The sequence below is a fragment of the Pollicipes pollicipes genome, unplaced genomic scaffold (assembly GCF_011947565.3).
Source record: "Pollicipes pollicipes isolate AB1234 unplaced genomic scaffold, Ppol_2.1 Scaffold_3087;HRSCAF=3621_pilon_pilon_pilon, whole genome shotgun sequence".
NCBI classification, from domain to species: domain Eukaryota; kingdom Metazoa; phylum Arthropoda; class Thecostraca; order Pollicipedomorpha; family Pollicipedidae; genus Pollicipes; species Pollicipes pollicipes.
In genome coordinates, this window is record NW_023596225.1 from 32,241,944 (window position 1) to 32,382,749 (window position 140,806).

At 53.8% G+C, this 140,806-nt stretch overlaps 6 protein-coding genes, 1 long non-coding RNA gene and 1 pseudogene across 8 annotated transcripts; 5 read left to right on the top strand and 3 right to left on the bottom strand.

Moving 5' to 3' along the window:
• The first annotated feature begins 18,956 nt into the window (after positions 1-18,956).
• Positions 18,957-36,971, top strand: LOC119090646 (calpain-C). Its single transcript, XM_037213492.1, has 15 exons — positions 18,957-19,071; positions 22,502-22,643; positions 25,678-25,747; positions 26,640-26,754; positions 27,187-27,327; positions 27,824-28,004; positions 29,204-29,284; positions 29,765-29,934; positions 30,713-30,885; positions 32,136-32,344; positions 32,691-32,855; positions 33,728-33,854; positions 35,398-35,578; positions 36,265-36,466; positions 36,824-36,971. Exons 2-15 carry the CDS (start codon positions 22,503-22,505, stop codon positions 36,848-36,850), a joined length of 1,983 nt encoding a protein of 660 aa, XP_037069387.1. The 5' UTR covers positions 18,957-19,071; position 22,502; the 3' UTR covers positions 36,851-36,971.
• Positions 36,972-37,480: 509 nt separating this feature from the next.
• Ip6k (Inositol hexakisphosphate kinase) lies at positions 37,481-43,881 on the bottom strand. Its single transcript, XM_037212841.1, has 7 exons — positions 43,813-43,881; positions 43,192-43,350; positions 41,509-41,618; positions 39,849-39,999; positions 39,773-39,806; positions 39,059-39,234; positions 37,481-38,787 (listed from the first exon to the last, which is right to left on the bottom strand). Exons 1-7 carry the CDS (start codon positions 43,843-43,845, stop codon positions 38,365-38,367), a joined length of 1,086 nt encoding a protein of 361 aa, XP_037068736.1. The 5' UTR covers positions 43,846-43,881; the 3' UTR covers positions 37,481-38,364.
• A 3,349-nt stretch (positions 43,882-47,230) lies between these two features.
• Positions 47,231-59,931, top strand: LOC119090385 (diphosphoinositol polyphosphate phosphohydrolase 1). The gene is made up of 5 exons (XM_037213182.1): positions 47,231-47,379; positions 49,123-49,284; positions 50,041-50,125; positions 56,328-56,409; positions 58,373-59,931. Exons 1-5 carry the CDS (start codon positions 47,284-47,286, stop codon positions 58,404-58,406), a joined length of 459 nt encoding a protein of 152 aa, XP_037069077.1. The 5' UTR covers positions 47,231-47,283; the 3' UTR covers positions 58,407-59,931.
• Positions 59,932-61,305: 1,374 nt separating this feature from the next.
• On the bottom strand, positions 61,306-69,142 carry LOC119089712 (uncharacterized). Its single transcript, XM_037212523.1, has 9 exons — positions 68,995-69,142; positions 66,161-66,277; positions 65,156-65,408; positions 64,418-64,565; positions 63,880-63,958; positions 63,415-63,522; positions 62,781-62,925; positions 61,989-62,181; positions 61,306-61,585 (listed from the first exon to the last, which is right to left on the bottom strand). The coding sequence occupies exons 3-9, from the start codon at positions 65,403-65,405 to the stop codon at positions 61,492-61,494; spliced, it is 1,017 nt and encodes a 338-aa protein (XP_037068418.1). The 5' UTR covers positions 65,406-65,408; positions 66,161-66,277; positions 68,995-69,142; the 3' UTR covers positions 61,306-61,491.
• An 11,570-nt stretch (positions 69,143-80,712) lies between these two features.
• LOC119089476 (SRSF protein kinase 3) lies at positions 80,713-112,213 on the top strand. 2 transcript variants are annotated; one of them, XM_037212187.1, is made up of 13 exons: positions 80,713-80,960; positions 90,452-90,566; positions 102,245-102,381; positions 104,809-104,917; positions 105,456-105,543; positions 106,252-106,446; positions 107,258-107,420; positions 107,697-108,224; positions 108,685-108,783; positions 108,859-108,882; positions 110,800-110,912; positions 111,294-111,564; positions 111,939-112,213. In XM_037212187.1, exons 1-13 carry the CDS (start codon positions 80,927-80,929, stop codon positions 112,118-112,120), a joined length of 2,058 nt encoding a protein of 685 aa, XP_037068082.1. In that variant the 5' UTR covers positions 80,713-80,926; the 3' UTR covers positions 112,121-112,213. The 2 variants fall into 2 exon arrangements, with proteins under 2 accessions (XP_037068082.1, XP_037068084.1); XM_037212189.1 differs by lacking the exons at positions 80,713-80,960; positions 90,452-90,566 and adding an exon at positions 100,714-100,817.
• A 2,018-nt stretch (positions 112,214-114,231) lies between these two features.
• LOC119090654 (uncharacterized) lies at positions 114,232-116,895 on the top strand. Its single transcript, XR_005093277.1, has 3 exons — positions 114,232-114,314; positions 115,734-116,118; positions 116,769-116,895. It is a non-coding gene; the product is annotated as an uncharacterized LOC119090654 (long non-coding RNA).
• A 423-nt stretch (positions 116,896-117,318) lies between these two features.
• LOC119090047 (dimethyladenosine transferase 2, mitochondrial-like) lies at positions 117,319-119,559 on the top strand. The gene is made up of 4 exons (XM_037212842.1): positions 117,319-117,400; positions 117,780-117,919; positions 119,083-119,220; positions 119,410-119,559. The coding sequence occupies exons 1-4, from the start codon at positions 117,319-117,321 to the stop codon at positions 119,557-119,559; spliced, it is 510 nt and encodes a 169-aa protein (XP_037068737.1).
• A 10,619-nt stretch (positions 119,560-130,178) lies between these two features.
• LOC119089520 (splicing factor 3A subunit 3-like) lies at positions 130,179-137,321 on the bottom strand (annotated as a pseudogene).
• Between the last annotated feature and the right edge of the window lie 3,485 nt (positions 137,322-140,806).

Here is a 140,806-nt window from a genome sequence, read left to right on the forward strand (position 1 = left end):
TTTTCAAACCATTCCTTGTCTTGCTGTCCTACGTGTGGCCTCAACGGGCATGTATGACATATGGTCATAAATGCCCGTTGGATGGATGAACGCCACACTACGCGAGCAATTTTAGTTTAATCTGGGCTAGTTTTCTATGAGCACGAAAAGTAATCACGGACCAACCTACAAAATAATGGACAGAAATGCATAAGAATGTGCATGAATGACTAGATCATTTTTGCCGCACACGGCAATATTCTTCTCTTATGCAGTCTGAAAGTTGTTCGTCAACACAACTTTTTGAGTTCTCTGAAGATGGTTAGGGAACGAATCTAAGTATTTTAAGACACATTGGGTGCGTGAGTTCAAGTGAAACGTAAATTTTCCGCAAACACAAACGCAAAATCGCAAACGCTGCACGTCGCAAATACTGCACAAACGAAACATGCATTTGAGTTATTTTGAGCCTGCAGCTTCCTCTTAAGTTTCTGTCTCTGTGATCAAGAGAATACAAATGAGCGCCGGAGGTTATTTGTTAAAACATGTTATTGAGTGATAGAGCGATTTGGTTTTGACCTCGGCCTGGTTTTTATATCTGACCCAAGGTCAATGAGATTCTTTGCTGTACTACATTCATCTCTAATCAATCGATAAGGCAGTAGGAATAATCTTATTCTCCGTAGAAAAAACAGAAAAATGGGCGGCAGCAAACTTTTATAAAAGTGAATCATTTGTTGACAGCATGGCTTTATCAAAGTAATTCGTTCCGATAAAGGCATGTTGCCGAAATATGAATGCAGCTATCTCTCCATTATTCTTGTGTTTCTAACAGGAATAAGGCTATTACTACTGTATTATTTATGCGCATGATGTTCCTCGTCAATGCACGTAACTACTCATGTGATGTGTAATACATTTTCTAAAGCAAAAAACATAAAATATCCGGCATCTCTTTCGCAAAGAACTATCTATTTTTGAAGAGAAGTCTAGTAGTGATCGCATCCCATGGCTGCAGATTACGAAAATGCCATCGATGCACGTTCTAAAATGGCTGGCGTGAGTGAAGCACAACATGCATGCTATAGCACCGAAGGCGTACTGATTGCAGTTTTATTGGCCGCAAAACACTCGTCGAGGCCCACCAAAGGTGGCGTATCATAATGAGAGCCGGAATTTCCTCGTGATGATGGCCCGACACACCCCACAATAGCCGCTCCGTCGCCCATCAGCCATCGTGTTTATCCCGCGGGGATCGTCCACGAGACACGCTTGGTTACGAGCACTGAGGCGCAGCCGGGCACCGCGGCGCCTCCACGACGTACCGAGACATGATTACAGCGATCTTGCGGCGCTCGGCGAGCGGAATGGTAGGTAATAGTTTCATGAAATGTGTATAATTAGGGCAGCCTTCAAACGCAAACACGAACAATTGTGTCTTAAAGACGGTATGAATGGATTCAGTGTATTTGCATTAAACGACTCTCGGACAAAAGCTTTCATCGGCAGGATAAGCACAAAAGGCGAATCCAAACGGTCATATAGAAGCTTATATCACATTATAATATGTTATGCGTATTTATAGCTTTTTACCTAGCTTGCTTACTTCAATTTGTTCTCTTTAGTTCCACGAGCACATAACATAATAATGCAAGGCAAACTACTTGAGTCATATGATGCACGCAACACATACTGCTCAGATCCATCGATGTCGTTGGAGATCCCAGCGCGTCTTCCGAGTTGATATCCATCGGCTCTGCCGAGGCTATGTCTTCCACATGATCAACTTCCATCGGAGTCTCACTCGATTCATTGTCTGAAGAGGATCCCACTGATCCTGTATTCCGCTCGGGATTTTCAATATCCATAGATGTATCCATATGATCAACAACCATCGGCGTATCTACATCATTGTCAATAGACATACTGACATCAGTGTCCGTCATGTTGTTCATCTCCGCCAGGTCAGTGTAAGAGCTTCGCGTTGTTCGAGCCATTTAAATCAACTATAAAGCTATGGTCCTGCTCCTCTGTATTTATAGGCGTGTATGCACATGTATGTTATGCATATGCGTGCATATGCACATATTGCGCGCGCGCGCGCGCGCGCGCGTGTGTGTGTGTGTGTGTGTGTGTGTGTGTGTGTGTGTGTGTGTGTGTGTGTGTGTGTGTGTGATTGGGGCTTTACGACGCACTCAGCTGCTGAGGCCATATGGCGTCGCCTGCCTCTCACCCTGGCAGGAAGGGCGGGCACCGCGGGGAATCGAACCCCGTACCTCTGGTTTCCCAGACCCTGGTTTCCTCTGGTTTCCCAGTTTTTCTCTGGTTCCGCGTGGGCGCTTCGCGCGGCAATTGAGTTTACACGTGGTAACCCGCTTGACATTGCTCTGATTAAATTACTTTGGCGACGACATGCTCAAAGCTTAACAACTATTTTTAACACCGTCATATAAAGAATTAAATTCTGCACCAAAATATGGACTAGCAAATGATGATTTATGACTCCATGGCACACGGCGTACGCGCAAACACAAAATTTTACTCCTGAGACAACACTGCGGTAAACACACTAGTTCAATATCCTGCCACCAGGGTCGGCCGCGGCGCCACTAGTAGTCATGTCCGCTCATGGAACGTAACGAATATGAATATGACTTTAAATATCAACAACCATCGGCGTATCTATATCATTATCCACAGACATGCTGACATAGGTATCTGTCATGTTGTCCATTTCCGCCAGGTCGGTATACGAGTTGAACGTTGTTGGAGCCAAAAAACTATAAAGTTATGGTCCCGCTCCCCTGTATTTAGGGGCGTCCATGCCCATATATGTTCATAATATATGGATGTGAATATGAATATATATATATATATATATATATATATATATGCATATGTGTGTGTGTGTGCGTGTGTGTGTGTGTGTGTGTGTGTGTGTGTGTGTGTGTGTGTGTGTGTGTGTGTGTGTGTGTGTGTGTGTGTGTGTGTGTGTGTGTGTGTGTGTGTGTGTGTGTGTGTGTGTGTGCGTGTGTGTCAGAGTAAGTTGAAGCACTTGTGTGACGTCTGCTGGGCAAGCCATACAGCATCACATGCTTGTCCCAAGGTGATTTTGAGTGTGCTTCTTTGTGCCTGTCCACTTTTGAAATGTCATTCGTGTATGTATGCGTCAGTCCGTGCACGACGATCAGGGAGTGCATCCAGGATCGTAGTAAGATGAGATATGGTTGCCCGCTGATGGTGAAAGGCCCCGCCCAAAAATCGCCGGATTTGGCCCAATCATTTTCCACGGGCACGGATCTGTTCATTTCAGTTTTATTTTGGGCCTCGTTAGCTGGAAGCTGAAGCCAGAAAAGTTACCGGCAGTCCCTGGCTGGTGATGAATTGGCATTGGCATTACGTCTGAGCGGGTTGTCAGTACCTCTAAGCGGACCCCGGTCACGGAGGTCCCGTACCTCTTACCGCTGAGCGCCAAACGGATCTGCACCTCTGAACGGAACGCGCGCACCATTGGGCGGGTCCCTGTGCCTGTGAGCGGACCTTTCTCATCACTTGAGCTGGTCGTTCGTGCCTCTGAGCGAATCATTTGTACTTTTGAGCGGGCCTTTTGAACCTCTGAGTGGGGTGTTTGTATCTTTATGAAGTCAAGTTGTACCGAAGTCCATGCCGCCTATTCCACCTGTGCAATATTCATATTCATACCCCAAACAGATTTAAATTTACACACAAAGTCTTGACACAAGCGTGGAAGCTCTGTTTCTGCTTTTTGTTTTTCGCTATAACTTCTAACCCGTTCAGAGACTGGCGTCCAAACTGCACAGATGAAACAGACGCCCCAATCTAGCCTCTGAAGGGCGCGAATTGACTCTTGGAGGATCTAGGAGGCATGGTTTACGCACTCGGGGTCGTTCTCGCGCCCGCCGCCCGCCGCCCACCGCCCGCCGCCCGCCGCCTGTTGTTAACTGCGGCGATCGACGTCGTTCAGTTCGTGGGAGACAGCAATGCCGGGCGCCATGTGGTGTTATCCTGAAAAACGCACGTTCGTGTACATAAAACTAGTTCATGTAATTTTCCGTTCTTGAATTTTTTAAGCAGAATGGACGTCCCCAGGAAAATATGTGTTGCCATGTCAATCGCTATTTTCGAACCGGTTTTGATCCACATCAGTGAATACTTAATAAGCCCCTTACGTTCTCCGGCAGTTCAATAGGCTCTGATGGTACAACACTGGTGCGAGCAAACCACATTAATTTGCCGGTCAGGGACCGATGGTCTCTTCTGCCTATCCTGAGTTGCCTACCGGCTGCCATTTTGGCGATGACGAGGACCGGGCCCCCAGGTCGATCCGGAGGTCCTCAGAGGGAAGCGCCATGCACCGCTCCCCTCCCGGGCCTGGCGGGCTCTCCGACCGGGAACCTTTAGCCCCGGGTCGATGCAAGGTCATAAACTGATGAAAAAGGGGTCCCTACTGGCGCAGGGGCTCCAACAATTGGAGCAGGGACCTCTGCTCGGCTTATGAAGCCTCTGGCTGGAAGAAGCCGATGCCACTCTCTCGGCACTGAGCCCCTGACTGACATAGCGTCCTTTTATTGCCTCATTGTGAGCTCTTTTATCTTTATTTATCATGCATCGCCTGTGGTTCCATCAGCCATGTGGCGATCAAGGTCAAGAAAAATATGCTTGTCAATTCGCCCATATCTGACGTTCGTGAGCACGATTTCCAGGTATGACGATCATTGATTGGCTCTCAATAGATGTGCAATGCACGATGACACAATCAAGGAATGACGTATTGAAAAGCAGATTTACTAAGCAGAGAAATTGTCTTGTCTAGATCGGTATTTTCCACTTAAAAGCATATCAATAGGTATAAGTGAGCTTATTTCGTCATATCTGATGTTTGCTTCAATATCTTCAAATATGAAACATCCCCTATTTACTCGCTAGTGGATGTACATGGAATGCTGTATCTGTGTACATCACGTCATGCGTGTACCTACGCAGAACATCTTCACTGCCCCATTCCAATCCAACTCTACTTGCGAGTGGAATCAAACAGAGTGGACTTTCTGTGTTTATCATTTGGCGTAACGCTCGCTTTCATCCCATGTGCTAACGGACTCGTTCCTCGGGTAAAAACACGGCAAATCATTGATTAAACGCTCGTTTTGCATGTGAAGATACGGAGCTTTCGGAGTTTCTCGCTGATTATCCAGGATACCTCAGGTATCCAGCGATATCTCAGAGATAATCAGGGTAAATGAGGAGGGCGGACACGCCATCAGGCGGCTGTCTATCGAGATTTCAGAAGGCGGGTACGTCCTGACAGTGGAGGGCGGGCCGTCTGGTGGCCGTTAACCTCTGTTAAATGGATTTTAGGGTATTCTGATCTGGGCCATCGCCTTCCTCATGTTTCATCGAAAGTGCCCAAATAAGGTGAGGCAGGGGTCCGGCAAGATAGTCATCTGCTTCCAACTAAGAAGTGTCCACATGCAGGCTCCGCAATTCTCCGCCCGCGAAAATGCGGGGAAGAGTCGCTGAATTGAGGTAGGGTTTAACAAACCGATGTATGAAGCAGACACGCTCGTTTTCGGAAACGGCTCTTCTGATCACCTTGAAACCTTCAACAATCGTTGCAGTGCAATAAGGTTAGTCATGGGTGACAAGATTGCGACCTGATCTGGGGCCAAACATGGCAGAAACGCGAAGGGAAAATTTATCATGCAAAGCAGACAGCTCAGATCCCATAACCTACTGTGCTGATCGCTGCGAATCTTCACCATTGGATGCACCAAACCTGATTCCCTGTTGCAGTTAAAAATTTGGCAACCCTAGGTCACCTCAAAAGTCGTTAAATTTTACGAATTCCAAAATTTTTACTTTCAGACAACTCAGTTTTCAGAACTTACCACTCAGATCGCTGTAAAACCTCACCATTCAATACGCCATACCTGACTCCTCGCTGGAGCTGCAAGCGTGGTACCATTCACAATCATGCCTTGCCCTTTTTATGTTTAATCCATCGAAAACGTGCAACTTGCTTAGGCTGACCTCATTAGATTACTGACGCCATTTGTTATTTGAACTTCTCCTTGGCGGAGGTGTTCTACTGAAAGTCATGCGATGAGTCACGCATGGCGTCGTCGCGATTAAAAGCCCTCGATCGCGCATCAGTTGTCATTTGTTATCTGAACTTCTCCTTGACGGGCGTGCTTTACTGAAAGTCATGCGATGAGTCACGCATGGTGTTGTCGCGATTAACTTGATTGCGCATCAATTGGGGAAGGCGCGATGCTGGTCGGTGCCGGGAGCATGGGTTGTCTGCAAACAGTTTTAGTGGTTTTGGGTGTTTTTGGTCACGTTTGACTTGACCTAAGGTCACTATGTTCTGGCAACGATGGGATATGGACTATTGCGCATCGATTGGTGAAGGTTTCTTGCTGATCGGTGTCATAGGCGTGGAACATGGGATTTGTCTGCACCCCTATTTTTCAGTCTTTGGTATTTATGGTGAGCTTTGATCTGACCCAAGGTTCCTATATTCTGGTAAGGAAAGGTAATGGACTAGGTGGCAACGAGTAGTGAAAGTTTGGCGTCGGTCAGTGCCATAGTCTCGGAGCATGGAGCTGTCAACAGGTTTTTGGTCGGCCGTTTAGTCCCTTCCGAAAGAGCCGTGGCATCCGCAGCTGTGGTCAATGCCATATAACTAAGGTGGTAGTGCGCGGCTCGTGAATGCGTGTGGTGTGTGAGTACCGCTCTGCTGTGGTCATGTACGTGCCTCCTCAGCACCTTTTTGCTGGCTGATAGCTCCAAATCGTCAAGAAGAGGTCCGCCGAATCGAACTGAGCCTGGCCCACGGCTGTGATGGATGCTGTAGATTTGACGTGCCCGTTGTGAGAGCATACTCGAAGGCCCTGACCGAAACGGACCGGTTTGGTCAGTGTTCTGCTGTGACATGCTGCTGTGACATGACATGACTCACACATCCCTGACATCAGAATCCTTGGGGACTTGCTCTCTGCGCTCTGTATATGGCTTGTTACCGAGGTACAAGTCCCATGCGTTAACCTCTGCACGCCTGGCAAACCAGAGGTACGAAGTTCGATTCATGCGGTGCCCGCCGTTCCTACCAGGCTGGGAGGCAGGCAACGCCATAAAGCCCTAGCAGCTGAGTGCATCGTTAAGTCCCAATGACGACGACGAGGTACAAGTCCTGGAAGCAAACGATAACAAAAACGACGGAAAAGACGTCACTGCTTTTGTTAACGGGAGCTCTGAGCTTCAATGTGCGTGTTGTGCGCAGCCGTGTCAAGGCGTGCTTACGACGATTACGACTGTCCCAAATGTACTTAAAATTGAAGGTGTATTGTACAGTGCAAGTTATGTCTTTGCTTACCAAAAAGAAGACGATGTCCTTGCATTTGCGCAAAAATATGTCAAAAATGTTACTGCTGTCATGTGCACGACCGCAAAAATTAAAATATCCGCTCACTCAGGCACTACAACAGAACAAAACAATAGTGTATGGCTCCATGACATACATCGCAACTGCTAGGTATGTCCCATCAGTTAGTGGAGGTTTGGAAACGATCGGAGCAAAAAGCTCTGAATGAGTTGTCCACAGGCAATAATTTTGGAATTTGTGATGTCATATGACTTGACCTGACCTAGAGCCACCAAATTTTCGACCGCAAGAGGGAATCAGGTATAGCGCATCCAATGGTAAGAATTTCACAGCGATCAGTGCAGCAGGTTTAGAGATCTGAGTTGGCTGTTTTTGCATGTGAAATTTTCCCTTTGCGTTTTGGAGTGTTTGACCCCAAATCAGGTCTTGATATTACCCTCAATGACTCACCTTATTGCACTGGATCGATTGGTGGAGGTTTCAAGGCGATCGGACGGGCCGTTTCGGAGAACGAGTGTATTTACTCCATGCGTCGATTTTTTACCCAGCCTCGAACTGAACAAGCTCATAATAGGCTAGAGCTGCCTATGGGGACTCAACATGTTCAGTTTGCTTTTGGAATACGCTTTCGATGTTTTGAATTAAGCCAGCAGCTTCCTTGGCACCATTCATTTGTGAACATAAGTTGCGCGCCTTTGTGCAATAAACGCTCGAAAACAATGTAAATGTGTGTATATGCGAGCCAACTACTTACAATCCAACCGAATACGCAACACCGCACAACAGTGCACGGAGGACACTGCACTAGCGATGTCGTAACAGATGATAAAAAGACTCCTAGCTTGTGGTGTATAACAAACGAATTTCCGTGTGGCTCGCTGCAGTGGCACCTTGATACCGAGCGAATTAAAAGACACGATGCGAAATAATGTCGAAAGGTGCTGCAAGCTTCGGTACACCCGATAATGGTGCACTGACACACCCCGCAGGCAGATGCAGACGATTTTGTTAAAGATGACAAAAGATTCCCAGCTGTACAGCTGTATCAAAGAAATTTTCATTTTTACGTGTGAGTGTGCAGAACTTATAACAAGCTAGCTGTAGAAATCCTTCCTATGTGAGGGAACTTCGCTATGGTAAACACTGCGAACAGGGACTCCGTATAAAATCTGTGCAAATGATGTAGATTTTCTCTGCAAGAAGGGTATTAAGATAAGGGGGCTGTCCCCTCCCGTCCGACGACAGACGGGATCACATCCCCCTATCCCACTGTGGCACCGCTCCTACCTGATACTTCTTGGACATATGATGTATGACGTAGCATCATACATGATTAATGAAATTTGAAATTTTATGCATAGGACATGATATAACTTGATTTATCTCACACCGCTTTCCCCTATGCGCACAACCTTTCGGACAGTTATTACACCAGCCGCGGTCAGGTGTTGGGGGACCTTGAGATTGGCCGGCTGATTTTTTTACTTTCAGCCATGTACATGTCGCAACCCCAAAGTTTTGATGGCGGTCACAATGGGGCCATGGTCACGGTGACGGTCATGCGTGTTTTTGTGACGTGAAGTCGCAACTGCGGTGAAATTGTCACCATGACAAGGCCGGTCACAGTTCCAAATCGCATGGAGGCGAAGCTAGAACCATAATTGAAACATTGTTCGAAGCCCATGCTGAAGCCAGGTGTTAAAAATGGCACCAGGTCGAAGCCAGTAGTGAGCAATGACACAAAGCCGATATCAGCTCCGAAGCCAGGTGTTATAAATGACACCAGGTCGAAGCCAGTAGTGAGCAATGGCACAAAGCCGATACCAACTCCGAAGTCATTAGAGAAAAATTACGGCTTGGCGAAGCCGGAGCTGAGGCCGGCCTCGTCCCAATGCCGTATACTCAAACGCCTCCTGACATTCAAAACTGCAAGCCAATGCTGATCGTTGTCAGATGCACGTGAGTAGCGCGGAACATTCGATCGTTGCCACCTTAGCTGCCACAGCTCAAAGATCACCTGGTTGCCAGGCAGATCGGAATGATGAAACGTATACCTCTGCTAAGTTAAAACCTTAGGTAATGCCTTACAACGCAACTGTGAAAAGTGACAAGTAAAACCTGAGCTAAGATTGCGAACAAACTTGACATACTAGCTGACTAAGGCTTTTCTGTTACTATTGCTGAGGATCTCAACGCAAGGAGAGGTTCCATCCAGTCTTCAAGAAGCCCCATACTTTGAGTGCAGGGGTTCTTGGAACGAGGCTGGGGTCATTCCATACATCCCAGGTTCCATCCCTAGATCCCAGGGAGCGCATGGACACCCAGCGCACCCGCCTGGCTGCGGGGCTCCTCCCTGGGATCTGCCCCGCCCTACACCCATTCTTGCACCGGCTGAGACTGACGGAGAGCAGTTTCAGGCTAAAGCTAGCAGGTGTTCCATATCAATATACGCGGCAGGACAGCATTTAGCACGCACCGTGGAGACAAGCGTCCTGTCCAAGTAAAAAGCGACCTTTCTCCGGAGCCGCTATAGCGAAGGCTAAGCTAAGCCATCTAGCGGCAGGATCTGAAGCAATAGCTCTTTGCACACCCGCGAGGTAAATGCCACTCGGTGTAAGTACGACCCGCAAAAATCTCTTAGTCCCAACCGTCCAACCAACTCACCAGGTAAAGAGGTGCTCTCCGAGGCACAGACGACAATTTTTGAATTATCAAGCTGCGTCTGGAAAAGATCCCCTGATGCTATGGCTCATTTCGGCACAGTAATTTATATTCAAATCTCGTGATCCGTACCGAAAATGTAATGAAGGTAGGCATTTTCTTTTTAGCAAACCGCATTAGAAACTGACATTCGGGGAGCTCAAACAGAGAAAGGGCAGCCCAATCCGCCAAGGTCCCGGGAGGATCCTGGGGATCGGCGACCAGGCCTAATAAGAGGGCCGAAGGGCTGACTGGAGGTTGCATTACGGGACCCCGGTCCGCAGGGCCGAACCCTCAAATGTGATTCAGAAGGCTTCTTTCGTTGATCGAGGGTTCCTGAGACAATAATGACCTCTGCAAGTCATATACATGCAATACTGAACAGACGGCTCCGTGCCATTTTGGGCCCTTGGCCCCAATGTACAGGCAGGGACAGGGCAGGCAGGCAGGGACAAGGCCCAGCTTGCGGCTGCCACCAAAGGCCTCGCGCATTGGTTGGTGTCCCTGAAACAGGGACTTACTTTCTGCCACCACTCAAATGTCATCTGGTTTCCAAGGCCTTTTGGAACATTTTAAGGTGGATGGTACGAGTCAGTCAACACAAGATCTTAGGTAGCTCTTCATAGTGCAACTGCGACTCATAAAACGGGAACTGAGGTTGCGAACAAGTTTAAATGAGTCAAATGCTGACTCCAATGTTTTTTTGTTACGACTTCTGTAGATCTCAACAGAAAGAGGGACTCCATCCAATCTTTGGTAAACCCCTATATCTTGAGCGCAAGGGTCTCTTGGGATCTCTGAAATATCTGACTGATCGGTCCCTGCGTATTTAAGGGCCTGCAGTGCCTAAAAGAGAATCCTATGTTGGCAAGGATCCTGAATCTGCCCCGGGGTGCATTTGCTGAACAGGGGTAGGAAGGGAACCCCGAATGTCAGAGGGCCTTCTGCGTTGGTCGGGACGTTCTGGAAATAGAAGGAGGCATAATTAGTGAGAACAAAAGGGTTCACAATGAGGCAATAAAAGGACCCTATGTCAGTCAGGAACCCCATTGCCGAATGAGTGACCTCGGCTTCTTTCAGCCAGGAGTTGATAAGCCGAGTAGGAATCCCTGTTCCAATTATTGGACCCCCTGCTCTAATAAGGAACCCTTTTGCATCAGTATATGAGCTTTCGTCGACCCGGGGCTGAGACCCCGGTCAGTGGGGCCGCCGGGTCTGGGGGAGGAGCGGTGCATCGTGCTTCCGTCTAAGGACCTCCGGATCGACCTATGGGCCCGGCCCTCGTATCGCCAAAATGGCAGCCGGTAGTTATCCTAGATTAGGACAAAAGGGGTCTTCATTCCCTGGCCGGCAAATAAATATCAGCTTCCCGCCCTGGTGTTCTACCATCGAAGTCCCTTCCCAGAAAAGGTGACAGTTCTCTCAGCATTCATTGGGGTCGATTGGGGTCGAAAATTGGCATTGACACGACAATACGTGTTTGCCTGAGGGCGTCCATTCTACTTGAAGAATCAAGGAATGGGAAATTACAGGCAATAATTTGATGCTTACGAGCGTGTGTTTTTCAGGATAAAAGCATTGGCGTCCGCATTACTGCCGCCCACGAACTGAGCAACGTAGACAGCTGCAGGTAACACTGGACGGGGAGGGGGGAGGGGGGGGGGGGGGGGGCGACGGGCGCGAGAACGATCACGAGCGCGTAAATCATGGCTCCGAAAGTCTCTTAAATTCAATTCACACCCTTCAAAGGCTGGATTGGAGCGTCTTTTTCACCTGCGCAGTTAAGAAGTTAATGTCTGAACGGGATGGCAGTTACAGCGCCATGAAAACAGAGCTTTCACTGCCATATCAAGAGTTAGAGGGTAAATGCTAAATTCGTTTGGGGAATAACTACGCAAATTGCACAGGTGGAATGTGCGGCACGGACTCAGTACAACTTGACTTCATAAAGTGTTCAGAAGTACTATTTTCCGGTGCGTGGTCGTCCCCGCCCATCCGTTTGCCGCTGCCTGCCGTTCGCTACGGGGCCGAAGACGAGCGGTCAGCGAGATTGCAATGCCTAGCGTCAACGCTTTTGTTCTAAAAACCTTAAGAGCAAATTTTCGGAACTATTATATAAAACTAAATATCGGAACTATATATCGATGATGTATTCTACAGACAAGGTGAACAGTCCTAGGCAAACATGGACTTGCCAGATGAATACAGACGTTCAGCCCCGTTTCGATTTACGTTGGCGTTCAATCCGCGAAGCGCACCTCTGCGGAACCCCAACAGAAAATCCATTAACACCCACCGCATTGCCAGCATGTTGTAAAGGACCGGATATGCCATTGATAAAGTGATGGCGCCCGTGGCTTGCTCTGTTCATTTATTGAATACACGGTCAGTTGATTTCATTAACTTCTAAACACCAACAGTATTTTACATTCTGGTGGTGTCTGGATTCTGTCAAAGTTAAAGGTAATGTTCCACATGTAAAGATATTGGGGCAAGTAACAGATGTGATGAAATAACTCAATTTTAATTGTAAGTGTGCTTTAAAGTGGAAAACACTGCTTTAAATTACACAAGTTTTCCGTTAGTAAATATACTCCTCAATGCACCATTGCTTGATTACATCATCGTACCTTGTGCAATGTTGGATGGGAGCCAATTGACTGTTGTTATGTCCGGAAATTGCGTTTACGAGCGAGACATATAGACGACTTGACAGTTAACCTTTTGGCGTTGATTGCCGTGTGGACATTAGAATAGCGTGAATTGAATGGCATAATCGTGTCATAACTACCTGGGTGACCTTGAAAAAAGTTTCCTCGAAGTAGTCTGTGCCTTTTTCCGGGCGTATAGCTCAGAAACTAGGAGGGCTTAGCTCTTAAGAAGGGCAGGCCCGCGAACTGCACCGAATGATCTTCAAGATAGTGATTTCAGTTCAAAATCTCATACAAATATGGAACACCCCCTTTAACTTGCCTTTAACTCGGCACGGTCTGTCCTACCCTCTGACGTCACCTGGCCTTAGCGCGACCGCTGTCACCGACATGCTATTCGAGGGCAATTGTGAGCACGCAAAGCGACTCAAATCCACCCGCCATGGATGGGTAGGTCGGAACTATGGACTCTGAGCCGCTCGGCCACCGGGACGAATCGCGGACATTTTTGCACGACCACATTTTGTACAGCCGTAGTAAACTGAAAAGCGGATCTTCTCGTATCAAGCACTTGATACACCTTATAGGGCCCCTGATCTATGAAATGTCAATGTCATGTCATGGGTGCAGGAAAGGCAATTTCTAGGGAGTTACCCAATCTGACATGACAACGGGGTGTTGGACGAAGCCATTCATCTCTGAGATGGTTTTTTAGGCAACACAACAACTGAATTGGCAAATCGTATTGACCTACGGTCAGGTATGATTGTCAAAACAATGTCAAAATCAACCCGTTGTTTTCTGGAGAGCTAGCCCCGGGTAGCTTCTGGTGCTCATTTTAAATTCATCAACAACGGGGACCGTGTGATAGATCTTCCGCGGGCTTTTCAAAGGTCAGAGTAGGTTATTGACAGAAAATGACTCAAGTCAACGGCTTATTTTAGGACTACAGCTTAGCGTATTCGTTGGCGCTTATTCAAATACAAGATAAAAGTGGTCTTGTGTGATTTTTGTGACCATGACATTCTTAAGGTCAAACAAGGTCCCTGACATAAAATGAGCGGCCAGTGGCCCCTTGTTTAAAACAGGTATTTTGGTTCACGGTGGTTGCATGAAAAGTTTGGGGGCACTTTGGACACTAATCCGTAGTTTGATCTTGTGTGACTTTATTTGATCCAAAGGTCATGACCTAGGAAATGTAAATTTTGGCAAAGGTGAGTTCAAATCAAAACACACCATGAATTCGGTATCTCTAGCTTACTTAGTTTTTGAGATCTCATGGGGCCAAATGGACCCCCTAACCGAGCGAAGAACATTTAATCGGCCACCCGGCGCGTGTTAAAGAAAATAAAAGTTAAGTTAAAGAACTCCAAAAAAGTGAACCACTAGAAATAAAATGAGCCCAATCAGGTAAATGCGGCGAAGGATTTTATATCAGCGCAGTGAAAAGACTTACATTATACTATGAAGGCAGACTCTTCCTGAATCCTGACATTGAAATTCCAGCTTACTAATCTTCGCTATATTCGACGACATAGAGAGCATATTCCGGCAGTTAAAGCTTGGCTGACTTGGTTCTGCTCAAATACAGGAAGCTGAAGATATTTTGCGCGTCAAAAAATGTTGGTTTATTTTTATTTTAAGAACAAGCAAGCGAGGTGCACCAATCTCGAATAGTATTTTGAGCTCCCAAATTCTAAATGACCGAAATATTGTCATTTTTGTGCGTTTCGCGTGATGTATCCTGTCGCGGAATAATTGTCGCATTGTCAACAGAACATTGGTGGCAGAAAAATATGTGATAAGTATATCAGGAGAGTGTGCTTTAAATTCTTTCAATCGCTTCTTCTATGAGCTGAATTCCTTTGACCGGTTAAATTTGAGATGTTTTGGAGCGCCAATTTTCCTGCGATCTCTCTACTCTTTGAAAGGTTTGATCGTCTTAGTGCTGGAATATCTGGATCAGATGGACTAATGACCCGTGTAAGACGGAGACGGGGACTCATGCCGCGTGGCTCCTCTTGAGCGGTAAGCTCTGAGTGTGCCTTTGATTTATCTAATCGTTTTAAGAGCTTATGATCCTCCTTCTGCAAGTCTTGACCTTCAGATTTGCATCCCCATTTGTGGGAGAGTGGGGAAGGTTGCATCATTTACTCGGAGTTCCCTCCTGCTGTAAATAATGAGCATAGGCTGCAGGCAGCCATAACCTTCAGCTTATATAAAGGTCGATTTTTGGGGATCATGTCTTCATTTTTTTGTCAATAGCTTCTAAATAACCTCCTTGCAAGTGCTATAAGTTGACCCAGCCTGAGGTAAGCTGTATCGCATGGTGGGAAAGCTATGTTTGTGCCTCTTTTTTGTCAGAGTAAGTTGCATTGCAAGAAAGCTGAATGCGTTACAATGCGCTGACGGAACGCGCTCGTCTGTAATTTTTTTTAATCTCTTTCGTAATTCATCGTGCTGGTGACATCACATTTTTTGCTCTTTTTATCAATCAGTATTTTTTGTGCGATTGCCGCCTCAATTCTGGGCGATCAGATAGGAATCATGGGTCTACATAGGTAATATAAACGTCGAGTTGTCTAGATGACATTGAGTCATGACAAACACGTCGGTCAACACCTGACGGTAAGTCATTCAATAACATGTAATCAGTGCATTGTATCAGTGATACAGTATGCATATTACATGCACATCCGGCACAACATGTACCGTCAGAGGTCTTGAAATAAAGTTTACGCCACCCCTAAATCCTTGGCAGACACAGACGCCAAATATTTTACGGCATCTACGACAGATGCACTACCCCACCACTTAGCAAAACATTCCGGGTGGTCTAGTTATGCCGCAAGCCCTTAAACACAAATTTTTGTGCCGCGCGACGTATCAATCCGCCGTAGGCTGCACGCTGTTTTTCTCAATGTGCGAGTACGGTTTTTGTTTGCTACGTTTGGCCCGAGTGCCCGTCCCGGATATGCGCGCAAGGACGATCAATAGGGGGCGGCACTTTAAAAACACCTGCCTCATCGGAGGAGGGCACTTTTCTACCAGTATATGACCACGGTTCAGTACAGTAGCGGTGAGAGAGACGCTGACACGGATGCGGTGATGGAAGCCCACATCGGCCTGGCGCGCCGACGGCCAGGCGCTCGGCGCCTTCATCCCGCCAAAATGTGAGCCCGGCGGAGCAACCGCCGACCTTTCGGCGATTCTGAGGTCCCTGGACTTTTTTTCTCGTTTTAGACCATTAAGAAGCGCTCTGAAGGTCTTTGGAGATCACGTGCTTGCACCTAAATTCTGATTCGTTATATGCAGTGCTCTGTTTTAGCACTTACATCGCATCACAGTGATAAGCATGTTTAATACATAAATCTGTCGCTAATATGTGTCGTAATGTAGCGTGCGGACCCACGCCTGTTATTTTTCTTTGCGCTTCAGTCAACAGTCAATAAGAAAATAGCAGATTAATGAACAGTGTGCGACCTGAATTTTGTGCCACGAGAGAGGAAGCGTCGTGGTCAGGTCCGTCTTTACCCGTCAAATTAATGACCTTGCATAGCTCATATACTGCGTGCAGCTTGAGCCGACCGTAAATTTTCCACCAGCGTGATGACAGGATTTTTGTCAACACGGGCTAAATGCGTCACAAATGCTTGACTCAATGACTGCTAGCGGGTGGCGATGGAGGTAGGCTTACGCGTCAGGTAGGCCAGGGTTCCTCGCGGGTGGCGATGGAGGTAGGCCTACGCGTCAGGTAGACCAGGGTTCCTCGCGGGTGGCGATGGAAGTAGGCCTACGCGTCAGGTAGGCCAGGGTTCCTCGCCGGTAGCGATGGAGTATCGTGAGCCGACGGGGAATTCCGGCTGACCGACGGATGATGCCGGCTATTCAGTGACGAGAGAGGGTGGGGGCTTCGTGGTAATGCCGTGGTGAGCTTTGCGCCAGGTGGTTGCTATTTACTGTGGATACACTCCGAGGCATGAGTGCTGTATGGCTGTGAGGCTTAGCTCATGATTGAGGGGGTCTGGTCGTTGCATATAGCCTGTGCAGACTGTATGTGGTAATCACATTGTGAGCCTCCCTCTATTATGACCGGTGGCAAGCATGCATGAGATGGTGTGAATGTATGAAGGCTGGTTGCGGAATCCCAGTAAATAGGCGCTTGCTGCCCATGTTAAGACGAAAGCATCTGTTTCGTAGAAGCCCATGTAATGTCGGTGAGCCCATGTTTTCACCACTATTTGGAATCACCCCAGTTAGCTGGTTTATTACAGGGAGTTGCCTCGACGGTAATTACCTGCAGATCAATGCAGTGGGTCATCTAGCCAACAGCCGTCAACAGCGGCATCCATAATTAAGCTAAGCAAATGTGATTATTGCCGGTATGCCGGTCTGCCAGGGTATTACTCCCAATGAGCTTTTTTCTTTTGTTAGGTCGATTTTTAGTGAGTACAGCCACTGTATATCTAGAAGGGCATTTATATAACATTATGCACTACACAACGTCATGTTTAAGTACGTAACTTCAAAAACCATGCAGAAACTTTATGTAAATTACGTCAGTCACGATGCTTGCTGCTTTTATGCAGACTGGGCCTTGAGCCGTTGAAAAATCTTTCGGGTGATAGCGGCAATATTCCTGAAAAAACAGGAACCAGTACCCCTAGTTACGCCGGCGGAAAAATCGAGATGAAGGAACGACGACGACGATACATCGGAAAAACTGCGCGCAATGTGATGGATCCCTGCGTAGCATTTACGCCAATTGCTGTAATTGTCTACGATATGCAAAAAAATAAGTTTTCGCGTTCATCCGAAGACATGTCCACGCATGCGACAGGAGGCGCGCTGAAAGCTAGAGGGAGCTGCTGTGCGTCAGCTGAGTGTCTCAATGTCAATACTGCCATTCATCGCATAGATTTGAAACAAATCACCAGATGCTACTTGGAGATGATACAACTCACCCTGCTCTCCCCTTTTTGTAACATGGTTACCGTTTCTGAGGGTCCCACAACTTCGTCAGAGCTCCGGGCATGAAGTCGCATTTTTTACGAAGGGGCCCATCAAGTATCTTGATGGGTCTGTGGTAACCACTTTTTCTTTTCTTGTTGCTGCTCTTCTCTCATAACATCCAACCTCGAAGTTCTTGCTTGCCTGGGAACAGACGCCTAACGTCTTCTTGGCGCGTTTAAGCTCCATTGTCATACGCCTCCTGCTGTGCCGCGCTCCGCCACCTCTCTCCGTCGGCGTCCTTCCTCATGTGTCCGATCCGCACCGCATCTTACCACGCATCTTACCCTACCACGCGTGGTTCATCTTACCACGCAGCTGGCCTGTAGCCCCACAATGGAATCAAGGCCCCCTCTTCGTACCTCTTTGGGCCTTTGGACACATAGGTGGTTCATCGACGTTTAGGTTTAAGGTTTTGTTCACGTTTTGTAGTTTACGTAAAGGTTATATTTAGATCACTTTCAGAGAAAAGACAGAAGGTTGCCTTTGAAGAGGCACGCCATCTATGGCATGCCTCCTTATTTAGAACAGAATGACTGAATTATTATCGAGCACCTGTTCTACGGTTGCACCTCCGTTCGAAATCACGTAAGGCTTCACCCTTTCAGAAAAGGTTGTAATCGCTGATATGCCATTGGAATACAGGATCAGTTCTGAGTCACAGAAGTCACTCTGAACTTTTTCAAAGTGTAGGTGGGTATTAACATTTCATTTTCTATCCAAAAATTGACTTATGGTGACATTTTCAAACTTTCGGGGAAAGAACGAAGGAACAAATTCAAACGAGCTTGTTAGATGTGTACTGTCCCGTTTTGTACCGCCACGCACACCTTTACTTCATCCTTCCTGCTTATCAGCCATTGCCCCAAGCGATTTATCCTGACCGCATCAATGCACCTTTATCTTTTCGCATCTACAGCTGTGGATATCATTACCGCTCTACCAATGTCCGGACACCTGTCCGATGGCGGCGACGCCTCCGGTTCCGGCCAGCGACGCTGGTCGCCGGCCCCGCTCCGCCGCCGCCCGCCCGTTAGCTCCTCCGCGGGCGGCGGCGGCGCGGCCGTCAGCTGGCGCGGCCGTGACGTCACCGGCGGCCGAGTGACGTCACGGGCGGCTGTCGGCCGCACCCGCGGCGGCGGCGGCGGGCGCGCCAGTGTTGCAGCAAAGCGAGCGAGCGTGGCGAGCGCGCCGGCGGCGCCCGACACGTCAGCGGCCCCGCGCGCCGCGACCGGACAGTGCACGAGCGGCGGCCGACGGCGCGCCATGCGGTAGACGGAGACGTGCGCATCGGCCCCCCGCCGCCGCAGCCAGCGCAGATCGCAGGTATGGCCGTCGCCGGCGGCGCCGCCCGTCGCGCTGGCGAAACGGCCGGCGCCGGCCGCCTTCCTTTGTCAGGTGCCGCCCGCCGGCCGGCTGGCCACGCGCGGCGAGAGGGCGTGCGGCGCCCGCAGCCGGGCCGGTGCCCTCCCCGCCGGCTGCGAGGGCACCGGATGTCTGACCGATGGCCGGACAATGGCCCAGGCAGACAATGCCGGTGCGGTCGAGCCTCACGGCCCGTCAAAGCCTCGACATATGCCGGTGGCGTGTCACGGCAGCGGTCTGTTGTATCGGGCTGCGGGCCGCCGGCGGATTACCGATGGCTCTGGTGTTTGAGGGTCAGCAGGCCGCGCGGCGCTCGTGCCCCAGGTGGGGGCCTAAATCCCGCTAAACAGCCCCGCCTCTTCGGGCACGTGTGGCGCCCCATGGGCGGAGGCTCTCGAGGGTTAATCGGCCGGGGCTTCAACCCTCCCGCTGGAGGACGATGACCCGGCCTGGAGACAGCTGTTCTCGGACCGTGCTCAGCATGCTTTGCCGCAGCGCCCCCCACGTTGAGTTTGTGTCCTGGTGATTAACGTTAGGCCTACTTTGTGCCGTGGTGATGAACGTTAGGCTTAGTTCGTGTCCTGGTGATGAACGTTAGGCTTAGTTTGTGTCGTGGTGAGGAACGTCAGGCTTGAAATCAGGGCAGAAAATTGAGCAAATCCTGCTTAACACATGTATGCAGTCTGTATGGGAAGCCACGTTCATTGTGTCTTCTAGTACATGTCATGCCTGGTTAAAGGGAGCGTTCCACCTTTGTATGGAGCTCTGAACTGAAATAGCAATCTTAAGATCATTCGGTGCAGTTCACAGCCCCGCCCTTTCTGGGACCTAAGTCGCTCTGTAGATCCCGATCTGTGCTACACGCCCGCGAAGAGGTGCAGACTTCTCCGGGGAGACTATTTCAAGGTCACCCAGGCATCCATGACACCATAATGATGTCATTTTAATCCTTTTATTACATTAATGATGCGGCTTTCAAGGCTAACAGAAATATAATGGTAGAATCATTCATATATGACGTCCATGAGCACGATTTCCAGACATAACGGCCATCAATTGGCTCTCAATCTTTGTTATGCTAGGTACGATGACATAATCGAACAGTGACGTATTGAGAAGTATATCTACTAAGCAGAGAAATTATGCTGTCTAGACCAGTTTTTCTACTAAAATGTACACCCATAGCTATTAAGGAGGGTATTTAAGCGGACCTGATGCCCGCTTTAATATATTCCAATATGTAACATTCCTTTACCAGTGATTTTGCCGCGACTCGTAACATGGACAGTGTGTTAGCGTTGATTCTGAACTGTGCTGGATGGTGTTAAGCAGGGATTTATTTCAGCAGGTTGGGACGCGTAACAGATGGAAATGTGCTGACACATCAGCAATGTCATGTGCTGCGTCAGTGAAGAAGAGCTCGCTTTCGGATTTTCTTGCTTCGGACGAACTTCGTTGAGTGATGCTTGAAGATTTGTTCGGACGAGACCAGGTTTTGTATTGGGCTTCGTTTGGAACCCTGGCAGCCATCATGAGCAATTTCAAGGCTGTGGGATCAATGGGTGGGCGAAAATGGGGCAATAGTTCGGTCACGTCGCTCACCCAGACTTATTCGTACGCGTGGAACCTGAGCCCGGGCCGTGCAGGCGCTCGGGAGGGGCTGCCGCAGGGCTGGCTCATGGCTGCCGCAGGGCTGGCTCGTGGCTGCCGCAGGGCTGGCTCACGGCTGACGCGCGGCTGGCTCATGGCTTACGGGTACAACATACTCCCGGTGGGAAAAGAAGCGGTCAGGGTGCGGAAGAAGCGGTGAATGGGACGAGGGGGGGGGGGATTGAGAGCCAGATCAGGTCGTCAGCGGTCAGGCCAGGAAGTGCCTTTCCCCGATAGCCTTCAGGCAGCAATATTCAAGTTGCGTTCGGTCACGCAATGCTTGTACAAAATGGATGAACACTCAGCAGTTTTGAAAGTGAGCGTAAACAAGGCGGGACTATCAGCGCAGCCTTTGGTTTTAGAGTTCGTACACAAAACATTTCGATCTCGCCGATATCATCGTCACAGGCTGGCCACGCGGTGCTTTTGACTCCACCGTGTCGCACGCTCGGCACCATATTTTCGTGGGTTAAGCCGCGATAACGAGTTCGTTCCGCAGTTTCACAGCCAACGGCGGTCCATGCGGTTCTGAGGTAAAGTCGCCGCTGCTTAAGAAAAGAACGGCACGCCGCTGGCTTTCATTCGGAAACTGGTCTTTCTGGTCACCGGTACGATACGCGCACAATCGCCGCCATCTGACCGAAAGTGACCGGGTCCAGTCACTCAAGGTCGCCACCGCGCGGCCGCCGGCCGGCGCCGGCGCCGTGCGGGCCTCGCGAGTCGCCGGCACCACACCGGCCGGCGCCGGCTGTGATTGGTGTCAGTCGGATCTGGCGGGGCGGGCGGAGTGCCGGTCAGCGGCACCGGGACTCTCTCCGGCGCCCGGCATAACGATGGCGCTTCGCCGCGCGCGCCTCACCCGTGCCAAGAATTTGGCGTGATAACTGCTTTCGACGGCCGACTGGCCGACCGGCTGGCCGGCCGACGGAGTATTGAGGTCAGCCACACACGTGCGCTGGCGCGAGAAGAGAGAGGAGCGAGGAAGGCAAAAGAGGGGGGGGGGGGCAAAGGAGGGTCGGCAGATGGCACTCGAACATGTCACTATTGTCACAGCACGCGGCTAGGAACACAGCCCCGCCCACGCCTCGTAGCGACACTTCCTGGTGGAGGCGTGCCGAACACAAACACCGCCGGCGCCGGCAGGACAACGACGTCCCGACGCGACCAAACAGCCAGCAGACAGACATCGAGACACGGCCGCCAAATGTGCGGAAGCCGAGACCCCGCAGCGGCCGGCATGCGGCGCTCCCTAGCGACGGACGCGGCGGCGGCGGCGCCGGGGCGAATGAGCACGCGGCCCACATCGGCCGGGCGGCGCTGCATTCCACCCGGACGCGAGCGGCGCCGCCCGAGGAGCGCCGGCCACGGCCGCACGCGCCGAACGACGCCAATGAGGGGCCGATCGTGGCCGCTAGGGTGTGGCGGGCTGACGAGTGGCGCTGTCTGCCCGCAGAGTGCGTGGGCTGGATCCTGGATGCAAGCGACGTCGTGGGTATCCTGCATTCAGATGTCAAATGCACGGCTGTGGGGAGCGCATATCGTGAGGTCAAAATCGACACACAAGCTTCTTTGTTTTTTTTATTTTAGACAACTTCGTGAATTATTTAATGATTTATTTAAGCACTGGCAGGACATCGCTTCAAGCGGTCTGTGTTTTTACTGACTGATTGGCCCCGCGTCATAATTGCTCTGTTTGTTTCCGTCGCCGGCGCGGTGTAATGGATGGCTTCTCTGACCTCAGGATGAGCTCGGACTTTGAGCGCGTTCGGCGGGCCTGCCTGCGCCTGGGAGAGCTATGGCAGGACCCCGACTTCCCGGCCGTCCAGGCCTCGGTCTTCTACCACCAGACTCCACCCTTCCAGTTCGTGTGGAAACGACCTGCGGTGAGTGTGGCCACAGGAGCGACGTGGCGGTGAGTTCGATCGGGCTATGGAGGTTCATGACATGAAAATACACCGTATATACAATACCCTTTAACAGATTTCGAGCATAAGCAAGTTTTGAAAAGAAACCATCTTGTTTATGTATTTAATTTTGTTGTTTTGAATCGAACAAAGATCCATGCCGAGCACGTGTTCCGGCCATCTCGACCTCAGCTCGGTTGTAAACTTGAGATCACGGGTTACGCTTATCCAACAGTCATGAATCAAGCCATAACTGTCGCGCTCATGCGTCTTGGCCGAGCCAGACCGAGTGGCGCCTTACGGGTGCCACCCGGTATCTGGTCCTAGTGCGGCCCGGACAAACTCTCGCGACCCAGGTCGCTGTGGTCAGCCGCCGGTGAGGGCCGCGGGCGGGCCGACGTGAGGGGATCAGTGGAGCCGCGGCTTTCTCCTCTCCTCACAACTCTGCGTATGGAGCTGCGGGGATGAGACTTTCCCCAGTGCTGTTGCGCGGCAGGAAGAGGTCTCCAAACGGCCGACACAATGTAACCATTCGTGACTGTCTTTAAAGGGAATGATCGCATTGGATTAAAACGGTTGAGGTCAACTTGACCAAGCTGGTTGAGGTTGGGGTTGAGTTTTGGTCACGTGCCCCGTTGTCCCCCCTCCCCTTAAAGCGTTCCCGTTTTCTTCAACGACAGCCGCCTGTTGATAAATCAGGTAGATGAAAATGTGACCCTGGAAGGACGCAAAATAGAGACTCCTTAAAAAATTTACTTCTGGGCAGCATGCAAGTTCCTAATAACGACCGCTGGTTTGTCTTTCCTACCGCAGGCACTCATTACTGCTGCTGACGAGCTCGTCCTCCTACCGCACGCGGTGCTCCCTATCTATGCGTCGTCACAGTCACTGAGCTGTGTTTCTGTGCGGCATTGCAGTTAGCAGTTGTGGAGTTTGGGCGTGCCTGTACAGTGGGTCAGTCAGGCGCCTGCGATCGTGCACGACTTCAATAACTTTTTGCGTAATGATGTGTGGTTGACCTTCCACCTGCATGGTGGGGGACGTGCGGGCGTGACCGCCGTTAGCAGCACGCCTCCCATTCTTTACGCTTGAGCTACCCTAGACATTGTAGCTTGTGCCGCTCGCTGATCGGGTGCATCGCTTGGATGGATTTCTTGTAACTTTACTGTAACCAAAAGCTGTCTGTGCGTGCAGCTCATACTGTCCTGTCCAGCTTATTAAATTGGCTTATGTGTTATGTTATAGCCTATTTAGACCGGCTAGCTTGATGTCAGTGATATAACAGTTTGTCACTCGGGAGTATTGTCTCTTAGAATGGAGGTGTATAAACTCCTCTTAGTGGCAGTCATGGCCTATGCTTTCGTTGAGCATGTTACTATGCACAAATTTGCATAATTGTCAAAGAACTAGCCGGTTTTTACAACCTCATCTATACTACATTAGGCAGAATGTAAAGACAGTCTGTGCTGCAGAGGAATTATGGAATTTCTTGCCGACTCCCAGACCTTCTCATCTGATCACCATCGGATGCGGTCACACAACTGGTTCGGAGTTATTGAGCAGTGGATACTGACTTAATCGAGCGATAACTGACCATATCTGGAATGCGCTTTGGGTTCTGTAGGTAGGAATTTCCGTGCTCGCAATGCATTCCGGTAAGGACTGTGGCCGCAGACGCACGGCCCCCTGAATACGGATAGAACATAACCGGTGCATGGCGGCATTCGTGCCCTGTGGAAGCGTTATAACACGCCTCATCTGACCAACTGCTCAGCCAATGTGTGTGGCGGGCAGTTGTACGTTGTTCCATTGTGCATTGTCTGTCTGAGCCAGAGCCGCCCGGAGCCGCGCTCTTGTTTACGCGTCTGGCAGCGATTGAGCACAACACGACAGCGTGATGCACTGGCACATAATTTTGAAGCACGTCCTCTGACTTTGTATCATGTGTTAGTTGAGCCGGAAATCCGAAGCTTTTGGTTTCCATAGTACGATGCTCGTTAAAGAACAACAAACGATAACTGGCGCCGGATTGCTTTGGTGCATGTCTAATGAAAGTTAGTCGTGCTGCTGTTGGGCATAGGACTTCTCATGCGCCCATTCGCACACCCTTGACATCAGAACTCAGCGACGGCCGGCCAGCACCGTGGCATCGTTCTCTGTAGACTCCGTTATCCAGTGACGTCATAGCCAGTAGGCGACCGCAGCTGGCGTGCCAGCTGTTGGGCATGGCCCAGTAGTGGATGTGATAGTCCCAGTGATCGTTATCAAACCCATCACAATCGCACCACCTGTCGAAGACGCCTCAGCGTCACTCGACGCCGGCTAAGTGTTGTCTGCCCCAGTCCACCACCGGTTTGGGGTGAAAAGATAAGTAAAGCAAACTAAGCACATTCGCCACAAACGTGTTGCATTATGTTTTAGATTATTCTTGTTGTTCTTTTAGAGATCTTGACCTCCAACTGGTGGCCAAACCAAACATCAGGAGGGCTTCTGTTGCTGCCCAAGTTCCCCAAGATGCCCAAAGCTTCACCCATGTTTGGTGGTGATTTCCAGCGCAGGCCCGCGGCCCGCGGCTGGGCCGCACGCCTCGCCGCCGTAGCGCCGCGCACGCCAGCGCTCACTTCGTGCATGGCGGCCGCTGTCACTCCGTGCAACCGTCTGGCGCATTGTCTGACAGCGCCGCCGGGACACGGCGCCATCGACGGCATACCGACGCTGGGGCCAACCGCCGTCTGGCAGAACTCGGGCGTGGTCTGCAGCGGGTGCGGGGGGAGGGGGCTGCAGCGTGCCGCTACTGCAGTCAGGAGACTCGCGGGTGGAATAGGACGAAACGAAGCGAGGTTTCTGCGCAGAGTTGACATGCCGCGCGTCCAGGTTTGAGAGAAGGCGCCGCGGAGCTTGGGCACGGTACCGACGTGCCGAGCCTCGAGCCTCGAGCCTCGAGCCTCGAGCTGTGCGGGGAGCTCGACCGCCCGCGCGTCCTTGGCACTGAGCGCCGCCTGTGACTTCGCAGGAGCTGACTCCAGAGCCGCTGTTCATTCGAGACTCAGTGCTGGATTTCGACGCTCTTCCTGGAAAGCTGGGTGAGTGGGCCGGCGGCTTAATAGCTTCGGTGGCAGGCGCGCGTCCAGGTTTTCAATCAGGCAGCTTAACTACTGCAAGTGCCCATGGAAGCGTGAAAAAGCTAGAGTGCATGCGGATAACGAGATGTGTCGGGGGGGGGGGGGGGGGGGGCTGAATAAGAATTGGTCGGCCTGACATGACCGGTGCGGCTGAGCGAGCTCCTGGTCCGGCGCCTCCTGAGCGACGCGGTCGAGCCGGGGGCCCGGTCCGGCCGTCCGGGTTAGTGGCACGTGCGGCGGAACAGGACGGTCGGAGCTCTGCGGCCACCACCTCGTCCCAAGCCGCCGATGCCGCTCTTGCGAGTCGCCGCGCTCGCCTGGCTTATCGCTTTCTCCAGATGCATATCTGTTTGAGTAAGTCGTCGGCGGGGTCAGGTGTGGCAGCCGGCCGGTTTAGAGGGAGGGAAAACCGTGTCCTTTCGTCGCGGTCCCGCCTGTCTTCCTGCCAAAGTGATAGCTAGAGTAGACATGGGCTGCAATGGCTGTGTTTTGAGAGCCATGTGTGTGTGTGTTGGTGAAGACTCTCAAACGCGGTGGGCTGAAACTATATGAACAGCGCACCACAACGAACGATGAAGCGACGACTGCGATCACCGTTTCATCATTCATTATGGTGCGCAGCTCATTAAGTTTTAGCCACCGCGTTTGAGAGTTCTCGCAAACTTCTTTCTGACCAACTCCGCTTTTTCTGGCTTTAAATTTGACCACCTAGGCTAGCGAGCCCAAGTCGAAAAGAAAGGCCCTAATGGCCACTGGTTCGGGAGATGCACCACGAGTGTTATGACTACATTAGCCCGACTGCCGTCCCCTTCCGTGTTTCCTGTTGGGATTGACCCTGCGACCTCCGTTGCAGGGGATCGCTGGTTCATATCGTGCATAGGGTGTCTGCAGATGACGCGAGGCCTCTTCTACCGTGTGGTTCCGGCAGACCAGGCTTTCGGAGGCGACGTCTATGCTGGCATCTTTAGGTACGGGACGTCACTTCACATTGCCTGTCCGATGCATCTCAGCGAGATCGCTTGACGGTCAAACGTAGAAAAGGCTGGATTTTGCGTGCCGCAAAGACAGAAGTCCTTGTAAGATGGTGCAGTGGTCTTAGTGAGCAGGTCGAAGGGTTTCGCTTCGGTTGTAGATATGTGAACAGCAAATGATGTAGCACATCCTATCGTGACCTGCACAATGTCCTGGGAAACGCCGCTAGCCGGTCACTGACGGCCGGACGCAGCTTTTCATATGGCTGGAAACACGATAGGTGCAAATGGTTTCTCTGTACCATTTACCCACGTTTTTATCTTCTTTGACAGAAGGTTGAGTGAGGTCGCTAAGGTGGATACCGCTGAATAACCCACCTGTCCAGACGCGAGCCCATTCATAATCTAAATCGCTTCCTCACTTCTCAGGTTCCGCATATTTTGGAACGGCGAATGGGTAGAGGTGCTGGTCGACGACCGGCTGCCCACGGTCAACGGCAAGCTGGCGTTCACCTCGTCCCAGAGCCAGCAAGTGTTCTGGATGTCCCTGCTGGAGAAGGCTTGCGCCAAGTGAGTCCCCCCCCCCCCGACCAGCGTTCTGCCGCGGGCGCATGTGTCATCAAGCTGTTTGTGACGGAGAACTCTGCCAGCTAGCTAAAATAATATTTGATGACTTGTAGTCACAGTCATGGTGAGCTGTTAATGCTGTCGCGGGTGAGTACCTGGGAGGTGTTGATTCTTCACCTCCCCATCTGCTAAAAAAGTCAGAAGTGTGATTCTTTTGCGAACGGCAGGACTGGGCTGAAGCCGTTGGAGGCGGAATATTAACGTTCTCACCCCACCTGGCAACAATTCCAGCTCTTTCATTCTGCCATGGTTATTTTGCGATGCGTTAGAGTAAAAACCTGCCGAAATGCCTCCTATCCATTCTTAGTACCAGTGTCTAGCGCTCTAAGAAGTTTAGGTCCGCGCTCGCGCCCAAATCGCCCCGGCCACCGTCGCAACTCTGCTCGCGGAGGGCACTCCGTGAGCCCAGCCCTGTCACGTGATCGCGTCGTGCCGGCAGACTGCATGGCTCGTACGAGGCGCTCAAGTACGGCAGCACGCTGGACGGCCTGGCGGACATGACTGGTGGCATCACCGAGACGCTGAGCATCCGGGAGGACGCCACGGGTGCGGCGCACACCATCGGCCGCCTGCTGCAGCAAACCTCCATCATCACGGCCACCGTACAGACCGGCTCTCAGGTACGGTACACCGTGCAGACCGGCACTCAGGTACGGTACACCGCACAGACGGCCACTCAGGTGCGGTGCGACGCACAGACAGGCACTCAGGTACAATACACCGAACAAACGGGCACTCAGGTACGGTGCACTGCATATACGGCCACTCAGGCATGATGTAGTGTACGTAGCGGTGTTCCCGTGTGTGATGCACTGTATGCACGTGAGGTCCGGTGTTACGCAGTGCATTGTGCATCATCGGCCGCCTGCCGTGCCAAACCTTTAACACCGTGGCAACAGTGCACACCGGCACGCCATAGGGACACTGCGCAAATTAGGGTCCAGCCATTATGCTCTTACAGATGAGATTGCAGGCACGTTCACTTCGTGCTGTCTTCAGACACAACACACCGCACACCCCACTCAGGCACTTATATTGCTCAGACAGGCATTCACACGATTCAAAGAACAGAAGGACACTCGCACTGCACCGGCACTCATGCGTCACTGCACTGCCACTCAAAGGTCATTGCACCGACACTCACACTTCACTGCACCGACACTCATACGCCACTGCACCGACATTCATAGTCACTGCACCGACGCTCAAACATCACTGTACTGCCTCTCATATGTCACTGCAGCGACACTGAAACGTCACTGCACGGACGAGCATTCAGGTAAGCGTTAAGGTCATGGACCTCCCTTAGACATCTTCCCCAACAGTACTTATTACAAAAGGTGTGCAGAAAGCTCCCACTTTCTAGAACTCGGGTCGTGTGACTTGTACACGAGTGTATATTAGCTAACATTGCGTACGGACATGGCCATCGCAGTCCTAAGCATCGATATGTAACCAAACGCATTCATTCATGACTGGTGTTGCACGCGTAACAGCTGTTTCTCCACTGAGGTCCGGCTGGTGTGGACGGCGTGGCTCCATTGGCAGAGTGCCAATGCGCTTATTGTCGTGAGCCGAGGCGTGGGTTCGAAACTCGCCGCCGGCCTGGTGTTTGTCGTCCCCGCGGCAGTCGGCGGGAACGATTGTGAAGCCAGGAGTCATTACAGTCTTATGGTCGTCATGTAACGTGTTTGCGATAAAACCACTATCCGACGAAAACATCAGCAGTTATTGGTACGTTCGTAATATGTTTCATGAGGCCTTGGTTGGTGTACTCTGTTATGTCCTCATGTGTGATCTGTGCTTCCGTCTTCCCCAGACGCCGAAGAATGGTAGTCCAGAAAAGCTCGCTAACGGCATATTGCTGGGCACCAATTACCGGGTGCTGGACATAGAACGGGTACGTTCCCGTACGCTTCTTAAACTCATGACCGATTATTTTGCCTGATTTTCTACAGTGCAGCCTAACAATATACATTAAAATGGCCATTAACGCATAGTTAAGACCATTTACTAAAACATATAACTTAAGACGAAATTCCCTTGAGACTATTGGGTATCAAAGTTTGCCGTTTTTCAATTTTTTTTATTTATCTTATCATGCTCTCTAATCTTACCAATTTTTATGTGAAATGAGCAGGCGTGGTAACCAGGTAGGAGAGGGGAGGCGGGAGAGGGGATGGGGCGAGCAGCGATGGTCCCTTTTTTCGGTAAATCCCAGCATTTTCCCTCCAATTTGTGAGAGAAACTTGACACTGACCCTAGAACATTGCGTAATAAACATTCCTTTAAGAAGCGCTCTGTCCGCGGCGACCTTCTGCAAGTATGCGTGCCCGCCGGCCGCGCCTCGGCCGTTGACCACTGACCCGCGGCGCCTCAGGTGACCCAGTTCAGCGGCGAGCCGACCCAGCTGGTGCGCCTGCGCTCGTCGCTGGGCCACAATGGCGAGTACGTGGGCCGCTGGGCCCGCGGCTCGCTCGAGTGGGACGAGGTCAGCGCGCTGGAGCGGGAGCGACTCGGCCCGCACACGCTCTCCGACGGCGAGTTCTGGTGAGAGAGCCGGCGGCCGTGAGATGTCTCGAGCGGGCTGAGGTCGAGTTTTTGTGAGCGAGCCGGCGGCGTGAGATGTCTCGAGCGGGCTGAGGTCGAGTTCTGGTGAGCGAGCCGGCGGTCGTGAGTTGTCTCGAGCGGGCCGAGGTCGAGTTCTGGCGAGTGGGCCGGTGGTGATGGGTTGTCCCGGACCGGCTGGGTTCGAGTTCTGGTGAGTGGACCAGCGGCCGTGAGATGTCTCGGGCGGGCTGGGGTCGAGTTGCGGCGAGTGGGCCGGTGGTGATGGGCTGTCCAGGACTGGCCAGGGTCCGGGACAACCCCAGGGGCTCCCCTGGTGGCGAGTATGGCTACCAGTACTTGAGCGCGTTCACACCATGGTGTGTGATGAGGGCAGCGTGGGCCATGTCAAGGTGGCGGATTGTTCAGCTCAGCCTGGGCCACGTTGCCGTGGAAAGTTGTGACTCGTCAATTGGGTCACAGTGACGTAGGGACAGGGGACAGGGGACAGGGGCAGCGACTTCCGAACTCCGAGAACATTGAGCGCTAGTCCTTGGAAGTAGATGTGCATGGACGCAAGGCAAACGATACACTTTGTCATTATTTCACGTTTTGCAGGCTATCTTGCATCTTAATTGCTGATATAAGGAGTGCTACTTCCGTACGACTTAAACATGCGATCGCCTTACTAAAACTCGCCAAGTTTACCCCAGACTGACCACGTTTCAAAAATCTCCACCGTCGCGGCCATCTGGTGCATCACCATCACGTTCCACCGCAGGATGCCGTACTCGGACTTCGTGAAGACGCTGACGCACCTGGAGGTGGTGCACCTGGACCAGGACACCGCCAGGGACGAGCCGACGCTGCGCGCCCGCGTGCCCTGGCAGGTCAAGGTGTACCAGGGCTCCTGGAGACGCGGCGTCACCGCCGGCGGCTGCAGGAACAACGCAGGTAACGCCACTCGTCTGCCGCGGCACGGACGGGAGGCGGCGTCAGCTCTTCGCACGTGTTGGCTTGCTTTCGTGGTGTGCAGAAGCGGTGGTATTACTCCTACGGTGCTGTGGCAACCTGTTGAGTGTTGTTGAGTGAAGCGATGCATTTGGATCGGACAGAGCGTTCATGGCTCTAAAGTTAGACAGTGTGCCCATGGCTCTTAAGTTAGACAATAAGCCCATGGCTCCTAAGTCGAACAGTCGAACAGTGTGCGCATGGCTCTTAAAAATTTTGCCAGAGCTATGCCACAGTCGTTTGACCGCGCCTTAACTGGCGATCAAAATATGTGGCAACACGAATCGTATACGCTATTTGAGTGGATATCTCTTATTCTGGTGTGCCACTAGATATCAGGGACGTGCATTGATCCTATAAGTAAGACAAACAACAGGCAAATTTTACCGATTGGTCAAAATTTCCACTGGCAAGCGAACGGATCAGGCTAAACGGAGTCAGGCTGGCCACTGATCGAGCCAGATCTACAGAATGAATGCTAGTGACTAACCCCGAAACTAGCCTCAAAAGAATCTGACGGATCGATATCCCTCTTCGCCCCATCTCATTTACAAACGTTTGACCTTGCCGGTGCGTCCTCAAAATCTCAGCTGTGGTCCTTACGGTGGCTCCTGTAGTTCAACAGTGGATTTTACCTGCCAATTAAACACTTTCACCCTTAATTACACATAGCAGTAAAGTTAACCTGTTTGCGTTTATGTTAACGAACCTGCAGGTACTTGGGCTCACGACTGGTGCGTAGCTTATATTATAAATGGAAATGATCGGCTGTCAACAAATCTGGCCTTGCTTGACGTCACTGTTATCATGCTGTATGTGGATGGGGATAGTGAATGACTGTCCCCTGCTCGCCGCAATGTCCTCTGCGTACTACCACTTACATGGAAAATCGTAAAATACGACAACATGATATCGCGATGCGCATATTATACGATTTCTTTCCTCGCTCCCCATCCCCCCAAAGGTAAGGTTACGTTCTGCCTTCGTCCCCGCACTCTTTCTTGTTTCGACTGCATTATTTACTGCGTATATGCTGATCGCGCCAGCCTTGATCAACACCAGTAGCGTCGCGGCAAATGACGCTGATTGAAACACGGTAACCGGAAAAGGGCTCGTACCAAGACCCGAACCGGCGACCTTGCGATTGTTAACAAAGTCAGCTTCTCGTCATCTGCGACTCCCCGCTGCTCCAGATACGTTCCACATCAACCCGCGGCTGCACCTGGTGCTGACGGAGCCGGAGGAGGTGGTGGTGTCGCTGACCCAGCACACCGTGACCGAGCCTCGCGTCGTCGGCTTCACTGTCTACCCCATCGCCAACGGCAGCGTCGACGCCATCGACAACTCCTTCTTCAAGAAGAACAAAAGCCTGGTCAACTCGCAGTACACCAACGGACGACAGGTGAGTGTTGGGCGATGTCTCACTTCATGCAATACGGCATTGGTTGATATGTGACGCGGCATGTGGTTGATGCATTCCGCGGTGTGGTTGCCAACACATTGAGCTCAACTTTTCAAATTCAGCGGGTTGTTGACGCGCCGTAACACGTCCCTTTTGCAAGTACACGCGTCCACACAGTTCAGCAGATATAAAACGGCTAACGACACGTCCTTTGTGCTGGCGCTTTACCTTTGTTTTACTTTGTAAAACGCTTTACCAACACGTCTCTTGTGCTGGCGACACCGGACCACTCTGCTAGAGCCCTCAGTGCCGGTGGTCCGCTAACTTGCCTCGCATGCTGCGCCAGGTGTCGCACCGGTGTCCGCTGGAGCCGGGCGGCTTCATCATCGTGCCGACGACGTTCGAGCCGTGCCAGGAGGCACAGTTCACGCTGCGCGTCTTCTCACTGAACGCGGTGAAGCTGCGCTACATCGACACCACGCCAGCCGTGCTGCGCAACCCCATCCTCAAGGTACGCCACAGGGAGCCGCCGTCTGTGCTGTGCAACCCCATCATCGAGGTACGCCGTCAGAGGGCGCTGCCTGCGCTGCACAACCCCATCCTCAAGGTACGCCGCCGGAGCTCGCTGCCTGCGCTGTGCATACCCATCCTCAATGTACGCCGCAGGGAGCCACCGCCTGTGCTGTGCAGCCCCATCCTCAAGGTACGCCACAGGGAGCCACCGCCTGTGCTGTGCAACCCTATCCTCAAGGTACGCCGCCAGAGGGCGCTGCCTGCGCAGCACAAACCCATCCTCAAGGTACGCCGCCAGAGGGCGCTGCCTGCGCTGCACAACCCTATCCTCAGGGTGCACCGCCGGAGCTCGCTGCCTGCACCGTGGCGTGTACCGAGTGCAGCTGCGGACGTCCGATAGTGCGGTAATGTGGCTGTAAGTGCTGGTGTCCGATGTGTGTGTGTGTGCACGCGTGTACTAGTGTTGGTGATAATAGACGACTGTGTTGGGATATCAGAAGCATTTTTGGAATGATAAGGTCAGATGACTGGATGCTGACGAAGCCCAGTTGGGGACTGGATTAATTTTTACTTCTGCTGGGTTGGCAGCTCGTCATAGCTAACTTGACACATGTTGAGTGATAAACCATGGCATCAGAATGCCAGTGCTGCCCACCTATGCCATGGTGGTTACGGACCTGCTCGTACTTTGTTTGAGACCGGTTTTGTCCGCACGCGTTTTCTGTCTTTTGCTTTGGGTGGGGGCGGGCACAGGCTATGAAAACACGTGTGCGTCATAAAGATATCCTTCAGACCCAGTCAGACGTGCTATTTTTCTTCTGCGTATCGCGTTATTTCACACTGCGATGTTATTTTGCTTCATTTTTCCAGGCCCCTTCGAGTGTCGATGGCAAGGGCTTCAACCAGTATGAGGCCGTCTTCCTACAGCTAGCCGACGAGCACAAGACTGTCAACGCCTTTGAGCTGCAGGAGCTGCTGGAGGCTTGTCTACCGAATGGTGAGGTTAATCCTTGTTCAACGAGGCTAGGGAATCATAACAGGCCTCATGATGTCTTTGGGAATAGCTCTTAGAATACTAAACGGTTGGTGCTGACAGTTGCATTTCACGCCTACGAAAAATTGAAGACCCATCTTGCATAAGCTACAAATGAATGGCGAACAGGTAATAATAGACCTCATCTTTTGTAGACCAGGAACGATAACTTGACCAGGACCAGGAACCTGACGTGTCACGTTTACCGCACGACCTGCTTTCTAAATGCCATGTTGGTATTCATTTCCCGTGCTCACGCGATCTGACGACGCGATTTCATAAAACATACTTGGTTCAGGTATCTGGGGTCAATACAGGTGCATGGCCGAGATATATAAGTAGGTACATAAAAATATTGAACCTTTCATCAGATACTTTGGCACTCATTATAGCGCATAAGCCGAAGCTTGATTCAGTTTTATTGCTATTTGTGGTCGTTTGCTCCGTCGTCGCATCACGCTTGGATAACGTGTTGATGAGCCTGCACACAGGGCTCTGCCCAGATGACCTGGCTTACCACATCACAAGTCGCACCCAGCGATGGGCGGCTATCGGTGGGCTGGGATGTCTAGTGTTAAAAGCTGCACGACAACATGCTCCACGCTCTCATAACAAGCATAGTCTTGAAGGTGCCACAGAGGTCTCCATTCACTACCGTTATCCAGATAACCTGGTTCTGCTCACCAAAGGTCACACCTACACTGATGTTTCTTGATTATGCAGTGTTGCAAGAGCTTTCCGATGCTTGTTCCACTCGACTCAACACTTAGTGTTTGGCTTTTGAGATAGCGAGGTCTTCAGAGGTATCTGATGAAGGTCATAAATACGTGCACTAGTGAGGGTTACGAACATTTGACACCGGGAGTGAGGGGAAAATAGCGGTGGCGCACAGAACGGTACGGAAAGAGCTGGCTTGGTGCGCAGTTGATGCACGCTTCGGAACGCCTTTGCAATGGTCCTTTAACATGGGGACTTCATTGTGAATTGCCTTCGAACCAAAACATCCAAGACACCTTGGTAAAAGGGTATTGGTAATTTTGGGCGTTGGTAAAATTTACGTTGGTTTATCTTAAACGGGGAAGCCTCCGATGTGCACCACTACGCGGACGTGTTAAGCAATGCAATCTTGATACTCCGTCAAAGTTGCATGACGTGGATGAACCTTTGCTTTGAGACCGCTAACCTCAGATATCGTGCTGGGTAGCAGAGCAGCAATAGTTCGTGCGCGATTTCCACCCATCTCATATGCCAAGGTACATCGTTGTTCGGGTTTAACGCATCCAACATGACCCATCTCTCCATCTATCCATCCATCTCTCCCATCTCTCGTCTCGAATCCGTATCTCGCAGCGTGGGCGAGGAGCGGAGGTTTTCACTGGCTCTGCTAACAGGCATTGCTTCCAATCTAGGGATATGGGTGTGAGGGGAGGCGACAAATATCGTGCGCAGCGGTGCAGAGGCCCAGCAAGGCGGGAGCCGCACCCTCTGACACGTCCTTCCGCTTCAGACTACATCAAGAGCTGCGCCACGATCGGCGTTTGTCGCCAGATCATCTTCGCCATGGACGTCACCATGTTCGGCCGACTCAGCTTCAACGACTTCAAGGATCTCATGTGCAGTCTGAAGCTCTGGCAGGGCGTGTTCAAGAACCACACGAAGGAGAAGACGGGCGTGCTCAAGGCTGAGCGGTGAGAGGCGACATCATGACCCGCCGCCGCTCGGTGTCTTTGTTCGATAACACTGGATACCTGTTCATCATCAGGTTCTCATGACGTTGATGGTGCCCCGCAGATATCGTGCCAAATGTGTAGTCGAAATTACGACGTCAGCGATTTAGCCGCCAGTAACTTCTATGGCTGTAAAGATACACCGGGGCGAAAGGTGTGGAGAGAGCAGCGTACTTGTCCGCACTCGCCGACGTGCTCAGCTGAACGGTCACGAGTTATTTAATATCGCTGTGGGTTAGGTGTGGCTAAGCTAAGAGAGCAATCACCACACAACCGTCCAGCGTAGGGTTCAAACCTGACTCGAGGACAGAGTTTTATCCCCCCCCCCCAGAAATCGGTGCGAGAGCTTCCGATTCTAGATGGCATTAGCCGTTGAATGCGTGGTTAAACCCCACTAACCACAGTTAATGCCGCTGCCATATTATGGCGCTCTTATAAAAGTGCGCTGCCTGACTTACAAATTCTGCATCCTCCGAGCCAATTCTCCGTTGGCTCACCGGCCGCCTGCAGCATCTCGACCCCCAACGTCCCGAAGTGCCCCCCCCCCCTCCCAGCATTGTCTCAACTGTGTCGCTTCCAGCGACTGCAGCAAGGTCGGCGACGTGACGTTAGCGCCGCCGCCGTAACGTCACTGGCACCGTCACCAGGTTCCGGGACGCGCTGGCCGAAGTCGGCTTCCAGCTGAGCACGGACGTGATGACGGTGCTGACGCAGCGGTACCGGCGCAAGGACGGCACCCTGCGCTTCGGCGACTTCGTGGGCGCCGTCCTCCAGCTGTGCGTGGCGTTCGAGGTGTTCGACAAGAAGGACCCGCAGCAGAGCGGCATCGTCAAGCTGAACATCTCCGAGGTGAGGGCCCTGCGCCGCGCGGGGAGCGGCGGAGCGGGGCTTGCGGGAGGTCGGAGCGGTGTGGACGAGTCCCGGTTATTTGCTGGGCTGTGACTTGTCACCGGCCCCGCGTGAGCTGCTAAAGTGCACGGCTACATAATGCAGTGCCTGCCGTAAAACATGCAAGCGGATGATGATGGTTGGATGCCGAAGCAAACGCCGACACATTGCTTCAGAATCTGTTTACTACATTAAGGCCTCGTCGAGGCGTACAGGAGCCTCCCACGTTCAGTGTCCATGCTTGTATTATACTCCCTAGTAACCAATGCTTCCGAGAATGTGCCGGCTCCCGCTAATTAACTGTCCATTCCTTTCCAGTGGTTGAAAGGTGCTCTTTCCTGCTGAACGTGCCGGCGGTTCCCGAAGGAAACGCGACCTGCTGAAGCCGTGTACATAGTTCACCTGTGTAGGATAGAACTGCGACATCCCTGTACTGACATTATTTTAATAAAAAGAGAGCATGAAACCAGTTTTTTTCTGACCATCCTCGTCACACCAGTGCTGTGCTGCATGCCGTTAGTAAATTGCGAAGATCAATTAATGCGACCCGCGCCTGATTTGGCGAAACACCTATTAGCTTAGGACAAAAGGTTGTGATAAAATGTAAGCCTACATAGTTTCATTTCGTGGCTGATTTATATTGAGAAGGGTTTTCGATGTCGCGCCAGTAATTTCTGCACTGCGCGCTGTGCCGGCTCAGCTAGCGACAGCTGACTGACTGCTTTTCATCAGCGCATCTCTTTCACCTAGAACAATCGTTCACTCTCTTCACTCTCACCGTTGTGTTTCGCCGGCAGCCGCCAGCGCTAAACAGCGGATGGCACAAATCTTAAGGAGGGATAGAAGGTCAGACATGTGTAGAACGGCAACGCGCTATATCAAAGGGCAGCAACATCTTTTTAAATAAAACAACACTTAGCAAACGGTGAATTTATTCCCGTCCTCCCACGTAATACTTGCAATTCATCACGCGAGGTCGGTCTCGTCATCCGGACAAGGGTTCTGCATACTACCGGCCGCCCCTTGTCCCAGCGGCTCGGTCCGCCACCGAGTTCACCACACCGTGAACAAAACCCGACACCGTCGGACCGCGCGCCGTCTGCCCCGGCCGGTGCGGTCTGCGCATGCGTCGACCGGCGCCACTCGAACGCCGGGCCGCGCCCCGGACCTTGGCAGGCTGTGGCAGTGGGCGCGATACGCGACACATCCACACGTGGTCTGCAACCGCCCTCGGGCGACCCCCGAGCGCACGCCTACTGGAACCCACGCCATCACAGCTACGGTGAGTAATTGCACTTGCGGACGCGCCGCGGCCGCCCGGGTCGCGCGCGCACCCGACTGACTAGAGCCTCCTGGCGGCCACCTCCCGAGCCGCGGCCCCGGGGGACCAGCGTCGCCGCCGCACCTGACGACCAGCGCCAATCTAGGAATACAGCCGTCGGCAGCGACCGTGTCGCGGGACGAGCCGCCTCACGAAACCCCAGCACCCTGCCCCCGTCCGCGGCGCCGCACGTTACCGCGGCGGCTCTGTCGTAATGGCGCGCGGCGCCGGGCACAGAGCTGTCCCTCAGCGTCAGTGCGAGGTCGCGAGAGGCGCCGCCTCCCATCTCCCTCCCTACCGGTCACATAGGCTCACACACCGGCCCACGGCCGCCGCACCGTCGCGTCGCGCGCCTCAGCGCCGCCGCTCGGTGCCCGCTCGTCCGCTCGCTCGCATTCGCGCCGTCGCGTCGGCGGGCGTGATCACGGATAATTTTGACGCCCCGGGGCCGCGGCGCGCCGCGCGACGAGCGGCCGCCCGCGTCCGGCCGGCGGCGTCGCCGTCTTTGTACTGGCGTCTACGGGCGCCGGCGGCGGCCCTACCCGTACTCCTGCAGCACCGTCTTCAGCACCGAGATCAGGCTCTCGACGCCGAAGATGAAGCCCTGGTCGGGCCCGCTGTGCTGCACCGGATCATCGAAGTCTTTGTGCGTGGCGTGCGCGAAGTCGATCATCCTCACGTCGACGTCGACGCGCGCCGAGCTCTCGGGCACGTCGTGCCGCGGCTCCTGGCCGTCGTAGATGACCAGCAGCGACGAGGTGAAGAAGCGGAACGAATGCTGCCGTTGCAACACGTCGCGGAGCTCGGACAGCCGCGCGATCATCGCCCCCAGCAGGTCGGTGCGCAGCACTGAGCCGTTGTCGATGAACTGGCAGAGCGCCTGCTTGAAGCCGTCCACGGCCAGCTTCCGGCCGTAGTACTTGTTGCGGCAGATGAAGCGGGAGAGGTTTACTTGGTACACCTGCCGGAGGGGGGCGGAGGGGAGGTGAGTCGGGGTGGCGAACAGTACGGTCGTTCTTCTCGTAACATGATAAGGCACATCGTAAGCGTCAACGACCTCAGCAGAGATGTTGCAGTAACTTGCCAACAAACTTGATGCAAACCAACCGAAAATTCCAACCAACCAGTCGAGAATTTCGCCATAAGAGAGCAACGACTGCTCGTTCACAGCGCACGGGACAATGCCGAGCAATAGCCGCGCATGATAATCACAGACGTAATAGAGTTATCACCTGCATGCCGTTAATGCGGACGCCGAGGCTGGACGAGGTGGTCGTCGCCACCTTGACCTTCTTGCGCTGCTGCTTCGCCGCCGAGTCGTCGTCGGCGTACTGGCGCGTGCCCATCTTGAGGTCCAGTACGCAGGGGTACTGGTACTTGTGGGTCAGGTTCTCCAGCAGGATGTACTCTGGCGACGTGGCCGTCGTCAGGCGCGATCGCACCGCGCTGATGTGTCGGTAGGATGGTAGCACGGGTGACACATTATTGAGAACTAAACGTTGCGTCGCGTCGTGGCATGGAAGCGCGGACGACGTGCACCACAAACAAACTGCGTTTGTGGCTTTGTGACTGTGACTGGGGATACAGCGAGTGAAATAATCGCAGCAGTGCCAACCGCCCTCCTGTGTGAGCACCAGGTAAAGAGAGATCTGGTATTGGATCAGCAATCGCCACGCCATCATCCCAAATCAATACCCGCCACGCGCGCTCGAAGTAAGGTCTTTGAGCTCTTAAGGCCTTTGGGCTCTTAAAAGATGCAACTTCCCACACAATGATCCGTATGTGCACTGCCACAAATGCAAAGGAAGATCTACACAAGCCCACCATCACAGTTCTGCACAAAGGGTTTACAAATTACCGAAGCCCCAATCCAGCTGCAGCCCACAACGGCCGCCGCTCACAGCGCCCTCCCGGACAGCACGGATCGGCCAGGCGGCGGCACCTACTCTGCGAGGGTGGACGGCTGCAGCCGGCGTCCGGCTGACCGGCCGACGAGAGCGCGTCGGCCGCCAGCCGCGTTAGGTCGCTGCGGCCGCAGCGCAGCAGCCAGGGGTTGTGTGGCACGCGCCCGGCGGCACCCGGCTCGTCCTGACGCTGGTCGGCCTCCTCGAACACCTGGCTCTGCTTGTGCTCGCCCTCGATCTCCAGGCTGCCAGACGGCCGCATCCGGATCCTGCGGAAGGAGGCCAAAGGTAAGGAGACGGGTGTGCAGGACCATCCGGATCCTGCGGCGGCAGGCCAAAGGTAAGGAGACGGGTGTGCAGGACCATCCGGATCCTACGGCAACAGGCCAGAGGTAAGGAGACGGGTGTGCAGGACCATCCGGATCCTACGGCAACAGGCCAGAGGTAAGGAGACACGTGCGTGGGACACATCCGGAATCGGCGGCGGCGGGGAGGCGGAGACGTCAGACAGGTCCGTGTGCACGGACCGATCAGTGCGTACAGGTTCACGGTTCACATCCGGCCCCGCCGCGACCGTGAGGTGGAGACGGGCCCGAGCCGTGCACAGGGGTGCGCTGCATGCGGCTGGATCGCAGCGTGCACCGAATCCGGGGGCAGGCGGGCCTAAGGGGACCGTCCCCGTAGCAGTCGGCACAAGGACGCGACAAGTCTTACATACATTAACAGAGGCGTATACAAGGGAACGATACCGGCCCCACGACCCTCCCTCAGCAAATTCGGGGTCCCATGGAATAGGAAAAGCCAAAATATACAGCTCAAAAGCGCGCCTAGATGCTCTAAGGGTTCCATCTGCCTAGCGCGACCTTCTCCTGCAGATTCGGTGAGTAGCCGGAGTTGACCACTGGCAATGTCGACATTCCAGCAATATGGCGGTGAGGAGAACCGACGTAAGCGCGGCGATACCGTAGAAGACCTCGCGAGGGCCCAAGTGCCGCCTTTCTAGTGGTCCCATTGCCCACTACGGAAAACAACGACGTAAAGTAAGAAGATCCAAGCAAAAAACAAAAAAAGAAAGAACTGATGGCTCGTAGTTGCCCAGCTGTTCGAGTGACGCCTTCTGAGAAAAATACGGCCGGACCAGGGGGGAGGGGGTCGAAGTAACGGTCCACTTCTCACAAAAATCCTGCGAGCATCTCGTTGTGCAGATGGCGGCAAGGCACATACATGCAAGTATCCACGCACGCACGCACGCACGCACGCACGCACGCACGCACGCACGCACGCACGCACGCACACACACCCACACACACACCCACACCCACACACACACACCCACACCCACACCCACACCCACACCCACACCCACACACACACACACACAAATACATCATATCGTGTAAATGAAAAGCCGTATACGTACGAGTAAACGTAAGTGTTCAAATGCACACAAATACGGAAGCGTCGCAAAACTGAAGAAAAAAACACTATAAAAAACCCAAACCGCTAGGTTGCAACCATACACAGTGGGCATGTACAGGAAGCCCGTCGCCAAGACATACAACCAGCAGGCTGGGACCGGCTGTTACAATCTTTGCAGACGTCACACGGGAAGGGCCTTTGCACGCGTGAGGTTTGCAGCAAGACAGCTAAATATGCCGCTTTATCAAAAACAAAATGTCGTCCAACTATACGCGTGCTTCGCAGGAGCACACCAAACCAGACACAGCAAACATCGATGCATTAGGTCCACACAGTTAAAAAACGTCGTCTGCGCTTACCTTCGTTTTGTTCGCGACTCGTTGCGCTGGGCGGGGAACTTTCGTTCGTAGCTCTTCGGTGGATACGCCATTAGCGTGACGTAACCGTCGGCATCCTCCACGAAATTAACCTGCACAACAAGAACGGCGGTGGAGCGGCGCTGGGACGGAGGCTCGCCGGCTCCAGCGACTCTAGCGACGCCTTCACTTCATTTGGCCAAGTGAATGACGCTCTAAATGCATCACAGACAGAAATGCAAGAAACAGTTCACTGGTGTTCACGGACACGAGCTTAGCCTAGAAACCTGCTTCTAAGCAACTTCTTAGTCCTACGACCGCATCTTATGATCTTGTGTAAGATTGCGACGGTTCGTCACCATCACAACTGAGGAAAGTATGCTTTTTGATGAGCGCCAGGCCGGCCAGCATCAGTCGCCATCAGGAGAGAAGCAAATAAAGAGAAAAAATATGTTCATGCAGACGACGGTCAATGACCATGACCGACAAATTGGCAGTAAATCATCGTTCTGGAAAGATAGACCAACAAGATAGGAGACGCGACGGGCCTCTGTTTGGTGAGCTTGGAAAAGCTAGTCTCGTTCATTCCAACAACCGTCATCACTATGCATCCTTATCACGCCGCATCCTGTTTCTTTTTCAACGATCAAAATGCATCTTTACTTTGGCACAAAAGGAACGGCCGTTACTGTTTTATGGGGCTCAACGATGAGTCACAAACTGGGTTCCCAGATTCAGTCAGTATGGTGGCAAGGATGCAAAATGAAATTTATGCTGTCCGACGCAATCCTACCGCAGCTCCGAATGGACAGCTCAGGTGATTTGCCACCACTCAGCTAGGCTCCGGACTAATGGCGCATGCTGACAGTGACCTGCCTGACCGATTGGTATTACCTTGGGCGACCAGACACACACTTGATGGCAGCCTTCGCCCAGTGCCCATGGGTGATCCCGGGAGAGGAAAGGAATAATACGGCTTTCGCCAACAGCTGACTCCAGTAGCATGAATTAAGATTTACATTCTTGCCAATTAGCTGGATGAATTCGGAAACACTGGCCACCATGATCTCTTTGACTTATTGGCTAGTGCGCCCGTCTCGTGTCAAAAGAGGGTTACTGACGGCACGGATCACGGACACATCACCACATGTGCTGAACGCCACCAAATTATTTTGTGTTCATCCGACAATGAGAAGTATCATTTACCACGGGCGACCGTGACACGACCTCGAGAGCACGTTCCAGATCCCGCCGTGCCACCTGAGCCTCAGCGTCTGCGACAAAACAGCTCCATTTTGGGGATACACTTTGTGGGAGGGAACGATGTCAGCGCAGCTCCCTCCATGCATCCGGAACGACCGGATAAGAGGTGCAGCAATTGCAGCTGAATAAATCGCAACAGATGGTACTAACGACATGGCTTGATCAGCCGATACCTTTAACGAACGTCGCATTGCTATGCCATAACACGACCTACCCATAGCCCTATGCCATTATCCACGTGCCGAAGCGGCATCTACCAAGAGAATCTGACTAAAGCACACCATCGCGAACAGACAACAGATCACACATTACCAGAGGCAGGCCGTTAGCTTCTCACTCTAAGCGCAACCACAACGGTGCACGCAGCCGGCGCGGGCGGCCGGCGCCGGCCGTGCCGAGTCGGCCGGCCGTGCGCGGACCTACCTCGATGACGCCCTTGTACTCGGGCGCGAACTGCTTCATCTGCTCGGGCATGCTCTCGTAGAAGTGGAGCTCGCGCGTGATCAGCGGCTTGCAGACGGTGATCTCGTCCAGCGAGAACATGTGGCTGTGGCCGCCCACCTGGTGGATGAACGGCTCCAGCTGCGGACAGCAGCCGGGCGGTCAGCAACCGCTCACGGCGGGCGGGACAGGAGAGGCGCGGACCGGGGTAAATACTGGCTCAAAGCGGGCGGGACGGGACAGGGACGGACGGGGATTATTGCACACCCAGACCCTCCTGGTGCTGCATTGCAAACATTGTGCATTGAAAGTATGCCGTGAACACTTCACTTCCAAAGATCAAAAGTCTAGTACCATGTGATCGAATACTCTTACGACCTGGTCTGCCCAATTGGGACAAGTCGAGATTTCATTGCGATGCATTCGGTACCACGCTTCCTCGAGGTTATTTCTCATGAGTGTGGGGGGGGGGGGGCACCCGCAAGGTTCCACCACGCAGTGCCGGGGTCGCAATATGCTTCATATGACACCCTTTCAGCCCTGCTACCTCTCTTGTTGCAATATAACATGTACAGTCTCACTAAGAGAGACGAGCGTACTCACGTGGATGGGTTCCGATGTCTTATCCTCCGCCATCACCGGTGAGGTACATGGAGGATTTTGTCTGAAAACCAATGAAATACATGCTTTAAGGTGTGTGAGGTATTCTACCTGGGAACTTATCAAACATGTGCCAGCTGATCAGAAAGGTGGACATAGCAAAGTGTGTTGTAAAGAGGCCTGGAGGATGCCACAGGATATCAGGTTGGTAACAAAAAAAAAAAAAAAAAAAAATGGTGAGGCCACAGGCCAAGGGGCATCAATTGAGTAGGAATGGCATTTTCAATTTGAGCAACCTAACCCAGCCCATCTGTCAAGCTTTCTAGCAGCTTAAATCTTTCCAATCACTAAACACAGCGTGATGCAGTTTTTGGCTAAAATGCAGGCAATTTCAAAATTTGCACTGTACATTTAATGCCCAAGGCCACAAAAGAGCTTGTTCCAGCATCAACCAATCAGACATTTCTTTATTTCAATGGTCCCCTACAGATCGACCTGTCAGACCACTTCAGATTTACCAGTCGTGGGATGACTTCAACCACTGGCATCAGACCACACACAACAAAAATGTGAAAACAGCTGTGCTTGTAGGTGAAAAGGGCATCTACAAAACACAAGGCAACTCCAACAATGTCTGACCAACCACGATGTCAGCAATCCACCAGGAAATAACAATTACATTTCTAAATACTGATGGGTTTGTACACAACACATTGGTCACAAACACAGGAAATGTAAACTTTTTCAAGTTGATAATTTCTATCTGCTAAAATAAATGGGACTCAAAATGGCCAAAAGTCAGACAATTCTGAAACATTGCCATTTGCAAATTGCTATGCAAATAGTTCATGTCATTGAATCTCCCAAATAAATTCATGGAAGATCAGCATTCCATTTCAATGATGGGATCTATTGGTTTGAGTTTTATAAGGTGACTTGAGCTCCATACCATATGTTCAGTTATATATGGTGCTATCACTCATATCATATCACTCATATTCCTTACTGGCTCACTCATTCAACAACACATACATAACTTTACTGGTTATGTAGCTACTTTTTCAAAGATGGTGCAAATGAGGTCACTCATAAATTACATTACACATGGAGATACTTTTGTGGATCATACCAGAAAGGTAACAAGGGAGGGAAAGGCAGTTTTGGAAATCACAAAGCTATGCTCAAGTCTGGTTGTAAATCATGCTATAATATTTATGAACAAGTCAAGCCTGGATGCCGATGCCTTGTTCTGATGACAAGAAACACACTCATAATTTGTTTCACACATGTTGCTTAACTCAGGGCAAAATGGGTATAACTTTAAAGGGGCCAGGGAGAGTGTTTCACCCTATGTAACGAAGGGGTGAAAAATGACTTGAATTTAGTACAAAATGCAAAATAAAATTTTTCAATGTCAAAAATTTCATTTCTTTGATTAAGAGCCATATCCTCTAAGTTTTCTTGGAGAGGCTTGGTTCAGTACACCAAATCTTTAATCTAATCAAAATTTATGCACAAGCAGTGAAAACCTTCATTAATTGCATGCTTCACTACACGCACACTATGTCATCACAGGTCCAGGAGACCTTGAGCTGAAATTAACATGATATAAGTGAGAGGAACTTATCTTATCCATACAAAAACCATGAGAATGTCCAAAATTTGTCTTGATACATGATAGCATGAAAACAACCAGTGGGTGAGGAAAACAAATTCATAATGTTAGAAAGAGCCAAAGCTTTATGAACCACATGTGGCAGGCACAAATATTACAAAAATGTGTTCAGCAAGACAAAATTGATGACCAAATATTGGGAATGCTTGGGAAACACACAAACAATAAGAATAACAAAAGACAGCATGAAAACCATGTGAAGGAACTATAGCTATCTGCATCCCAGTTGATTTTTAAAAAAATTATTTAATGTCCATGCCTCTGGGTCAGCATGATTTATTAAATACATAACATTAAGATATGTTTGGTAGAAAAAACCAAATGTTCAGCTCATCAACTTTGACAAAAATTTACATAGGTAAAGGTTATTTATATTTTGCCATTGATGAACATCTAAAAGGTTCTGCCTCATCAATTTTGTTGCCTTTTTCATTAATCAGATACAGCCATGCATATATGCGTGAATAAATAATACTCATTTTGTATATATTTTGACCATCAAATAACCCCTATTAAGATATGTGAGTAAAATTCATAGCAAACTTTCATTTTAATGTGACATCTTTATCTTAGGCAATTCTTCCTTTCCATCATTAAAATGCAAAAAATTGACCTAAACATGGGCCCCATAGAAAGCCAGCAACAAATGACAGCACCATAATTATGACAGACCTTCATCCACAATAGCACCTGAAGAAAAATAGCAGAGGTGGCAACATCTCAGGTATTCAGAGCTTTTTGAGGCTCACCAACCATTCCCAGGAAACATCATTCCTTGATTATTGTAGGAACATAGAACAAAAACTTTTTGGTAAGCCCAATCTCTTGATGACTTGTGCCCCAAAAATTTGCATCAGCATGTCTTTTTAGGGACGCCTGACACGCTTTGCCAACACAAAACCTTATTACGGGTATCAACATGATCATAACAAATACCCACCAAAACAACGAATTGGTTGAGAATCAACGCATCGTCATGTATAGTTGTTTGCCAGTTGACAAATGCGCACAAGCTGTTGATGCGTTTGCAGCGGAGGTTGGGCTACGATTTGCGAGATCTGCTGTGGTCTTTCAAGTCACAACTGAGAAAATCTTAGTGCACCCCCTGAACGCAATGCGAGCCCCTCAAATATCGAATGACCACTTTGTAAGATCTTTTCGGTTGTGGGTAGTTGTATTGCGACACATCAAGTAGTTTTGTAACCTAAGGTCGGTAAAAGCAGTTTTTGTCTTAAAATAAATATCTAGGATAAATAAATGGATCGAAACAAGTTTTCGTTATCAATGGAAGCTAATTTTCTAAGACATTTTCTCCTTTTGACGAAAAAATATATAACTAAAATCTGAGGACAGAAGGATCGACTACTTACAGATGATCAGCTGATCGATAGCGACCACGCAAAAAATCAGCTGATCACGAAGCTGTTGCGTGTGCGAAACAGGACCTTTCGAGACAATTTATTGCGCGAAGAGGTACCGCGTGCGAGGGCGGTGTGGCCCGCGCCCTGCTGGCCCCGCTCTCGCGTTCCGGCGGGTCCTCTCGTCGATTGTCCCTGTAGTAACGATGGGCTGTCGTGGCGGGTGAGGAATGTGGTAGTGTTTGACGGAGAAGGCTGACCGCAGCATTTGCGACACTTCGCCGGGTGATACGGCTTTGTGGGGATCGGGTTTAGTGTGCGTGACTGGCGGAGGAATTTCAAAGATTTGAGCCTTGGCGGTGCCGACTGAAGCTGCTATGAGGATGGTGGTATTTTGTACGGGGTTCTTATAAACTTTGCGAAGAAGACAGCTTTTCCATAATGAAGGACAAACCTAATTCAATCAGAACTTATGATGCTGAAGGCTATCGTCTGCGTGCTGCTGGTGTATGTGTGAAGGATGAGGAAGAGAAGGAGGTAAGTTTGGTACCATGGATGCAATAGGTAGCTGTGTCACGGATAACTTTGTTGTAACATAACAATCAGAACACAACATGCACATGGTGTAAAATAACACAAGCATTTAATAGTGGTTTTTGTCATTTTTCAAGGTGACATTTGGTAGATAACTGTTTACTATGTCATGTTGTGGCACTCACCATCAAATTTTGCTGTTGGCCCAGACTTTCTTTAGGTAGAAGGGGCTCAGGTCTGATACTAAAAGTGTGTTTTGTGTCAGCTGTGATCTTGTAAATCCATCCATTTAAAATATTTGAACAAAATCTTGGAAACTGTTATATTATCAGCCAGACTCATTAATAAGCCAGTGACTAGGAGTTATTTGGTTGAACTGGGGGGAGGGAATTGTTTAGTTAAAGTATTCTCTGTCTGGAGTAAGGTTGAAGTTTGCTTTGCATTTCAAACAGCAAGAACAAAATGTAAATTTTGAACTGGACAACTGATCTGGAGACAAATTTCTGCCAAAAATTGGGACCCAACCCCATTTTCCACATCTCCCAAGCTGCAAGCATCCTTGGTAGGAACAAAGGAATGTACTACAAATGACCTGTCATGGCCTCTTTGAAATTGCTTTTCTTTTTATGCATCATTTATCACCTCAAGGGTAACATGAAATGTTCCTAGAAAATAGGCATACCATGGCTTTCCCCATCATACCTCCCCTCCCTCCATTCATGTGCCTTAGAGGTCAAGGTGGTGTTGCAGATGGAAATTTTAAATTTAAGTGAAATCAGTACATTTGTGGTCAGATGAATTTTGTGCACCAAAAGCAGTTTGGTGCAAACTATGTAGAACTTTGTTATAGTTTTCTTTATTCAAAAGCTGTAGCTTTTTGGAAAATGTTTTTTGTTGCACTGTAATAGTTTTACCATGCTCTTGGATATAATACAAGCATGGTGACACACAAATGTTACCTGATGCTCCTTTCATTATGGCAACATTTTGGTTCATATTGTTACAGTTGGAGGCAGTGCACACTGTTGTTGGTTTTATGCTTGTGTTGAATTTGTTGGGGCTGAAAAACTGTCATTCATAACTATAATTTTCTCTTTATTCTTATTCACTCACCTTATGAACCCTTTGTTCACTGTACCCATACCTCTGTCCCATGGCTAACATTGTGCTTTATAAGTTGAAAGTGCCACAAGAATTGTTCCTAAAATGACTTCACCTTGCTGCCAGGTGCTGAGGATGTGTTAAGAATTGGTTGTGCTTTTAGATGTACAGTTGCTCATGCTTGGTATTTCTCAACACTGATTAGCATCCCATGATTCCTTTTATATGATAGGATCTCAAAATGCACCTGATACTTCATCAACATTGAACAAATACAATTCAAGTGTGCCACAGGGCACACTGGGACTTTGGACCCACTGTCTGAACCCTTAACCAAACACCAAGGACTTTCTTACAGAAACTTCATACCATGCCTTGACCCATCTTGGTGCAGCCTGGCCCTTCAATTACAAGGTGTTCCCTCGCATTTGCTGTCGGTGCTGGATGCTATGTCAAATAGGTATACAAATTGAAGCATTGTGTTGCAAGCCTGTTGTGTAATGTGTGCCTTGGGCATGCTTCTGTCGGCGAATGCGAAGTGCTTTCTGGCAGACTTATGGGTGACAAGAGTGCAGAAGTCACAATCAGAACCACATTTACCCTCAAGGTGACAGGTACGCCTACCGCGCGCACTGACTGTTGCAGGTGCTACTTGTGTCATCGTCAAAGGAGCCCAACAAGTGGGTTGTGCCGGGCGGCGGTGTGGAGCCGGACGAGCAGCCGGACCGGGCCGCCGTCAGGGAGGTCCGCGAGGAGGCTGGGGTCGAGGGTCACCTGGGCCGGTGCCTGGGTGTGTTCGAGGTGAGCGTGAGTATTCCGGTTCCTACTCCGCCTCTCGATGAGACGCGAGGTGGTGAAGATGGCTGGGGCTTCGTCGCTGGGTAGCGCTGCAGAGGCTTAGCCGCCCACAAGGGATGCCTGCACGAATGTTCGGGGTTGAATAAGGACAACAGGACAGGAGTGTTCGGTGTCTGTAATGTCCATGCAAGGACTTTTTTGGAGAGGCGTTAATGTAGGAATGAACTTGCGAAGATTGGTGAATTCTTTAGATGTACTGGATTGTGCGAGTGGTAGTACTGATGTCTTTATATCAATCTATAGAACAAACACAAGAAACGTTTATGAATGCGTGGGTTACATCAATACGTCGATGACATTAACGGAGATGAACATGGTGTGCTATTACCGGTAAGTAGATGGGTTCGTTTCAACTGAAGTATGCCACTGAGAATGCTCTAAGTGTTCGACTTCAAACGTAACAGTTGAAATATCACGTTTTTGCGAGCAGTTTACATCCAGATCCGAACGATCAGACCAAGTATCAGTTTGCTGGTGCAATGAAACACAGGAGAAGACAGTGAAAAACATCAGTGACGAAGCAACCAGTCAAACGCCAATCACGTGCCGGTTGGCTATTATGTTCTGGAGACCCGTCGTCATACTTGTGCTACCGTCATATGTTTCAAAGGCAACCTCAAAGGGACCCCTCTCAGGCCTCGCGTGTTGCCGTTCGCGTCGGTCTCATCTCTGCGCAGTGTGTGACGCGTCCCTGGCGGTCGGCAGAACACGGAGAGGAAGCACCGCACGGCCGTGTACATCCTGGTGGTGACGTCCGAGCTTCCTGAGTGGGAGGACTCCGTGAACATCGGTGAGGCAGCCCACCGCCCGCGGTCCTCTTTCCTGGCGCGGGGGCACCGCACAAAAGTGGTGTTGCAGGTACACACGTTCGGGGATGGATCTTAACTAAAAGGCGGCGTCTGGGAGCGAGACTTGCGCACACAAAAATGAAGTCTCGGAGCGAGATGTGTGCACGTCCCAGCTAGGACTTCATGATGGGAGTATTACGCATGGCTATGCATTTTGCATAAACCTGCTGTGATAGCAAGTACCAGTTGATATTGATGTCAGTAGGCACGGATAAAGTGCCGAAACACGGGCATCTACATCAGCGACAGTTACTTGATTTTAAATTTCTTCTTCACATCCGTTGTTTCACGCGCTCCGTCATAACTGGAGCACACAGTGACTGAAGGTCGATCGGTTCACAACGTGACAGACGGTGCGTTGGACGCGATAGAAAGGTGTGGCAATGAACAAATACGGAATGCACGAACGCTGCCGACAAACCAGTTTAGACACGAGACAGGCGGGGCCGACTTGACGTGACGTGGTGTGCTCGTCACCCCTTGACAGTACGGTTAACGCCGGGTGAAGGTGGCCGCTCTCGTGGCATTGTGCTGACATTACAGCCCTCTAAGTGTTAAGGTCGAAACCGTTTTCTTCTGCCATATTATCAGTTGCCTTTCAGTGTTTTTGTGACGTCATTTTTGCGGCGTTATTCACACATCACCACGAATGTACGCGGCGCGAAAACCATGCCAACCAATCCCAGCACCAGGCGCAGGTCATGTGTTCAGAATATCACCGGTGAGCTCATGCAAGCCGCGGTGTTTTTGCTGTAAAGCCTGGCGATGGGCCTCGTGCTGGCCTCCAGCTCAGTGGACGCCTCTCCCTCGGACCCAGGAGCGTGCGATCAAAGCCGTCTGATGCAAAGCTTTTTTGGAGAGCTGAACAGGGCGGATGAACATGAACAAGGCCAGAGCACCGAGCCAGCACATGAACTAGAGCAGCTGTTGTGTTGAAAAGATATACCAGCTGTGGGATTTGTGGCAAATCTATCAGCCCCTAGTCCAGACATCTTTACGTCACATATCTAGTTCAGTTATTGTCAAATGCACTGGACATACCCGTGGAAATTCGGCGCGATCAGAGTAACGGCCGCAGAACGGCAGCTGGAGAGCCTTTTAAAGTCCACGCTGCGTGCATGTGTTTGGTAGTATACATAGAGCGCGTCACAAGATGTTATAGTGTTTGAGTCATCGATCCATCGAATCATTGTGATTTAACGTTTTTGCTTTCGACTTTTTCGCCTCGCGACCGTCATGTATTTTGTGTCTTTGCGTGGCATAAGGGCAGAAGACTGAGCGCACGTTGTTTTTGATAACCTGTACAATTTTTTCGGGGTTTAATGCTATTCTTGTATAAGCCGAACACCGCTAAATTGCATTACCCATCTTTTCCTTCTGGTGGGACATTCCACCACAGCTTAACATGCAAAATGTCAAATTGATAGCATCGCAACTCATGTTGTGTTAAGATAAGTGAAAAACGCTCTCTGATGCCCAGCTATTGATTCGTTAACTCAATCAGAGCGACTGCGACCGGGCTATATATAGGCTTCGGCATTTTGGAAGATCGTATGCTAAGTGACTATCTTTGGTCGCTTATGATGAAACCAGCTACATAGCGTGAGTGAATTATCGTTTGCAAAACACGAAGCGAGCTCAACGTCCAGCCCTTGGCAACGCTCGTAGTCCATCGAAATCCCAGGAATCGGCATCGCGTTTGTAAATTCGGTCGCAAATACCACGTGCCGGTGCCGACAACAGGAACGATTACAGCATGTTCGCTAGAAGGTCAAGTGAACACATACAGTATCGCACAGTAAAAAGAAAACAACAAAAAACAATATAATACATTCCAAATTTTTCGTTTTCGCCAACTGCCTTGGCTGAACTTGCCACGACCAGAGCTAGCTAATTTCCCAGCGATAACATCTGTAATTAGCGAGCGAACACTGCACGTTATGGAATTCTCATCTGCCACAGTTTAGCAGAGCGCTATCCCAATGCATTGACGGGCTTATTCGTGTGGGTTCTCAAGGACGAACGGCTCCATTCGCGTGTGTTGTGATTGTGCGCGGTCGATAAGACCCACATTCGCTAGCGCCTCGTTCGGTCTACGCCGCAAAAGGAATCTCGCTGGTACATATTTGTGTACCTGTATGTAGTGCTTCACATGCCGTACATGCCTGAGAAATTCGATTTTGTTTGCTCACGGTTCGGTGTTAATTGTAAACTCTTTGCCACATTTCACTAATTCCGGTTGTCAAAAGCCTTGGTGAAACAGGTCATTTAGGCGGTAGCTTTGATACAGGTAGATATATGGGTGAATGTGCTGACTCTCTGCCCACATTGTAGTGTGATCATTCACCACGAGTTTGTGCTATTAACGATCACATTGATTTCCATGTTTCATGAGCAGACACCATCTCGCCATTCACGCCCACGCGGCCCTTTTCGCCGCTCTGCCCCCGCTGTGGTGAGGGAATGACATTTCTCCCACAACTGGCAAACGGAATGACACAAATCAGCGGCGACATCGCAGTGATGGACTTTAGCGATGCCGCCCGGGCGGCTGCCTCGTCTGGTTAGCCGGGCGGGTGGCTGCTGCGACTGCCGGCTTCGCCCCTGAGTACGCCGTGTTAGCGGTCGGCACCGGTCATGTCGACCCGGATCACGGGCGTCACGACCGATCCCGCGTCACCCGCCCGGGTGTCACGACCGATCCCGCGTCACCCGCCCGGGACCGCGCGCGGGGCAGCGTCACCCGCAGAGGCGAGGGAGCCGCGGCGGGGCCGGGGAGGCGGCCAAAAACGTTTTTTCTTTGATCCATTTCGGCATCTAGCGACGCCGCAAGGCTATCGCTAAACTTGTCTGAGTAGGGTGGGGGGGGGGGGGGGTAGATGTCCCCCTCCCCAATAACCTGGCTATTTCCAACTCTGAGCGTCCTCGGAAGACAGGAGTGACGGCGTTACGTCGCACGTGTCACGCCGACCGAAAACGGAGCGTCGTTGAGAAGTGTACACTTGACGCGTTTCCTTGCAATCCATAGGAGGGGACTGAACTGAGGGATGGCAAGACACTAGATCTATCGTCATGCCACTCGACACCAGTATGTTTCTGTAGATCCTTTTGTCCCGGGTTTCGAACAGGGTCAAGCTGTGAGGCACATCCAGGCAGCATGTTGTTCAAGGCTGCGCCGGTATTTGACGATGAGAGTTTTCCGGCCTTGAGTTGCTATTCCTCCTTGGAAATGGTGTGTGGCGCAACTGGCATCTCCCACGCCTGAACTATACCTGCGCGGTGGGACGCATGGGCCCACCGTCCGGCGGCTCCTGACAAATCTCGGACCCTGCGCTCCTGACCCTACGGGCCCGACGCCGCCCCTTTTTCCCTGGACCTGTACCCCCGGCCCTGTGATTGCTGACCCCGTGTCCCTGACTCTGCGCCCCTGACCCTGTGTGCCCGACGCTATCTCTGCGCCCCTGGCCCTGTACCCCCCCCCCCCCCGGCCCTGTGATCGTGACCCTGACCCTGCGCTCCTGACCCTGTGCGTCCGACGCTATCTCTGCGTCCCTGACCCTGTACCCTCCGGCCCTGTGATCGTGACCCTGTCCCTGCGCCCCTGACCCTGTGCGTCTGACGCTATCTCTGCGTCCCTGACCCTGTACCCTCCGGCCCTGTGATCGTGACCCTGACCCTGCGCCCCTGACCCTGTGCGTCCGACGCTATCTCTGCGTCCCTGACCCTGTACCCCCCGGCCCTGTGATCGTGACCCTGACCCTGCGCCGCTGACCCTGTGCGTCCGACGCTATCTCTGCGTCCCTGGCCCTGTACCCTCCGGCCCTGTGATCGTGACCCTGTCCCTGCGCCCCTGACCCTGTGCGTCCGACGCTATCTCTGCTTCCCTGACCCTGTACCCTCCGACCCTGTGATCGTGACCCTGTCCCTGAGCCCACAACCCCGCGATCGCGAGCTGGTATCAGTCTTGCGGCCGCGCCCCGCTGCCCCGGTGGCCCGGCCGCGGTGTCTGTCGCCGCCGCCGGCCGCCGGGGCGCCACACCGGCCGGGCACGGTCGGAATGGCGGCCGGGCGGTGCGCTTGGCCGGCCGTCGGCGCCCGATGGCTGCCGGCGGCGTCAGGTGTCGGGTCGCGCCGGCCGCTGCCAGCGCCAGCCGGCCCGGCCGCTCCCCCGGGGCCGGTTGTCGCCGGCCGGCCGCGCCGTGTTCGCCCCCCGCCGCCGCTGCCGGCCGACGATGGGCGCGACTCGCTCCACGGGAAGGCCGTGGAGCGCAGACGATGCACCAGCCAAGGCCGCGCGGAGTAAGTGCACGTGCCACTTTGTTTCAAGCTGAGTTTTTGTGGCGAGGGGAATAGAATATGCTATTATTGGGATACGTCACATCGCCAAGAGCTATGGACCAGACGAGAGTCGACTCGTTTATCTGGCTTGCTACTCAGACGATACCGACTTCTGGCCGGTGAGCGGAGCTCTGAACACTGCTGGGAGAGGTGCCAGTCGAGCGTGATGTCTGGCGTCATGTATCTTCAGCCCCGGATGCAGCGTGACCCAGGCTTGATTTCCCGTGGCGAACGCCCGCCCCGGCCGTTCGCTGCCGCTCGGAGGGGCGGCCCTCACCCGTCAGCCCTCACTCAGCGCCGTTAATCAGTGACGTATGGGCCGCGGCCGCCGCCACCGCGCTCCGCGTGCCGGGCGTGTCGGCCGCCCTGCCCGGGGCCGGCTCCGTCGGCGGCGTGCCGCGCGCCGCCGACGCTGGGTGCGTACTCTGACCGCAGCAGAGCCGCAGTTCAAGATGGGGCGAGAGTGCGTTACGTTACGTTACGGAAAACGCTTCTGAAGGGAAATGGTTGACGGTCGGTTCGAGACTACGGTAGTTCCAGTATAGAAGTGTGGAGTGTAGGTCGGGCGAGTATTTATGCTGACTGGAAAGTGTATCTGTGTCGTATGCAATTGTGCAGGTTGAGGGCAATTACCTACTCGTGCTGATCACGTGTCAATGGCGGTTTGCGAAATTTTAACGCCTGCGCTGCGAAATTGGCGAATGAATGAATGGTGGAAAGAAGGAAGACAATCCATCACGTAAGGTCAAGGTTGAAGTGATGGATGTTGGCAGCTCACACCCCATGCGCTCAGATAAAGCACGTTACAACAGCGGTCGTGTAGGCGGTTCGTGTTATCACGGGCAAAGTGAATTTCCCCCGCGGAAGAGCTAACCTGGCCATCTGCTACATGACTGTCAGCAAATCCTGTCACAATGTTCGTATTTTGGAGCAAAGGTAACCATCTCGGTGACGCGGCCCGGCGCTTGAGTGGTTTACCGATGTGTCGGGCGCAGGGTAAAGAAGTAATGGTCCTCGAAATGCGTCAGCGTTGAGCGGTGACACAGTCATTAATCTCAGCGCCAAGTTCCGCCTTCATGGCTGCTGCAGGGGTCGGTATGAGTCACCCATTTGTTTGGAACATCGGTCTCAGGTTGTCGCCTCTTTGGCACTCGCTGTCTGCCGTTCTATTATGGCCACTCGGGAATTTCCCTCTGCTTTGTTTGCCGCCAAGTCGTCTTCGTCGTTGGGGCTTTACGACGCACCGGGCGGCATGGCGTCGCCCGCCTCTCACTGGCAGGGAGGGCGGACACCGCCGGGAATCGAACCCCGCGCCCTTGCTTCCCGGACGCGCTGCGGTTACACTGCACTATCGGCACCAATGTTTGCCGCCAATCCAGTCGACATTCTACTTTGGCCAGTTTTTTGCTCGCCGCCATTTAGCAGTGGGCACTAAGCGTTCGGCGAACAGCCGGTCACGACAGGAGCTCCCCCAGATTTCAGTCGTTCCCCGCCGCCCCTGCAGTGCAGCGCGGGCGGCTCACAGCTCCTGCCACGGCCTGGCTGGCGCCGGCTGGACATGTGCCGCACATGCGCTGTCTCTGTCGCGGCCTGGTTTGCTCTCGGCTTCTATTCACGCGCGTGAGGCAGCCCAGCCGGACGCGGGGCTTTCGGGAGTGGCCGGAGCCTGGTCGGGTGGGTCCCACGCTCCTGCCCCTGTGTCGATTCGGCGGAGTGTGGGTCCACATGGGCCCCACGCCCCCGTCTCTTTGTCGGTTCAGCGGGGTTAGGTTCCACATGAGCCCCACGCTCCCGTCTCTGTTGCAGGCCGGCGGCGGAAGTGGTTTGACTTGGAGGACGCCGTACGGGAGCTGAACGACAACAAGCCCGTGCAGTCGGGCTACCTCAGGTCAGTGACCCCGCGGGAGAGACCTCGTCGCCTGGCGCTAGTCAGGCGAACGTGAGTGGTCTCGCAGCGCGTCAGAGCTGACACAACACAACTGTTATTGGCCTGGTTGGCGACAGATGGTTTGCAACACGCTTTTTGTGCCAAGCCGGCGCTGGGTGTGATTTAACGTGTGTTACGTACTGCCTGGCATAGACGAAGGTTTGAACATTTTCGAACGAAGTTTGGCGTGATGGTTGACATAAGCACGGCGAAAAGTCAGGTGTTTGTGGTTCCTTGCTTGTTCCTTGTTTGTTGTTCCGAAGTCCATTACCCAATTACCATCGACATAAAACTTATACTCCTTGAGCTATACTCTGATTTCCCGTGAACTTTGCTCTATCACGGCGTGAGGCGTAGACCGCTCCCAACCAATCAGCTCGCGAGGAAACGCACTGAAAACATCGCAGTGCAAGTTGTGTCCCGCCTGCTCCCAAAATCTGCACGGATATTTGATCGATGGTTGCAAAGAGTTTTTCTGACAGAGCTGGACGGGCGTTTGGGACCGAGCCGCTCAAGTGGATGCTTTTCCCACGGTTTGGGCGGCCCGCCCCTGGTCTCTGGGCCGCGTTCCAAAAATTGGGCGCCATGTTCCGTCCCCGCGCGACCGCGCCCTGTCGCGCCAGACCGTCGGGTTGCGCGGTCTGTGCCCGGCCGCGGCCGGTGAGAATGTGCGGCGACCCGGCCGAGCCGACCGCTTGACACCGCAAGGCTGGCCACGTCACCGTCGAGACAGATGGACGCGCCCTGCCAAGTCGCATTGGAAGAGGACGCCTGAGGATAGCCGCGAGCAATAGTCTGTCGCCGCCCTGTGCGGCGATCAAGGCCAGCATTGTTGTCGCGGGCGGGGGCGTGCCAATCGGAGGCTGGGGCCCTGCCAGCGAAATCAGACTGACCAGCGGGCCCGCGGGCGCGGCTCCTTTAATTAAGGTCATGCTCGCTTGATGCCAAGCTGCTCCGACGACGTCTCGTGCGTGTCGGCACGAATGCGGCTGCCGCGGCACTTAAGAGGACTGTCACGGATATTGATCTGCGTGTTTGACAAGCCAAGATATGGGGTCGTAGTCGTGGCTATAGACGAGGGACAAAACGAAAGATCGAAGGACATTTCAATCGGACATGCAGCGGCAATGTATGGCGCCCAGACTGATGCTCTGTGACTGAGTGACTCAGGGTTCACCTCGTTTTGTATGTAACCCCTCACAGAGCCGGCGTGCGACAAACAAAGGGTTGGTCAGGTCATTTGACGAGGCAGTTTTTCGGTTTTCAACTCGCGGTAAATGCACGCCTCCTGGACCGCCTGTACATTTGCGCTCCTCATCTGTCCTGGCCCGATGTATGTTTACTGTCGCGTTGCGCAAGGATTTGACAGCCAAGTGGAGCCAGAAGTGAATCCTCCCGTCACCACGCCATCACCGCGTCGTCGCGTCATATTGCTGTCATTCCGTCACAAGTCTGGATTGGTGATAGCGTTTTTAAAGCGAAATGAACCTTGCATGGATGTAGAAGTCACAAATTGAACGACAGGCAGTCGGAGCACTGCACCTGCACTGCGACAGACTGGCGTCGCCCACAGTACGGCAGAGGACCTTGTGGGTCCCCTGGTGGGCTCGGAATCACGGGCAATAAAACTGTTAAGATTCTGTCTCGAGGTCAAGGTCCTAGCACTTGTGAACCGTGTTCGCGACGTGTTGGAAGGCTGTACTCAGTGATAATCCACTTCGATTAATCCTATGAATGATGGTAGCTGATGCAAAATAAAGCGAAAATAACGGCAGCGTTGCAAAAGATTATGGCGTAGTTTTGGCGCTAGCGTCAGGCGACAGAGGCCATCTGCCCCAAACGAACTCCGGTTAAACTCCCGGCGCCAAACTCCCATAGCCACTTGCGATGAATTCAGCGTCGCTAACGACGCTTTTGTCCACAGGTTACTCCTCAAGAGCAAAGAGAAGGATTCCTGACCAGGCCTGTAGTGCGGCCGGCGGCCGGCGGCTGGCGGGGGCGCCACCGTCGCCGCCGTCAGACGGCGGCGCTACGCTCGGTTGTGGACGGTGCCGATGGACCCCGCGCCCCGCACTCGACCGGCAGGTGGCGTGGCGTGGCGGGCCTGAGACGACGGGCGGCGCGCGACACGGGACGACCTCGGCCGGGGCTTCCCGGCCCTCACCCGTGCATAGGCAGAACCGCGCACGACACACGCTCTGGCAGTGGGAGGTCGCGGTTTTGCCCGTGCACGACATCAGATCTCGGGGCGCCGCCGGCGGCTGACCAGACGCCGCAGGACCGGACCGGACCGGACCGGACCGGACCGGACCGGACCGGACCGGACCGGGCCGGGTCGGGCCGGGCGCTTATCTCGTCCGTCGCCTGGTCGACTGACACCCATCCAGGCATCGCACTACGGCCGCCCGCTCCGCCGGACGTGGATAGTTTTGTATGGAGAGGCGGTAACCGCATTGCGTGAGCTTCATCGAAAGTATAGCTTTTTGAATTGTTTATCGGCCGTCGCCGGCTGCGCCTCGCCGCAAGCGGACGACCGCACGGCGCTCTTCAGCCGCTGCACTAATGCTTGCTCGCGCCCTCGCCGCCGGCCAGGAGCGCCAGTCGGTCAGCGGGCGGACGCACCGGCCCGCCGACGCCCGCGCCGGCCTCGCGCACGGCCGCTGAGCCGAGTGCCGTTTGTCGTTCGACGGTGATAACAGTGTTGCCATGTGCAATATCGTTTGGCAGGCCCCACGCCGCGAGGCAGCGGGCCAGCGTCAGCTGTTTCGGACGGCGTTTTGGCTGTTGCTGGCACGGCTGTGCCGTCTGGTCTCGTGTCCCTTCGAGCCTTTCTCTGTGATTTTCCCGTCGGTATGCTTGCGTTCTGGTGGACCTTCCATGTGCGTCGCTCGCCACGAAGGCGACTCGGCGCTGTACGAGACGGCGCGCTCTTTTGCACTGACACAGCACGGACAGGCGGCATCGGCCCGGCAGCGGCCGCCAAGCACGAAGATCTTCCCGCGGGAGTCGGCCGGTCGGGCCCTCCGGGCGTGGCTCCAGCGGTGTACTCCAGTGTTACGAAACTGAACGCCCTTTATTTTGCACGTGTTCGTGGTCACTGGGGCGGCGCGGCTGGGTCGCGAGGGGTGTGGTGCGCTGGCGTCGCGGTCGCCCTCCCCAACAGGCGGTCAGTACGGGTTTGGCGCCGCTCTGCTGCGCCAGCGGTGCGCGGGAGCCGGAGCGCCACTAGCGCCGCATCGTGGCGAGTTTGTGCACTCGAGCTGTGCCGCGCCGCCGCCAATGGGCTGGCCGTTCGCGCTGCTGTGCCGGGGCTGTGGCTGGGGACGGGCGCGGCCGCTGGAGCAGCGTCACGCTCGGCCGGGGACGGCCGACCGGCGCTCTCACACGCACAGCTCGGCACGGGCGCGCCGTGGACTCAGCACTTCTGTTAACCGGTCATGTGGCGGTGCTGTTTATTTTCGTGACGTGGATTCAATATATGAGATGGTCATCCTCCCGACTTAACCAGCGCAGCCGAGGCGATCCAGCGGTATTGGTGACCACAGGCCGCCGTCTAGCGTGCGGCGCAGCTCTGCGGTCAGTGATCTCGCGGGTCGCATGGGATAATGCTCGCCCTTGTGCATGCGAGATTACCGTTCTTGGCATTCTGGATCTGGGCACAAAGAAGCGCCTGGTGGAGTAATACCATAGCTTGTTAAGTTAAATTTCGTGAGCGGCGACAGAGATACCGGATGGAGGAATGCATATCTTGATTAAAAGCGAGGAAGGGGATTCGGCATGACTGTCCGTTGACATGCATGTTTTTGAGGACGGTGTGACCTTCGGGTCAGAACTGTATATCTGCACGGGAATCCTTTCACAGTTTTGCATCTGACACGGAGGAAGAAAAGGGAGCCCATACGTATAGAAAAGGCCCCATACATAACGTTGCTTTCGATGCATTAAGATGCACGTTGAAACACAGGGCTGGAAAACGTGTCAAGCTCTGTCAACAGGCTGTTGCACAGAAATGACAACGAAGGGGTTTTTCTTAGTTCCCAAGCAGGTGTGTCGCGTGGAAAGCAAACCCACGAACGTCCCCGCCCGCTGCCTACGGCTGGAGTGGAGCTGCGTATCAGCGCGCGCGCGCACATCCATGTTTCATGCTGAGGCTTTCCTACACTCGCATGCAACGCATGGCCAGTAATGTATGCATTGACATTTCCATTTGTATATAGTAAACGGCGAATATTTGTGCTTGGACGTCACCGCAGTACGTCTTTGAAAGGAGCCAGACTACGGAGCTACGTTCTCGTCTCAAGCATGTAATGAAGTTGTTAAGTCACGTCAGTGTAGAGAAAACTGCGAGCAGTTTACTTGGGGAAACGTCGGGGAAGGTAGGGAGGACGTGGAACGTCCTAGTGTTCCCCGACCGGCTGAGACGCTTGGGGGCTTTCCATGTTTTCTCCAGCCGAGCCCCGGCCGTCGGCCATCGTCAGTGCCAAGGATTCCATTTCGTGCTCCCTAGCGCTAGCTCTGGCTGAGGCTTTAGTGGCAGCCTCCAGGAGCGCTTTCTTCAAAACCAAAGGTACTAACGTGGTAACAGATCTGCGCGAATTAAGTGCAACCAGAGAAAAAAAGAACAGAACGACACTTCCCCGCTGCATCAAACACGGTGTCCTTTATTAAAAAGTTTCGAAAACCTGTATTGTATGCATACACTCGTACACACCTTACGCGGTCCGTAGCGCACTTTCAGGCACCAGAAATTTGGACCGCCCCGCGCCTGTGACAGGGCGCCAATCCAGCAATATGACACGTAAAAGACACTACGCGAGCACTCCCATACTCCCCCGCCCCTCCCAATGAGATGATGGAGGGTGTGGACAGGCCACTGATGCGACAAGTCTTCCCGCATCTGTATTGGATGATGGTGCCGCTGATGACGGTGACGGAAGACGACGCCACTGCTGACGGCGTGGAGCAGGACGGCGATTCGGCGGCCGCGGGCGTTGCCAGGTGGCGCTGCGGTCGCACGCGGAGCGGAGCCGCAGCCGCCGCCGCTCAGCACTCGTGCACGTCCACACACTCCCCGCCCTCCAGCTCCAGCGAGTCGGCCGTGTCGGCCGGGTTGAGCGTCTCGCCGTCGAACCGGAACCTGCGCACGTCCGGCCCGGTCAGCCGGCGGCCGGGCGAGCCAGGGTCAGCAGCGGCGTCCGCCGGCGCGCGCGCCACCAGCGGCGTGCGCGGGACGCCAGCGCCCAGCGCGGTCACAGATCCGCGGGCCCGGCATCGGCTCCATCGCGGCCAGCCTCGGAACGTCAGCTGACCAAACCTATAGCAGAGGCGAAGCTGACCTGCCCCAAAACCGCCCTCACCCTAGGACTCGGTCCCAACACTGCCCTCGGCTAGACCATGACAGCGGCCCACAGCACCTCCCTCCATCCGCACACCTGGCCGATGTTGGCCTTACCCCACCTGACCTGACCTGACTTGACCTGACCTCCGCCGCCGCCCGCCCGTGGCCGGCTCACCGGCGGCCGCCGCGTCACCCGCCTCACCTGAGCCGGTCGAGGGGCCTGCCCCGCTGGGCGGCGTACCGCGCCATCAGCGACGCCATCGTCTCGGTGCGGGCCAGCCGCAGCAGCAGCGTCGAGCGACGGTCGGCCGACTGCAACTTCAGCTCCACCGAGTTCGGCCCGGGCGGACCGTCCGCCGCGGCGTCCGGCGCCGCGCCAGAGCCCTCCCAGAAGTCTGCCGCGCGCCCCGGGCGGGTCAGCAGGTGCCGAGGTGGGGTACGACGGCTCAATACCAGTGCGGGGTGTGAGACCGTTTGGTTTTGGGCCAAGGAAAGGCGCAATTGAGCGTGGGTGTATAACGTGCCTTGCTGGGGTTGAAACGATCGACGGAAAGGAGAGAACAGCGCGAACAGGCCTTGGGAGGACAATGCGCAGATAATTTTACAAACGTGTCGGCTCTAACTGAGCGCAAAGGTAAACAGGTGCCCCTACGAAACGACGTTTAGACTGCCACTGGTTCAAATACAGCGTGTGGACGCATTTATGAATGAGCTAGTGCCATTTTTTTAAGCACATGGAAGGGAAGGCGACAAGGCTGTCGTTGGAGGGAGACCCGTAACACAAGCTAATTTCTCATCTGATTTCCTTTCTCTCGTGAAATGCAACCACAAGTATTAATACAAAACAGATGGAGGCAACAAAAAAGCATTCAGAGGTGACGAGTTCGCACGACATGATCTGGGACTGCGCGGGTTCGCGTCACAGTGCGGAGCAGCCGCGCCTACAGCTACGGCTACGGCTACGGCTGTGGCTACGGCTACGGCTGCGGCTCACCGATGACGTCGAATGCGCCCAGCCGGACGTCGTCAGGTGTCTGATGCGGCCGGTACACCACGTCCCGCTGGCCGAGGTAGACGCGTCCGACGGGCAGCGACAGCTGCTCAGCCACCGCCTCGAACAGACGCCGCAGCTCCTCCGACTAAACGGGGACGGGCGCGCATCAGCGCGGCAGGCACGATCCCTCGCTCCGTGCCCATTCCTGTACCTGGGACCATGCCCGTGCCCGTGCGCGTGTCCGTGACCGTGTCCGTGTCCGTGCCCGTGTCGGTGTCCGTTCCTGTACCCGTACCCGTGCTCGTGTCCGTGTCCGTGTCCGCGTCCGTGTCCGTGTCCGTGTCCGTCCCAGTACCCTTACCCGTGTCCGTGTCCGTTCCTGTACCCGTGCCCGTGCCCGCGCCCGTGCCCGTGCCCGTGCCCGTGCCCGTGCCCGTGTCCGTGTCCGTCCCAGTACCCTTACCCGTGTCCGCGTCCGTGTCCGTTCCTGTACCCGTGCCCGTGCCCGTGCCTATGCCCGTGCCCGCGCTCGTGTCCGTGTCCGTGTCCGTCCCTGTACCCGTGTCCGTTCCGTGCCAGTGCTCACACCGCCGACCCCGTGCTCACTTCCGCCGACCCTGCGCCGCGCACTAACCCGTCGCATCCTGAGCCGGATCAGCAGCGGTCCGGCCTGGACGCGCGCCGTGAACTCCGGCTCGACGGCGGCCGGGGCCGGCTCCGGCTGCGCCTCGGCGACGTCCTCCTGCAGTGCGCCACACGACAGTCACGCGGCGGCAAAGCGCGCCAGTCGGTCGTCGCGCTCCTGAGCGCTCCCTAACAATAGACGGGGGCAGAATCGCAAGGCACCTCGTCCGCAAATGTGACGACTTCAGAAATTTCCAGATAAAATTGCAACGTCGGATTTGATTATTTTGATTTTGCTATGCGCGTACTCGTGAGCATTTAAACGTACAAATTTGGGCCCCACATCATCGTCGTGCGTATCGACTCCACCCGAAAGCGGCCTCCACAAACGACACGCGTCCACAAGCCGTAGGGCGTAGCCATGCGTCTGGCAGGCGGACGGCAGCACCACTGCGCCAGCTGGGACCGGACGCACCTGGGACAGCTGACTGAGCAGGTCATCCACCCAGCGGTCCGGCTTCGGCGATAGCTCCTCCGGACTCGGGTCCAGCTCTCTGCGAGCAGAGCGGGACTGTGGTGGGCGGAGGTGCAGCATACACGCGGCTGGTCACGGCGCAGTGAAGGAAGGACACTAAACACGCAGATAGGAAACCGACGCGGCGTAGCGGTTCACGTTCTAGGATGCTAACGCACGCGTGCTTTTTGATAAACACACGACCGGCTCTTGGTGCTAACCGGTCCTCGCGCTGAAATATGGCGACAGCGACGTAGAAAGAAATCAGTCAATCATTCGCGGTGGCTGCCACCAATCAACCGAATGGGATGACCCGAGATGCATTTCACTACGCCTGGGAGACCTCGCACAACGCGTTTAACCACCTCGTGGCTGAAGCAAGCCATTCGGAGCCGCACTCGACCCGCCGCCCGCAGGTAACAGACGCCCCCAGTCGCGCCATCCTCCAGCGGTGGGCGCCTCGGCACCTCCGCCGGCGCGCGCCGCTCGACGAGCTTACCCGGTGCCGCGGCCGCGGCGTCGCTTGCCGCGCCTGGGGCCGTCCTCCGCGGGCCGTTTGGTCGGCCGGCCCGCGCCGGGCTCGGGGCTGCCGGCCGCCGGCTGCCGCTCCGCGCGCGCCAGCCGTTCCGTCGCCTCCTGCTTCAGCTCTGCGGACGCAAGGGGAGGGAGCGTCGGAGCTAGCGGGCCGGAGACGGGCGCGGCAGTACGGTCTGCCACACGATCACCGTCAAACACGGACGGCGGCGACGTGATGCTCTTCCACCAGGCACACCCAATAGAGGGACGGTAAGACAGGACAGGGGGAAGGGGGAGAGGACGGAACGGAGAAGGGACTGCGGCGGAAAACGGCAAACTTAAGAACGAGAGGCAGGGTGCTGGTAAGGGAACGGAACGGAGCGGAACTCTGGGTACACAACGATGGAATGGTGTCAGAAATGGGAGGCCAAGCTCAAATGCAGGCCACAATGCCCGGAAAGGCAGGCACAACAAGAGATGCTGCCGGAAGTAATGGCAAACAGGAAAGCAGCTGGGAGCTCCAACAGCAAAAGCCAGGAAACTGACGTTATATGCTGTTGTGGTAGGCTCCAGACAAAACACTTCCCAATGTCTACTTAATTTGCTGCGGAAACAAAACTTCTGCGGCCTGCTGGCATGTGGCTGCATCCACCCATTACTAATCGAGGTACCTTGCATGCTCGCATCGCACGATATCAGCAGGTAACATTGCAGAACTTGCCTTCATAGCGTCGAAGCGTTTTTACAAATATACTATCTTCTTCATCATCCATGTCACTGAGGTGCACAGATCCATCGCTGTCAACGTGGTCACCTTCATGACCGCCGCCGCGCTCCGCCTCTTCCACGTCATCGTCCCCGGCGTCACGTTCACAACCGCGTGCCTGCGGTGCAGCACTCGGCGCCTGCTCAGCTACCACGACCTCTTCGTCTTCATCATCACTTATTTCGATGACACAGGTGGAATCCATGTTCTGTAGAACACGGAGTAAGACAACGTCAGGCCCGCCGTCTGAAGAAAATCATGTTATCACTCGCTGGGCCAGCAATAACTTCATGTGACATGAAAGACATCATGTTTGTGTGCGGACACAAGACAATGAAAAATGATAAACATTGAACACTGCATGGTGCAAACACATCCTGAAAGAAGAATGTCATCTTTGCAGGCCATTACAGCAACCCTATCCATAAAATGAGAACAGGTAGCTAGCACAACACACAACACCATTAATGCACCAAGATAGTCTGAAGCATACAACGAGCAATCTAAATTCTACTGAATTTCTGGTTCAAAAGTTCTTGCCACCAGTTACATGCGTATATCCACACACACACGCGCACGCGCACACACACACACACACACACACACACACACACACGCACGCACGCACGCACGCACGCACGCACGCACACGCACACACACACACACACACACACACACACACACACACACACACACACACACACACACACACACACACACACACACACACCCACACCCACACCCACCTACACCCACACCCACACCCATACCCATACCCATACCCATACCCATACCCATACCCACACCCACACCCACACATACACACGCTCGCGCGCGCACGCTGAATTACATGTTTTGATAGCTTCGGGTAAGTTTTAAATTTCGAACGTTTTGAGATTTACTTTTGACATAGCCAAAGATGGATCAGACAGACCATATTCATCTTGAAAGGTAGTTCACCAAGAGACATGGGTCATCTTCTCATATATTCGTGGTTTGGCGTTTCGGATACATCGTCCATTCTCTCCATTCTCAAAAGCAGTACGTGGCGCTTCATTTCATGCCGGCAGTTGATTCCTTAAAAATCAGAGCATAAAACATCAGCACACAAACAACGACGTATTTCTCATGAGGATAACGGCCAGTACCGTTTTGGCCCAGCAAAAACAGACCATCCTATAGCTGCGCAGAAGACATCATTAACATCACACACGGTGACCTACGCCATCAACATGACGAATCACAATACTAAGTGCCGATGACCCAATCCCCCATTTGGGTTCATCAGTGCCATATTTCTAGCCTGAATGATTTAATGGTGATGTTGCTCCAAAGAGATAATTTTCGAAGTTTGGTTCATTTGTCTGTTTAGTACTAGTGTGTGGTCGTGAATGATTAATGCATCCAGAATGTTGCAGTTTCTTGCAACATGTCCAGATGCTAAACTTTGCGTTTTGTGCGAGCATTTGACACGTGGGACGAGTATAACTGTGGTCGCGTTGCATGTGGTCCCTTGACGCCCCTTCCGTGACGGAGATCGTCAGGCGTTGGGACGATGTTGTTGTTACACCAATTCAGGGCACGGAACACAGCCTGCTACCTTCATTAGCGCAAGGCAACGCGTATACTACAATGGCGCGCTTCAACGTCTCTGTCTTGGTTGTTGTTTTTCATAAAGAGGTTTCTAGTTTTGCGACTTTTCAAATATGGCTGCACTCTAAGCATATTTCCGTCTACCACTGACAAGTTTTTGGACACTTAGATTTTCAATAACTTCCCATTTCATATAGTTACTCATATAGTTACTCCAAACTCATACAGTTAGGGTGGATGTTGTGGATTAACTGGTTTTCAGGTTTTTGATGATTCAAGTAATTACCAAGCATTATTTTTCTTGGTCCACTTAAACATTAATGTACCCATTGTTTGAAATTATTGAGTCTGACATCAGAAACCACATAACTTGTACACACATGGCCTACTTTCAAGGGCTTTGATAACACTCATTTTAACAAGTCAATGAGCACAAGAGCGAGAGCATATAAATTTATGGCAGTGACTACTGGTGCCACAGGCTAAACAGTATAGCACCAATTAAATGGCAATTCTAAAGCTTCAGCAGCCAAGCAGAGTTAGTAATGACTTTGGGGAGGTATTTGTCTTTGCAACCACTAATCAAGGCATGTGAAATGAAAGTGAGAAATTGGAACAAAATGGGTCACCCCGAGGGCAAAGTCCTATTTCCTGGCATTAACTCTGCTCACCTCATGTGAAATACAAAGGTGACCTGGAGCAAGCACAAAGTTTGGTGACTGTCCAACCTTGAAAGAATAACAGTGGCCTTTCTACACCATAGGTGCCATCTAAAGTGGCACCCGTGGTGTTAGAGCTCACAGGTTTCAGGGACACTCAGAGGCAGACCAATCACAACATCATTTTAACAAATAATGGTTGAAAACATCTGTGGACATAAAACTGTCATAACACTTGAAATACAATAAACTGCCTGTCTTTTTCAGATAAAACCTGAAGGTAATACAAACCTTATATTTTTACTAACAATGCATGACAGCATAAACCCAAATAAATCTGAAAAGGTAGAGATAGGGATGGTAAATGTCATCTGCCGGGTTATATGTCCGGCATTTGCAGGCAAGCACCCAAGTTCTGTTATACCAGTGGGTCAGGGCCTTGAGGGCCTTAGCATGGAAAGACCTCACTCCATTCATACTGCTAGCCATTGCCAGTGCATACAATCTGTGTGTTTCTTAAAATTTTGCCCTGGGAGGTTAAGGCATAAACAAGTCATAATAAAAGAAAACTGCTACTTCAAAAGTGGAGCACTTCATGCAGTTTTTGCCCTATGTTTTGAATGTCCATATCCCTATTTACAATGATGTGGATATTCCTTGTTTATGCCACAAGCATGGGGAACAAACCACAAAGGAGCACCATAGATAATAAGTACCTTCTTAGGAATACTTGAAAGCAACTGAGAAATCCTATGAATATGGCCAATTTGAATATAATATTGTGCACATTGTGCCCAAAATGTGAAATTTAATGTGAACATAAAACACGACAACATGAGATACATGCATCAGTTTGTAAATCAGTTGGAGGGGGTCAGCCCATAAGGTTGACCTACCCTGCACCTGAAACACAGCCTCTTCCCTGACTTTAGCCACACACATTTGCATTCCTGATGTCAAAAATATTTGCAGAAGGGCTTCCCACTTCAAGCCTTGTGATCTTGAAGCTTTGTGAGAAGCCTAAAATTAACTTAAATTCACAGAAAACATCTCAGTAACATGGCCAATATGACCACTGGAAGGGTAATCCAAAGCACAAAAATGTCATTTCGAGCTGAATGGCATGGCCTGACACACAGACTAGAGCAGAGTGCACCTCATACATGTTCTGTGGAAACACTACAGAAAATGCATTATTTACTTCTAGTACATACCTTCAGACATCAGCACAACACCTTGTATTGGGTGTTGGGATGTGAATCTGAATAACTGGAAAGTTCATGATGCTGGTGTAATGATTTTGAGCTGTGATGTTCACAGTAATGGCTAAATGTGTATCTCATATCTTGAAACCAACATTATAGGTAAAAGCTGCTGTTGTTCCGTCCATTTGTTTGTTGTTGTCCTACTCTCAGTAATACCAGGTTAAAAACCTGCCAATATCTGCATGATGGCCTAGCATATAAGGATTTGGAATGACAACCATATAGGATATGTACAGGACTCCATCCAGCATTCTCAGTACGCAGTGCGCATACATACTCTTTCATCGAACGTATCACCAAGCGGCGCCACAGGCACTGCGGAAGACCACTTTAGCTTCAAAGCAAGGTCATGCACTTCAAAGCAACCCCGCTCGACGCAGTCAAAGCTGACAATTATTTTTGAAAAACGTGACGCCAAGGCCCAGCGAAATCAAATCAACACAAGTGCGGAAAATGCCAAACTTTCTGCCAAGTATGGTCGACTAGCCCAGGTTTATTTAAAAGACCAGCCAAGGTTTTCTCCAACTGACGTCATGTTTAAGGTTTCCGGACAAACAGACGAATTGAAAAGACGAAAGAACAGAGCCGAACAATAAGTTGAGAGGGATAAGAATCGACAGAGAAAATGTTGATTTGGAAAAAAAGACAGAGAACAAAAAGTCGACAGGGATAAACGTCGACATAGTTTACAGACAAAACATAAAAATTCGACAAATGTAAGGAAGGAAAGGATATACGCCGAAAGACAGTACATCGTCGGGGATAATCTACTCTGATATGTAAAACAGCGGGAGTTAAAACGATTTCAAGCAGATGGGTAGTCGGGATTGTCGCCTTTTATAAGAACAGGATAAAACTGGTCACAAGGAGAAACGGATGGGACTGGAAGGGACTAGATGGCACGGAACAGGAGTGGGCAGGACCGTACGGGACCAGATCACACCGGAAGGTACTGGGCGAGACCAGATGAGATGGGATCGGATCGGATGGAACTGCACGAGACCACATGGGACGAGATGGACGGGACCTCGCCGAACCGGACGTCGGCAGACGGGACCACGGGTGGCTGCACACGATCAGGCAACAACGAGCGTCACCGGACGTGGTCGAAAGGGACCCGACGGGACAGGACGAAACCAGACAAAACCGGACGGAACCGCACGAGATCAGACGGAACTAAATGAGCATGGCGCTATTGGAAGGGGCAGGATGGGTTGAAACAATTTTTAACCCAGCCTTTGTCGAAAGCTGCTACTTAAGGGCCTCCATGTCTGTTGTCTGTTGTCTGTTGTGCGACTGCGTCGGCCGTAGACCTGTGCGTGCGTTATTGAACCCTAGAAATGCTCACATTGTGTGGAACGGTGCCGGACACAACATGTGATGACCATTATCATTTATGACCGCCTTAAGCTTCTAATTATTCGACCAAGGGCATAGTCTCGCAAAATGAGTAGGAGGAAGGGGTGGGCGGAGCAGGAGAAAATTATGCAACTAACCTTCAAAACGCCAATAAATGAATTTCCCCCGGATACAGACCACCTCCTTTCGAAAACTGGGTAGGGGGGGGGGGGCTATAGCCCTCCCGTCCCAACTGAATAGGAAACTGCACCCTTGTGTTCAGCATTATCAGTTGAGGGTTCCTATGCCGAGTTATCGACCTTCAGTATTCTATATATTCAATATCGACCTGTAATGGTAGTGACTTGCAAACTTCCTGTCGGAATTTGTTGCTTTGAACTTTTCGTCTTCTGGTTTTGGTTATCTATCCCGCTTAACTTTGATCCCTATCGACCTTTGCTTCTTTAGATTTTCATCATTTCAGCTCTTACCAAGTTGAGTATTTCGTATTAGGCTTAAATCCCTGTCGACTTTTTGTCCATCGACTTTTTCGATCGACTTTTTCCACTCGACTTTTACCCGGACACCCATACGTAAACTATGCTACATAAGTACGTCATATGTGCAACGTCCAGGTAGAGCAAGCCTTGCTTGAACAGCGAGAAGATTTGTGCTTGACCTGCTCGACCGTGAATACCGTAGATATCTTTGCAAAGTTAAAAATCAGTTGAAATCAGAGGACAGGACGGACCGTGCCAAGCATTGCGGCACGTAGAGCTTTTACCACTAAATTATTCCGCTGACCTGGAATTGTGCGATCGGATAGTGGTGGTCAAAGCTCACACAACAAGCACTTCTAAGCGTGAGCCCTGCTACTAGAATCCGTCCATTCAAAAGGCTCGAATTACATTGTTAAAAATCCATCGTGTGGGTTCATGTATTTCGAAGCAAAAAAGGTAGGCAGGAATGAAACAGTTGTGCTCTGTGGACTGTCGGGCACCGGCAGGCAAACCGCTGGGTCGGGCGGGCTTTTCCAGCAAAAATGCAACGACATCCCGATTCCACCTCCATATCCAAGTAATTCGGAAAATGCTTATTTTGCTATTGCAAAGGAGTACCTGATGCACATGAGCCGAGACCGCATTTAGATATCGACGACCCGACTGGCATTGATAGAAATTAATAGATCCTGACGGGGAAGAAAGCAAGTAACCGTATTACGACGCATGGGTCGATGCACCTACACAAGCATAAGGGTAGGAGCTGGGGTTCCTTCGGTGACACAGTAACCCAACTTCAAAAGAATGTTGATCACTCACCCTGCGACGACGCATGCAAAGAATCTGCTTCAAAATTAGTATTGGCACCCTCACTGCCTGAGACGCTCCTCTTGCTATGTACACAACTATGTAGAGAGGGCCACGTACCGCCATGCAGAAGCGACAAATCCGCCCATTTCGAGGCGATTTTAAGGACTGGTATCTCCGACGAAGACGGAAGACGGAAGAACCAAGACGGAAGAGCCAAGTATATGACATCGGAATAACCAAGCAGATGATATCTCTTGTAACGATTGCCAAGGGATAGGCGCAGAGGCGGCACCTTATATACTTTCCGGGGGCCTGGGTCCCCTTCTCCCTCTTCTCCAAGGCTGACTTAACCCCGCCCAGTGCATATGAGCACGACAAAACTGGGTCAAAGGATTGCAAAAAAAATTATCGTGACTTTTCGTACACTAGGTACCTAGCCAGATCGCAATAAGGGACACTTTCAATTTGTACCTCATGGTATCATGTGCGTGCCTTCTGTTTTGTCATGTCAACTCCTTCATACATTAGGCCGGTTTGTAAATGTTTGTCATATTTTTCTCATGATCGCACATGGATTGGAATATAGCGCGATTTGCTGCAATATGCGGGTGTTTTTGGAAGTACAGGGTGGCCCAGAAAAAGTTGACACATGTTTCCCTCAACAAGGGCAAGTGTAGTTGTAGCAGTGCGCGAAATAGCACCAGAACCGCCCAGGTGGGTATCAGAGCGGTAGCGATATGATGCTCTGAGGTGGCGTAGACGCGGTAAGATACCGTCCAGATGGGCATCAGAGCGGCGGCGATATGGCGTTCTGAGGTGGTGTAGACACGATAAGATACCACCCAAATGGGTATCATAGCGGTAGCGATATGATACTCTGAGGTGGTGCAGACACGGTAAGATACCGCCCAGATGGGTATCAGAGCGGTAGCGATATGACGTTCTGAGGTGGTGTAGACACGATAAGATACCGCCCAGATGGGTATCATCTGTAGCGATATGATACTCTGAGGTGGTATAGACACGGTAAGATACCGCCCAGATGGGTATCAGAGCGGTAGCGATATGACGTTCTGAGGTGGTATAGACACGGTAAGATACCGCCCAGATGGGTATCAGAGCGGTAGCGATATGACGTTCTGAGTTGGTGTAGACACGATAAGATACCGCCCAGATGGGTATCATCTGTAGCGATATGACGCTCTGAGGTGGTGTAGACACGGTAAGATACGGCCCAGATGGATATCAGAGCGGTAGCGATATGGCGCTCTGAGGTGTTGTAAACACGGTAGGATACCGCCCAGATGGGTATCATCTGTAGCGATATGACGCTCTGAGGTGGTGTAGACGCGGTAAGATACGGCCCAGATGGGTATCAGAGCGGTAGCGATATGGCGCTCTGAGGTGTTGTAAACACGGTAGGATTCCGCCCAGATGGGTATCAGAGCGGTAGCGGCATGGTGCTCTGAGGTGTTGTAGACACGGTAAGATACTCGTTCTCTTCCCCAAAGAGGCGTTTTCTGTGCAGTTATGGTTTGACGAATGTGAAAGCTGTGGTTGGATTTTTTTGTTCTTGTCACAGTTTGCCATTGAATGGTCATTCGAACACCACCGCAGTCTTGATAGTGCGAAAAATACACACGCCACTATTTAGGTAAACATGGATTGCTTTTCCGAGGCCACCTGGCATGAACGTCAGTTTCAAAAATACACCGCCCGTTTTACCTCACACCTTCACTACTTCTTTGTAAACTGAGTTTACCATTAAACCGAGATGGGGATGGGCAGATCTACACGCCGCTCTCCCAATTTGTGAGATCAAGACAGTTTTTTAGCGGTCAAGGGACGTGCAAAATTGTAACGCAGTATCATAAAGCTGTGATTAATTTTCATTCAGAGATTTCGTCCGAACCTTTTGATTGGATGTATTTCTGGGGTCAGCACCCACGCCAGTCAATGCTTGTTTAATGACCCCTGACACGATCGTAAAATCCTGCGTCAATTGCAGGCATCTGCGGCGAAAGTTTAACATGCCGCAAAGTTTGACCCGGTACATCGTTCTGAGGTGGTGTATACTCTGACGTTCCCTGACCACTGAGGGCGTACCAAAGGTAGTGCTCCCGCTGCCACCGTCTGTGGGCTAGCCCGGTCGAAAACAAAAAGCGAACACCTAAAGGGACTCGAACCCACATCGCTACAATCTGTAAATCGGAAGGCAGGCACCCCAACCAGCTGAGCTATCAAGACGAACTAAGGCGCGTTGCGGGACGGACGATTTAAAGTACAGTTTGGTGGTGTATCTGCCGCCTGGTTACACTACAAAAGGGTGTCTGTTGCGTAGTTATACCACAAAGGGTGTCGAGGAATGGAATCAACGCGTTTTGTGCTTGGAGTTCCAAAGTAAATGAAATTTTGGGGCGGCGTTGATCGACTTTTGAGAAGCAATCTCACCACGAGCATAGCTTTGAAACATCGGATTGCTCAATATAATCAGCGTTTTTTATAACGTCACTTAACCACTGCCTCCTGGAATACCTACTGAAGGTCGATCATTTTCGATATGAGAATTTATAATTATTAACCCTGAAACATAAAGATTCGAGGCCTTTTCACTGATGTCAGCCTCGAACACCTGTCGAAGCGTTGGCAACACTATTTTTACGATGGCTTTTCTGGGCACCTATGCGGTCACCAGTCTTTATCCACTCTATCCTTCCTGTTATCAACTTGTCTGTTGAGAATGGCGTGTCAGTTTAAGTTTACTTTGATATATATATATATATATATATATATATATATATATATGCATAACATCAGTGTACCCTTAAAATTGGGTAGGCTCTCCCGCTACGTGTCAGGTCAGGTCATTATATATAAAACCGTTTTTTGGGGTCTCGAACCACCTTCCATAAACGATGAACTCTGCCTTTGTGCGCTGGTCACATGGTCTTGGATGGTTAAGATGCTTTTCTGTAAATTACACTACATTATGGGCTTTTGAGGATAATGCAGCTTCACGTCGCCTTGAAAGAGCTACTTGTTGCTCCTCATGAAAACAACTATGGACTAGACGAAACATTATGATATTCTTTTTACACGGGGAAAAATTACAGCGGCCAAAACCCGGATTTTTGTTTGGGGTAGATTAGGCCAATCTTACCTGCTGAGCCCCCAAACCGAATTCATATAGTGATGCTACTGGATAGGTGTTTGGTGTCAAGAAACGAATTGTACGAAATTTGAGATACGCTTAATCAACACCTACGGAACGCACGCTAACGGAGAGCGTATTCACCATTAAACATGGCAGACAGACGAACTACAATTGTGCCTAACGCAGCAAACATGCTTAAAAAAGATCACTTTCTATCACCTTTCTATTTATTTAGCGAAGCGTTGGATTTCGTTGAAAATGCATCAAATGGAAAATTGTAGTACGATTACACCAAATCTTACGTCTATTTTGCAATATTATGTGACCTTCTAGGTCAAATTAGTGGTAACGTGATAGTAAACACCACAACACTCAAAGGTTAACGGCCAATTTCAGATTCTTATGCATCAGAATGTTCACCAGCGGATGAACCGGCGCCCGTCACGAAATTCTCTGAAATTGCAACAGTGTGAAATTCAGGTCCGAAGCACCACATCATCGAAATGTTGTAGCCGATTTAAGATCCTTAGAAATTATAACCCTAACCAGTGCATGATCTATCGTCCATCTAAAAGTCTTGGCACCTCAAGGTCACCCTTCAAGGTCAAATGACGAGGAACTCCATATCACCGAAAAGGTGCTGGCTGATTGCAGATACGTAACCATCAGAATCAACTTCAGTGCATAAAATAGCGTCTGCCAGTGAGTCCTAATCTCTCAAGATCATCCCTCAAGATAGAATGAACTATTGACCTTAAGGTATAATTAAGGCTCAAATGATTGGGAACCCATATAACACAAAGCTTGCCGGCTGATTTCAGATTTCTAAGCACCAAAACATCCACCAGCGCAAGCAATATGTAGCAGCGTCCGTCAAAAACTCAATAATACATTCGAAGCAATTTCAAGCAATTCCAAGCAGCCATTTCAAGCGAAGAATTCGGGTTGTGATACATATGTGGTTTAAAGGCAAACACCATTTAGTCCTTCTTAGGACTGAAGAACACCTGACCGCGGTCGCAGAGCTAACTGGCCGAAACATTGTGCACATACTCACACACTAGACTGGGACGATTGTCCGAATAAATGACTCCATCCGTGACTGCATTGACCTGATCAACACTATCTTCTCCGGGGGTGACCTTTTAAGAACCGATGAGAGAAAAGTAAATTAGTTATGAGCATAGGCGCACAAATTTTTGGGAGCAGATGCACCGCTGCCCGGCGTCGCAGTCTCCGTCTCTCCGCGCGGTGTTGGATGCTGCAGGTAACACGGGATGTCGGACGACCTCCTCACGAGAATGACGAATTATGTGCCAAGAAATATCTCTACCGAAAGCATTTAATATATATTCGCACCGGTCGAATGTCAGACTCGGCATACTTTGCACCCGTGCAATCTTAAGGTTGATTCTCTGGACGCCTTGGCTGTTACAGCAACACCAATAACAGCCACTTCGCCATTGCCTCAAGGGTTTGTCGTGCTATAAGTGAGCATCCGTTCCGAGCATCAGTCTGAAAATAGCACAGGTGAAGTCTGCGGCCCGAGCTATCTCAAGCACGTGCAAAACCCATCGTTAATGAGTTGCTGCTTGGACTTTTTGACGATTTGATTTGCATCGAAATTGTGTTAATTTTCACTCTCCTCTCACCACTTTTGCTATCTGGAGACTGATCAGCTAGATATGCTACAAAATGACGTTGATGGCTGCTCGAATGTCATGGCATATGTCTAGTAAAAATCCCAGAATAATCGAAGCGCAAGTACCTATCCACTGCGCATTTAGTACGTATGCGAATACGGGAGGCTAGACTGTGACCTGGGGTCGTGATCGTAACGGTTTGCCAATTTTTTTAAAGGATTCAGTCCCGATATTTTGATTGGATGAATTTCTGGGATCAGCTCTTACCTGAGACTGTGCTTGTTGCGTAAGTCCTGACTCCACCACCCAATCGTGAAATTCCCAGTTAATGACATACTTAAGCGGCGAACGCCCGACCAACGCTAGCCACTTTTCGTTTCTTAGCGTTGTCATGTGATGCGAGACGTAACGGAACGGAAAAGCCCATTAAGAAACCAAATTCACGCGCACCTTAGTGTGAAAATATCTGGTGTCGAACCTCATATAGTCACAACGGCAGACTGATGTTCCACAGTACTCCCTTGCTGGGAGCGGAAAAGTTTTCATCTGCCAAGAACGGCGCTCTCTCCCGTCTCGTACGTAGGCTGAGTGTGGATCGCGTTGTGGAATCTCATCGATTCCAATGTTTCGCTACTTAACGGTTCTGTTTCCTCTGGAATCGCAATGAAATAGAAAGGCCGCCGTGTTATGGTCCCGGGGCTACCGGCACTAGCCCATGCGGTTTGTGATGTGTATTGTGCGTGATTGCCGGTTTGAAGGAGCAAGCAAGAAGGGAGAACGAACGGATGAGCGAGAATGAAAACGAGTTTAAGCAATGAACCAAGTCACATAAAAGGCGAAGAGTGACCGTCCTGGCTCCCTGCGAAAGTTGGGCCAGTGACCATTTTTGGTGCATGAGGTATGCAGCCGTCCTAAAAGCTGACAATTCCGGGGGTAAACGTAGTGAAGCCTAACTGAACACTCTTTTAAACGTGATCTTCTCCCTATTTCCAACATTTTGTTTCTATGAGGAACACTTCAAGTTCTTCCAGCTTGGCCGTCTCGATGGCTTGGCCGTCGCGATGGTGAGTTCGAGTCGTTTTAGGCTCTCGCTATCTGCCCTTGACAGGCATAGGCTGTGGCCGGTGGCGGCCGCCGCGATAAAGGTCATATGACGTCAGAGAGCTGGGCGAACTGTACCGAACATTATGGCACGTCAAGCTTCCGCCACCAAATTCTTCCGTTGACATGAAATTACGCGATCGGGTGATACGGCGAGGGCTAACACAACAAACATTGCTTAACGTGTGCTCTGATCCCAGAGATCCCTCCATTCAAAAGATTCGGATTAAATCTAAAAACTCGTACCAAAGCGTCGGTCACGCTATTCTAAGACGGTCACACTGTTCACCAGTCTTAAATCCTCTGTCCTTTCAACTATAGATATGTCTGTTGAAAGGCCGTTTCACTTTGCACTTCACACACTTCAATTGCACTTTTGAATCAGGGAAGTATCAATTTGCGTCAAATGATGTCCATAGCCTCTCGCACAGTGTCAGACCACGCCATTCAGAATTAAACCAACGGTTTACGTCCCGGGCCACAACCAATGAACGATAAACGAGACCCGTTTCGTCGATCGCATCAGGCCGTTTGACTTACACGTTTTACTGCAAAACAATGACCAAATGTAGTTACAAAATGCATTGTGTTGTATCACACGGAACAAAATGATTCCTAGATGAGCACAAGCATAAGCAATATTTCCTAAAAGAGGCTGAATTCCGTGAAAAATGTCCGGCTTTGGGGCAGGTTGTCCCAGCCTTGTCGGCTGAGCTGCCCCAAACAATTTTAGGAAGTGACAACTTTGCCCGTATGCGATTAAATCACACTAATAACATTTTTGTGCTCAAGGAGATGCCAAGGAGTTGCAAAATGTGCACGGCTGGTTTTGACTATAGCAAGTGGTACCAATGCAGAAATGAATCCCAATTCTCAGAAACATTTCAGAAGTGGTTACATCGATGAAAGGTCGATATAATTTGGCCAGTTCAGTAACCACTGAAGCAAGAAAAACCTGTGCGCCTTCGGTGCGTCAAAATGATCAACGAAAAACGAGTTGAGCTTTTGCTTGAAGAGGATGAGAGGGTCGGATAGATCCCATGGTTATTCGGTTGTGGCGAATTGGCGTAACGGCTACCTGATATGTAAGCGCACACCAGGTTATTATTAAAACAACGCATGCTTAAGAGTAAATGAAACATCGCACACCTTCGGCTCGTCAAGAATGGTAGCAGGTTTCCAACAGCCACCGGACCTGCGCACCGGTTTTTCACAAAAGCACCACTTTCCTTGAAAAAGCAAGTAAAATGGACATCTCTCAAAATGAAGTAGTCTAAAGCCGAGTTGTTCTAACAGCGTAAGTGCATGGCGTCTTTGTGCTGAACTGGGCTCCGATGACCCGGGGCCCGATGATCCTGGATCTAACCCCCGCTCCTCCACACACTTTCTGAGAACGATCTCGAGCCTTGACCGCCATGCAACGAAACATGGTCGGTGCGGGGCGAGATTTAAAGGAATTGTTAAACCCTCGAAGATATTGAAGCAAATACCAAACACGATGAAATAAGCATACTAATAACTATAGGTGCACTCTTAAGTGGAAAAGACTGCACAGTTTTCGTCTAGTAAATATGCTCCTCAATACGCCAGCGTTTGATTACGTCATCGTACCTGGCACAACATTGGTTGGGAGCCAATCGACAGCCGTTATATATGAAAATCGTGTTCACGATCGCTAGATATGATCGACTCCACACTTCTGTCCTGCTTTGCCTCGATCGCTGCATGGCCATTGGAATGACGCGAATTAAATGACATTATGGTGTCATGGATGCCTGGATGACTTTGAAATAGTCTCCCGGAAATAGTCTGCACATCTTCGTGGACGCGTAGCCGAGAAACAAGTAGGGCTCATGACTTAAGAGGGGCAGAGCTGCGAACTGCAACGAATGATCTCTAAGATAGCTTTTTCGGTTCAAAACCCTCCACAAATGAGCAACACTCCCTTTGACGTGCCGGAATGCTCGGCACCGTCCGGCATACCCACTGATATCACCTAACGTTTGCGCGACCACTGCCACAAACATGCCATTCGAGGGCCAATGTAAACACCCAAAGCGACTTGAACCCACCCGCCATGGATGGGTGAACCGGAACCATGCGTTTTATGCAACTCAGCCGCCGGGACGAACCACTGACATATAAGTAGGGTGCATGTAACTGTGTGCGGTGATATTATCAACATGAATTCATCTCAATACTCATTCGATTATATTGTGTAAGGGCTAGTCTCAAACATGTTATTTTGGCCCGCATGTATGCCGATTTATTGCTTTAGTAGATGATCCAAGGTCAAACGACCGCACTCGGTCGAGCAGTGTCACTTTGTAAAAGCGGGTGGGGGGGGGGGGGGGGGGGTGGGGAGTGGGCTGAGCAAGTAAAGTTGAACTAGTCTGCAGTGAAATCCTGATCTCTCCCGGACTTGGACCACATTGATTTGAGTCCATACTAAAATATAGCATTCCCTTTTTCTCGTTTTTCTCATGTTTGCATTCGAGGGGAGGGGCAGAAGAACATTGAGGAGGCTCAATTCAGCACTTGGAGAGGGCTAGACCCCCGCCCGAAAAATGCAAAGTGACACCCCTGGCCCAGTGCATATCTGTGTGGGCTAAGCTTTTGGATCTGTATATTCCTTATTCTTATAAAAAATACGACGACGTCCGCAGTTTTCTTTTCAGCCGTTTTCTGTCCAACGCATGCGGTTAACAATATGCTGTCATATGACCTGGGCAATCCCGAGATGAGCAAGAGCGCAACATATCTCATGTTGCTTTAGGGTGCGTTCCGCCCATTGACCTATATGGTTCCGCCGGCGGATAATCTCGGAAAATTATCCGGAATGTTGGAAAATTTTCCAGAATGGCGTTCGGCTCTGCCGTTATGCAAAATTATCCCGGATAATTTTCCGTGACGAGGGAGAATCGCGGAGAATTTTCAGAGCATGTTCAAGACGGAGAATCTGTTTTTGCTATGCATAGCAAGACCGTTGGCTGTGGATAGCCCATGGGAGACTAATCTGGGGAATAATTTCCGGACCGTCCCAGTAAAAATGGAGAATCTCCTCGGATGATAAGCGAAGAGATAATTATTCATTGGATCATTTTTCCTTGGCCGAACCCGCCCTTAATATGGCCTTCCACGCAACTGGTGATCAAAACTTATAACGATGCTACGTTTCGGAAAATGATTCTGAGCTGTCAATGGTGCAAACTAAGGCAATGCAAGTAAAAGTTTTTTGTCTTATCCGAGTCAATTGCGACCAACACCGTCGATAACGATGCTTTGTATCATCGGATGCACGATATAAGAAGCAGTTAGCCAAGCTTTGGCGCTTACTTGGCATAGTTGGATGACGTCATAGCACACTGCGACAACGAATCCGAACCTAATCGAGCCACCTTGAGACAGCGTTTCGCTCAAAGCTTGCGCCGTTGTTCGGTGCGTGGGGAAGGTGGGGGTGGAATTTTTGTGGATTTCGTGATTTGTCGGAGAGGTTAGAGTGTGTGCATGTGGAATTTGAGGTGCCGGTGAAATGTGGAATGACAGCGGAACTTTGCGGTGTGGCGGTAAAGTTAGGGTTCAGTTGAATGTTCGGGTTTAATCCGAATTTTTGTGTTAGTTTGGTTTGAGGTTTTACCTGAGCGCAAAGACAAAGGAGGCGAAATGCCTGGGATGAATACGGCTGTGAATAGAAAAGGTAAGCTATGTTAACTACTTCTCGCATGAAAGGGGACGCTTGACAATCAGGTGGGTTGATTGCTTCCTGCTGATAAAGTTAAATGCAGTGTGAACTCAGTAATTTACTGCCACTTGAAAAGCATGGCCCCCAAATGGTTACTTATGTAGGACAAACAATTGAATGCTAAGTGTTCATGTGATCTGTGTGTTCATAAGCATTCAGGTTGTTGGTGTACTGTGCTTTCAACCTGTGTGAACCTATAGAAGTCTGTGTTGAGGTTTGATGAGGCCTAGTATGTCCCACATTCTAATTATTTATCTAGTCAGGCAGTGGTTGGATCACAGGAGGGCACTGGTCTGGCTGATTCTTGACTTGGTGGAGGATGCTGATGCTTACCCCTACATTAATTTTTCAAACTTGAAGATTCAGTGTCCCAGTTAAACACCTGAAAGTTTTCACCAGACTGTCAAACCTTTGCTGGTGCATACTGCTCAGTTCCAATCCCTAGTGGTTTTCTCTCTGGTGTGTTTTTAACACTTTATTTGCCTAAGTCTTTCTACAGATGTGGTGGCTCTATCTTCCCAAAATCCTGACAGTCCTTTGTCTTGTAGGGCTTGACAGCCTGCACCAAATATCAATGTTAAGTCTGATATAAATGATATGCAATGCTTAAAAGTTTAGTGGAGATAGGTAATCAACAGGTATATGAAGGATCTCAGTGCTAATTTAGTGCTGTTTGCTGATTTGTGGGAGATTCAAGCTGTCTGTTTTCCTCAAGTCCTTCATATACTTTGTAGGTACATATGCTACTGTTTGTTGACTATGTTGATTAAGATTAATGCATTTTGCTTGAATGGTTGCATGCATAATCTTTGAAACATGGTTTTTTTGCAAAGATCCAAACCACTGACCATCTTATTGAGGCAGTAGTGTATCAATTTTTAAAAAGTTTCAAGCAAACAAATTTTAAAAAATCAGCTTACATGTACTGCATTATATAAGTAATCTGTGTAATGCAGCACTATATGTGCTATCTCAGTCATGGGTAAATATATATCTTGAAACAGCTCAAACCTACCCAACAGTAAGGTACTTTATGCTGGAATAAGATAAAAAGAAAATTATAATCACTTGAAATATGCATTTTTCTTACTGTGGCCAGATAAGTTACTGATACCTACCATGATCTGCTCTGGATTTGTGATGTGAATTGTTTGAAATAGTTATGGCGTGACCTTTGCATTGTACAAGGGTTGCATTGCACTTGTATATGTACCTTATGCCAGCAGCACTGTAAAGTGTTTACCAGTGGAAGGAGCTAAAGACAAATCAGCTGTGTTATGATTGTTGAGTGCTATTTGTGTGCTCTGTGCCATCTGGATTGTGCATGACCGTGGCAGTCAAATGTGCATGGAAAATCATGAAACCAACTTGGTTATACATTTTATAGTAATGCCTAAGTTGTGACATCTTGGGTGTGATCAGTTTGTGGCAGTGGCTTAAAGAAGTCTGAAATGACTGTGATCCAAAATTGTTGCCTTGAGGGAAAGTCGCAGCATGCTGTTTGGGTTATCTAAAATGTTCCTTTTTTGATGTTATCTATTTACGTGATAATTAGGCACACTGTTATCTTGGAATGGGCTGTGAGGGAGGCAAGTACAATCAGTAGCATGTTCACTGGTGTTCCAGTTCATACCATTAGAAAAAAAGCACATGAGTGTGAGCTATTTACTGGTGTTCCAATTCATACCATTAGAATAGAGTGCATAAGTGGTAGTGTTTCCACTATTCAGCCTTTTGGGGTGAGGGGAAAAGCCACCATCAACATCTGCATTTTGTTATTATGCATTTTGCTGTCTCATATCATGGGTCCAATCCAGGTTTCCCCTGTTCAGGGAGTTTTGCTTCCATTGTTACCAAGTAAGGGAATAATAGGTTGTTGAGGTATCTCTCAGAACATATATTAATATCTTGAAACATCTGCCATCCATTTTGTAATGCAATACTCAGTATTACATGTCCTCCAGATCAGCCCTAAAACAGGACACCTCTTCATCACTGTGGCTTTGGGGAGGGTGAGGAGAGGGGCTCAGAACATTTCCCCCACCTTAACTTGCAAAATCAAGTTCTGACCCAGCACAAAAAGCTGAACTTTCCCCCAAGGGCCCTTAAGCTCTCAGCTAACTTTTGCTGCACTGGCCATGCAGACTTTTCATGACCTTTTTTGTGACCTTTGTGCTAACATGACATGGTGTTGCAACTCTGAAGATGTGATAGTTCTTCCATTTTGTTTCTTGCTGGTGTTTTGCAGTCAACTAATCATGATCCTCTGGATGATGTGTAATCACATTTGGTTCTAATATATATTTTGCAATGCAACCACCTGTGTGGTTGGCTGATTTTTTTCAAGCAGCTGCAATGAAGCACTGAATGTAAAATTAAATGTGGAGCCTGGCCAATTCCACCCTGGATTTTTAGAATTTCACTAAAAACAAACATTTTTAGTTTCCATTACATGACCATGATTTATGAATGATCCCTTCAGTACATGTGTGACAGGGCTGGTGTTTTTGAAGTGTTGTGATGCTTTGAGGATGCACAGCTTTTTTATTGATCCCAGGCTACTCACACCTCCCATGTCTTTCATCATCACAGTCTGTAATCCCATTTGTTTGACATGGATGGTCTGCTGTGTTGGGTTGATTTTCACATTTTGGTGGTGGTATATTTTAAATGGTTTATTGAAATGGTGCAATGGGTGTTGAACAATTTGGTGATCTTTATGCTGTTGTTAATATGCAATGTTAGGTTTTCCTTTGGGTTTGGAAGAACGTTAAATTGACCTTATTGGCATGCCCTGCATTTACTCTCCCATGATATCAATGACTGGTGACCTTTGGCATCCAGTGGATTTAATAGAAAATCTAAGTTGGCATAATTTTTCACCATTCTCCCATTAATGGTCTGTCTGTGTGCACATACACTGTTAGACTTTGGTAATACTGGCATGAAGGTCATCAGGTCCTGAGATATGTTAGTACTATTGGCTCTTATGCTGATAATAACTGACCTTTGATAGGATATAAGGAAATCGTGGTTACTGGATATATCAAACAATCATCTGGATAGGTTATAAAAATATGCAATGTGCCAGGCAGTATTCTCATAATGTATATCAATGAATGATGATCCTCTAAAATGTAAGTGTGGTGGAAGTATTCTCATCCCATGTCCCGACAAATGAGCACTATATTTGTTTGACCAGTATCGGTTGCATTGGAGTTCTGGTATTTTCAGCAAAGGAACTCAACACATTTAAAATAGATGGGATTTCTTAACTGTTATACTTGAATTAAAGTCATAATGAGCATTTTGTGATGAAACATGCTACAAAAGCTAGACACCCATCCATATGAACATTTTATTGCTGTTAGACCATATAGAAGTCTGAGAACAAAGAATTGAGCAGAATAAAGCAATGACATTTCACCCATGGAATCTGAGATCTTTCATCTGAGAGTATTTCCGAGGTCTTACAAGCAGCAGCAGAGTGCTGGAGAAAAGGTCTGACTTTCATGTCACTTAAAGTGACCATGATTATCTTTGAGGTAAATAGTGAAATCATTTGTGAATTGTAAACCATACTAGACTATGGCTGGGTCCATCTTGCAGGGTGCAGGTTCAGTGAATCAGTTGGAAGCCCAGTTAGGCATAACAAGGCAAAACTTCCCTGGGAAATCTATCGCGAACCAGAATTTTACCCTCAGTGGACATGCTCAACACTCCCAACTAGTCCAGAGGCCAGCTGTGAAATTGGGGTAAGGGAGCGGGATGAGCTGAGGTTGAGTTGGGAAGTTTGGACACCAGCCATATAACGGACCACGTTTTTACCGCCCTGGTCATGTCAGGCCGTTGCTCACACTCGCGCCAGCGAAAACATGGACGAACTGCCGGGCCTGATTTAGAGACCGTCAAGCACCTGTCCAGCCACCATTGTTAAAAACTAATGGTAGTAGCAACTGGCATGCAGTATACCATGGTCGACTGCCGTATCTGGCCCAATGGCCCATCTCGCGCCCAGCCGAAGTGTTGAGGACAATTACTGTACGACCGTCTGTACAACTGGTGTAACCTGTTAGAAGTCTCCGTGGTATGTCAACAGACGATTATGTTACTTTTTCAGCTAACGATGGAACAGTGAGTTCCATTATGATGTGCACAGTGCAGCGTGCAGATGTTTTCGTCTCATACAGTGTGGCCTATAACCTAACCTAGGTTGCCTGTCTTCCACTGTAGTTGTTCGCCTGCGCGTGCAAATTGACCTGTACGCACAGGAGGTCTTTGACACTAGCGGTGACCATACTGCGCAGAGGAAATTCCCGGTTGTGTTCAAGTCAGTGTCCACAGAGTTGCTGTTTTTTTTTGGGGGGGGGGGGGGGGGGGAGGTGCGAAGGCGGTGGGAGGTTTTATAGATTGCGTCGAATGGTTTCGCTGACTGACTTGTTGCACAGTTCGTTTTTCGAGCCAAGCGTTTTGTGTGCCGTGAACTCAGGGCCCGCTTTGCGCCAGCTCATTGCGTCGGGGAAATTCTGGTCACCGTGAAAGGACGCGACGCGGCCACACTACGGGGCGGTGGAGGCTCTTACTGGCATTGGCAGCGGTGTATTGTCTGTCAACCTCTGGACGCTTGCGCGAGGAGGGAAGCACCAGTCTGGAGTCACCGTGACTCAGTTGGAAGAGCTTCGGACACTGGCCAGCATAAAGCAGACATGTGGGCCCGCGTCCCGGAAACCACGCTTGCCATGACTCATCCGTCACTGACAGCGAGCTAGCAACTGGTCGGCCAGGTATGAATCATGGCGGCCTTGCCATGAGATGGTAGTGCGCGCCAGAATGCTCCCGCGGAAAATGTCCGTTGATCTTGAATTACGGCACTCCACAGTGCTCTGGGGTGGGAGGGTTGGGTTGCCTTGGTCTTGCTATGGTCTTGCCAAGCTCTCCTCGGTAGGTACTTTCATCCCAAGCCCTTTCTTGATATTGAAGAAATATGAAGGCGGAAATGTAAAAAGGACACGTGTCGGTGTATTGCAATGCAACGTCATGTGGCTAATGCAGGCATGTGGCTGGAGAGTGTAGAATAGTTCTGCTCCACCCGTTCCTTATGTAACCGCGTGTTCAGTCATGTTATGATGCGTGACTTCTAAGGTGACCTTTGCGGTCGGGGACCTCTCCCGTTGGTATTTGTACGAACACGCTGCAACTACTGCGCTTTACATCCGCTTCAACTGCTCAACTCAGCGTGTCTCTGAGAAGCTAACCGTTCCTGTCAGCTACTGGTGATGCCCACTCAAGTTTGCGGAATGGGTGCTGGGTAGCCCCCTAATGCAGCCTAAAACCCTGATATTCAAACTCCGCCCAACCGAATGAGACCGATTTAATGTGACATTTGATCAGCGACGCTGTTGACGTCAGCTGCAGGGTATCCGCGCCGGGGTTACACATGCTTTGCAGCGTATATGAATGCTGCACATTGCGACAAATCGGCTTTGAGTTATTCGGCCGTGCAAAAGTGCCGTTTTCATTTCAGTAGGCTCGGATACATTTCATCTGGTTTTCGTGTGTCATTTGGCTTTTTATGCGACGGCTTCAGCAGCTGGTCATTTGGTCTGCTTGCATCTGACGGGTGCCAGTCTGCTCGGTTTGTGATCGTGTGAAGGCGCCATCTGAGCGCACCGATTCCTTCCGCTTTCCCGGTACCAGTGTTGCCGCGTAAGTCACTTGTCATCGAGGCGCGTGCTGCGGCAGCTGTGTATGGCAACACTTGCAGCCGAGCGGTGTGCTCTGTCGTGTCGATGAGCCCGGCTCGGCTCGTCAGGTGGACTCGATGTCGCTCCGCTGGCCGCCGCCCGTCGCCGCCCGTCGGTCGCCGGCCGCCGGTCCGTCCCCGGTCCCGCTGGGTGGACTCGACAGCGCTCTGTGCTGGCCGCCGCCCGTCGCCGGCCGCCGGCCGCCAGTCCGTCCCCGGTCCCGCTGGGTGGACTCGACAGCGCTTTGCGCTGGCCGCCGCCCGCCGCCGGCCGCCGGCCGCCAGGCCGCCAGTCCGTCCGCGGTCCCGCTGGGTGGACTCGACAGCGCTCTGCGCTGGCCGCCGCCCGCCGCCGGCCCGGCTCCGCCCCGCGCCGGCTAGCGGCCGGCCGGCCGACGCCCGCCGCCAGCTGTTGCGGTCGGCTGGTGCTCGGTCAGCTGCTGATGGGTCAGCTGGTGCCCGCTCAGCTGGTGATGGGTCGGCTGGTGCTCGGCGCAGGCATGGGTGCGAATTCAGGCTTTGAAGCCGGATCCAAAGCCAAAAAAATTACTCTAAGCCGAAGCCGAGGCCGGTGGCTTTGATGGTTTCAGCTGCGAAGCCAAACTCAGCCTGTGGCTTCTTATGCTTTAGACATGCAGCCGAAACCGGAGTTTGTGTCGTCAGGTTCCAACCCGCGAATCCGGCTTAAAACCACGAGTGAAGTCCGAAACGGAATCTAGTGTGCAACGCTGTTTTGCGGAACCTAAACGATTCTCCTTGTGCTGAAACTGTTTGGGAGCAGACAGTCTCATTAGGGTTTTGTGGAGCGATTAAAGGGAGGTGTTTGGATGACGTATGTAAGAGTTGCAGGCCACCGTCCTTTTCATGTGTTATTGAGTATTGCGTGTTATTTTGGACAGCGTTTCGGACAGTGAGCTCTCCGACCTTCGTCAGGTGTCAAGTGGTTCGAAAAAGGACCGGCCGGTTTTGGCTGGCAGCCATTTGTGTATCGCAGTCTTGGGAAGATGTGTGGCATACTGAAATGACAGATGAACAAGGTTTTTTTGTTGTAAATTTGTGGTTTCAACCACACCTGCCGTGAAAAAAAAACATGATGTAGCCGAAGCTAGCAGCTCAACATGGCATGAAGCCCAAACCGTAGGCGGTACTTAAAATTTTTCGAAACTGAAGCATGGCAAAAGCCGATGTTCAAGATGACACAAAGTTGAAGCCGAGAACGAACTTAACTGTTTGAAATGATATAAAAACGAAACCAGTCGCAGTGAAATCGCTCAAAGCTGATGCCGTAGCTGGCTTCGTCCCCATGCTTGACCGAGGTCCAGCTGGTGTCAGGTCAGCTTGAGCCAGGTCAGCTGGTGCCAGGTCGGCTGGTGCCGTGTCGGCCGTCCGTTGGTGCCCGGGGTCAGCTGGTGTCCTGTCAGCTGGTGCCACATCAGCTGGTGTGAGGTCAACTGGTGCCATGTCAGCTGTCCGGTCAGCTGGTGCCCTCCACCCGGTTGCTGGCTGGGAATGGCGCCAGTCCCCGGCAGGCGGCCAAACGCGTCACGCTCCGACCCGTCAACACCGGCCCCACGGACCGCGCGCTCGGGGCCGGGACGAGGCGACAGCGCCGCCGGCACACAAACAATGAGCAGTGGCACGCCGTTACCTCCGCGTGTCTGAAACAGGGGCCGACCGATGCCGCCGGCGTGCCATGAGCAGTGGCACGCCGTACCCTCGGCGAAGCAGATGTCCGCCTGTCCGGTCCGCGCTGCGCCGTGGCTGCCAGCGGCCAGCGCCGGAGTCGGCTCTGCCCGTGCGTAGCGGCGGCCGCCGTCGCGCCGGCCCCAGCCGGGCGGCGGGCGGGCCGGCGCCCGGTGCGCCGCCCGCCTGTGCGCGGCACGCGGCCGCCGGCTCTGTCGTCCGGCCTTGCCCGAAATAGTGCCGCCCCACGGCGCGCCCGGGCGGCCGCGGTCAGACAGGCAGGCGTCACCGCCCGCTGGACAGCAGGCGGGCGAGCGCTGGAGAGGGGCGAGCGCGTGCGAGGCGTGCAGGTGCGGCCGCGGATGTCGTGTGCGTGGTTGGACGCGGACGCGTCGGGCGCACTGGGCTGGGACAGCACACACGCGTGATGGGGGTGCGGCACCACACGTAATCAACGACGCCGAGCGCGTAATCAGCCTGACGCCGAGCACATCACAGGACTGGGACTCCTATCACGCGTCGGACTTTTGTCACCGGCAGTCCTGCGCTGGTCTTGTCTTGCGAAGCGCGTAGCTTGGCTGGTCACCTGTAAACATTGCGGGGAGAGCGACTGAGCGGTGGTGTGGGGAAACGAATGGTAAACAAGGACTGAAAATATTGACAGACCGCACGAATCAGATTACTCAACGCAAAGTTAAGCTCTTGTTCTGTCCCTCTTGGCTTGTTATGGTAATGTTGCTGGTAGAAGTGAAGTGGGATCCAGACCTAGGTTTTCTCGCGGGCAGTCTATTAAACGCGGTGATGTGGAAACAAGTCAATTCGATGGGTTCAATCCATTGCTTAGAAAAGGCACCCGACTGACGTTGGTGGCACCGTGGTGCCCTTTCCAGAGCGGGTGTCCTGTCGTGTCCGGGCAATGGCCTTCCACGATCATAAAAATACATATTTCGAGCGTCATAGCGGTGACGTTCTTCGGTATCAAGACCACCTGACCGCACGTGCCGTTTGCAGCGGCGTATGCTGTCACGCTGGCTCCCGCTTTTAAGCACAGCGTGTTGGGCCCGGCGGTGTGGGCCAATGCAGGAGGACTGCTCATTGTCTCGTCTGTCCGGGTGTAACGTTGCAGCCGCGAGAGCGTGCTCCTGCTGCCGCGCAGGCTCGCGGCATGTCGACCCGAAGCGGGGGAGGACGGCCGGGCGGGGTGCACCGGTGGCGGGCGTCCGCCGTCCCGAGCGGCGTCACCGCCTGTGTCGGTCGTGTCACCGCCGTGTGGCAGCAGGTGACAGTGTGCCGACCCCGCGCTCGGGCGCGCGCCGGGGTGCAAAGGTCGGCTGTCGCCGCCGCCGCCGCCGCCGCCACCGCGCACGTGCACCAGCCGTGCTCTCCGGCGCGTGCAGTGGGGCGTGCCGCGGTGCGCGTGCATCGCGCGTGCATTGCGCGTGCACGGCGGCACCCTTGGCCCACTTCCGCTTGCGTGTCGCCGGGTCGGACGGTGATCCGGGCCGCCGCCGCGCCCCGGCTGTTCGCACCGCTCGCCCTCGGCCGGCCCGCGCGCTCGGCGCGGCGGGCGCGGCTCAGTATCGCCGCCCGGACCTGCCGGCAGCTCGGGAACGGCTGGCCGGCGGCCGCTGCGCCCGTGACGTCAGCAGACGGCGGCCGCCCGGCCCGCCGCCGCCCGGCCCGCGTTCATTGTTTGGGGGATGGGCGTGGTCGCGCGGGCCGCGGCGGCCTCCGGGATCGTCAGGGCTCGTCGCCGTCGCCTCGCGGTGATGGACTGAGCTGGGGCGGCGGGTGTGCAGTCCCACCACACGGCCGACACGCTGCCCCGCCTCCCGAAACGGACGGCGGCCGACGTGCGCGTGGACCGCTGGGGTGGATGGACCCTGGATCGCGTGATGTTTTTCGGTGGCAGGGTCCGGATCGTGGGTGCCATGTTTGCAAGTCAGACGCTTGTTTGGCTCTGCCCCCTCCCCTCCCCCCCCCCCGCCTGCTGCGCCTCTGACGTCACGTCCCGTTCCAGTGCGCGCCATCCAGGCGAAGAAGAAGCGACCGAAGCGGCCGACGGCCAAGCTCAAGCAGCAGATCCAGACGGCCAACGCCGACCGCAACCGCACCAAGACCGCTGAGCCGAACAGGTGCGTGCCGGGGCGGGGCTGCCGTGCCGTGCCGTGACGTCACGCTGGTCGCGCGCGCGTGCGGCTGGGCGCGGCGCGCCGCGGCGGCGGGCTCGATTACGCGGCGGCGGGCCGGCAGCGTGCGGCCAGCCCGCGCCGTCGAAACCTTGCATGGGCCGTGCACTGGCATGACGGGTCGCTGAGCTGGCGGTGGAGGCGGGGGGGGGGGGGAGGGGGGGGGGGAGGCGGACGGACGGACGGTACTGGCGGGCAGGGTCGGTCCGGCAAGTGGTGCTGGGCAGGCGCGGTCTCGCGTGCGAGATGCTCGCGAGATTGCTGCGGCGCTGAGAATACAGTCGATACGTCCCGGGGTATTGACAGAAGGTGATACTGAGTTGAGGGATTGACAAGTTAAATGCACGGGCCGCGTCAGCGTGGGCGATAGCTGGCAGCTCTTCGGCGATGTTTTGATGAACCCGTTTTGGTTGCCACACTTAACCATTCCACGTGAGGCTGCCTCTTGGGAGGCTCCGCTACGGGAGCGTTTGCACTAGCACGCATTGCATTATGCTATCGGTAATACGTTTGATCATATGTGGAGCTTCAAGGTCAGTACACCGGCCCCTCTGCATCGTCATTTGCATGAGCCCGGAAGGGATCGCGCCATTGGCCTGAGTGCAAGAAAGCCACGCTTCGGCTCCGCTGAAGAAGCTGCATCGTCATCGTAGCCGTATTGGGGGCTGAGTTGCGCCTCCGCCTCCTGCTCGCATCGGTCGCTATGCTGTGCTGTTCTCGAGGCACGATAAAACGCGGCGCCCGCCGTATCTTGGGAGGAAGCAGTCACCGGGGGGACGCTGGGTTGAGTCACACGCTGTTTTGTGCCGGTTGGAAGAAGCCCGGGTCGGGTGAAGCGCGGGTGACATCCACCCGAAGTGGTTCAGACGTGCACCATCGCTGCACATCGGAGCCCCGCCGCATCAGCCGGGAGAAAAATGTCTCGTCAACTGCGTAGCAGTAAATTGTCGCGGGTTGGCGGGCGCCGATGAAAGCGTCGCGCCGATTTCGCCCGAGCTCTCGCGCCCGGCGTCGCCGGGAAGATCGCGGGCGGATAGCCGAGTCGTGCGCCGCGTTAGCCGGAGAGCGGCGCCCGCCGCCCGCCGCGGACGGCCCTGGGCGTCGCGGGCCCGCCAGCCGCGCTCCCGCAGCCGGCCGTGTGTGCTGGCCACTTGGCGACGCTTCAACCAGCACCGGCCATTAGAGCGGAGGCTGCGATCGGTCGCGGAGCTGGCGCCCACGCGGCGTGCGCGTGTCGGAGAACGGGCGCGGGCTGGGGAGGCGCTCGCCACGCGGCCGCCGCTGCCGTCGCTCGGCGCCCCCACTCCCCTCGGGCTGTGCTCGCGCCGCGCCCCGTAAAACGCACGCGGATGCGGATGTCCTCGGCGCGTGGACGGCCGACCGCGGAAGGAGGTCACTGACCTCGGATCGGCTTCTCGGCGGTCGCGTGGCCGGGCCGATCTCTATCGGCCGGGCCCGGGCGGTCCCGGTCGGCCGGTGTGCATTGTCGGGCACGCCGCGGCATTCCGCCGACCAATTAGGCGAGCGTTGCAGGTGTGACACAGGAAAAGCCGCGCCGGACCGCCGCAGCGCGCCTGCCGGAATGCGATCCATTCGCCGAGCGGTGGTGACACGTCGAGCGGGGACGCGGCGGGCGGATGGCGCATCCAGGGCCGTCGTCGCGAGCTGGCCGCGCGGCGGTCGCCGCCGCCGTGGACTCGCTCACGACGGCCGCTCGTCGGCACGCCCGCCTCGAGCGCGCGTCCGAGGAGTGGTCGTCGGCTCGTGAGGGCCGCGCGGTGCGGAGCCGGCGCCAGCCGTCGAGCGGAACGAGCTGGGTTGTTAGCCGCCGACTCACGGACCACGGCGGCGGCGGCGGCGGCGGGCCGTTCGTTCGTTCGTCCGTCCCTCCGTCCGCCCGCCCGCCGGTGGACCGAGCCGGCGCGGAGCGGGGATCGGGCGCCGCTCACGCTCATGTCCTATGTCCTATGCTGGCGTCTGCTGCTGTTCTGCTGTCGCGGCGTCACCCCGCACGTCCGCTGCGGTACCGCGGAGCCGCCGGCCTGTCCGACTTGTGGCGGCGGCCGCGGTGTCCCAGGCGGCGGTGGCGACGGCACGCGCCGTGCCGCCGGCGGCCGCTGAGCGGCGGCTCGTGCGCCGCGAAAGCGAGCGCCGGCCGGGCGGCGCCCAGCGCGCCCGTTTGCTCGGCGCCTCCTGACCTCTAGCAGCGGCTGCGGCCGGGCCGCAGCCGCCGACGGAATTGGCGCGACCCGAGAAAGCGCGGGAGTGACCCGGTCGGCGGTGGCGGTGGCGGGCGGGGCGCGACACGGCGCGGCGCCGCCCGGCGCCAGCTGCGAGCGCGGCCGGCGCGACCGGCGCGTTGGAGGTCCAGACCACCGCGTGCAGGTGTCGGTCGTCGTCGCTGGGCGGTTCTGGTGGGTCGTCTGACCTCCGACCTCTCAGCCGCCCGAGGAAGACCCAGATTGGCGTCAGGTCGGCCCGCGCTAACCCGATCCGTCGAGCGACCCGTCTACTTGAGACTCGTGTGTTGCACGCGTGGACTCACGTGTGCCGACGACCGACGGGCTTCGCGGTGCACGTGCGACGCGTGCGCGTGCCTGTGGAGACGTGAGCCACGCGGCCTGACGCGTCCGCAGGCGACGCGCCGCGTCTGGTCGGACGGTTGGGGCCCGAGAGTTTGTTTGGTCGTGTTCGTTTGATGTCAAAACGATGCGGAACTGTTGGCCGGACGCACTCGGCAGCGCGCGGTGAATGAAAGCGAGCACTTTGTGTGAGAGACGGTTTACTCAGAAATAAATGTCTTTTGTGGGCTATCTGTGAGGAGTGGAGTTTCGTTGAGATGATGTGCACTTCCCTGTCAGTCCTCACATTGCCCGCGAATAGAACTGTCACCATGACTTCAAATTATGACGCTAGCTGCCGGCATGATGTCCCGAATTAATGGCATTCCTAGGCTAACCATGGTAATTATCTTCTTAAGCCATGGTGCCGAGTCCCACTGATCGTCCAACCCGATGTGGTGCTCAGACGCAGGATACGATAATCTCGGTAGTGGATCAAAAAAACATGACGCAATATTTAGTCAAGTAAAGTACAGGCCACACGGCCCTTGCCATAACAGCCAAACAGCCATAACAGCGGGCCTGGTCGGTCGCATCAGCCGGGTGGCGGCAGTCGGGTGATGTCTTGACGCCGTGGGAGAGACACCAGCTGTGCGCCACGTGATCGGGCAAGCCGTGCAGTCCTCACTGCCCCGTACATGGCCTCCCGTGTCGCGTGTCGCGCAGGTGAAGCCCGCTCGGTGCGCTTTTTACCGTGGCCGCGTCACCGTCTCACCTTCGCTGCCCGTTCCAGTTTTTCGCCCGGTGGAACGCACACTTGGCGGTGTTATTCCAACCGCCCGCGGCGCGCCTCTCACCCGTGAACAAACACGTCTTAGGCGTCGCCCCCGGGGAACGGATGCTAGGCCGTGTTGCCAGGCCTTGCGCGCCGGCAGACGACAAAGGCGCCGTCGCCTGCGTCCGTGCCTGCGTGTCCCCGAGACGGGCGGTGGTCGCGGTCGATGGGAGGGTTCAGAGACGTTCGGTGAAGTCGATCACGTGGGCGGCGGACGCAACCGCTCCGTGCTGCGCCGCTTCCCAGTATGGACGCTGTCCCAAGACGGTCGCGCTGACGGCCGAGCGGTGCTCTGTTGTGACCGTCGGCGTCCGCTCCCTGACAAAGTCGGCAGCCTCGCGGAGCCGCCGTATTTGGGCGTGGACGTGCGTCACCGACACGCTTGACGTGCGGCGACTGCTGTCTCGAGACTGCGCGATGTGCGTGTTCTCCGCTCCGAGCTGCGGCTATCCGGGGTGTTCTCCGCCCTGAGATGCCGTTATCTGGCGTGTTCTCCGCTCCGAGCTGCCGTTGTCTGGCGTGTTCTCCGCTCCGAGCTGCTGTTATCTGGGGTGTTTTCCGCTTTGAGATGCCGTCATTTGGCGTGTTCTCCGTTCTGCTCGAACGCCATATTTCCAAATAAATTTGCTTTCTAATGACTGAATAAAAATGAATTTACTTTTTAGTCATGTTACGTATTTATATAGCATTAGTACAGGTCGTATTAATCCGACTTGCATTCGCATTAATTCAATCTATTTGTATCATGGGTTTGTGCCGGAGTTTAATGAACAAATTGAGCTGTTTGAAACTAGGAAGTGTGTTTCTAGAAGTACGTCTTAACATGCGGCGGGAGACAAATGATGTGAGCAAGATGTCTGAACTTGTTTTATAAACCTGCGTTGGCGAGTGTTGACAGGCCGGTGCCTTTGCTCGGATGTGCTGTACCAAAATCATTATGTATTGTTGTAGGACGGTCAGTCGAAAACACAGTCGTGCACTTGTCAAGTAGGTCGAAAGTGCAACATTTGGATAATTAGCTGAAGAATGATCGCTACCCTTGCCACCAAAACGTGGCTTTATCCAAAAACTGTGTAATTAGGCGACGGCCGCGCAATGAAATCTATGCAACGCGGCGGATGCTCACAAAACAGGCGCCTGGCGCGGCCCGATGTCCGTTTTGTCCAGTTTACAGCTCGTCCTCACGCCCCATTCTCCGGGCCTGCGAGGACACGGCCAACGGTCGCGCCCTTCGCCGGCCACTCCCGGCTGGTCAGATGACCCCCGAGCCCTGTGACGAGCCCATCGATCCCAATCAATCTCACCAGCGCGCAGCTCGGGCCCGGCGGCCGCGGGAGGCGGCGTGGCGTTTGTGGCGCTTTTTGTCGCAGTCGTTTGAGGCGCGTGCGGGCGAGGCATTCGTGGAGGTCCGATTCTGTTCGCAAATGACGTATGTGCCCCCTCGTGATGAATGCGCTGTCACTGTCGTGTGCGAGTTGCGGACCTGCAGATATTTGGCTGCCTCCTGCATTCAGAGCTCAGACACTCGGCGTTGAGATCCGTTTCGGTCCCGCCAGGTGCTGCGCGTTGCGGTCAGAGCACGCAACTGTAATGAATTACGGTCTGCCGGCCAGGAAACTAATTCTCTCGCATTTCTCACGTGTTTCCCATTCTCTGCCGTCGTTTATCGGCTGCCCGGTTCCATTGTTGCGCCATCGGGCTGCGCTGGCGTCCTGTGCGTTGCCCGGGAGACGCGTGACGCCGCTCTCGACGGGGCGCGGTGGCGGGCCACTCCCGAATGCCGCGGTGACGTCATTGGTGCCCTCGGGCTGCGGAGCCGCGCAGCGGTGAATCGGGGTGTGGTTCGCGACGGTCTGGAGGGGCCGGCGTCGCCACTGCCCTCTCCCGTCCGAAGCAATGCTCCGAGTTCGTCTTAGTTTGCTGTGTTTGCCGGCGGCGTCTCGTTATTCAGGCCGTTAACGTTCATGCGACGCAGTAATGTAGGTTTGTTGCTATAAAGCCATGTTTGTTTGCTTTCTCCTTGATTTTGAAATGATCCACTAGGATCCAAGACATGGAGAAGAAAGGCGTTTCAGTTAGAACACATGATGCAGTCGGCGCGCCCAAAAACCCCAATTAACAAGTTAGAGCACATACGGCCTCGTAGTTACGCTACGGTCTCTTGTCTGCCAGCCAGCTTCAATCTTGTTCGCCAACGCGTGTTCGGCTGCTGCTGCGTGGTCGGCCCGGCTTTGACCTCTGACTGCCGTCGACACTCCCGGGCCGCACCCGAGGCCCGAGGTCGGCTCGCCCTCTGGCGGAGCGCCGCCGGCCGCACCCGCGGCGTGAAAGCGGCCGCCGGCACTCGGCGTCTGCCGGCGCTCCAGGCACGCCGCGGCGATGGGCGAGGCGGGGGACGGCGGCCCGGACACCGGGACCGAGCCGCCGGCCGCGCGGCGCCCCGCGGCTGACGCGCCTCCGCGCGGCGCGCCCGGAGGCGATGGCGCAGCCCCGTCGCGGGGGTGGCGCGTTGAGAGGCCAAGCGACGGAGCGACTGCTGAGGAGCGGGCCGGGAGCGGCGCCGCGGTGTGCGAGAAGCAGGACGGGCGCGCCGGTGTGTTTGTGGAGCAGCGGCAGGACGCCGAAATTCATGGTCACCCGGTGGGGAAGCGAAGCCGCTGTTGGCAGAGTGGCGGTGTTGCGACTACAGGTGAGGAGGAGCGTCGGTGGCCGGGATCCGTGCAGGATGGCCGGGATCGGGCCTTTGGTGACGCACCAGAGGAGCGCAAAGGACGTCGTCGTTACAGCCCCGGTCCGTTTGAGGAAGCCTCGCCGCCGTCAGGCCGTCCGTGGTGCGGCGCCGCGGTCATCCGGCAGGACGTGGACATAGAGTCGCGTTCGGTACCGCGCCGCTCGCGCTGCGGGCTGGGGCGCAGTCCGACGCCTGCATCCTCTGCCGGCCAACCAGACGGCGCTGTTTTTGGCGCCACCGACCGACCGACGACGGAGGTCGCAGTCAGCGAGAACGCCACCTCCATCGGCAAATGGACCGAAGACCCACTTTCTGGCGCAATACCCATTTCAGCGAGTGAAGAGACAATGCCCTGTGGCCCAGAAACCGAGGCAGCGTCTGAGCCGGACACGTGCCGGAAGGCAGCCGGGCTGAACCTGCAGGAAGCCGACCACTCCTTGGAGCGGCGCGTGGCAACCGCGGGCGGCGGCCGGCCGTGCTGGACGGCCGAGGGTCTCCCCGACGGCCGACGGGCGGCCGGCGAGGCACGGCCGGCCCCGCCGGGGCTCAACGGCCCGGGTGGGAGCGGCGCGGCGGGCAGGGGAGCGGCGGAGGTGGCACCGGGAGTGCGGCCGCCGGAGACGGAGCGGGCTCCGGGTCGGGCTGCTGCGGCCGGGCCGCACGCCGCGGGCCGGTGCGGCGGCGGGGGAGAGCCGGCGACGCCCACCATCAGGTAGGTCTTCTCCCGGTGTGCTTCTCTCGTCTGGTCAGTCCCAGGTCTGCATCGCCACTGGGGCGGACCAAGCCGGGGTGCCCACCGGCGGAGGACAGACGCCGCGGGTCTATTGATCAGCCGGGCCGCGGTGGCGGCCGCCGGCTCTGCTGCCGTCCGACTGCCGGCTTTATGGGGTCGGTCGACACCCGTTTCCAGGGACGTGAGCCCGCTCGCTCGTCGGGCGCGAGCGAGCGAGCGGGCGACCTCGCCCGGCGTCTCTCGTGGCCACACGGGAAGCGGCGGCAGACCTCACCTGTGCGGGCGGTACGCGGTGATGGCGGCGCCGCGCGGCGCTGTGGTTCGCCGCCGGCTGAGGGGCTCCGGGAGACGCCAGCTCATCGGGTGTCCAAACCCGACCCACCGGTGTGAACACCCAGCGGCGTGACGTGGCCTGTGACTGAGATGACGCCACCGGCCGGGCCATCGCCGCCCGGCCCCGTGCCGCCGTTTTATCGCCGGGCTCTGCTCTGACGGCCAACACTTGGGCCATGTGCCCACAAGCCGGCGCTCAGCTGGCTGAGATGGGCTGTTTTTGTATCGCCACTAACCCTCTCAATGAAGTCTGAGGCGTGCTTTGTGCAGCCGTAATTAACACGTTTGAATGGGGTGCGGCAGTTGTGGTGCTAGGCTTAAAGAAGCTCCACCATCGTCATGCATTATGTATCTGTCAACAGACATGGATGGTCGGATGAGTTACGGAGGAAGGGGGGGGGGGGGGGGGGGGGGGAGGCGGAGGCAGGGTGGGTCTAACGTAAAGTAATCAGAGATTGTGTAGCTTCAGCCTCCCAGCTCGCCATGTCGATCACGCTTTTGACGGGCTTCTATTTTCGCAGCCACGGTCATATTGGCAGCTAGCCCTCAGCAACATGTAGCACAGTTCTTTAGCCGTTGTGCGGTAACCTTATCAAGACATTTGAACACACAAGCTGATCAGGCAGGGTTTTCCCGCAATAGTGCAACATCACCATATTTTCACCTCTCCATTCGTTTACCGTGAAGAACATAAAACGTTTATATTGCGAAAAAGCTGCAAGGACATGTCGACAGCACGTTCAGATCTCGAACGATATATATATATATATATATATATATATATATGTGTGTGTGTGTGCGTGTGTTTGTATATATGCATGTAGGTATATGTGCACACCCTGCTAGCGTCTCCATTATCTGGCTGCCATCGCCAAAAACTATGCCTGTCCTAGTCCCTCGATTTTGTCAAGTAAAGGAAGCAGGCCCCACGCCAGCGAATACAGATTCAAGCACAAACTCAAGCGACAAAATTTGTAAATTTGTGCGCAAGCACAGAGCATCACGGCACCTCCATCCGCGTAACATTCTCAAGTCACATATTTCATTGCATTGGCAGATCTATTCGTTTGATGCTCTCAAGAAGATGACCGGCCACACTTGCATGCGTTTTGGTAGGATTTCCGTCATGGTGACGCTTTTGCCTGTCATCACTATGCTCATCTCTGGCTCGCCGCAGGTCTCTGGCCGGTGCCAGATTAGGTAGATACTGGTAATCGATTCAGGCTGCACTGAGCACCAAACCTTTGGTTGGAAATCTCGAAAAGTTTCCATCGCCGCTGCTCCTGCTGAGGCTGTGGCGTCCACGCCGCAGCCGGCTGACGCGTGTCTACAAATTGCCTTCATTAGTAACTGTAAGCGTGGCTGCTGGCGATAACAGGCCGCCCACCCGAATCGTGTCGTGCTGACGGCCGGCGCCGGCCCCGGCGCTGTTGCGCGGCCCGTCCGGCCCGACGCCTTCAGTGGCCTGCCGGAACACAGCGCGGCCGACTGCGGACGCGGGCGCGCCCGTGCCGGCGTCGGCCCGCCGGCGTCGGAGCTGCCCAGCTCCGAAACGGGCGGCTGACGTGTAAACGGAAGTCTGCACACCCGCTGGCGAAGGGCGGCCTTGGCCTCGTGTTCGGTGGGGGAGAATTTACGCAAGCCTGGCGAATGCGATTTCAGGTGATTGATGACGGCGTGCTGCAGACGACCGCCGTGGTCGTCTAGTGTGATAGTGTCTAGTGTGGCAGTGCCGCACCAGATAGACGAAGTCGCTTGGGCCCGGACGCCGCCGCCGCCAAGTGTTACACTTGCCGAAATAGCGCTATGACCGGGGTAATTCGCGCGTCCTAAAGCACAAAAGGTTATCGTCGTCATGAAATAGTGGTCTTGACCTAACCTGACGACCTGCTGACCGCACCCTAGCGCACCTTGGTTGAATATTTTCCGTCACACAACTGTCGTAGAGAGCGCATGCGCTTCTCTGCGTGTGATCCCGACGTCAGGGATAACAGTTTCGTCAGTTGCCGGGCACCACTCTGCCATGCTATCAGTACTTATCATGACCTGCGCGAGCTGATGCTAGTCCAGTATGAGTTTGCCATCTGCAGCTGCGGTGGCCCGTGTGGATTCTGGGTAACGCGACGTGGCGCAAGAGTGCACTCCGGCAGTGTGAGCGCGGCAACACTGCTATGAATCGGCCGTGTGTGACGCACGCCTGAATGATTCAAGCTTTCAGGTATGTTTTACGTGTCTGCGTCGCATTTGCTTGGCTTTTTGTGAATTCATCTCATCTGGGCGCCATACTCTGGCAGATGTGATGTTCGCGGTAGTCTTCGTCAGGAAGGCTGACATTTCAACTCGCGACATCTGCAATGGTTTCGGGGAGCTTTTCTTCCAGTTTTCCATGAACGCGGCATTTTTCTTCCCTTACCTCGGACCTCGATTTTTATATACATTCTGCGGCCTCAGACATGAACTCACAAAATGTTTCCTGCCGTCATGTCTCGTTGCGAAGCAATGCATTTCGAGGCTTTATATTGTTCTTTAGCCTACCTTTCATTCGCTTACGGTGAGTCAGATCGATACCCCAATAGATCAACCCCAATCGATTTGCATTTATGCCTTTGTCTTTCCATAATTGTTTGGACTTGGCTTATTTATACCTCACCATTTCCCCTTTACGGTGAATCTCGTGCTGACAACCGGCCGAAATCCCGCGCCATCCAAGACTGACCTCTCCGGTACGCGTCCACGTGGCGCCTGGCCCGATCTTCACCCAAGCGGCGGACACCATCGGCGCGCGGGCGTTCGCGCATCCCGGCGCGCACGCGCGTGTGTCCGTGCGCGTGTGGTGTCCAGAGCGGACGTGTCAACAGACGGCCGGGCGGGCGGCGGCCGCCTGTCTGCGGCCGCGGCCCGCCCCGGCCGGAGGGGCGCGCCGCCGGCCGGTCGAGGGCGGCATGTTCCGGCTGGTCGGCCGGGTAGCCCTGGCCCTCTGGCAGCCCGCCCACTTCGTGTGCCGGTGGGTGAGCGGCCGCCGTGGCGCGCGGCGGTGGCGTGGGACCCGCGGCGGCGGGGCGGGAGCTGGCGGCAGTGTGTTGTGTTCGGAGTGGTGGACGCGTCCCAGGAGTGAGGCGTGCAGTTGGCAGTGCAGTGCTCGAGATGCTTGTGGTGAAGTTCGTGAGTGACCCAGCTCTCCGAGGCATGCTGGTGCGCGCCCTTGGCTTCGGGACCGGGGGCCACCATCGGGTGGCACGAAAGCCGGGCTTTCGACCCTTCGAGAGCCCCGCCTCGCTCCGCCGCTGCAGCAGTGCCTGTTTGGCGGCTGCAGCTCTCCGCCGGCTCCACGTGGCGGCCCCCGCCCCGCCCCTCCCCGCGCCTTCCCCCGCCGCGCGGAGTCGCCCCCGGGCGCTGTGGCCGTCTCGTCCCCCGATTTCGGCCGGCACGCCGGCTGGCGGCGTTCCGTCACGCCGCGGGTTACCATGGTGTTTGCACGGCGCGGCGGCTGCCTGGTGCCGTGCTCGGGACGCTCGGCGGCCGACCCGGGCCCCGCCATGCGCTCAACACTAACAGCGAGGGGCGCCGGGCGCGCGCTGGTCGGCGCGCGCCCGGCGCTGATCGGGGCGCGCCCGGCGCTGATCGGAGCGTGCTCGCTCGCCGCCGGCCTGGTAAACACGGCGGCGTGCGCTGCCCGAAGGTGTGCGCGACGCTTAGACGCTTGGCGGGGGGGGGGGGGGGGGGCGTATAGAGAGGCCCTCGGATTCACAGGCGATTGCGCTGCGCCCCGGGCCGGCAGTGTGCCTGGGAGATTGTCGTCATGTTCAATGGGAGATTGTCGTCATGCCGCTGTTGTTTGGGCTCTGTTCTGTTTCCACCGCCCGGGTTCACCTAGCACCGCGGGGAGTGCTGGTATGGTCTGTTTTGGGTTAAACCGACGGATATTGTCCGTGTGGGAGGCGAACGTTTCGCGACCTTCTAACGGCAAACGGTATCAGATTGGGCTTTGTTGTTGAAGCTATCGTGAACGTGCTGGAGAGTCTAGGAAATGTGCGTGTACACTGGCTTTGCATGCTTAGTTATAAGGCGTATTACGTGTGGAATGCGTCGGTTATTTTAGCGTGTATTCATCGTTATGCTAGTTCGTCCCGTTGCTGTCTAGTCCACGCCGGTCGGTCGTATGGTACGTGTGGCGTCGTCCGCTCGCCTGGCGCTCGTCCCCGGCTCAGCGCCGCTGCCGCCCTCACCACACCCCCGCCGCCCCCCTCACCGCGCCGCCGCCGCTGCCGCCCTCTCACCGCGCCGCCGCCGCCGCCTCCTTACCGCGCCGCCGCCGCCGCCGCCGCCGCATCCTCCTCCCTACCGCGCCGCCGCCGCCTCCTCCCGCGCCGCCGCCGCCGCCGCCGCCGCCGCCGCCGCCGCCTTCTCATGCCACCGCCGCCGCTCTTCCAGGACCGAGTCATCCCGCACGGAGACGAGCGTCTCCGAGAAGGACAGCGTGCCCAGCGATGAGGAAGAGGAGGAGGAGGAGGAGGAGATCCTCGGCTCGGATGACGACGAACAGGAGGCGCCGTCCGACTACAAGCCCGGTGAGTGCGCGCGCTCGGCCGCGGCGCGGGGTGTAGCTGAGGGTCCTTGTTCTCTGGTACCGATCGGGGACGTCATGCCTGAGGGCTGTTCGCCCCGGACCAGGGCGGCTGGAGCGCACAGACCTGGTGACGGTCGTCTCCACCCTTGCCCCGTCGAGGTGCTTGTTTTTATTGGAACTAGTGCGTGCGTTTGTCAAGCCCGGCTCCTCGGACCAGAACGCCGCTCGCTGCACACGCACGTCCACTGGCAAGTGTCAAAGCGAAACTGCAACTGACACTGTGTTTGAATCGCAGCGCATTGCTTCATAAGCTGTAAACCACCACTTTGCCGAGGATTGTAAGCTTAAATCATTAATTGAAGGGGATGTTTCACATTTGAAGATATTGAAAAAAAACATCAGAGTTGATGTAATAAGCTCACTTTTAGCTATGGGCGTACTTTAAAGGCGGAAAAACTGCTCTGGACAACAAAAATCGTGTATTTAGTAGATATGCCCTGCCATACGTCATTGTGTGATAGCAAAGTAACGTACACTTGAATTGGGAGCTCGCACTGTATTTGTACACGGGCTTTGAGGCACTGCCACCTATGGACTTGAAGCAGATTTGATTTTCCTTATTATCTGTCCTTTTCCTTGCATATCGTTGGACATTACTAACTCCTCGATGATGTATCAACAACTTGTAGTGGACATTCATTAAAAGCGATTGTAAAAGGAGAGTGGCTCATTGAGATGCATAGTTAATGGTCAAAGGGCGTGGGTTCGCACTTCATATGCTTTATTCAACGATCATCGCAAATTTTGACATCATTTGATCATCGCCACATATTTTGACCGTGCAGCCAGTCAAATTTTTATATTTGATAATATTTGACATATTGTAACAGGTTGGTCGCTAATGTCTCGATTGGACAGAAAACGCTGGGACTAAAATATTCCCACGTATTTGATATAATGGTTATTATGGATGCCTTTCTGCCGGGTTACGGCAGTTTCAGGCGGCAAAATCTGACAGATGATGCACCACTGGTAGATAAGATCGCAACATGCCTAGCAGATATGTGTCCATCGGATAGATGCAGTTAACTGATCTGGAGATGATAGACAAAGTATAACAGGTCATGCCGCAGCCGGGTGTCTGTTTCGAGTTTTGTGGAATATCCCGGAGCTCCCGTGCCTCATGCGTCAGTCTGGTATGTGACGGGCCATGCCATAGCGGGATGTGTTTGCTCGGAGCCGCGAACGATATGCGGGAGCTGTGTCCGCCCGGGAGGACGGTCTGTCACGTGACCGGCCGTTCAGCTGCCCGGCGTGACCCGCCGCGGCCGCTCTCTGCCGTGGCCGCGCGCACCACCCAAGATAGAAAATCGATGTCACCCCGCCGGGTTGGACACAGTCGGGATCGCTCCCGCTCCTGGTGGGAAGAGGTGTCGGATGAGGGGAGCCTGCCTAGCACTCATTGTTGGTGATGAGGATGGGGGAAGGTTGGGCGGCAGGAGACCGCTGATAGGGGGCGGTTATTGCGGAAATCGTCTCGCGACATTTTGTCTCTTCAGTGAAATCGTCTGCAGTCGTTTACTCTGAAGCTGTGCATTCATTCTGATGTGACCTGCTAAATGCAGCGCCGTAGTGTCTGTGTAATGAGATGCGTAGGTCTGGTTCGTCATGTTATTGCACTCCGCAAGTATTATATTAGATGACATCGCATGGCTTTACGTAGCCCTCAAAATGTGAATGGTTTGCTTTTTAATCTCAGATCGACAGATCTTACATTCCACCCCAAGACAGAGCCAAAGTGTCCAGTATTGGACGGCAGCCCTCGCTGGACGTGTGGCAGCGAGCCTGGTTTCCACTCAGGAGGCGCCATCCCGTGACCGTTTATACGCGCTGACTCATACCGTCCGTTGGCCGCTCAGGACTGCATGCTGACGGCAGTCCTCCGTCAGCTGTGTTTTGCAACCGTAATCAGAAGCCGGCATCGTCCCGCTCCCGGGCCGCGTCGCCTGGCCGGGACAGACCGTCCTCGCGGCGACCAGTGCCTGCGAGTGAGCAGCGGGGGGCGGCGCGGGGGCCACCGGTCCGCCGCCAGTGACCAGCGTCATCCGGCGCCGCGCGGACGCCGGGCGGGCCGGCCGCGCGGCTTCGCGCCCCATCCCCGAGCGGGCCGAATCCGCGCCGTCCGACCGACCGCTGCCCCGTCGCGCGGTGTTGGGCCGGCCGAGTCCAGCGACGGCGGCGCGTCCACGGCCGCCGATGGCCTCCCAGCCTCGGTGTGTGTGGTCGGCGGCCGGCCCGCCGCCGCCGAGCGTCTCCGCCGTCTCCGCCGCCGCCGCCGCCGCCGAGGCCGGCCCGCTGGACCCGGGCGCCGACTGGCCGGCGGCCGGCTGGGTGCGCGGCGAGCCTGACGCGCCGCGCCGCCCCGCAGGTGGCTACCACCCGGTGCAGATCGGCGACATGTTCCACGGCCGCTACCACGTCATCCGCAAGCTGGGCTGGGGACACTTCTCCACCGTCTGGCTCTGCTGGGACATCCGGTACGTGTGCTGGTGGGCCGCGACGTCTGCCCTCCGTCTAGCGCGGCTCGGACGTGTCGTAGTTACGCGCGCTGCTTGTAGGAAACGCCTATTCTAGACCACGTAGTGTCGCGGGGTCATGCGGTGTAACGCACTGTCACCGAGAGGTCTAGGCTTGATTTATGCCGAACGCACTCGTGACATAGCGGTACTTTCCCCAGAAGATATTCCGTCGATATCGTCGCATTACGCTGTCCGTGTCTTCAGAATCGTGTGTGGAATGCATAAGTTAACTCCTTCGCAACGTGTGCCTCCATGCGAGCAGCGATTTCAGTTCGCTATGGGCGCTCTACGAGATGATATCAGTTGAATTGGCCGGTTATGAAACGGGCTGCTGGGAGGCTCTACGCTGCCTTTGTCTGCCACTGCGTCTCATTTCCCATCCCCTTCTGAAAGCGACCCCCCCCCCCTCGCAGCCAAAGTCGACCAGCTGACCGGCGCATGACTCACCCGGTTTGTGATGCCATTTGTTGTGTTCCTGACGGCTTCTCTGCCGCAGGGACAAGCGATTCGTGGCGATGAAGGTGGTGAAGAGTGCCAGCCACTACACAGAGACAGCCCTGGACGAGATCAAACTGCTCAAATGCGTGAGTCCCCCCCCCCCCCTCCGCCGCCGGCTGACCGGCTACCAGCACCGCTGCCGTGTGAGCCTCTGGCCCCGGACTCTCGCCTCCTCGCTCTGGTGGGGCCGTTTGGCGCTGGACCAGCGGACGCGCCAGACAGGCCACGTGGTTGGCACGGTGTACGGCGCGCTTTGTTGTGTGTTCTGCGGTGAACCGTAGCGGGGTCCGCTGTTTCGATAGTGGGTTGTGATTGGATCCGCTCTTTCGGGGGTGGGCCGTGTCTGATGGGCTGTTTCGGTGGTGGGCCGTGTCTGATCGGCTGTTTCGGTGGTGGGCTGTGTTGTGTCCACTGTTTCGGCGCTGGGCCGTGGTGGGGTCCACCGTTTCGGTGGTGGACCGTGTTTGGGTCCGCTGTTCCGGTGGTGAGCCGTGTTGGGTCCGCTGACGCAGACTGGGACTGGGGCCTTGTGACGCTCCTCGTCTCGCCGGGCCTCGTTCACAATCGCAGGTGCCGATGTTGCCTCGTCTGGACTTCCATCCACCGAGCGGAAGATCCCAACTCGAGCACGTGTTACTCGGCTGCCAGTGAGCAGCACGATGGTATTGTCCCGTCTCTGCTGGCGTCGTAGAGCCCACCTGCCTGGAGCAGGCAGGCCCTGGACTGTCCAGCTGCCGAGAGCGCACCGTGCCCGGTGCAGCCGCCAATGCGACCGCGTCTCTCGCCGCCGCCAGGTCCGCGACAGCGACGAGGACGACCCGTTCCGGGAGCGCACCGTCCAGCTGCTCGACGACTTCAAGATCAACGGCGTCAACGGCACGCATGTCTGCATGGTGTTCGAGGTGCTGGGCCACAACCTGCTGAAGCTCATCATCCGCAGCAACTACCAGGGCATTCCGCTGCCGAACGTCAAGTCCATCGTCAAGCAGGTGCGTGTGCCGGACGTCTGGTGGGACGCGAACGGTGGAAAATCATTTTTACGTTGGCCGTCTCACATTCCCAGTCTTCGTGAGGGGAAACTGTCTTCGAGGTATTCGCTGTCATGAGAGCGCTCATCTTGCAAGCAAACTCCCCGGGCACAGTTTCTTCTCACGCGCGCAGCATGGCTGCACTGCCACACATACACACGTGACCTTCGTGCAAATACTCTGCCCTGTGCTCATGAGCTCGGTAACGCGGTTGGCTAATGCGCGTGTCAGGCAGGTGGGGGGGTCTCGCCTCCGGTCCAAGCCTGACCACGGCAGGCTTTTCCCCGACCTATCCCCGCCCGCTAGATGGCACCGACTGGAAAGGGGCCGACGCGATGCTATGCTGGGGGTGCTGGCGGCGTCAGTCAGGTCCCGCGTCACGGAGTCGTCGCGCGTGGTCTGCCTTTGAATGAGCCGTTGGGCTCGGTGACTGAGCCCGAGGCCGCGGCCTGACCCCCCCCCCCCCCCCAGCCACCTGAGTGGTCGGCTGCTCACTAAGCACGCGGATTGGAGGGGACATATATGCATACATGTTACGGTGTGGATGCTGACAGCGAGCGAGTGATCGAGGCCGTGACGCAAGGACGCCGAGAACGAAACCCCCATACCGTTAAACCACTACGTTACATAAAATACCGACGGAGGGGCGCTAGCTCCTCTGAACACTCCCCCCCCTTCCTTCCCACACACACTTTGAACGTACCGTCTCCATCTATTAGCTGTCCTTCGGCTCATCCTGCCGGTGGTGTGAGCTGTCGCTGTTTGGCCGCAGGTGCTGGAGGGACTCGACTACATGCACACCAAGTGCAAGATCATCCACACGGACATCAAGCCCGAGAACGTGCTGCTGTGTGTGGACGAGGCGCACGTGCGCCGGCTGGCCGCCGATGCCGCCCAGGTCCAGAAGATGGGACTCAAGCTGCCCGGCTCGTTCAGTGAGTGGCGACGGCCGGACGGCGCGTCCAGTGGCGCTTTCGGCGGCGGCGACGCAGGATTAGTGGCGGCTGGTCTGCTATCCCGACAGGTTCGGCAGCCGCGTTGGAGCTGGAGTGTGGAGCGCAGGGTCCTGTGCTTGCATTCGACGGCATCGTAGCCATGCATGGATGTGCCACTAACCTTGTCTCGTTTGTGATGTCACAGTCACCAGTGTCACCCATGGGCTGTCTTGCGCACCTTCGGCGGCTCTGTGACCGGAGTCGCTCTTTCCGCAGTGGCGACGGCGCCCAAACATCTGCAGCAGCCCGACCCGGCCACGCTGTCCAAGAACAAGAAGAAGAAGCTGAAGAAGAAGGCCAAACGGCAGGCGAAGCGCCTCGAGCAGATGGCCGAGCTCACCGAGCAGTGGGAGAAGGAGCAGGCGTCGGCGGCCGAGGGCGGCACAGTCTCCTCCGCCGCCGGCGAGACGCCGACCGCCGCCGCCGCCGCCGCCGCCGCAGAGACGCCTGCGCAGGCGCCGACCGGGACGAACGGCACCCAGGAGAACGGAGACGCGTCGCAGAACGGCGACGACGACGGCTCTGAGACGCCGCGGGAGAACGGCGAGGAGACGCCGCGGGAGAACGGCACGGCGGAGACGCCGCCGGAGGAGACGCCGCGGCAGGAGACGCCACCGGAGGAGACGCCCCGGGAGGCGGCCGACGTGGGCGCCGCCGCCGAGAAGGTCGCCGAGCGGAAGCGCGACTCAGAGCCGAGCCGGGACCGTCAGAAGGGCGGCGCCAACGGCGAGGCCGCCAAACTGGGTGAGAGCGGCGGACGGCACTGCCGTGAGATCGCTCTCGCCAGCCGCTCACAGGGGACGCGAGAAGCGTGGGTGTGAGATCGTCGCGCGACGTGGAGTGGTGTGGGCGGTGGATGGCTGACTCGGGCTGACCCGCGGCCGGACGGGCCTCGTTCTGTTTTGCGCCGGTAACAGGTTGTCGTGCGCTGTCTAGTGTTTTGTCCCCGCGAAACGCTGCGGTGAATGGATGTTTTGTCCGTTAATGTTGTTTTGCGCTTTTGACTTCATTCTCAATGTGAGCCAAGCTGTCCCATCTACCTCAGGCATTGCGGACAACATGCTTCTCCTAGCCGTGCTGCCATTGAGGCCATGGCTGCTGGCCGCGCCGTTGTATCCTAACTACCCTAACGCTGCGCACGAGCACCCTGTTTGCCTCCGGGCCGTGCCACCTTTCCGTCGTGAGAGCCTCCCTCTGCTCGCAGCGAACCGCCAGAGCCTGGCCAACATGGAGGTGGCGCTGGTGGAGCACTCGGGCGTGGGCGAGACGGTGACGCTGCCGTACGACCTGGAGCCGGCGGCGACCGAGGCGTGCAACGGTCACGGCGGCGGCGCGGCGCCGGCCGAGGGCGAGGCGCCCGAGGAGGCGCCGGCTGCCGCCGTGGCCGGCCAGGCCACTGACGGTGAGGACGGGACCCGGCCGCGCGCCGGCCGGGTCCGGGCCGATGCGGCTGGTGTGCGGGCTTGGTGTCGTCAGTCCTGCCCTGCCTTCCGGTGTCCTGTCTCAGTGCACTATCCCCTGCTCTGCCGCCGCGCTTCACTAACGCGGACGAACTGGCGGTGCTCCTGTGAGTCCCATTGGACCGCCCCTGTTTTCCGTCATGCCCGTGCATTTCTACAGCCCGCCAGTGTCGTGGACCTGTCCAGTACCAGCGTGATCCTGCCGAACCGTACCTGGATCATGTCAAACCCGCCAGTGCGTTGCTCTGCATCCTACCACCCCGCCGCTTCGTCCCCACATGCCTCTGATCTGCCCCCATCCCAGCAGTCGGCCGTTCCGTCCCCGCGTCCCACCCGAGTCCTCTGACCTGTCCTGTGACCCGACCAGTGCCGGCGGCGTCGGCGGCGACGGCGCCCTCTCCGCCGGCGGCGGCGGGCGCCTCCCGCTCGGACTCGGCGCTGGCGCTGCTGGTGGCGCGGCCGCTCCAGCCGCAGGATACGTGCGGCGATGGTGCGCAGGTCGACGACGACGACGACGACGACTGGGTGGACGTGGACGAAGGTCGGACGTGCTCCCGTCGCGTTTGTCGTCCGCCCGGGGAGGGGAGGGGGGCGCGGGGGCAGCCTGCGGGTTGGAGTGAGGATAGACCCCTCCTGTGTAGGAGGGGCCGCAGAAGTGCGAGGGAGCGGCTGGCGTAGTGCTTTTCCGCTGGAGCCGATGGATGGCACTGGTGTCCCTCGACTCTGTTGTGAGCCGCACAGCTGCTGCTGCCACGGGCGGCAGCGTCGCAATTTGTCCTGCCGGCTGGAACCGGGCGCCTGATAACGGCGGCGCCAGTGCGTATCGAACCCACCAGTTCGAACCCTGAGGTAGCGTCGAAGCGTGGCGGGCTTGGGGGACGTCGGCGCACCGCGACTAACAGCGGACAGAGCTGCCGCCTGCGGTCGCGAGGCAGACGCATGGCTGGCCTCCGGGTGTGGACAGGGGCGGGGCTACCTAGCGGTGGGTACCGTCCGGGGCCCGGGCGGCCGGGATGCCCCTCTCGTGATGGAGCGGCGGGGGATGCGCCCGGCGCCGTGGCGGGGGACGGCACGCGACTCATCGTGTTGCTGAGTGCCTGCGACGCCCGCCGCCCGGTCCTCCGTATCCCGACGCGGTGCAGCGGCGGGCGGGGCGAGCGTGACGTGCAGCCGGCCCGTGTCCCCAGACGACGACAGTGACCTGGACCTCCCGTCCGTGCCCGTTCCCATGTCTCCGTCGTGCGGCCCGTGGGGCGGCCCGCCCGGCTCGCCCGGCGAAGTGGTCCTGGACCGAGGTACGGCCTTCTGGTGGCCGGCGGAAAGCTGGGTCGCCGCGGCCGTGCTCCTCACGAGCTACCTCTGCTGCTGGGCCGCGACCGACGCACCGCGCACGCCATAATCTTGGCAGAGGGAGTTTGTCGGTGATCCCTACGCGTTGTTGGTGATGCGACTCTCTACGTGATGCGACTCTCTGCGTTGTGTTTCGCGTGGGGGCCATTGTTCTCACGGGCGGAATGATGGTTCTGTCATCCTCGTCTGCTGTATTAGTGTGTAGTGTACGAGCAATGACTAAGACAGCAGACGGGGAAGATAGTTCGAACAATTATCCCATCCCGAGATTGATGCATGGCCTCCATCCTTCCTTAATGCTGTGCTCGCTGTTCTGTGCTCGGCCGTGTCGGCAGTCTGTCCCGCGAGCCACTTGCATACAATTCCCGTCCGTCCTGTACGGACGAGAGCAGCCGTGTTGTGCTTGATGCCGTGCCGAACGGGTGGCGTGGCCGTCCGCTCGCTCCGGCCCCTCGCGAGCTCCCCCAGCCGGCACGCGAACCCCGCTGACCGCTGGTCGCCGTCCGCAGACGCGGCGCCGCCCAGCGCTGGCGGCACCGCGCCCGCCAAGAAGCCCGATCCCGTGCACGAGGTGTGCGAAATGAAGGTGAAGATCGCTGACCTGGGCAACGCCTGCTGGACGGTGAGTAGGGCGCTCGCGATGGGCCCGCTCTGGGTGCTAGTCTTCAGTTTCGGTGTTTTCGGTTGGGTAACGTTGATGGCGGGGATTACGCTGTCGCCAGTTTGAGCTCCAAACCATTCTTTTGGGCCACTTTTGTCATCGTAGTCTGTTTTGTCGACCAGTGAGAAGTGGTGATGTTCCCAGGTTGACGTGTTACGTTAGCCAAGGGGCCTAGCTGGCTCTGGCCCTCTCCGTCATGTTATTACACAATCGTGCCGCGCGCCGCAGCATTGGCCTGTGCCTGCCGCCATCTCCTCGGCGGCAAGGCCGACCGCCGCTCGTACACAGTACCGGCGCCGCTCCGACACTGCGCTGACCCGCCCGCCCCGCCTCTGCCGGCAGAACCACCACTTCACGGAGGACATCCAGACGCGCCAGTACCGCTGTCTGGAGGTGCTGCTGGGCGCCGGCTACGGGCCGCCGGCCGACATCTGGTCGACGGCCTGCATGGCGTTCGAGCTGGCCACCGGCGACTACCTGTTCGAGCCGCACACTGGCAACAACTACAGCCGCGATGAGGACCACATCGCGCACATCATCGAGCTCATGGGCGACATACCCAGGAAGATCATGTTCAATGGCAAATACTCGCGCGACTTCTTCAACAAGAAAGGTGGGAGCGGTGTGGTCGGTGGAGAACAGCGGTTGGTGCTCGTGCTGACGTGTGCCGTTTTTAAGTTGTTTTTTTTTGCCCGTTTCGGCGCGAGCACTTAAGACAGAAACAATTAAGTGTTGGTGATTTGACGTGAATATTATTCGTTGACTTGCACGCCTTTGTTGCCATGTAGTACTGCCTCTTCGGCCGTCTTGGTCTCACCTGTCCCAATTGGTTTGCTCGTGCGATCCGTAGTTTCGTCTCCCCTCCTTCGTTGGCGCCGATCTTCTGACGCCTCGGTAACCTCCTTCGACTCCTGTTACCTCCGATCCCCGCCGGCACCGGACCAGTGACCCGCCGTGACCCGCCGCTGATCCCACCCCGTCCGGCAGGCGAGCTGCGCCACATCACCAAGCTGAAGCCGTGGTCGCTGCACGAAGTGCTGCAGGAGAAGTACGAGTGGCCTGAGGCCGATGCGGTCGCCTTCGCCGACTTCCTGCTGCCGATGCTGCAGTTCGACCCGGAGCGGCGCGCCTCGGCGGCCACCTGCCTGCGCCATCCTTGGCTCTTGTGACCTGCGCGGCGCCAGACGGCCCACCGCCCGGACGGCCCATATTTTTTGTACGCCGAGCGGCCTCCGGGTAGGGCGCGCGGCCGCGGCGCGCCAGCGCGCGCGCGCGAGGGGCGCGACCACGTGCTGGGAGCGTGACGCGCGTCGCGAGGAGCGCGGCGTGACGTGCATGACGCGACGTGACGTGACGTGGCGTGACGCTACACGACGCGACGCGACGCGACGCGGCGCAGCGAATGGGCGTGCAGGCCCAGGCTCGCCGCGGGAATTCAGTTGCATGAGTTCGATAATGGACGATCGGTCGCCGCACGGGCGGGGGCGACGCGGCACCTCATCCGGCGTCGAGCCACGCCGAGCTGTCCTCTGGGTACGTCGGTGTACACTTCGGTCGGCTGTTCTATCCTTCACGACTGGTTCACGTTCTGTTTAGTTGCCGCTTGATGGATCCGAATCAGTAGTTTAATATAAGTTTCGATTCCGAAGGAGGTGTTTGTGTTTGGAAGCAAGCTATTGGCACAACCAGCGGCGGGAAACAGGTCATTTTCAGCGGAATTTCGCCGTACAGGGACAACGTAGCGTGGCTTGCGGCTTGGAGGCCTGGCCGCCCATAACTCATGGGTGCGAGCCTCGCACCGACCTGATGTTTCGTCGTTAGCCACGTCTGTGAGTGGTCATCAGAGAGATCGGTGGGGCATGTCGTTGATAAATGACAAAGAATAGTCGAATGCGTCGTTTAATTACCCAAAAGTAGCCGTTTGGGGGGGGGGGCGGAGCTGTAGCTCGGCGTCCGCGTGGGGCTGGCCTCAGAACTCTGGCCGGGGTTCCGAAGCTTAATATATACTCGACAGGTGTGGTCACAAGGATACGCCCGACATGCTTACTCGACATACATAGATAAGATACGCTCGACAAAGTTTGGCCGCCTAATAGTCCGGCCAGTGGTGTAACACCCAGCATGCGTTGTGCGCCTACTGGTTCGTGTTGATAATTTAGGGAAGATGAGACTAGCAACGCTTACACCACGGCACCAAAACCGTGCCATCTCTTACCTTATGTACGCGATGCCCACGTAGCGAAAGGTACGCCATTATCACAAGGATCAAAACCTTAGTGCCGGGTAACCCTGCATGCATGCCTCGGAAATAACATTTTGTAACAGATCCAAATTTGGAAATGTGACATTTGGGGTGAAATATTCAGGCGCCGCGAAGCAGGCAAATGCCAACTTTTCCTCAATGGAAGGGCAAAAGTCATTTGTTTGAATTCCTGGCACTTGGAATGGAATTCCTGCGAAATTACTCTGTATCTCTAGCAAAAACATCGTGGCTCGTGTAGGCAATGGCTCTAGCCCCCCCCCCCCCCTAGGTACGTCCGTCCCGTGAGGCGCGTGTGGAACCCACGCAGATATTTGGCAGCACTCTAAAAATGGCCGCCGCCAGCTAGTTTTTGCATGCCTTATCTATGCCACGCAGTAGCATCCATTCACTGCTGGATTGTTCCATAGTTTCTGACACAACCCCATCCCTCTCCCAATGTTAAAACGCTCATCCGTAGGTGAGGGGCCGGCCATTCCGGGTTTGCCCAAGATAATGTATTGGTATTCACAGCAAGACATGTGAGGGTGGCACGCATCAGAACCTTTTCTTATATATCAAAATTTATAGTGCTTGTAGGTAAACGATACCAAAATGATTGGAACCATTGAGGGTGGAGATGTGGGTGGGGAGAATCCCCTCAATTTTCAAAAAAAGGGACATTTCAAACTTGCGTGTTTGCCAGGGGAACGCACACTTTCTACATTTTCCTGTTGAATTTTCAAGTCAGCTGCCCCCTCGATTCCAGTCTAACACCTGTAATGACGATTGATAACCTCCAATCTCAGATGCGGATACACTGTTGCACTGACTGCTTTGAATCCCCAGATAGCCAGATGTCCCGGGCCCGCAACCGCTGCGGAGAAAGATCGTTGAGAGAGCGGATTGCTGCATTTGGTAGGGTCGGTCCGATTTAGCTGCACGTGCTTTTCTATATCTGTCTCACACGCGCATGAATTGAGCATTGATGACAAAATAAGCGCGCAAGCACATAAGTTGCGCCCTGGACCGCGTATGTGGGGATAATGGCTCAAGCTGTTCGGCCTATGTTGGTTCACAGCGTTTTAACAAGCTCGGGGAATATGCGTCAATTACTCAAGAAGGTAACAACGAAATTTCCGTCTTTTCTCGTGTGCCTTTTGGTCGTGTACTAGTGCTTAAACATGATAGACCTCCTGGATCCTGGGCCTCGTTTTGAAACCATCCAATAACTTCATGCCACATGTTGGTGCATGCTGAATCCGTCACCATAATTTTAGGCACAGTCTTAATTCTTGCAGTATTTTTTTTAGAAAATGCTAGGGTGGAAACTGGTTCTTTCTGAACTTCTGATGCACTGGATCATTTTGCATTAATTCTGGTTCCTGGCTGCTTCATGGTTCAAGAACTGGGCACCATCTCCAACAGATAGCTATTGGGAACTAAATTGAGGTGTGGAAAACGTGATACATCACTGGTCATGGGCATCTTTATTTTTTTATTGTCATAGCAAAGGCTCATTTGTGATCCAGCACCTGGCCTGAGAAGCTAAAAATGAGTTGGTGCAAATATAATGTGGTATGTTCATGGGCAAATTTTTGACTGAATTCTGTGTATGAGCATTTAGTTTTAATGGATCACAAGCTCAGTCATGGGGGATCAATGGAAGATTCTAAACCATTTGCATGTGCATGCCATTTTCCACCTTGATCTGAAAGTTATGTTTTTCATTTGGAGCATCAAGTCTTCTTGATAGCACTTTGAATATCTTGTCTACTTGCCAGCATCTCCTGGAGCAGTGAGGACCGGAGACTGCTATTGTGTGCAGTGCTGTCATTGAAAACCCTAGGCTAATTTAATTTACCTTGAAATGGCCCATTTGGTACTGTGCAAGCTAAAAGAAAGAGTTGATGGAAGGTTATATCATATGTTTAATAGCTCTGTGATTCTCCTGACATTGCCATTAGTGTGCATTTGCAGCTCTGGCCTGTGGGTGCTGTGAAGTGCATAGTACTGCTCTATACATTCTTGTGATTTAATTTTTGTTTTTGTTTTGAATGGATGGATTGCTGAGGCTGGCTTGCAGCTGGATTGCTCACACTAGACAGTGCTTGTTATGCGAACCCTGACCACTGCCATCCGATCATGAAATTTCAAATGAACAGCAGAGTTTGATAACAAAATTTTAATGTGCCACAATTCTGGGCACAGTCTGTCCTGCCCCCTGATGCCACTGGAACCATTTGCATGACCACTGCCACTGCCCTGAGGACATATCAGTCAAAGGCAGCTAACAAGTGCCCAAAGTGACTGGAACCCAGTCCACCACAGGTGGGTGGATTGGAAGGCAGGTGCTCTAAACCAACCAAGCTTTCAGGACAGACATATAGCATTGGCATGTCCTGAAGCTACCTAATACTTCCTGACAATACATGCAGTCCAGACAAAAATTAGTTTGCTTGTTACATTTGTTGTCAAGAATAAACAAAAAGTGCAGTTGAACTGACAATCTGTATTGACAGATGATGTTCTCTCACTCTCAGAAGCTGATGTGCCAAATGTTCAGCCATAGTGCATACCCATCCAGGGTATCATACTGTGTCAGCCTCGTAATGAAAAGGGCATGCTCTACACAAGCTGCTGCTCCAGAGAAAGTTAAAAATGCTACTAAAGCATTTGAAAACCAAGAGGAAAAGTGTGATGAACAGCAACATTGTGATGAACATGATGGCTATGACAGTCCAGCCAAAGAAGATGGAAAAAAGGCAAAGCGGACTTATAAGAAGAAAACAAAAAAAGAAATTCTAGCTGATCATGTCTCCCAAGAGCCAAGGGCTGTGCAAGATATATTGCATCAGTATAGTGATCAACTGAATTGCCGGAAGCAGGACCCAGGGATGATGTACATCATCAACAATGCCATAGCTGGTGAGCACTGTTTCTGGTAGTTTATGATTGTTATATTGTATTTGAAATTGTAAATATAATTACGATGACCAGCAAGCCGTGAGCAATGCACAGGTGGGGTGTGACAGGACTATCGGGCGAGATGAGATGCGATGAGAAGGTGAAGATTGGATAAAAATTTTCAGGTGTAAGCCATCTTTGGATCATAAGTATGGGTGAAGGAATGTAGAGAACTGGGTCTAGTGAGATCGAGGCAGACGCCAAAGGTCATGTCTTCTTTGGGGCTGTCTGAGCATCGCATCTATGCCTGGTAAATGACACCTTACATCCAACTAGCATTCTGCCTGCTTAATGAAAGTGGTGAACCAGAAAAGTGATCACAGCTAAGGTGAAAAGCATCATAGTCGTGTTGTTACTTTTTACATGTCAGGAAAAGGTCGTTTGCAAATTGTTGCGGCGTGGTTACGCGATTGTAATACTATGCTTGTGATTTAAATCGCTTTCCGTCGAATCCGATTTAGATGCTCAGTACTTCAATCTCAACCTTCATGTACAATTATTGCCTGTCGGGTCAGCGTGGCGTCCGTTTCCAACTCGAGTGGTCGTGAGCGCCGCCCGCCGTCGCGTCCGGCCGTGCCGCTGGTGACGCTGGTGCCGTGGTCCGTCCCCAGACCGGCTCGTGCAGAGCCTGGACCCGGGCGAGCACCATGTGCCGCACCTGGAGCTGGGCCCGGGCCCGGGCGTGCTGACCCGCCGCCTGCTGAGCGCCGGCGTGCGTCACATCACGTGCTTCGAGCCGGCCGCCGCCTTCCGCAGCAGCGTGCTGGTGGGTTATGTGCGGCTACTGGGACAGGCGCGCGGCGGGGATCTGAAGAGCCTGGAGGGGCCGGGATATCGAAGCGTTTCGTTAGGCGTGTGGTACACATTCAGTGTATGGTACCCAGTGGCAGGACTTTGGGTCCTGCCACCCCGAGGGTAGATCATATCACCAGTCATGTGTCTGCTGGCTGGTCTGAGACTTACGGTCGTCTCGCCTTGACGCGTGGGGGAGGCAGGGGGCGGTGCAGTGACAACCTGCTACTGGCTGACACCGCAACTGGTCAACTGACAGCTGATAATGGTCAGTCAGCCGACGGCGACACCCGGTACCGGCAGGAGCTGCAGGAGGAGACGGGCGGCGCTGTCCGACTGACACCGCTCAACTTGCTACAACTGCCCAAGATGTGGGGCGCGGCGACGCACGGCCAAGAGGCGCGGCTGCAGCAGGCACTGGATGGCCTAAGCTGGCGCCCCTGGCACCAGGGTCAGTGACGAGGGGGAGGGGGGGAACTAGTCGTGGTCAGCCCTGGTGTCGTCGGGAAGGGTGGGAGAGGGCTTGTGTGAGATGGAGCGCGGACGAGATCGTCCGTCGGAGCTTGCAAGTCGAGTTATAGCTTGGTGGTCGAGTTTCTGATAGGTGTGGGGAGACAGTGAGGCAGCAAATATGCTTGGAAGACATGCAGTGCATTTGCTCACGTCTGTCCACAACCCTCACACCTTTGTGTGTTCAAAGACGGCTCTATTCGACGTGCGATGGCTGGTCGCACCAGCGAGGTAGGTGAACATGAACTCGTCCCGGACCTGCTGCGTTGGAGCCATGACCCTCGATCCCCGCCCCGCTAACTGCCGGCCCGGTCCCATAGGGCCCTGCCTGCGCGTGGTGGGCGTGGCACACCGCAGCACGTTCTTCCGCTACCTGGTGCGCACGGTGGTGGAGCGAGAGCACCTGTTCCAGTTCGGCCGACCCGAACTGGTCGTGTATGTGCCCAGCTCCGAGGTCGAGGTGAGCCTTGTGGGGGGGGGGGGGGGGGGGGGATACCCGCCGTGAGGATGCCTTTGTCCGACTTTGTGTTGAAGGACCCGGGATCGAATCCCACGCGCTCCGGACATATTTCACTGACGCCGCCATGACCGGTGGCGCAGGAGGTGGCGGCGGCGTTGACGTAGCGGCGAATGCGTCGACAAGAACATGACTGGAAGGGCGCTCCTTCGATTCGTGTGTTAGAATGCAGCTGGTCACACCGTGGTACCAGCTGTAAATCGGACCTGTAGCCGCCGTCAGTGAGGCAAGCATGCCAGCAGTGGAGGAGGCGTCGCTCGGTTGCGTTTTGAACGTCGGTCACCGTGCAATACGGGAAGATGTCTGCCAAACGGTGCATAAGTGTTGGGGCTGGTCCCCGGCCCCACTGAAGTACGTTGGCAGCACAACCGCTCTGCGGCGTACTGTTACTACCAGTCGGCTGGGTTCGCGTGTAAAAGGCCAGTCACAGAGCTATTAATCGAGTTCTGTCCGGCCAGTTTCGATGAATCTGGCACCAAAGAAAGGTTGTTCAGTGTCTCTACGCCATTCCGTTGACTTTTTTTTGTCTGGAGACGCTAGGCTCTTACGACGTACCAGGTCAAATTCTTCGTGAACGGTGCTCCGTGAATTTTCCGACATTCGCGGTGAATACGATGTTTCCGTAGCTCAAACGGTAACGCGCTGGCTACTTGATCAGAAGGTTGTGTGTTCGAAGGTGGAGCGTTTCGGAGGTTTTCAACCTGTTTTCCATAGAATATGCTTATTTGTTTGTCATCAGCCAATACATGCTGTCAGTAAAATTTGGTGTGCAGCTCCTTGAGGGCTTCTTGCAAAAGTCTGGGCACGACATTCATTCAGATTTGGGATACATTCAGTGTGGCACTTTCATGCTACCTTAAGTCACCGGCTGCCGAATAATTTAGTTTAAACTAGGAATCTAGTCTACACCGCATATCTAGTGTATTTCTAGTTTGGTACGGGAGATTTGTTTACTAAACTTCGTTCTACCTGATATTTATTACTTTGGCTGGTCCCGGCTTCTGTAGCTGATGTTAGAATTCCGTCGTCGCCCTTGTGGTGTTGGCAGCCTCAGTACCGCCGTGGTGTGCCAGTGCTGACTAATTGTGCGTCGACCCTCTCAACAGAGGCTGACCTCGTCCCCTGACATGAGCGGCCGGGCGTACCGGCCGTACAGCATCCTCAGCCAGATTTTTTTCGACCTGGAGCTGCTGCGCCGGGTCCCGGCCAAACACTTCTACCCCTGGATGATGGCGCGCAAGCGGGTCAGTACTGCGACGGCTGCGGCCGCGACTGCCGCAAGAGGTGTGCTGGCCTGGCATGTCGCGTCCGCGCCGATGATTGGAGCCGGCCGCGTGGTCGCCGTGGCGATGCCCAGCCGCTCTCTGCCGCGTGGACTGACTGCCGTCCTGCCGCGTGCCGTCGCCGCCGTCTGACCGGCTGGTGGGCCTCAGGTGTCCTTCACCGACATGGACATGGTGCTGATCCGGTACACGCCCAAGGTGGACCCCGGCCTGCCGGACTCGGAGCTGCCCAACCTCGACTTCTTCATCCGCCACTGCACCGTCTCGAAGAGGAGGCGTATCGTCCCGCAGCTTGAGTGAGTGCCTGAGCAGTGCGGCTTGAGTCGGTGTGTGATGGGGCGGGCGCCAGGTCACTGGAGACTTTCCAGGCGCCGTCGACGAGTCTTTGTCATGCGCGACTGAAGCTCTACCGACCTATGCATGAGCTATTCTATTAAGATGTGTTTATTTAGTGAAGTTAATTAGTGTCGTTCAATATTTACGACATTATGTAGAAGCAAGGGTTCTAGATTCGCACACGTATTCCAATGGAGTTCGGCTTTTGTGAGAGAAGATAGATTCAGTCGTCTGAGCGCTTTGATCTCGGACAGGACGTTTGCCTGTCTAAAAACTGCTTCCATTTTCTTAACGACCGTGCAAACGGGGAGACGGAAGCCGGCAAAACAGGCCGGGGAGGAGCTGGAGCCGGACTGAATGAGGTTGTGATAGCGGCAGGAAGTTTACTGGCTGTCTGTGTAATGCGCGCTCATGCTTGATTGAAATCGGCGTGTTTCTGCGCAAGTTCACGTGCTTTATGTCGTACTTGTTATGACATTGCGTGCTGATGCGCTTCTCGGTTTGATCTCGGTTACGGATTCCGTTGTGGTTAACTGGTATGAGGCTGTATGCTTAGAGACTTCCCAACGTGATGTATGCTCTGGGAAGTATTTACGTACCGTTTGTATGAGTGAGTCAGCCTGTTTTAAGCCCTATGTGTTCATGACTCCCGTCAATATGTTCTCCATGTGCTTCCAGTGATGATAGACATACGCGCTTCCACTTGTACCTGGTTGCCGCCCGCAATCTCCGTGTTAACCCCGTCCGCTGCCAGTGAGGGATTGGCTGCCTGTGGTCCCTAGGAGAACATCTGCCCCTGGGAGAAAGGAGAACGTCCTTTGTTCACCTGAACTCCTTACAGGCAAAGGCGTGCATGCGGTCATCTGTACCCTTGAGAGGGAGTGTGTGTCCCCATCACCCGCCGCTCCCCTGTTGACGGCTTGTGTGTGTGTGTGGGATGTGGGTGTGGGATGTGTGGAGGTGGGTGTGGGTGGGCGGTGTGGGATGTGTGTGTGTGTGGTGTGTGTTGTGGTGTGTGTGGGTGTGGGTGTGGTGTTGGGTGTGTGTGTGTGGGTGTGGGTGTGTGTGTGTGTGTGTGCTGTGCGTGCGTGCGTGCGTGCGTGCGTGCGTGTGCGTGTGCGTGTGCGTGTGTGTGTGTGTGTGTGCGTGTGTGCGTGCCCGTGCGTCCACATGACCCGCCGCGCCCCGCTGTCAGGGAGTGGGTGCCCGGCTGCGGTCCGCGTCTGATCGCGCTCGGTCACGGCGTGTTCTCGCCGTTCCGGGACCTCACCCCGGCCGAGCTGTTACGCCTCTTCCTCGAGTTCGCCTCGTGGCCAGAGTACTCGGCCTGCTCGTTCCACAACGCCGTCCAGCAGGTGAGACAGCACTGCCGGCCGGCGGGCGGAGTGGCAGCGGAGGCGACGGAAACTCAAATCGTCGCACTGGGTTAGGTGTGACGTCAGTCACTGCGCGTGACGTCATCTCACCGGGCTTATCGCTGAACAATGCGCGGAGCACATGTTGTGTCGCGGCGAGGTGGTCTTGTGCAGCTGATGGGTCGCGGCGAGGTGGTCTTGTGCAGCTGATGGGTCGCGGCGAGGTGGTCTTGTGCAGCTGTCGTTGTATCGCGGCGGGGTAGTTTTGTGCAGCTGTTGTTGGGTCGCGGCGAGGTGGTTTTGTGCAGCTGTTGTTGGGTCGCGGCGGGGTGGTCTCGTGCAGCTGTTGTTGGGTTGCGGTGGGGCGGTTTTGTGCAGCTGCGAGTGGCTAATATTGCTGCGGCTTCACCGCCTGTAACACCAATGCTGAGGGTTTTGCCTTTCTCAAGCCATTGCTCTCTGCTGGTGAATGACCTTGGCTGGCTTTGCTAAAACCTTGCTTGTCAACCGAAAATTTCAACCATTCTGTGGCATATCATCGGACTGTTTCGTCAACATTGTATTGCTTCCTTTCCCCAGTGTTGACGATTCCATGATGCTGAGTGATGCTGTGGTTGAAAATATGTTTTGGGGCATATGAAGCACCGTTCGTGCATATCGGTTTTTCACCTGCTATGACTACCCGCGGTATGGTGGCTATCTGGAAAGCACAGTGCTAGTAGCGATTATCGGAGCTCGGTTAGCATTACGACATGACTCAAGGGCTACGTATTGTTTTAAAGTTGCGAAAGTATTTTGGCCTACTCTCCCAGAAGTTGTTGTGCTTCAGTGCATCATTGGAGAATATGGGCTATATGCTTATTGTGCTTAAGCGTTATTTTGGTCTAGTAGTGATGTCTATTTAAGTGGCGTTCTTTCTCGCGAAAGTCGAATCAGGCAATTCTTGAAATCTCGCCGAAGCCCCTGTCCGTCCATCACGTTCTCCATATACATGCAACGCCCATGGTCATCACGTGGCTTCCCCACATCTGCCGCGTCTGTGCCGGCCCGAGGCGTGCTGGTAGACCTTGTGGGCTGCGTAGTCCCGCGAATGCTGGACATCCAACCACAGCACGGGAGGTGCGAGCCTTGTTATTTATCGGGGGCGACGGTGAGCGTGAGGGGAGACGCTGCTGATGTCAGCGACCGCCCGGTCAAATTGCATTCTGGCTTCTCGGTCACGGCTAAATTAAACCCTTTCACCAGCAACCTTCGCGCAAGAGCAGACTGCCTATAGGCTGGCCGGTGAGTGCCATTCGGAAATCTGGATCACGGCGGCGAGAGCAGTGGTGCCATCGCTGTGGTGGCTTGATGGGCTGGTCCTGACCCTGCCCTAACATCGCCCTGGGCGAGATGCTGACCCGTGTGTCTGTCGCCAGGACGCCCTGGGCGGGATGTCGGAGGAGCTGGATGATGAGGACCTGGCCGGCGAGGCTGGCGGAGACCTGGATGAGTTTGAGCCGGGTCGATGACCGACCGAAGGCCGTGTGAAGAACCAGCCGTGTTGGGGCGAGCATCCCGGCACTGGGAAAGCTCTCGTGGCGTGGCAAACGTGTGGGGCGAACCCGTAGTGGTGGAGCGAAGCTGCCATGGTGTGGCGAGCGGCTCGTGTCGGAGCGAGCGATGGCGCGAACCGGCCGTGGTGGCGCGAACCGGCCGTGGTGGTGCGAACCAGCCGTGATCGCGCCAACCAGCCGTGATGGCGCGAACCGGCCGTGATGGCGCGAACCAGCCGTGATGGCGCGAACCAGCCGTGATGGCGCGAACCGGCCGTGATGGCGCGAACCAGCCGTGATGGCGCGAACCGGCCGTGGTGGCGCGAACCGGCCGTGGTGGTGCGAACCAGCCGTGATCGCGCGAACCAGCCACGATGGCGCCAACCAGCCGTGATGGCGCGAACCGGCCGTGATGGCGCGAACCAGCCGTGATGGCGCGAATCTGTCGGGAGTGGCGCTCTGAGTGAGGTGCGACGCAGTGACAGTGTTCTAAGCTCCAAGGGGTGAGGCTGGGCGGGCCTGTGAACTCAGGTGGAATGAGGAGCAGGGGTGGGAAGTGGATGTCCCGCTGCGACAAGGAGAGGTGTTTTAATGGATTCTACATTGGTCAGCGTACCGGGTCCAGTTTTGTGAATGGAGTTTCAGCCAGACCTTATCTGGTGCAGACAATTGCGCGGGCTTCGGCTGAAATGCAGGTATTGTGGTTCTAGAACATTCGGTAATATTAGGAGTTACAAGTGATCTGTGATAGGGCGCTGTAAGGCATGCCCTGTGCCAGGAATGCGTGGCGTGCGTCGAAGGACCTCTCCACCGTAGTATCATGACGCATAATACAGGCCAACAATATCTGCCCCTCAGGTTAAGCCGCACACCAGCTATGCTGGCAATTGGTTTGGGCGCTCGTTAATGACGGCATGCCAGTGTCATGCGATGGCTCACAGCGGAAGTGCCTTTCTTTTTTGTCTCATGTAGTTTTTGTTTTTTTGTCTTCCGTCACACTGTAGTCTGTTGTTGCGGTGTTCGCATGGAAACGATTGGATGCTGTTGTTTCTACCGCGGACAGTTTTTTGGTGACTTATGGGGCAATAGGCCTTGACGCTGCAAATGTAAATTTGTACCAAAACAGTTCTGCGTTGGCATTCACTAGTTCCGCTCCCTGTGCGGTAGTACCATGGAACTCCCAACGGCGAAAGCCATGCTAATTTGTGTCCGAGTTTTTATTCGCCGTGATCACAGCATTGGCTGTCCGGATTATCTCTGCGACGATAAACAGACAATAAAGATGTTATGCAGTAATCCGGCTCGTTCCAGCTCATGAGCGTTTTGTGACTGTCGGGGCAGTCACGCCAGATGCTACCGGCGGCACGTACATGTATGCGGTATGTTGTACTTACAGCAGAGCTGCCTGGGTAGATGCCAACAATCAGCCGAGGAGCTTCGCCATGATTACCAGGCGGCGTCATATGCCTTATGTGTGGCCACGTAAGCGCGTGGCATGTGTGGCCATGTAAGCGCGCGGCATGTGTGGCCACGTAAGCGCGCGGCATGTGTGGCCATGAAGCGCGCGGAATGTGTGGCCATGTGGGCGCGCTACAACTGTGGCCACCACTGTGCTACGGCCGCCTATGCGCTGGCCGCGCCACACGCCGTCCCAACTCAGGCGCAGCGGGGGTCCGTGTTCGTGTTCGAGCATGGGACCTCTCCAGCCCCAGTCGTAGTCATAGTCGCGAACTACGGGAGTCGAGGAATCAAGCCATTGTTTTTTTTTAAACCGCGAGTTGCGTATCTAAAAATGACAAGTTGTATTGATTTTGTGTGTGAAAAAAACATGCAAATCTTGGCCACAACACAGGGAGTATTTTTCACTCGTGCAGTATGATAAATCCAGTATATTTTGGGTGTCTGAGATAGGTGGTAACTGTGCTTACGGTAACCTGTCTCACATCTGTGGCTTACTGACTGCGAAGGTCATAGACGTTCATATTGGGCTCGACGGTACTGCACGAGTGTCAAATTTGGGGCGGCACTTTCCATCCTGTTGCCACCAGAGGATTGAGACCGCTCGTGGAATGGCCCCCGATCCCTGCACAGACCCCGCGTCCCCAGATCTCGCACAGGAGTAGCGTCGACACCGACGTGCCATCACTTGAACTGCCAAACCACCTGCGTCCAAGCGCGGTGTGGTGCGGTTACAGGCACACAGCGTGACGCGTGGCAGCGTGGATATGAGTCACAGTATGTTGCCAACTCACCCGACGATGAAGGCCCATTTCATATTCGTCAGCACGCAAATTAAGGTGGAGACCGGTGGCGCTGGTCGTTAATAATAATTTCCCACATGTTTACGGGGTGGGCTGCAATGTCGCGATCACCGCCGTTCATGTACGCTCATTGTCAATGTTAGAGCGGCAGCTTAAGAGTCGGTGCAGGCGAACAGCGGGATTAATCAGCAGCGGTGCGTGGCAGCGCAGCACGCGCGCCTCAGACCGCGGGCGACCGACGGCGGCGCCGGACGCGCTCCCCGCCATCCTGTGCTCAGACCCGCAGCGTCGGCGGCTCTCAGCTCGGCGCCGTTTGACGGGGCGCCTCCGCAGCCCGGCACCAGAGGGGACGCGGGTCGCCGCGGCCCTCCCCAGCCCAGCACCAGTGGAGGCCGCGCGGGTCCCGATGTCGCCGCTGTCTGCCGCGCTGCTCGCCTGCGTGGTGGCCGTGGCGCGGGCCGCGGCAAGCCCGGCAACGCTCTGCCTGCTCCGTCATGGTCGCCGGGTTCGCCGCCTCCGCCGCCCGGCGGCCAGTCCTCTCGGCGCTCCAGTGCGCTGTGCTCTGCGCGCAGCGGCGCGACTGCGGCGGCGCCAACGTGCTGCGCCTGCCGGGCCACATCTCGTGCCAGCCGCTGGCCGAGGACCTGGTGCGCGTCGCGCCGCGGGTGGACGGCCGGCCCGGACGACCTGCTGATGGACATGACGCGGGCCAGCGCCTCCTGCCAGGAGGCGCTGGACCGGGACCCGGGCGCCGCCAGCGGCCTCTACTGGCTGGCTGCGCCGCCGGCGCCGGCGCTCTGCGACATGACGCAGGACGGGCGGCGGCTGGACGCTGCTGCTCGCGGCCACGCGTCAGGACGGCTGGAACGACAGGCAGTCTGCTCGAGCGGAACGTGAACACGCCCAGCATCTCCAGCGACTACTCCATCCTGGGCTACGCCGACGCCATCAAGGCGCCAGCGGGGCAGCTGAACTTCCTGTACAGGTGAGGGGATGTGCACTGCGCCCCAGCCGCGCCTCGCGCGGAAGAACGGAGGCTGGCGCGCGGCATCTGCGAGGTTGCATTGTCATGCGTATCTGCGAGGCTGCCTTGTCATGCATGTACTGCCTCCGCTCTCCGCATGAGTACGTTTTGTTCTACGAGTTAGGATCACGAGTGCGTACGAGCTCCTTTCGTTCTCGTACAACACGCGTCAGTCCCAATCTCAAGGTCGTTCCGTGCAGCACGCGCTGGCTGGGCGGCTCTGCCCCGAGCCGCCGGCTCGTGTTCAGCGTCCAATGCTTGTCCGGGACGCGCGGTCGCTGCTGCCGCCGCTCCGCTCATGTTGCGTGTTTCAGACTGGAGGCGCAGGCCCAGACCGGTCGCGGCCAGTACGGGGGCATCTGGAATGCCAGCACCAGCCTGACGGCCAACGAACCGCGCCCGTCCAAGCTCGTCACGCGCTTCGGCTCCTGGCAGACCTCCACGGTGACCCCCGAGGACTTCGTCCCGTGGATCATCGAGTCACACGACCGCTTTCTGCTGACCACCAGCTCGGATGACGTGTATTGGGGCACACTCGTTACCCGAGACGAGGCGGAGACGAACTACCACCACAGCCCGTGGATCGGCGACATATACCCTGTTTACATGGGCAGCTGTGATTCGAATTAAGCCGGGACCCGTCCTCGATCCGAACTATCCGGCCCATGTATACACTCACGCGCCGTTCCGCTGATTCGAATCGTGCGCCGGAGGAAATCCCTTCCCGTGAGAGGATCATCCGTTCAGGAAGGGATTTCGTCCGAATTATCGGCCGTCAGCTGTCTAAACAAAAAAAAAGAAAAATGCCTGGCGCACGTAGTTCTGTCCATAGCCATTTCAGCTTTGTGCGGTGTTACCGCTTTTCCACGGGTTTTTAGCTATTGCTCGAGACGGTTCAAGTCCAAGATGGTAAGGGAAAAGAGACGGGAGGTGAAGTTGACATCATGCTGCTAAAACTACTCTTATTATTGAGGGCCTTGAGTGGCTAGCAGCACAGAATGCTCACGTAATTTAGCCTTGCTAGGCGCTTGATCTATGCAGACAGCAGGCGTCGACGGTGTTTGGTGCTATCTTTCCGCCTAAAGGTTAGATTAGTTTACATCTGGGGCAGGCTCCATGCTTCCAAAAGCCAGATGGAGGTAATATGGTTATTTTATATGGCTTTGACTTGTTCTCATTTTAATTTTTGGATTGCTCAAAATTCTTGCAGAGAATGCCTCCAAGTTTTGTTCATTAAGTTAATACCTTAAGTCCCCAGGAGTGTTTTTTGCAGATGTTCCTTAAATTAGGATGCTGGTTGCTTGTCAGTTTAATTTGTGTGAGAAAGGTAGCTTAAAAATTGCTGCATGATATGACAGATGAACAAATATAGATCATTGCAGTCAGCTCGGAATGTGAACTTTTTTAATGGTAGGACCGAAATTGCCCAATGATGGGGTCAAAACAGCAAGAAAGCAAATGTGAACACTGGATGAAAATAGTTGTCATCATTACTCTGCTAAATCCAAGTTTGTGTGTTCCATGTGCAGGAAAACAGTGCATAAACTAACACCTAACACGATGGGCACATGCTGCATGGAGAACACGTCTGTGTTGCATATCATCACCTGTTTTTGTGCTGGTGATTAAATATGTCACCTTGGTGCTTTTTTGTGATGGGTGTCTGCAGGCCACGAGGTAGGTAATTCAACTGTTCAACAATTCTTGCAGGGAGTACCAATAGTTTCTTTCATTAGGTGAATACATAAATGCCCCAGGATTGATTTTGCAGACATTCCTCCTGTGACTTGAACATTTGGTTGACCACCTATTGGCAGGAGGGATGTGCTGGATATTGGTGACTGGCTTGTCAAGGAAATATGAAGTTACGTCACACTGGTAGACCAACTGGCAAGGAAGCAGGGGCTGGAATATTTGTTTTTGATGCAATTAGGCTGTTTGTTGCTTGTCGGTTTAATGTGTGTGAGATAGGTAACTCAATGATTCCTGCATGATGCAAAGGATCAACAAATATAGGCAATAGATCATTGCAGTCAGTGCAGAATGTGAACTATTTTAATGATGGGACCAAAATTGCCCAGTGATGGTTCCAAAATGTCAAGAAAGCAAATGTGAGCACTGGATGAAATTAGCTGTCATCAGTACTCTGTCAAATCCAGGTTTGTGCATTTCATGTGGAAGAAAACAGTGCATAAACTAAGTAAACCTAACGTAATGCCACATGATGTGCAGAGAACATCTGCAGTGCACATCATTACCTGTTTTTGTACTGGTGAGTAAATATGTTGCCTTGGTGCTTTTTTGTGACACATATCTTTGCAAACCATGAGGTGGATAATTGAGCTGTTGCTATAATTAATCATTTGTTATTAATTTTGAGCCCAGATTGCTTTTGTCTTGACAGCTCTGGGGCTGGTTCACGTTATGATCTTTGGACTGTGCGAACACAGCTGTTTGTGCCACCTAGCCATCAGTCCATATCAGCCAATGCTGTTGACTGCAAGGATATCAAAGCAGTATTTCAACCCTAGTATGTCAAGAAAGCAAATAGCTGCATTCTGACTTGCCAGTCCATGCCAAGTCTAAATGGCAATGCTGCCCTCAGGTACTGATGATGCATTGGATGGGGAAAGACAACATAGTTACACAATTTTTGCCACTAACTATGTAGCATTCATGAGTCATTTCTGTAGCTTAGCTCACTGTTGCCAGGCTGCTCATAAATGCATTGGTGCGGGATTAGGTAATGTGTTTCTTGGGCTGCGCAAAGTAGATGACATGATGCTGGGTGGCATACTGATGAGTGTGGTAAGTTTGTGAGTGTCATTGGCCAATACAAGAAAATACCGATTTCGTGCTAGCCAGTTTCCTGCTAGTAAAAATTTGCATATAACACTGCTTATGTGACAGATTTGGCAGTGCTGACTGCGCAACTCCTGTGTTTCAAGTGCTATGGCTTGTGCTGTAGCTACAAAGCCTATGAGTCCCGCACAGATCATTTTTCCAACGAAGTCCACCTTCCTCCTCGCCCTCAAAGCTGTCTGGCGCCCACCATGGCTCGTGACATTCGCCATCCACACGCAGAGTACCGGCTTTTTTCTTCTTGTTTTGTTCAGTTCGCCCTCAAAAGCGCAGTTTTCGCCCATAACCCGTTCCTTGGTTCGAACTAAGCGGGATCGAACTATCGACCGTTAATCCGACGTAAAGCCGGTTTCGCCCATGTAAACGCCCCTCGCCGAGAGGGTTAACGTCGCATGATCCGTTCCGATCTTAATTCGAATTATCCTCGGCTGCCCATGTAAACCGGGTAATAGACTCGGGCACTGTGCTGTACTGGGTTCGCTAGGTGCGGTAGCAGGACACCAGCTCACTCAGACGCGTCGAGCTCCGTTCCCGCCTTTCCGTGGCTTGATTGCACTCAGTGCTGGCGGGTACGTGCGCGCGCATGTGTTAGCAAACGCTTGGGAACTTCCAATTTATCCCGAATTGTGCTACATTTCTAGTAAAAGACATTAGTAATAGCCTCATTCCTCGGAAAAAAAACAGCAGAATGGAGATACAGATGCGTCGATATTTCGGCAGCATGCCTTTTTCGAAACAATAGCGAAGTGGATAGTGAGCCAGTTATGCGGCAGGCCCTGCCGCATAACTCGCTTGTGGCATATACTCGCATATACTCGCTAATGCGGCAGGCCCAATAGCAAAATCTCAAGTCATGCGGCTTTATTGCCCACGCGCCTCATGTGTTCACCCTGCCCCATAACTAGTTATGAGCACGAATTTCACTTGGGGTCACCTATTCGAGTGTGAAGTAAGAGCTTATCCCGGCTTCTCGCACGACTTAAACCTATCTGAACTGTCGCAGAAGACGTTGGGAACGCACGCACCTAGCAGCCGCCGGCGTAGCGGACGCCATTTTCTTAGTCCGTGCCCAGTCGCTGGCCTGTGGCAGGCCCAGATGACGAAAATCGACGTACGCCTCGCGTGACGCGCCGGGAGCGGCGCTGCAGTCACGAGACCACGGCCAGCCCGCTCAAAACTTCGCTTGATGTCCACTACTTTCATCAGCGGGCCGGGGTGGGCTGGATGCGACTCTGGCCAGACCACGCAACGCACATCCTGAGGCCAGGCGTAATCGTTCGGCGCCGTGCTGCACTTATTTCGTTTGCAGCACTCAGCACCAATAAACGCTGGCACAGGTTCGCCATGGCACTGTATTTGCTTGATTATGAGCCGGACGCGGATGGTCAAAGACACCGAAGCAGTTCCCCACCGCAAGGCCGACACAGCGTCTCCATGGTGACGAAAAACATCGTACCACGCCACAGCAGCCGAAACCAATCAGGAACCGGCACGGATGAGCTCCGTGATTCTACCCCCCCCCCCTCCCCCGAGCTCCCCACTCGTGACAGAACGAGCGGAAACGGCGGCGTCGCAGTCAGCACGGCGCCCTCCCTCAGGATCGCTTACCGGCAGTAACGGAGCCGCTTCACACCGGAGGAGTCCGCCGGGCCACACACATAACACAGCTCACCACCGTCGAACCCCTATGAGACTTTGTATGACGGACACGGACGAAATGAGGCGGCTGCACCGGGGGCAGGCAGCCAACCGACACAGCGTAGACCCCGACGACGGCCTACAGCAGCCCCTGCCGCTTCAGGTCCTCGAACGTCTTGCGGTTGACCACGTTGCCCTGCGAATCCTCGTACTCCTCCTCGGCGTCGGCCTGCCACCTGCCGGAGGTCTTCTGCACCTTGAGCCGCTCCCAGAGCGCCAGAGCGTCCTCGATCTGCGTCACGTTGGCGAAGTGAGCCGTGTTCGGAATGCCCAGGCAGCGCATGCCGTTGGCGTGCCGCCACTCGGCGAAGTGACGCTGGAACGCCTTGGGCCCCTTGTAGACGAAGTTGCCGCATATCTCGCAGGTGTAGCTGATGTTCAGCCCGTGCAGCTTGTACAGCCAGTAGGGGATGGGCTTGCCGTCCCAGCCGAGCGGCAGGTTTTGGGGTTGTAGGGCACGTCGTCTTCCTCGTCGTCGCTGTCGGGCTCGCTCGCCTCGGCGTCCGACTCGTCGCGCTCGCCGTCCGTGCGCGCCTGACGCCGCTCCACGTTCTCCTTGGTGGCGGCGCGCTGCTCCGAGAGCGACTCCACGAACCAGTACACCTGCGGCACGGCCGCACGCCGTCAGCGGCGCCGCAGTCGGTGCGACAGTACGGCACCCGCCAGGCGCTGACACACAATGAACGACACCGGTGACAATAATACCCCTTTGTTTTCTTGCTGCAGTCTTAGTTTTTACCGCAGTTCATGGCAAGTTGCCACATATTCGTCTCAAGATCTGAGCCGGGATACTGCATGGTTAGAAGGCAACCACACCTCTGAATATGCCAAGAGCGCACAATTTTCGTATGTTTGGGTAACGTCGAGGATGCCGGGCAAAGAATATGCACATCTTGCCTTCCTACTCCGCACCATTCTACAAATTTTCCCCGCACACCAATCTAATTTCGCGAAGCATGGGGGGAGGGGAGGGGGGAACAGGGGCGGGAGACGAGACAGGACACACTAGGGACGTGCCAACGGAGAAAGGACACACGAATAGGATGCAACAGCGGAACGGGCACGCCCCACTGGGAGCATGACGTATGGGGAGCTGGCGGGGAAGGCATTTTGGTGCCTCACTCAACTGCCCCACTACGTAACATAACGGTGGTCTCAGTCCAATATCCTGTTAAAACAATGAGCGAACTCAAAAACCTTCAGAATCCTACGATATTGCTGAAAATACAGTAACGTACGCATGCTGCCGCAAGTCTCCCACAACATAAACACTTTTAGTGCTCGAAGTTCACATCCAACATTCCACACGACTATGCTAGCCTTCACTGACCTGGGCCTCGAGGAATGCCAGGTCGCGAGACTTCTCCGCCTCCTTGTTCTTGCCGGCGCGGAGGTTCTGCTTCTTGGCGAACAGCGACTGGTCCACGTCCTGCAGTCGCTCCCTGAGAACCACCCACTAAATTAACCGGATCGGTCCCAAACCATACTCCCCCGTGCACAGAAGTAAGCCGTACGCAGTTACCGCAACCTCATTCGACGGAAAGTCGCTACAACCGCGAGTGGGTCGTGCGAGTTCAGGCGAGTCGAGAACGGTCGAGCCGTCTCACAGAATCAGTGGCGCACCAACCCCCGAACTAGCAATGATGCTCAGGAGGAAGGCCCTCTGTTGGGAAGAGAAAATATTATGGATTGACACCCACCCGTCGACCCGCCTTGAAATTTCACGCGCTAAACCAATCACATTACTTCTGGTGCCAGATGCAGGGTTCGCACCTTCGATGAACAAATTCCACGTGGCGTTGGCACCTTCTATTGACAATAGCCCTTCCGCCAGGTACCTTTTGTAGACACTAAACACGCCACGGAGCCGGATCCTTCGACAGGAGACAAAGCCGGCCGGCAGCTGTCCCGCGCGCGGCCCACTGTGCCGTACCTTTCGTGGAGAAGAGCCGCTGGGCGCGCTCCTCGAGCGTGCCGCCGCACTTGAGGCCGAGCGCCATCAGCGCCGATTTGAGCCGGTCGAGGCCGAGCGAGGCGAGCTCCTCCCACGAGGAGAAGGCCGACAGGTCCAGGTGCGCGCCGCCGTGCTCAGCGCGCCGCCCGTCTCCTTCGGCCAGCCAGGGAACGTTCCTGGGAAGACGGAGAGGAGGCTAGTCCGAGGCAGAGCGCGAGATCACACACGCGGCCTTACATGTAAGGATAGGCACAGGGGTACGGGATGGGGGAGCAGGTCAGTGACAGGGTCACACAGGACTTCGCAAGGCAGGGCACGCTCTGAGATGGAGAGGAACACATCAGACACTCGGGGATGTTCGTGTCATCGCGGTTGGTGGGAATGCCCCCAGCTGCGGCCACTTGACTTCACAGACGGTTGGGAGTGTCAGGGCCCTGGTCATAGTCTTGCAGGATGGGCCAAGTGTCAGAACTCTAAGACAAAGCGGACGGAAGGTCTTAACACCTCGCGGGGTATTACGGAGGGCAAGAGGAGGGGAGCACGGGGACTGGGGAGCGCTACGCGTCGCCTGACAAAGAAATAGGAAAGTTTTCCTGCGTGCTCGCGGCGAGAAAAGCGATGGAATGCTACTAAACATGTCCAGTGGATAGAAGGTCCAAACGAGAATCACGTACAATCCAGAGGCGCAAAGCCTACAGAGGATTGTGATTTACGTCACTTAGACGTGCTGACGTCAAGCTTAGCATACCATGAAGTGATTTAAAATGCGCCATGCAAGAAGTGAATGTCAAAAAGATAAATCCAGCCAAGTGGACAACATAATTGAGCAATATCATTGTAAACTTCCACTTTCCTGGCTGAAAGTCACCTGGCACGGCAACATCCAGCCGCAGGCCTCACCTGCTTCCCACTTCTTGTTGAACTCCTCCAACACGGTCTTGATGCTCTCCTCGACGTCTGTCAGCGGCTTCACCCTGAGAAGGTAGTCGTGCAGGTAGTCGAGCAGCGTCTCCAGATAGGCGCGGTACTCGGAGTTCTTCCGGTCGCGCGGCACCTCGAACAGCTGGTCGAACACGCTGAGGTAGGTGACGTAGTCGACCTTCTCGACGCCCTTGAGGTTGACGTACTTGGTGTAGCACTCGTGCATGTCCAGGTACTTGCCGTAGCCCTCCTCGTCGGTGAACTCGGCCATCACCGTCTCGTCGTTGCTCTGCTCGCGAACCTTGTCCAGCTCGTCGAAGTCCATCGACATGGGCACGCTGATCTCGTTGGGGTGGCGCTTATGGAAGTCCTTGATGGTCTTCAGGCGGTTGTAGAACTCGGCGAACTCGTTGGGCCCGGAGAGCGCGGCCACCTCCTCCTTTCGCACGCCGTCCTTGTCCTCATACAGGTCCTTGAGCATCTGGCTACAGTCGAGGTGGCGGTCCAGCATCAGCTTCAGCCTGTGGTCGGAGTTGATCCGGTCCCGGTTGGAGGACTTCTTGTGCAGCATCTCTTTCTTCATGGCCTCGATCAGGCGCTCCCGTTCCTCATGCTTACTTCTCTGCTGCTCCAAGAGCGTTTCCATGGCTGGAGTCTGACAGCACAAGCCTCAATGGTCGCCGTTTGCCACACAGTGTAAATAGGTTCCTGCAAACATAAGAGAGTGGGTTCTGAATAGTTGTCACCATACACAACATCAGAAGTGTAACTGAGAAGAACTGTATACCTGGCTCACCCAAAACATGCAACAATCAAATGTGAGTGTCATATAACAATGCCATGGACTTGAAACAGAGCACATTTTAAGTTGTATATCTTCACATGAAGTATATGTTGAAAAACCGTAGATGACCGAGGGAGTGTTGATGTTCCCCAGGTGGTAGTCATCATCATTGGGGCTTTACAACACACTCAGCTGCTGGGGCCATATGGCCTTGCTACGTCCCTCACCCTGCCATGTCTCGCCATGCCCCATCACACCAAAGCTCTTAAAAACACAAGTGTCCAGAGATGTGGTGATAATGGATTAAAACATACTTTGAGCAGTAGAATTCATGAACATCTCCTCACAAATTGTCATTTCTGGAGCACAGAGGGTAATGGGGAAAGAGAACATTCTGTTCAGTGCTATCATGCAAGGCAAAGCACAAAATGCCTGATGACATAATATGTGATGTTTTCTTATGCAAAATGTTTCAAGTTGCATGATGGACAGAAAGCAAACAAATATTTGGAGGCTGTGTCATTCATGCTCTAAAACTTTTGCAAAAACATGATGTAGATTGATGATAGCATGATAACACCATGGTACAAGTGATGCTAGAAGTGGTGATGGCATTTGATAGTCATTGACCCTGAGGGTACAATAATGGCAGCCACACCCGGGCAACTCAGGATATGGTATTACTGTATGCACACTACAGTTCACTATAAATTTTACATTTCCCTTTCAAAAACACTTTATATCCATATGCTTATGCAAGGCCAGGAGCAAGGCCAGAATTGACTGCAGGTATTAAAGGCATCATTGAATATTCTTAAGCCAGTGTGAGGGAATATTGCCATCAGTCTTTGGTCTTTTGGCAGAGCAGTCTTTTGGGGGATTCAGTCTTTTGGAATCTAGTTAGCATGGTACTAGCTTTGTAGCAATGCAATCCTGCCAATGTGAGGTAGGTTCATTATGGTCAAAATTGGGAATATCATCTTCTGACATGCAAATTTCTTGTTGCTCTTGATGCACAATAATTTGTCTATGTTGTAGCAATGACACTGATGATCAGAAATGCTCAGTTTCAAGGGAGCTGACATTTGCAATTGTGATGAGCATGAATTTACCTATTTTGTGATTATTTACGATATGTCCGGTCAGGGTGTACTTTCCTACCTAACGTTAGAAAAAATCATTGTACACCATTCGTCGTGTTTAGGGCAGGACATATCGTAAATCATCTCAAAACAGGTAGAATCATGCCCCTACCTTCGAATTTCAATAACTTCGATGGCGAGCTCCCGAGCGCCGCGCGCACCGCACCGCCTGGACTCCCTAGCGCCGTTTCTGCGTTGCCGTTGCGTAAACACAATATTTCTGCTTACCAAGAACTCTATAAAATGTACAGGACCAAGGTAAACCATTCCTCGTGTTTAAGGCAGGACATATCGTAAATAATCACAAAACAGGTAGATTCATGATCTTGCCTTCAATTTTTTTATAATTACGATGGCGAGCTCCCGAGCGCCGCACACACACAGCACCCGAACCGGCGCCATTACTGCGCGGGTCACAACATTACTGCGCATCAAGCAGCATCAAGAACCATAAAAATGTACCGGGCCAAGGTAACAAGAATCCATGAAATTTGATCCTTGACGCCAACGGGACCATGGGTTGCAGGGGGATTGGGTGGGGAATGTAAAGCAAAATGAGAACATGGCAGCTAAATAAAAGCTCACTATATGGCACCTATATATGGCATGGAACATGGATGCCAATGGGATGCTGGGTTGAAGGGGATATAGGGTGGGGAGGTTAGGTTAGGTTAGGTTAGGTTAGGTTAGGTTAGGTTAGGTTAGGTTAGCTAGGTTAGGTTAGGTTAGGTTAGTTAGGTTAGGTTAGGTTAGGGTAGGGTAGGTTAGCTTAGCTAAGCTTAGGTTCTGGTCCATTCTCAGGTTGGGTTAGGTTAGGTTAGGTTAGGGTAGGTTAGGATCGGTTAGGTCAGGTTAGCTTAGCTTAGCTTAGCTTAGCTTAGGCTCTGGTCTATTCTCAGTTAGGTTAGGTTAGGTTAAGCTATTTTAGGTTTGGTTAGGTTAGGTTAGGTTAGGTTAGGTTAGGTTAGGTTAGGTAAGGCTAGTTTAGGATATGCTCTGGAAATTTTGGCCTGTGTTTCATAAATGTACCTAAACTCGATAAGAAACGATTTGGGTTGCTTTATTATTGTTACCTTGGTCCGGTACATGTTTTATGGTTCTTGATAAGCAGAAATATTGCGCTTTCGCAACAATGCAGAAACGGCGCTTGGAGTCGAGGCGGCGCGGTGCGGTGCGTGCGGCGCTTGGGAGCTCGCTATCGTATTTATTAACATTCGAAGGTAGGAGCATGATTCTATCTGTTTTGAAATTATTTACCACATGTTCCGCCTTAAACACGACGAATGGTTTACCTTGGTCCCGTACATTTTGTAGAGTTCTTGGTAAGCAGAAATATTGTATTTACGCAACAGCAACGCAGAAACAGCGCTAGGGAGTCCAGGCGGTGCAGTGCGCGCGGCACTCGGGAACCCGCCATCGAAGTTATTGAAATTCAGAGGTAGGAGCATGATTCTACCGGTTTTGAGATTATTTACGATATGTGCCACCTTAAACACTACAAATGGTGTGCAATGATTTTTTCTAACATTAGGTAGGAAAGTACACCTACACCATATGTCCTGCCTTAAACACGACAAATGGTGTACAATGATTTTTTCTAACGTTAGGTAGGAAAGTACACCCTGACCCAAAAACTATATGAATCATGGACAACATCATTGGCTCTCCTAACAAGACCCAATTTCAGTAGGGCAGTCAACACAAATGCTGAATGACTTGGCTTAACACTGACTTTGAAAAATGATTTAATTACCAATATCATTATTATAGCAGACAATGACTTTGCAATGGTCATGAAAGACTGATTTACCAAATAAATGCATAAAATCAGCATGCAAAGTTTAATTTGAGACAAATCCATGCTGCATTGATTCATACACTATTATGATATGAGCCAAAACTGACCGAACTGGAATGTGACCTGACAAGCGAACAAATGGCAACAAAGTCATGATCTGCATCATTCAGCATGATTTACGAATCCATGGCGAGCCGAATCGCAAAAGCTTTAACCGGACACAGGTCTACTCGAGGCAACAAATCGGTTTTGCGTCACACATATACATACCTACGACAATAGCTCCCACATTAATTCGGTGCGCTTGTGTTACAACCAGCTCAACCAAAACAACCCCTCGTAAAACAACTGCAACGTTTCGATAGCTCCCCGCGTGCGTCGAAACCCGTTTCCCTGTGCCGCTCGTCCTATTCGTCTAATTCCGCAAGCCATACGCTACAATTATGACGCATGCTGCTATAAATACGGCCCTAAAATACAATTGTACTCACTGCATACATACCACACCATAAATAAAGACCCACCATCACCTAGCGGATATACGCTTCGGTGCAGTTTCCCATTCAGCAGAAGTGGGAGGGCTTCAGCCCTACAAATTTTGCAAGAAAGTGGGTAAAATCCTTGGGGAAACCTGTTTGTTGACATGTTTGGGAGGGCAGGCTGTCATTTTCCTCACCGTTCAGCACCACCCTTCCGATCTCTTTTGCGAAACTAAGCTCCTTGACGGACGAGTTACCTTACCTCACCTTATGGTGACCAGGAATTTAAAAGGTCGCTTGATGTGTCGATTCCGGTCTCTTAAACTTCCCGTTCAAGCAACCGAACTGTCTCAAATTAGGAATAATATCGACGTGGGTTGTCATGCACGTCAGCCCAGTGTAAATTGAGCACAGATTTAAACTGTTCAATTGGGGTTGGCGATATTACTACAAGTGGGAGAGCGTTCCAAACATTTACGAGCCGCGTGCTGAAAGATTTTCAACGGAAGCCCCAGTTAGAGGTTTTCTTAGCTTCTTCTAGTGTCCTGTCCAGTAGCGCAAGCGGGGGGCAGGGGGCATGTGCCCACCTTAGGTTCCGGTGGACCCTCACGAGTAAAAGCCCGAAAAGCTATCCAAAGGTCTCATTCATGGGTCCCGGCCCGCAGGACCGGGCACTCAAACGCCAGCCAGATGGCCCTGCGCGCTGATCAGGGGTTTACTTAGTCGTTAGGGTCAATATTTCGATCAGACACCACCAGCAGCGCACAGTCGGCTCCGTGGCAAGGGCCTGAGGGCGCATTTCCCAAGCAGGGACAAAGCCGGAGCCAGCGATTTACATCACTAGGGGCCCACAGCGCCCAACAGGGGCTCTGTACTGTCAAGGGGTCCCGAGCCGACCAAAGGCAGTGTTTGGGGAGGCCCGAAGAGCCTTGAGGGTCCAGCGGGTCCGACGACCAAGGGCCCGATTGGAGGGTCTAAGAACATAATAAACTGGTCGAAGTCTTATTCAGGGGCTCCGACCTGCAAAGACGGACCTGCAGATGACGATCAGAGGGCCCTTTGCGTCGATCGGGGACCCCTGAGTCGATATGGGCCCATATATTAGTCAGGTGCCGCCGTACCACATAGTCGGCTTCGTGTCGGTATGGGCCTGAGGACCCACTTCCCAATCAGCTCTAAAGTCGGGGCCAGTGATCTATACTGGCCGAAGGCCCTGTATATGTCAGGGGCCAACTGCGCCTAACAGAGGGCCTTGTGCTCGTGAGGGCCCCAAGCCGAACAAAGGAAGTGTTTGGTGAGGCCCGGGCGTCCCACCGGAACCGACTATCAAAGGCCCGTTTGGAGAGCATAAGAGCCCGAAGGGTTGACTGCAGGCCACGTAAAAAATCGCGGCCCGTAGGGTCGTGACGAGAACTGCCAGCTTGATGTTTTCTTACACCGTGTCTAAGTCAGCCAGACACCACGAACACCGAACAGTCGGTCCCATGCCCGTCTAAGTCCGTGAGGCCCATTTCCCCAGCAGAAACGAGACCGGGGTCCACGATTTGCAATGTTCGCAGTCCCTAACGCAATGAGGTCCCTGGCCCCTGTATCGGTTGAGGACCACAGTGCCGAACAGTGGTCTTGTGGCGACACGTGGCATCGAGTCGGAGCGGTGTTTGAGGGAGCCCGAAGAGGGGCCGAAGGGCCTCTTGAGACCAAAGATCAAGGGCCCGATGGGATGGCTGAAAGGTCCAAAGGGCTGGCTGTAGATCACATTAAATCACACATTTAGAAATATTCCGTATGTACATTTCACCTGTGTGTTTTTTTAGATTGGTGACAATAACGTATTGGTCTTTATGACAGCGCAAAGTGTTTTTGGAATCTGGTTGTGGAACTGGAAGAGTAAAGCTAAGATTTTGATTTGTCGTGTTACTGTGACTGTTTATTTGTCCAGAGGGCAACCTCAAAGCTGTAAAGAGATTCGCCCGGCGTAATCTTTGAACTGTACGAATTAGTTTTAAAAGACATTGAAAAACGGTATCTTACTATGGTCGTTGTTGCGCGCTCGATGCCCGCCCCTGGCGTTACTCGTAGTCGTCCACGCCGTTCGGTTTCACGAAAACTGCACTCCAAGCCATCTCTATCCTTGCTCCCCGAGATTACAGGCGTATCCATCATTGGGGGTTAATGACGCACCCAGCTGTTGGGGCTATATAGCGTCACCAGCGTCTCACCCTGGCGGGAAGGGCGAGCACCGCGGGGAATCGACTCCATACCTGTGGTTTCCCAGACTCGCAATGGTTAACGCAAGCACGTTAACCACCACACTATCGGCACCCGGTACGAAGGCGTGAGCCTTTTGGTGTCATTTGTTTCACTAGTCGATTCTGCAAAATGATAAACAACGTTCTCAGGGAAACATGGGATTACCTTGTGCGTTTTCAACCCATTTCGACCCACTCCATTCGGCACTAATGGGACCCTTATTTCTGGTAAAGGGCCCCCCTTGAATGCAACACTTCGGGGCATATTCTTGTTCCCGGTCAAGGGCTGAAGGGTCATTCTGCCCCACCGTGGTGTGTTTTCCGGCCGTAATTCTGGCAACACAGGGCGGCATCCCCTGGCCGATCCGGAGACCATTGGAGGGATACATCATATCACATTGGTCCGTCCCCTGACGCGGGAGGCTTTCTGACCGCGCAGTTGGCCCCGGATCGAGGCATGAACCGTCATTAACGCAACAACATCCCTGCTCACCGCAGGTGGTCAAATAATTGGCGCATAGACTCCAGTTGTACTTAACGGGCCAATGCCGGAAAAGGATTGGGCGGCGCACAGTTCGGTACTGGGGGCCCTGACTGACCCAGGGGCTCTAATTTACCTCAGTATGAGCACTCATGGTAAGTTCCTGTTTCCTTTAATTGTCAGAGGACCCCAACCAACGCAAAAGAGACCCTCTGCCATTCGGGCTCCCGTCCCTCCCTGTTGAACAAATCTTCCTCCGACCTATTCGAGGTCCATTTTGACACAGAATGTCCTGTGAGGCACTGTGGATCCCTGAGCGATACAGGAGCCCGACCGATGTAAATCGCGGGCCTGGCCCTGTCCCTGCTTGGGAAATGGGCCCTCAAAGCTCAGACCAACACAGACCCAACTGTTTCGTTGTTCATGAATCGCTGGCCAAATTAGAGGAACGCTCTGTCTCAGGGGTCCCTGTCGGTTCAAGAGATCATCTTACTGATTTTTGAGATCACAGCCCTATTATGGGCGTAAATGTAACACGCAGTGTCCACGCTGCGCGGCCTCAGGATACTGCAACGCCCGGCGTCGAGTTCTTTGTGTAAGATACACAAGCGCGCATGCTCAATACTACGTTACGTTGATTTGCACCACTAATCACTTCTGACTGAATG

Bases quoted from the DNA above. Each gene is read 5' to 3' on its own strand.
- LOC119090646 (XM_037213492.1), top strand. From the start codon at position 22,503: ATGAGCTCGGACTTTGAGCGCGTTCGGCGGGCCTGCCTGCGCCTGGGA. The intron at 26,755-27,186 runs GTACGGGACGTC...CTCACTTCTCAG, and splicing joins GTCTATGCTGGCATCTTTAG to GTTCCGCATATTTTGGAACG. The intron at 33,855-35,397 runs GTGAGGTTAATC...CTTCCGCTTCAG, and splicing joins GGAGGCTTGTCTACCGAATG to ACTACATCAAGAGCTGCGCC.
- Ip6k (XM_037212841.1), bottom strand. From the start codon at position 43,845: ATGGCGGAGGATAAGACATCGGAACCCATCCAC. The intron at 43,351-43,812 runs GTGAGTACGCTC...TGCTGTCCGCAG, and splicing joins AGACATCGGAACCCATCCAC to CTGGAGCCGTTCATCCACCA. The intron at 39,807-39,848 runs CTAACGCGGCTG...TCGGCCGGTCAG, and splicing joins TGCGCTGCGGCCGCAGCGAC to CCGGACGCCGGCTGCAGCCG.
- LOC119090385 (XM_037213182.1), top strand. From the start codon at position 47,284: ATGAAGGACAAACCTAATTCAATCAGAACTTATGATGCTGAAGGCTAT. The intron at 50,126-56,327 runs GTGAGGCAGCCC...TCTCTGTTGCAG, and splicing joins GGAGGACTCCGTGAACATCG to GCCGGCGGCGGAAGTGGTTT. The intron at 56,410-58,372 runs GTCAGTGACCCC...TTTTGTCCACAG, and splicing joins GTGCAGTCGGGCTACCTCAG to GTTACTCCTCAAGAGCAAAG.
- LOC119089712 (XM_037212523.1), bottom strand. From the start codon at position 65,405: ATGGATTCCACCTGTGTCATCGAAATAAGTGATGATGAAGACGAAGAG. The intron at 64,566-65,155 runs GCAAGTTCTGCA...TTGCGTCCGCAG, and splicing joins AACGCTTCGACGCTATGAAG to AGCTGAAGCAGGAGGCGACG. The intron at 63,523-63,879 runs GTGCGTCCGGTC...GGCGCACTGCAG, and splicing joins TGCTCAGTCAGCTGTCCCAG to GAGGACGTCGCCGAGGCGCA.
- LOC119089476 (XM_037212187.1), top strand. From the start codon at position 80,927: ATGCCTGGGATGAATACGGCTGTGAATAGAAAAG. The intron at 102,382-104,808 runs GTGAGTGCGCGC...GCCGCCCCGCAG, and splicing joins GCCGTCCGACTACAAGCCCG to GTGGCTACCACCCGGTGCAG. The intron at 110,913-111,293 runs GTGAGTAGGGCG...CTCTGCCGGCAG, and splicing joins TGGGCAACGCCTGCTGGACG to AACCACCACTTCACGGAGGA.
- LOC119090047 (XM_037212842.1), top strand. From the start codon at position 117,319: ATGTGGGGCGCGGCGACGCACGGCCAAGAGGCGCGGCTGCAGCAGGCA. The intron at 117,401-117,779 runs GTCAGTGACGAG...CCGGTCCCATAG, and splicing joins CTGGCGCCCCTGGCACCAGG to GGCCCTGCCTGCGCGTGGTG. The intron at 117,920-119,082 runs GTGAGCCTTGTG...CCCTCTCAACAG, and splicing joins TGCCCAGCTCCGAGGTCGAG to AGGCTGACCTCGTCCCCTGA.